Here is a 139606-nt window from a genome sequence, read left to right as displayed (position 1 = left end):
TATTCAAGTTAAAGTAGATAATACTTCATAAATTAAGTATAAATTTTTATAAAACTTACAAAACTTAGTGCCTAACTTTTCTTAATACCGAATCACTTGGTGAAAAATATTCAAGAGCAAGTGGTATTAGAATTTAATGTAATATATTCTCCAATAACCTGACATCTTTTATCTCTCCAAATCACTCTTTATTTCATATATTCATTTTATATTTTAAAAAATTTATTAAAAAGAAAATTTTATATGATTAGTTACATCTCAAATCTAAAAGAATATAATAATATTATTTGTGAATGTCGATTAATTTTTATTATTATAATATAATTTTATCTTTTGAATTCGAAAAAATATATATATATATATTTGAAAATTACTTGAATTCGCTTGAAATTCAACATCAACTTTCAATGGCAAGTTTGTGCTAAGGAATTGACTTCAGGTAACATCAATCTTTAAAGTTTATAACATCAAATCTTAAATATATGACCCATCCATACCAAAAGTACAATGATTTGATATAGAGAGGCCCTAAGATTACCATTGACATCCTTCTATATGGTGCACATCTCTTTCTTTCTCTTCCTTCAAATATTGTGTGAAAGTGGTAAGTCATGTCCTCTATTCCCTATAAATAATTTTCTCAGTGCAATTAATAACGGTGCAGAATATTTTTTCCCCCATCATTTTGATTATTGAAAATTATTTAAATATGTACAGGATAAATGAAAAAAAACACTGGTAGTCATACAATCTATCAATAGAATATTGACTTCTTAATAATTGATCATGTTTAATTACAGACAACCTCAATTATTAAAAAAAACCCCCCCAAAAAATTACATTTGAAAACATGGATGGTTCACAACACTAGGCGGGAAAACAGTGGAATTGTTGGAGAAACATGGTTATCAGTAATCCATTTTTCCTGTATTGATCTTATCTAACGGGTACAACCCACAATATACCAGCGATAGTCACTATTCATTTCTCCCTTTGGCAAAGCTTTGTTTGAGTTTGACCACCTTACAATAATCATAAACTTCTCTATTGGTTTTGTAGGTAGGTTCAATTTCATTTTTCTTATAATCCCAAGTTGCCTGCTTATGTCCTCTGGTAGGAATCAAGTTAAGTTGATGTCCTGCAAGAATATTTGGAAGTAGGGCAAGTTTACAAGAGTCTATATCTTTTTAGAGGAGTAAAGAATGTAACAGTGGGGAACATTTGGGTGGTCTGCAACTAGGTATACATATAAAAACACACAGCTGATAATGGTTCTCAATTTAATTCTATTATGAAACGTTGTCTTCTCTGATTTACCTCACTAAGATCAACATCATTGCCTGTAATTGACAATAACAGTTTAGCTATCAGACCCCTCCCTTTAATTAATCACCGCCTTTAGTGCAAACATTGAAAAGAAAGTGATTCATGGACAGAATTTATTCACTGTTCATATAGTATAATACTATAAATTATATAGATGATATTGTAAGCGTTCAAGAGCTTAATCGATCTGGACAGTCCACCCTTTTTTATCCTCAATGCGACCAGTTTGCAGTCCCACAAGTGTTGAGTACAGTTCTTGGCAGACCAAGCTACCCTCTGATTTGAATTCAATTCTGCAAATATGCGTAAATTTCATGGGTTAATGTAGGGTCAACTAGACATTAACAGTGATTTTCAGTTTTCTTTAGGGTAATAAGCTTCCTCTCCATCCTTTTTTAACGGCAAAATTTGTTCAATTCTATCAGTTGTTACCTTCTGTTCTGATGTGTAATGCTACCGACTGGAGCAACTCCAACAGCTGTTCCCGTGCAAAAAACTTCATCAGCATCAACCAAGTCATCGACAGAAATTACCCGTTCCTCAACCTAATAGTACATTAGTCTTGTATTAAAAATCCCTCTGTGTCTTATTGCAACATTTGAACATTGGAGATTAGAAATAACAGAGATTCACCTGGTAACTATGATCCCTAGCTATCTCAAGTATACTTTTTCGAGTTACCCCTTCTAGAACCGTTCCATTTATAGCAGGAGTTGAAATAAGATTTCCCTGTAAAAGGTTCAAAAAAGTGATTTTTGAAGAGGGCCAAGCCCATGAATTGGGATGTTATGATGGAATTTCGTATACCAGTTGACAATACCTTCACAACGAAAACATTACAAGATGAGACCTCCTCCAGATATTTCCTATTCATGGCATCAAGGTACAGGACATCAGAAAATCCTCTGTTTTTGGCTCTGACTATTGCCTTCAGAACCTGTTAACAAAGGCATAAATGCTTAATAAATTTACAATAGTATATAGCAGCCGTCATTTCATAGAACTCAAAATTAATGAGAAAATAAGCTCTACAAATAAAACATTCAATATTGGCATTGAAATGTTACTCACTGGAGCGTAGTTTGTGATTGTCTTCACGCCTCCTGCTCCTCCAGGAGAAGCCCGAACAAATTCCTCATCAATAAACAAGTTCAAAGGTGCAGTACCATCCTGAATCCAGGATGATCAGAATATATGTAAGCCGTTTACGGGAAACCAAATTTCGAAACAAAAATCATAGAATCGTAAAAGAAGTCCACCTTGAAATAGTTGCAAACAGGGGAAGCATAAATAAGAAATGTATACTCCGGGGCTGGTGCCAAACCTAATATAGGACCAGTTCCCAAAAGCAGAGGCCTAACATACAATGACCCTTTTCCCGGAGGAGGAATCTGCAAGTAATCTTGGAATCAAGTTTTAAGAAGAAATTGAAGGCTAACTTTTCAGGAGACTAGAAAGATAGAAGCACAGTTTTGTCAATTACGGAATTACCCAACGTTTATTAGCGAGTACAGTTTCCTTCACTGCATCAACAAATTGTTCAATGGAAGGAGATGGCATGCACATTCTTTCAGCCCCATGCCTCATCCGAGCTGCATTTTGCTCTGGACGGAATAGAAGAATGCGCCCATCTTCTGTCCTGTTAGCTTTCGTGCCTTCCAGTATGCCCTGGATAGAGATTTTAGCTGAATTAGATTAATTCTAAAACTAATAAGGCGGCAAAAGTTGGTCAATGGCTTTGTGACCTTTTTTGATCCTCTTCATCTGGACTCTTAGTCAAAGTTTAGATTAGGTTTGTCTTGCTGTGTGTTAAATATGTAACAAAGGTCCAAAAAGAAAAAATTAGTGCGTGTTTAACGAAATCTTTAACTCATAATTGCTTGAAAAAGTCAACTGCACCACTAGTCTCCAACTCAACAACAGTCAAAAAATATTTCACATGTTTCTTCATTTTAATTGTCTGACTCCACGTTTTTTACTTGCTAATAAAGTTGGGAAATGTGAATCTGATTTCATAATCTCTTCATTTAAACAAAAAAGAATTAGTAATCGTTTCACTGGGCATCATTAATTCTTTTTTAGGTGAAAAAGGAAAACGGAGGTACAGCTTGCCTGTCCGTAATTCAAGACTCCTGCGGAAGGACTTAATTCAATATTGCCATAGCGACTGAGCCGTCCTTCTCTAAAATTTTCGGCCTTAGAACATCTCATAACGTACATGTAATCAACTGGCTTAAAACCAAATCCAAGTTTATCCCAATCCACGTCAACGTACTCCTCGTCACTGAAGCCAACACTTCCACTATAATAAAAAAAGCATAGGAAAATTAAAATAAAATATTCACCTTGTTCAACATTAGTTTAATCACCTTATTCTTGAATAATTGGATTGAATAAATTTTCACTCAAAACAACCTAGTACTAATATATTAATCACTTTCGAAAAAGACAACAAGACGTAGATTCCGCTTCTTCTTCTTTTTTTATTATGTAAATAAAACTATTATTGTCGAAAACTTGACGTCGTGATCTTAACAACACCAATCTTCAGCCCATCACTTTCACATGGCGAGCCCCATTGAATTCCAGCAAAGGATGAGAAACTAATAATAAAACTTGTCAGGCTTAGCAACCGTGTTTTAGCACAATTTTATAGAAGTGGCAGATCCTGTGTTTCATGTAATTACCTATAAGCAGATGGTTGAGTCGCTACTCCCAGAGAAGAAGCAGCCTGAGACGTGTTACCAAGATAATCTGCAAGCTGCAGACATGTATAAAAAACATATTAGTTGTACTTTCTCAGCCGAACATCCTCGAATTTTTTATTTACCTCAGTTATGTCTTGGAGATGTTACATGTCAGAAAGACATATTCTAACATTATCTGTACCAATAATGAGTGAGACCAAGTGGCTTTAAGAAATAAAACTTTTAGGTATACTTCATTGTCTTTAAAGATATACATGAAATTGAAAAGGGGCTACTTTACCTTTGATGGAAAAGAAGCAGCCCGTAAGGATTGAACCAGATTGCGTATGCAAGAGCTCCTTTGAACCATGGTTTCTTTTGCTTCTACAATTGTCTTTCAACAAAGAACAAAGAAAACCCAATTGAGATCTTTAAGAAAAAATTCAGAGTAGAACAGCTTGACAGATAAAAATTTGAAAGAGATTGCTCAGGAATGAAAAGAAATAAGCTGGAAACTAAGAAAGGAAAAATAATTGTAGAATCGTTAAAGTAAGCCGACAGAGACGTTTTTGGACGAGAAATGGTACAAGAAAAGAAAAGAAAGCACCAAATATAAATAGAGTTAGCTCAACACGGAATTATCCACCTTATTCTCTATTATTGATCACAATATGTCAGGTGAAGGTCGGTTTTTGTCCATATCGATTTTGACTATTAAAAAACTTTTTTTATACTCAATTGTACTCACATATGTATAAAATTATATCGATTTCAACTTAAAATTTATTTAATAATTAATTTAAAATAATATTTATAAAATATTTTTTAATATAAAATATTTTTAATTATACATAAATATAATTTTTATTAAATTAATATCTTAAATTAAAATATTAAATAATAATTTTATTAATACAATACATGTGTATATATATATATATATATAAAAGTAAACAAATAATAAAATATATTTTTTATACATATTAAGTCGGATCAAGACAAGATAAGTTCATCTAAAATCTGATTTTGGCTCAATCATTATTTTTTAAATAAAATTAAATCAATCTTATTTGAAACTCAATTTTTTTAAAAAAAAATTAACCTTATAAAATTACATTGAATTAAAAGCTAGCGAATTTGAGTATATTTTAGCTATGGACGAAACCATGAATATCCCACTGACACATATTATAGCATTAAAATATATGCTCTTTCTATAAAAAAATTGAATTTATTACATTAAAATATTAAATAATGATTTTATTTATATAATTCATACATAAATATAAATATAAAATGAAATAAAATAATAAAAATAAAGTTATAGGAAGGATTTTTAAAAACTAAAAAAAAAAATAAAAATCAAATCCCGATGTGATAATAAGTTTCTGTAATATCATTTTTACAAATTATCAAATAAATATTTAATGCATATATTAAATCAATATATTAAAAGACATATATATCCTAATTAGTTCGAGTTTAAGTTTATTGAACCTGGTCTAACAGGGTGTGAACCTAAGTCTAAATTAATTAAGCCTATCTCAATAGGGCCATATTATTTGGCCTAATTGGCCATTCATTTTTCTTTTTTTTCATTTTTTATATTTATATTTTTTTGTTTTATTTTCGAATTGATTATTTATTTGTTCTTACTTTCAATTTTTTTATTATTATTTTATTATTTTATTTTTGGACTTATCATTAGTTTTTTTAGGAGATAACATATTGAATTTGGTGCAAAACTAAAAAAAAGAATAAAAATCAAATACGATGTGATAATAAATTTCTGTAATATCATTTTTACAAATTATCAAATAAATATATAATGTATATATTAAATCAATATATTAAAAGGTGTATATACCTTAATTAGTTCCAGTTTAAGTTTATTGGACCTAGTCCAACAGGGTCTGAACCTAAGTCTAAATCAATTAAGCCTAACTCAATAGGGCCCATATTATTTGGTCTAATTGGCCATTCATTTTTCTTTTTGTTCCATTTTTTATATTTATATTTATATTTTTTTGTTTTATTTTCGAATTGATTATTTATTTTTTCTTACCTTTAATTTTTTTTTATTATTTATCTATTTTTTTATTTTATTTTTGAACTTATCATTAGTTTTTTTAGGAGATAACATTTTGAATTTGGTGCAAATTTTACTATGAATAGCATTGATAGAGTTTTAGTTAGTTCAATTTCTAAAAGGATAAATGTTAACAAAGGAATCGAAATTAATCAAAAAAATTTTTATTGTTCCTATAAATTCAACCTTGAATCAAGTTGAAAGGGGGGGAGAAACACAAAGAGGGAAAATCAGAAACAGAAACCAATCACATGAAACACAAAAAGAACACAGAGAGCAAAGAAAAGTAAAAAAAGGCGTTTAGAATGTTCAAAAGTGATCTTAAGATTTTTTAAGATTTTTTTTGATGATTTTTTTTGGGAAATTTCTGGAAATTCCATATTTCGATTGAATTTTTTGGTGAAATTTAAATTTTTTGATGACTTTTTCGACGTTGGATGAATTTTTTGGCCAGTTACTCAGTTTCTGGCACAAACATTTCCAGAAAACAATGAACTTTTCAATGAACTTTCAACGAACAACCTAGATTTCGGCAAGAATTTCCAAAATCCGGTTAAATTTCAACCGATTTCTTGAGAGGATAGAGAGAGAAAAAAGGGGAAGGAGAAGTCTGAGGAAAAAAATCAAAAATCAACCTTATATACCCTCCCCAAAACAACGTCGTTTTTGTGTTTAAAAAGTCTCATGATTCGCGTGTTTTTTATTCGGGTGACCCGACCGAAGCGTTAACTCGCGTTTCAACTAGCTCTCCAAAAACTATTTCTGAGCTAAACCGAGCCAAGCGACGTCCTCTGAGCCGTGCCTCCCAGCCATTTTTCTTCCTCAAGCCGAGCCAAATCCCAGCTGCTGAGTAGAGCTGTGTTAAGGTTTTTTTTTCATTTATTTATTATTTTTTTTGCTTATTTATTTATTGATTAAATTGGAATTATTTGGTATTTCTTTTTTTATTTTATTTTATTTTTTTCAATGATTTTTCTAAAATAAAATTTTCAAAAAATATTTTTGAGAAAAAGTTGACAGTATCAATTTTTCTTAAAAATAAAATTTTTAAAAAATATTTTTGAGGAAAAAGTTGAAAGTATCAATTTTTCCTTGAAAATAAAATTGTTAAAAAAAATTTTTGAGGAAAAGTTGAAAGTATCAATTTTTCTTAAAAATAAAATTTCTAAAATAAAAATTTTCAAAAGGTATTTTGAGAAAAAATTGAAAGTATTAATTTTCTTTGAAATTAAAATTTTAAAAATATATATTTTGAAGAAAAGTTAGAAGTACCAATTTTCCTTAAAAATAAAAATATTTAAAGAAAAAGTTGAAAGTATTAATTTTTCTTAAAATAAAAAACTTTCAAATGCTTTAAGGAAAAGTTGAAAGTATCGATTTTTCTTGTATAAAAGCAATGGGTTTTTTTAAATGAAAAGAAATAGATTTATAACAAAAGTTGAATCATTATTCCCTTTTATTTTTTTTTTCTTTTTTTCTTTTCTTTTCTTGAAAAATTTTTAATATTAAATAATTTGACGATGAAGTCTCTGCAAGTGAAACAATAGTTTTCTTGTATACTCTTGAGGTGAAAAAATTTTTCTTAATTTTTTGCCAAAAGTATTCGAGTTAATTAAGAATAATTTTCAATAATTAATTACTTGATAAAATTTTTAAGGCTTATTGGATAACACAAAATTAAGCTGCTATCATCTTTCGATGGGCGTTGTGAGGGTGCCATAACCTTTCTCACTCGTAACTAAACTCTCAAACCCTGTTCTGGTTAATAGACCCGAATCTATTTTTTTAGAGACCCTTAGTCAAGCTTAGGTGTTCATTGAAAGCATAGATTTCTTAGGTGGCCAATCGCACCTAAACAAAAAAGATTTGTGACGACTCTCTAAGTCAATGTCTAGCGATAGATCCCTAGATCTAGATGTTATGATAGTTTGATGACTCCACTGGAGACAGCCAAGAGTCAGGCGAGCAAATAAATTCGTGTTATCCAAAAAGCCTAATAAAATTAAATTCTTTATAAGGATTTTTTTTCTTCTTTCTTTTCTATTCATTTTATTTATTTATGTTGTAAACAATGTCATTCATAGGCATATGCATAACATGAGCTCTATACCTGAGTTTCATCCCTCTAGAAGGGAGTAAAGTACCTATGCTTTCGAAAGGTTCTAATGCCTTCACAATGGCTAGCAAAATACTCTCACTCAAATTGAATTCTTTTCGTTGGTAACCTGTGATGGGTGAGATTTGGATTGTCTTACTAGTATGTGATGGACGATGATGTAAGGAATAATTTAAGAACCTTTAGTGGTCAAAGTTGTCTAACCCAACATATAGTGTACACTTAAGAGACCAACCCTAAGATAGAGCCCTTCCTACCCAATGATAGATATACCCTGAAACTAGGACACAAAAAAGGTGTTTATCTAATCATTTTGATTGTCTGACTTTGTGCATCATTTTCATTATCGTATGTAATATTATGCATCTACATCACTTTCATTTCATCTGTAAAACTAACCATGTTGTTTGTTTAATTTTGTGCATCTGCATTATTTCATTCTATGCATCATTTTCATGATTATGTTTTAACATTATCATTTGCATCATTCTTATTTCATCCATGAAGATTCACATTCCATTCATGCATCAGCATATCATACAGCATAGCATAGCATTTCTAATCATAATTGTAATGCTAAAAGTTCAAGGATAGCTCCACCAAGCAACCTCACTCACTAATACAGTATAAGGGCTCAAGCCAAACAGATGAAACAAAAAAAATTCTAATCGTCTTGAGAGGATAGAGAAAGCCTAAAAGAAGCTAGAAAGAGAGTTGAATAAGATTTTGAAAGCTTTGAACAAATTAAACAATAGGAAAGGTATAAAAAAAAGCACTAGTCAACAAGACCATCCATTACAAGAGGTGGATGACCCACTATACCCTCTCGATTTTGGGCCACATCAAGCCCAATCCGCATAAGATCCATCACCCCAGCAATTCACATATCTTATAAGGTATGCATCCCCTGAAATGCCATCAGTTTTAAATCCACCATTGTACCAAAACTACATAAATCTTGTTTTTATTGAAAAGGTAATATGACCAATACTAGTCTCTAATTTGGATGATTTAGAGGATAAAAAAAAATTGAGGCCTAAGGAAAATGAGACTTTAGAAGCTTCAAAAGCTAAACAGAAAATGAACCTATTAGAGGAAAGGCTTCGAGTAGTGGAAAGAGTTAGTTTTTATGGTTCAGTGGATGCAACTGGACTCTATTTAATCTCAAATGTTGTTATTCCTTCAAAGTTTAATGTGTCAGAGTTTGAGAAATATGATGATACAAAATATCCAAAGACTCACATTATCATGTATTGTCAAAAAATGACTGCCCATGCTAATAATGAGAAGCTATTAATGTGTATGTTTCAAGACAGCCTTATGGGTTCTGTTGCTAGGTGGTATATCCAATTAGATAAAACTCGTATTCGTTCTTAGAGTGATATGGCACATGCCTTCATTAATTAGTATCGACATATTATAGACTTGGACTCTAATCATCTTTTTTTACAAAATATAAAGAAAAAAGTAACTGAATCATTCAAAGAATATGCCTAAAGATGGAGGGACATAACCTCTCAAGTGCAACTTACATTAACTGAAAAAAAGATCATGTATTATTCGTCAGCACTTTGGAATCTTTATATTATGAAAAGATGATAAGGAATGCCATGAAAAATTTTATCGACATGATAATCTCAGACGAAATCATTGAGAATGCCATTAAAAATGGCAAGTTAAAAGGAGGAGAAATCAAAAAGCTGCCAGAAAAGAAAGAGACTAAAGCTTAAGCTGCAAGCCTTAATAGAGAGTTCAAGGGATATCAACCTTATCCATAAGGTTACGCCCCATACTATCCTGTTATGAATAATATCTCACCTTACCCTTACCAATCATATCCACAACTAGCTTACTTACCAACTTACCAATAAGCCTTTTAAGTACCTGCATATGATTTGTCATATCATTACATCAGTTTCAAAACCTAACAACCAAGTGAGTGATTCAAAGAGATCTCGAAATAACCAAAAAAGGGCACATATTGATCCTATCCTCATGACTTATACTAAGTTATTCCTAAAACTGATCAAGAATAACTTGGTATCTTCAGTTATGCTAGAACCATTGAAGCTACCATATTCAAATTGATACGATGCTAATGTAACGTGCGATTATCATAATGGGAATGTGGGTCATTCTATTGAAACTTGCCATGCTTTCAAACATAAAGTGTAAAGTTTGATCCAAAAAGGCTTAGTGAGTTTCGATGAATTAAAGGGGCAAGATGTTAATAAAAATTTTTTACCTGATTACACAGGAATATGATTGTAGAAAAAGATGTTAAGGTTGGTTGAAAGCTACTTGTTATCCTAGATTTCTTTCATAGTAATGTTAGTATTTTTTTTTATGTAATAGGATTTGATTTGTTATCATTTTAATAAAAGACAAGTCGATGCATTTCATTACATTTTTTTTTCATTCAACCATTGTTCTGTGCTTTATCACATTTCATAACTTTTCATTTCCATTCTTATTCTCAATGATGAATGTTTAGACAATGATGCTAATAATAATTCTGAGATTTAATTTTGAGAACTCATTCACCTTAATCTGAAGAGATTATTTTAGCAAAAAAAGCTAGCTACTAGCAGATGTGGAATAGATATGTCTTAGAAATGTACAAAAATTTACAAGCTTAGTTTTGTTCAATAGATGAAATTCAAGGAAAGTATTCACATTTGAGATGAAAAATGACCATATTTCTTTTACCATTCGAAAAACTATTCATTGTTATCTCTTTAAGCCTATTATGATTTTTTTTTCTAAATAACCCTGACCAAGGATCACCTTCTACACTTGGGGGCATTTAAAAAAAAAAGAGCAAAAAAAATTGTAAAAGGTCTCAAAGATAGAAAGAAAAGCAAAACAAAAAAAAAAGAAAACAAAGTGAATGCCACACATGATTTAGCGTAAAATAAGGGAAATCTTTTTGTGAAGAATGAGATCGATGAAAAAGGAAAAAATAGTCAAATAATATGAAATGGGATAAAATACCAAGTTGTATCAAATAATAAATGATTATTTGGTTCTGAAACTTTTAACACATATTTTGAGCTTATTTTATCTATTTTTTATGACCCCTCACCATGGCTTACATTACAACCTTAAAAAATCTATTTGGATCAAGTGTATATGCTCAAAGTGAATGATCATATGATAGACAAAGGCATTGTCATGATGGAATAATGAAATCATACTATATTACTCTAGAGATTAATATGTGAGAGATATTAATAGTGGATGAAAGATGGGAAAAAAAAAAGATAATGAAAAAAGATGAAAAAACAAAGAAAAATGGATGGAAAAAAAAAGAGAAAAATTAAAAATTAAAAAAAATAAAAAAGAAAAAAAAGAAGACTCAAATTGAAAATCCAAAAGGGCAATTTGTATAAACAAATTTTTGAATTGAAAGTTGGATGAACAGTTCAAATATATAGAAGATCAAGGCATTTAAAGATCCTTCAAAGCTGAGGCAAAGTTTGATGAGCTCAAAATGATTTTGACAGTCAATGGAATGAGTTTTCGAAAAAGAATCTTGGATTGATGTTCAAAATTGTCTGAGCATTCATTTGTCCTAATGACATACATCCAACTTGTTTTTTTTCTTTATTTTTGTACCAAGACTCACTATTTATTACTTTTCTTTCAGTGCACCTTGTGCTCTTTTATTCTCATATCCCTAAAATAAATCGAGAAAATATATGATTGTATTGTGTTTATCAATAATTGAAATGATAATGAATGAATGAATATGTGCTTAAAAGGTTTTTGCATTCCTTTGAAAAGAAATCCATGATGATTAAAGGCAAAAATGATGAGAAGATGGCAGAAACTTGAAAAAAGACACATGGGATGGCCAAATGATGATGAATAGAGGGTAAAAATATAAAATGATGAGTGATTGAGAGATGAATATACAAATAGATTGGTTGACATGACCTGTGTATTATGATCAAATGATAAGGATCATGGACGAAATTCATTCTGAAATGGCTAGTGTGAAAAAGCCTGTGAATGATAATCAAGTGATAAAAATAGTGTAGATCAATGGATAAAATTTGTTCTGAAACAGTTTCTGCTGAAAAGCTTATGAATAGTGATCAAGTGATGAAAATAATGAAGATCAGTTGATGAAACTTGTGAAATAAGAAATGGTGGAGTCTTGAGAGCCATATTACCACAATTGATTAAAATTTCATGACATGGACATCCGTATTACATGCATTACATTTGTATTGCTGTTTGGAGAATATTCGAAACTTTGATTTGGCTATGCATTTGCATTATGTAATAAATATTTGAATCATGATTGAAAATATGGCATTGTGAGAATCTAGATTGTTGCATTTGCATCTGCATCATGAATCATGTCATTCAGTACATACAAAATTTTAACTTTGGTAAAACTTTGAAACCCATTTGCAAAAGAAATTTTTAGTTTTTAAATAAGAAATCCTCAAATGAGAATATTTGAGTTTTAAATAAGAAATGTTCAAATGAGAATCATTGAGTTTTAAATGAGAATCTTTAAGATGTTTTCAAATAAAAACCTTTGAATTTTAAATGAAAATCTTTGATATGTGAAACCCTAAAGTTTGTTGGGTGCGAATCTTCGAACTAATAAAAAGTTTTGAACTTTTAGATGTGAATCTCCAAAATTCAAACGAAAAGCTTTGAGCTTAACTTTTGGATACGAATCTTTAAATTTTTTAGTAAGAACCTTTAAACTTAGATGTGAAACTCTAAAATTTCTTGAATGTGAACCTTTGAACTCGAACGAAAAACTTTGAACTTTTGGATGAGAATTCCCAAAATTCGAATGAGAATCTTTAAATGCTGGATGCGAGTCTTGCAAATGCGAATCTTAAAATCTTACAAAATTAAATTCTTGCATATTTGAAATTTTGAGAAACAAATTTCAGTGAATTCTTGTAAAGTTGAAAGGTTTTTACGAATTTGGACCTTTGATTTTCAAACTCAAATTATGAATCTTTGAGTTTTCATTACAAATTTCATCAGATTTGATCTACGTTTTGTCTAGACATCCTTATAGAGGAGCTGTATTTATTTTCTCAAAGTCGTGAGCCTCTGTTTAGAAGAGCTCTGTTTACCTTAAAAAAAAAGATGAATGTGTTGGGATGATCATATACAGGGTGTCTATGTCTTTGCACAATTCATGTCGTCTTTGCATAATTCATGTTGCACAGGAAATGTACAAAGAGAGACAGGCAGACAGCTGTAGACACCCTAATTAGTTTGGGCTCAAGCCCATTGGGCCTAATCCAATAGAGTCTGGACTAAGCCCAAATTAATTGAGCCTAGCTCAATAGGGCCCAGATTATCTGGCTAATTGGCCATTTATTTTTCTTTTTGTTTAATTTTTATATTTATATTTTTTGGTTTTATTTTTGGGCTGATTATTTATTTGTTCTTACCTTCGATTTTTTTTATTATTTATCTATTATTTATTTTATTTTTAGACTTATCATTAGTTTTTTTAAGAGATAACAGATTGAATTTGGTGCAATTTTTATTGTGAATTGCATTGGCAGAGTTTTAATTGGGTTCAATGTCTAAAAGGATAAATGTCAATAAGGAATCGAAATTAATCAAATTTTTTTTTTATTGTTCCTATAAATTCAACCTTGAATCAAGTTGAAAGGGGGGAAGAAACACAGAGAGGGAAAATCAAAAATAGAAGCCAATCACATGAAACACAGAAAGAACACAGAGAGTAAAAAAAAGCAAAAAAAGGCGTTTAGAAGGTTCAAAACTGATCTTAAGGTTTTTTAAGATTTTTTTTGTGATTTGTTTTTTGAAATTTTTTTGAAAATTCCAGATTTTGATTGAATATTTTTTATGAGATTTAAATTTTTCGACGACTTTTCTAGACCTGGTTGAATTTTTCAATCAGTTACTCAGTTTTCGACACAACATTTCCAAAAATCGATGAACTTTTCGATGAACTTCCGATGAATAACCCAAATTTTGATAAAAATTTTTAGAATTTGGTTAAATTTCAATCAGTGTTCTTGAGGAGATAGAGAGAGAGAGAAAATGGGAAGAAGAGAGAGAAAAGAAAGGAAAAGTCTGAGGAAAAAGTCAAAAATCGACTTTATATACTCTCCCAAAACAACATCTTTTTTGTGTTTAAAAAGATCCAGGATTCGCGTGTTTTTCATTTAAGTGACCCGACCTAAGTGCTGACCTGCGTTTCAACTTGCTCTCCAATAACTATTTCTGAGCCGACCCGAGCCGAGTCACGTCCCTTGAGCCGCGCCTCCCAACCGTTTTTCTTTCTGAAGCCGAACCGAATCCCAGCCGTTGAACCGAGCCGCGTTAAGGTTTTTTTTTTCATTTATTTATTTGTTTATTATTATTATTATTATTTTCCTTATTTATTTATTGATTAAATTGAAATTATTTAGTATTTCTTAATTTTTTATTTTTATGTTATTTATTTATTTTTTTCAATGATTTTCCTAAAATAAAATTTCAAAAAAATATTTTTGAGAAAAAAGTTGAAAGTATCAATTTTTCCTTAAAAATAAAATTGTTAAAAAAATTTTATGAGAAAAAGTTGAAAGTATCAATTTTTTTTGCAAATAAAATTTCTAAAATAAAAATTTTCAAAAAGTATTTTGAGAAAAAGTTGAAAATATCAATTTTTCTTAAAATTAAAATTTCAGAAAGAAAAAATATTTTGAGAAAAAGTTGGAAGTACCAATTTTCCTTAAAAATAAAAATATTTTAAGAAAAAGTTGAAAGTATCAATTTTTCTTATATAAAAGCAATGAATTTTTTTAAATGAAAGGAAATAGATTTATATCAAAAGTTGAATCATTATTCCTTTATTTTATTTTATTTTATTTCTTTTCTTTTCTTTTCTTGAAAAATTTTTAATGTTAAATAATCTGACGATAAAGCCTTTGCAAATGAAATAGTAGTTTTCTTGCATAATCTTGAGGTGAGAGAATTTTTTTAATTTTCTGTCAAAAGTATTGGAGTTAATTAAGAATAATTTTCAATAATTAATTACTTGATAAAATTTTTAAGGCTTATTGGATAACACGAAATTAAGCTAGTACCATCTTTCGATGGGTGTTATGAGGGTGTTATAACCTTCCTCACTAGTAACTGAACTTCCGAACCATATTCTGGTTAATAGACCCAAACTTATTCTTTTAAGAATCTTTAGTCAAGTTTAGGTGTTCTTTGAAAGGATAGATTCTTTAGGTGGTCAATTGCACCTAAACAAAAAAGATTTGTAACGGCTCCCTAAGTCAATGTCTAATAATAGATCCTCAGATTTAAACATTATGACAAATGGATCTTTTTTTTTAGAAAATTTAAAATATTTAAAAATTTTTATTAAATATTAAAAAACTAAAAAATAAAAAAAAACAAATATTAGATTTGTGATATGCTCTTAGCATCAATGGGATCACAGAAAAATTTGAATTAATAAAAATATTTATGAAATATAAAAATAAAAAATAATACATAAGAGAAAAAAAAAAAAGCAAATGGCATACACTTGGTATCAAGTGAGTGACAAAACAAAAAAATAAATAAATCTAAAAATAGAACAAAAAAATAAATCCAGATATAACATCAACGTATTTGTCAATTTTTTTTCCAAAAAAAAATAAAAAACAAAAAAAATATTTTTTAATAATAATATAAAAATGAGTCTTAAATTTATTAAAAAATATTTTACTTTTTTTATTAAATAAATAATGAAAAAAAGCAAATAGAAAAAAATAAAAGCTAAAAAAAAAACCAAATAACTTTGGTATATGACATATCCTTGAAATCAAGTTAGTCATAAAAAAATTATTCTAAAAATTTGTTTATTAAATATATTAAAAATATTAAAAAGATTAAAAAGCTAATCGAGAACAAATTATTGAACCTTCTAAAAAAAAAGAATAAAATTTGATATAAAATTGGTTCCCAAAAAATAAAAGATATTTATGAAACATTTAAAAAATAAAAAAATTACATGTGATAGCAAAGGAAAAAACTAAAAAGAATAATTTCAATGAAAAATTTTGAAAAAAGTGGATTGCATTGAAAATTGAATTATGATAAAATACATAAAAACAAAAAAGCATCAAAGTGGGTCCGACAAAAAATGCGAGCCCTATATTTAAAAATAAAAAATTGAGCCCCTCATAAAAAAAAAATTGAAGGTAAGTCACACCTTTTCAAAAATATTTATTTTTAAAATTAAATAAATTACACGTGTCAATTTATTAAATAATGTAAATGACAAATAATTTGTTTATAAGATGATTGCACGCACCGATGAATTAAATCATAAGTATGTGTAAATATAATCTCTGTATTAAATAAAAAAAAAGAATGTGATTTCCACAATTAAAAAGGTTAAAAGAAATTAATTGAGAAAATATAAACTAAGGTATAGATCCCACACGCAAAAAACTAAACCAAAATAATAATAATAATAAACCCGACATCCTAAAAAATTTTTTTTTAAAAAATTACAAATAGGCCCATGAATCTAAAAAAAATTTTAAACCAAAAAAAAAATTTTAAAACTCGGATAAAAATGTTGGGATTTGCCTTGAATCTCAGAATCCCATATCGAAAGTTAAATGAGTTTGAGTTTGTCTTGTATCCCACATCGGGAGTTTAGTAAAAGTATAAAGGATTTCACCCTTATAAATAAGATGTTTTGATTTTAGTTTAGTAACCCCAGAGAGTTAGACACCAAGAGAAAGGCTATTAAAGGATGTAATTGGGTTTGGGGGTTATGTTTTGAGTAAGGAGTTTTAGGAGACTTTTCTCATTCTAAAAGTCTCACAATTGTAAAGATTTATTTGTTAGTGGATTGTGTTTGGAGTAGGCTATTTTGAGTTGGGCCAAACCAAATATATTTGTGTGTTCTTATTCTTGATTTGAGCTTGCTATTTTGTGTGTGGTTGCTGCGCGTGGGTATTGTGGTTTTTTCCAACAAAAAAATAACCAAGGTGTAATTTTAAAAAAAAATAAAAATAGTGGATCTCACGAATAAAAAGCCAAAAACAAAATAAAACTAAGCAAAGGTATCGATCCCACATAAGGTGAGCAACCCAATCCACATCCGACGGGTTTCGACTCAATTCAATTTTATAGGGTCGATTTAAAAAAAAAAAATCAAATTTTAAGTTGAGTCGGATTCAAATTTTAGATAAATTCGATATGATTTGATCAGATATTATATAAAAATAATTTTTAAAAATAATTTTTTATTTATATATATTTATATAATTATATTTAAATATTTATATTTTAAAAAATAATATTTTTATATTTAAAAAATAATATTTTATATTTAAAAAATAATATTTTATTAATTTAAAATTAAATTAAATCGAATATAATTTATACACGATCAAATCGAATCAAAATTGAACTTAACGAATATAAAATTAGATCAAATTTAGACCAAACAAAAACTCATTTCGACCTATTACCAACCCTTATCCCACACTCAAAATAATTCAACAAAAAAGATGAGTGGTATAAGTTTAAAACATTAAAAAAATAGGTGAGTCCCACCAAAAAAAAAAATGAAAGGACTGTCACGTGATAGACCAGATGGCCAACAGAGAAAAAAAGGGGGAAAAAAAAAACTACATAGCATATTTTTTATATAAAAAAAATGTATAAAAATTTATTGAATGTTCTTGAAAAAAAAAAATGATATCAAGTTGGTTCTTTCAAAAAAAATATTTATGAAATATTTTTAAAAAATAAAAAAAAATTGCACGTGATATCAAAGAAAAACCCTAAAAAAAAAAAGCTTTGAAAGAAAAAAAATTTTAAAAATGGGTCACATTGAAAAATAATTTTGATAAAATTCATAAAAAATTAAATTAAAAAAAATTTTCAGAAAAAAAGTCAAAGTGAATCACAAAAAAAAAATATGGGTCCCATATTAAATAACAAAAAAGTGACCACAAAAAAAAATTTTAAGGTCAGTCAGCTTCATTATCGCATTAAAACTGACAAAACTAAAAGCTCTTTTAACTATGACACTAGAGTACTAGATTACTATTCTAGTATTCTTTATTCTTCACTGCAAAAAGTAGCACTATCTTAAAAGTGCAGTCAGCTTGGGGCCGGAAAGCTTACATCGAGGGATTCCTTGAATACTTTATTCCCAAGTATTCACTAATCAAGTTGTTTTTTGAATTGAGTTGTTCACACACAAACATGGTAGTGGTGGTGTTGGTGTGCAATTCCACTTCACTGGTTGTTTTCATTTTAACTCTTAAAGTTACAGTTTTTTCTAATTCACAGGAATTCTGAAAATTCATATCCAGATATATGAGAAAGGAAATACTTTGCAAAACATGCTTTCAGCCAATACTGAAAAAATGGGTTTTCTACCCATTAGTTGAGAATGTAAATCTTGCTTTCAATGTAATTATTAAAGAAAGACCAGTAGTTCACATGCTAAACTCTTGATCAAATTGAATAGAGCCAAGTGTCAACCTAGATATTACATAAGCAGAAACAAAATCAATTACTCTCTCAAAATGGCCGAAGCACTTGTTTCTTTCATCGTGGAGCTTTGTGATTCTTTCCTCCTTAAATTAATATCTAAAACTTCTACTTTTTTGTAGAGAATACTTTTTTTTTGTTGAATCAAGGAGTAAATGAGAGTTAATTTTATGTTGATAGATGTATGATATTATTAGTAGATTTTTAAAAATTATGATGACATTTTTAATGGATGCCTAAAAAATACGTTTTAAAATCATCTCAATATGATTTAAATTTATAACATTAATCAGGTTTACACCAAAAATGTATATTTAAATATGAAAAAAAAAATAAAGTTGAGATTAAATACTGAAAATAATATATTAAAATAGTATATGTTATTTGGCATTCAATTATAGAAGAAAAAAAAAAGAAAGAATTTGCAATGAACTGTCAAATGAAAAAAAAAATTTGTCAATAATAAATAGATTCCATATATTTTTATAAAGAAGAATTATCCTTTATTTATACCATTCAAATCTTTTTTTTTTTTCTTTTTCGTTTATGTAGGCAGGATTGAGTTTAAAATACTTTGATAATTTTGACCTTATATCACCAAAGCCCATAGCTATCAATTTTTGTATGATAACTTGCTACAAGAAGTTGCCGGTGATATTTTCAATCCGTGAGATAACGTGGCTTTCTGAGGGAGTGGAGGTAAAATAAAGGTCACTGTCTGTCACCAGGCATTCCTCGTTACAACCTTCCTTGTCCCTTCCCTTCTTAATTTACTTTCTCGTGAGTCTTGTCTTTCCAATTTTCAATTAATGTCAGGAGCTCTTTTTACAATGACATGTCACGACTTGCCCTTCTTCAGTCTTCAAATATCAATGGGTGAAAGTCGACAAATGACTGAGAAAGATAATTTCTTTCAAAAAGCAATGGCATGGACCCACTTTTGTCTCCGATTATAACTTCTGTTTGGTGCCGACGCTTCTCTCTTTTTCCTTATAGATTCAATCACTTTTCAATCGTATTTTTTTATAAAAAATTTTTAAGAATAGATAAATTATTTAATTTTTAATCAAAATAAAATATATTATATTAAATAATTTAAATAAAAATTTTTATAAATTATGCACTTAAAATAATTCAAATAAAAAATTATCACTAAATTCGAATTAAAAGACATTTATACAGAAGAGATTCTAACATTCAATATTCAAATTTCAATGGGTGAAAGTCGAAAAGGGATTGAGAAAGATTGTTTCCTCCAAAAAATTAATGGCATGGACCCGCTTTTGTCTTCCAGTATAATCTCTGTTACGTGCCAACGGTTCTTCCTTTGTCTTTATAGATTCAATCACTTTTCAGTCATACCCTCATAGCCCCATTTTTTTTTATATCCTTTAATGTGTCAAATTTTTTACAGTTCACCTCCTCTTTAATTTCCTTCTTGTTTCAGGTATAGCTAGATTCAAACAGGCTGACATAATCAATTCAAAGGAGACCCTGAAGCCTGAATACAACTTATAAAAGTCACTGGATCTCAATTGTATATATTTTATCAATGGCTGCTGTGCTTCCTGGCGTTGAATGTGCTGGAAGAAGACGGTTCCATCAAAGCGGAGGGTCATCTGACTCTCTACGAAAATTGAAAGTTTTAGATATTGATTTAACGATGAAAGACGATAGACATATAATCACGTAAACTCCATATAATTTTTTTTTAAATTATATAATCTCATCAATTTTTTTCACTAATCAATCAATTATTTTGGAAGGCTTGCTTCCGGAGAAAAAAAATTAGGAATAAGTGGCAAAATATATTGAATAGTGAGATGTGGAGATTAAAATGTTTTAAAAGAAAACATTTTCCCACCTTTGTTCTTAAGTTATTATGATTTGCCCTCACAATAAGACCATACTTTATTACATTGTACAATCTTTTTCAAAGAATTTGATGTCCTACGAATTGAGGTAATTAAACATTGAATGGCACATAATTATCTAAACTTTAACATAAATTTAAAGATGAAAGAAGAAAAAGGTGAAAAATGCTTTAACCACTTAGCTTCCAACTTTTTTTTCTTTTTCAATATTTTGATAAAAATATATTCAATATTTTTTAAAAATGGTTCAAAAAAGTGATTAATTCAAAACATTAAAAAAATAGGTGAGTCCCTAAAAACAAAAACAAATTCAAAGGACTGTCACGTGATAGACCACATGGCCAACAAAGATAAAAAGAGAAAAAAATTAAAAAAGAAAAAAACTATGTAGCATATTTTTTATATCAAAAATAAAAAATGTATAAAAATTTATTGAATGTTCTTGAAAAAAAAAAATTTGATACCAAGTTGGTTCTTTCAAAAAAAAATTATTTATGAAATATTTTTAAAAAATAAAAAAAATATATTACACGATATCAAAGGAAAAAACCTAAAAAAAAAAAAAGATTTGAAAGAAAAAAATTTTAAAAAATGGTTCACATTGAAAAAACAATTTTGATAAAACTCATAAAAAAATTAAATTAAAAAAAATGAAAAAAAAAAAGCCAAAGTGGATAAAAAAAAAATGTGGGTCTTATATTAAAAAACAAAAAAGTGAGCCCAAAAAAAAAAAATTTTAAGGTGAGTCAACTTCATTATCGCATTAAACTGACAAAACTAAAAGCTTTTTTGACTATGACACTAGAGTACTAGATTACTATTCTAGTATTCTTTATACTGCAATGCCAAAAGTAGCATTATCTTAAAAGTTCAATCCAACTTGGGGCCGGAAAGCTTACATCGAGGGATTCCTCGAATGCTTTATTCCCAAGTATTCACTAATCAAGTTGTTTTTTGAATGAGTTGTTCACACACAAACACGGTAGTGGTGGTGTTGGTGTGCAATTCCACTTCACTGGTTGTTTTCATTTTAACTCTTAAAGTTACAATTTTTTCTAATTCACAAGAATTCTGAAAATTCATATCCAGATATATGAGAAAGGAAATACTTTGCAAAACACGCTTTCAGCCAATACTGGAAAAATGGGTTGTCTACCCATTAGTTGAGAATCTAAATCTTGCTTTCAATGTAATTATTAAAGAAAGACCAGTAGTTCACATGCTAAACTCTTGATCAAACTGAATAGAGCCAAGTGTCAACCTAGATATTACATAAGCAGAAACAAAATAAATTAAAAAGGGTAAATGATAAAGAAAAAAGATATAAAAGCAATTTCCAAAATACGTGATACCGATCAAACGAAGATATTACCAATCTTAAATAGTTTCATTGCTAATAAGTGATAACAACTACTTTGAATTGTTACGTCCATTTATTTGATCACATTTTGGTTAATGTGATCAATTTTTTAAATCATTTAGATAATATATATTCAAGTTGTCATGTCATTTTTACTCAAAAAAATAATTTATCTTTTGTTAAAGAATGACTTTTTTCATATCTTCTCTAAGGTTCTATCAATACATTGTATTAGAACTAAATATTTGACTTTCAAATTATCTTGAATTATTAAATATATCATGCATTTACTTAAAATTATTAAATGTAATTCATAATCACTTAATAAATTTTTTTCGAATTGTACGTATATTTTTCAAATTTTCGTCTCTTATTTCATATATAAAATAAAGAGAAGTCTCGTATATGCAAGAGAATCACCATACTTACATATCTAAATTATCTTTTCCTCCATTGAAGCTTTCCATACACGCCTCAACTTCTTTTTTTCCTTAGCTCTCATATTTTACTGACTTAAGCATTGGAGTGCGTCCAGGAAAAGTAACTCCAATGCCACATGACTGTGTTTTCTGACGGCAAATTCAAACCACTTTATCCTCAATCTCTACTCATCTTATTCTAGCTAAGACACCTAAAAATACCATCCACAAAATATTAAAAAAAAAGTTAAACAAATAATATATACACAAATGCACCAAAGAAGCAAGAAAACCATTTAGCTGAGGTAAATTCTTGGGCCGACCATTACACAATCCGATCACTGGCCCTTACAATCTTCTTTATACAAGTGTTAACAAAGTCATAAAATGAATGAAAGTGTTTTTTTACGAGCCCTCTTATCTAAAATTCCACATAAAAGAATCATAATAATGTTAAATAATTTAACTAATGTTTAAAATACCACAAACTTTTCGATAAAATCAATCAATCAATCTCCATACCTTCAATAATCAAGAATAAGGCGGAACTTATCAAGAAAACAAGGAGCATCTCTGTTTGTCGTTTGTCTTTTTCTTCTTCTTCTTTTTTTTTTTTTTTTTTTAAGGTTTCCTTGGGCGGATTCCTGGATTTTCAAGCTTTGATCGTCCGATAATTCAGTGTGAGATGTGAGGTGTCCAATGCCTACGTTATTCGCCAGAAAGATTCTCCCTCCACTTGGGACATTTCAGACTTGACACCATCAACAAAGTTTTCATATGTGTAATTTCTTTTTTCTTTCTCTAAAGGTTCCATATATAGAAGAAATTAAAAGAATAAAAGGAAAGAAAAATATCATACTGTTTGGCTTCTATCTGTCTTTTTCTTACAATTTTAGTGGCATAATGCAAAACTTTAGCATCCAGTTCGCCGTTGTGCAGCCCCTTCCTGGCAAAAGTAGGAAGAATCAACTCTTTCTTATTCACAAATATCTTCATTTGTTATTTCAATTCTTCATTTTCTTTTTTTAAGTGCGATAGATTGGGCTTAATTAGTAATAATCATAGATACCGGGTGATATCTTGTGCACTCCATGGATCAAGCAGCAATCCTCATCATTTCTTATTCAGAAATGGGTTTCTTTTTTCTTGCCAGAATTTGTTAATAAATTCAGATGATCAACTGTGGTTAAACCAGATTTAGTTGAACTAAAAGTTTATTCTTAATAATAAGTTTATTTCTTGTCATAATGATTTCCAGAAACCCCCCCGAGAAACAATTATAAGAAAAGGTCGGGAACAATTATAACACCGATCTGATAGCAGCAATCATAATAGAAGCAATTCGAAGCAGTAAATACTAAATCAGAACTGGAGGACTTGCATAGGAAAACAAAAAGGAGTTATTACAAAATAGCACAAGAACTCGAAGGTTGAGGATTTTCGGCAGAAGAGTTGACCCCAGGCCAGTCTCGGCATTGGCAGCGCTGGGCTTCAGGCACGCGCTTATAGACAGATGGAACATGTCTTCCGCAGCCTCCCCATGTTGTTTTCCCGCATGTTGAGCACTTCACTTCGTAACACATCTTTCTTTGTTCCTCCTCCCTGTCCTTTCCTCCACCGGCTTAATTGTTTCTAGCTTGATTCTTTTCCCTTGGCCTGCTTTAAAAGGCATTGAGTCGAACAAAAACCGCCCACTTTTTTTTTTCCTTTTCTATAAAGTATCCGCGTGTCATGAATATCGAAAACCAGAGGTCCACGGCTGGGTTGAGATGATCGTTTCGTTTCTGTGTGCGGTCAAATATGGCAGTGGACCCCAGAGACGCCTTTACCTAGCCAATCAACAATTAGACCCATGTCAAGCCTGTGGTAAACTTGGGCTTAGTCCTTTTTTAACATGGATTTAATGAGCTTAGCTTTCGGGCCTTCAATATTTGATTTAAGGTGAAACTCATTGAACAAGTTGAACTATAGTCTTATTCCCTTGGGCTTGCCTCTTGCAACACATATGAATTGAATATATATATTTTGAGGGGAAGAAAAGAAAGCTTGTCACTTTGTGAGTGCCGAATGATGGGCCAAATGCCATCCCATTGGACCTCAATTTTGGAGTAGCCATAGCCCATAAGTATAAAGCTTGTCAGTGTCGGCCATTACATTGAACTTCAATTTTAGAGTAGATATAGCCCATAAGTGCAAAGCCTGTCGGTGTCGAGTGTCGACATCCTAATGTGCCAGTGCGAGAGAGGCCGGAGCTTCAGACAACCCATATGCAGAAGAACGTTATTTCTCCGATGTACTCGGGCCACCTTCCAATAACTTTATTTCCTTAAATCTAGTTGCTGCAATTTTTTTTTTCTTACAGTTTCTTTGAACATAGATGACAATAAAAGAAAACATCTCGGTTTAGAAAGCATTTTATTTATAATTATAATTTTAAGTTATGTAAAATCTATCAAAATTTTATATAAAATTTATATTTATAAATAATAAATTTTTACTATAATTAAATAATTATAAATGAAATATTGTCACCAGCTTAAATTTGAATCCTCCTCTTAAAGATTGTTCATAGTTCAAATATAGCTCTAACAAGTACCCAAAAGACAAAGTTCTCATTTTCTTTTATAAAAATCACCGGAAACAATAAAAATGGAGAGGTTGGTAAAGTGGGATCCTCTGGACTCTTAAGTTTTGAAAACTAACTCCACGAGAAAGAGATATTTGAAGGGCCACGCAAGCATGATATGGTTGTAATTGAAAGTCGAGTCCCAGAAAAATAGCAAGGGAAAAGAGAAAAGATCGGGACAAGCTAAGTGGGGTAGGCCGACAATTGCCTTGGGAAAGTCGGTACATTGATCATCATGCTCTCCTCTAATGGAAGTCCATAAGGATTATACTTGTGTTGCCCTGACTATAGCTAGGCTTCTTTTGTCCCATTACCAACTTGTTCCATAAATACCTGTCATCAAACTCCTATAAATAATACACAAAGTATTAGTCCAATTTACAAAGAGAAGAATCCATATTTTCTTATCAACCTTGGTTCGATAATTATGGGAACATTTTCGAAAATAAAATTTTTAATGCGAGGAAGTGTATATTGTCAGAAGAGAAAATTAGTTCAAAATAAAACAAGAAACACTTTTATAAATAACATCCAATGTCACGTTACCCATAAAACAAAAATGTACTAACATTTTAAATTTCTTATTTAATTATCCTTAACACCAAAAACTCAATTAACATTTAATATATAAACTCTTCAATTATATTAAGTTTCTTTGTAATGGTGTTGACACTATTATCATGTCACTACTTAATTGGTAGGCAAGATGATTAATTCAAATAATAAATTAATACTAATGATTAATCTTTTTATACATGAATGCAAATATAAAAATGTGAGTTTTCTAGAATTTTAATCTTTTAATATTATCATTTTTTTAAGATACAATAATCCTTTGTGCTAATGCTTTTTAATTTAGAGTAGCAACTGTTAAATATTTAATTTTAAAATCAATTCACTGTAAATAAAAAGATTTAATTTAAATATAAAATTTTAAAAATTATATATTTATTAAATATAAAATAATATTATTTTAATAGATTCTCATCACGTATAAGAAGATATTGAAAAAAACTTATCATGTAACAAATTTAGAAAGCCTATCATGAACATTAAAAAGAGCTGTTTTCATGTGTATGTCATGCATCAATGATCAATCTTGATCTCTTAATTTAAATATAAGTGAAAAAGTTTAGATGTCAATAATAATGCTTAAGTGATAACGTAGATTACAATCAATAAAACAAGTTGCAGTAGAAATGCAGACAAAAGTGATGGCTTCTTTGAAATGGACAGTTGGTATGGGGAAGAAAAGCCAAACAAAGAGCACAATTCTTCACTACCACTGGTCGGCTAAGCCTTAAAGGCCGGAACGCATCTGAAACCTTATCTCTAACACCACCCGCACCCGCACCCCAACTTTCTCGATCCTCCTTCCCTTCTATCATTGCTTAACTACTTCTTTTTGCTCCCACAATCATCATATCCTTTTAGAATCGAATGCTCCATCTTGCCAAATCATTTGCGGGGTACAACTTGTCTATCTGTTACTGCCAATCCTACGTGTCGTTCCTCTCCTCCTGACACGTTGATTCCCCCAAGGAAAAAATGAATAAAATAGAAAGAATCTGCCCTATTTGTGCTCTCGTGTCATGTGTGAACGAAACACAAAAGTAGTGCTACATATACTAAGCATCCTTTGTTTTTAAGCTATCCTTTTTTCTCCTTTCCTTTGACGTTTTGGTTAAATGTTTGCTTAAAAAGTATTATTTTATTATGAACAAAAAAGTATTAGTTAATTATTCCGAATTAATATTCCGCCATTGTTTCAAAGTCATGATGTCTCTCTATCCGGCACTAACTAGGACAAAAACTTGGTTATGAAGGCTTGGATAATTCTATATCTTAACGCATGCTAAAATACCTTTTCATGTCCTAAAGATCAGAATATATATATATATATATATATATATATTTATATATATACTTTTGACGTCCATGCTCTACATTCACTATTAAAAAAGCTCTCCTGCATATTCACTTTATAATATATTCGACGATTAGATGTTTCATCAATGAAAAAATTTCTCCTAATGACCCACAAATGGATGCGATGAACTTATAGATTCGTCGGTGGATTAACCCTACCATATAGATCGCTATATCCTTTCATCATCACCTATATATTACTCTCTGTTCATTGCAAGAAAAAAGATGCTATCGAAATTTTATGAGTTTATATATTCTTCTATGTGTGAATATAGATAACTTTTTAATTCAAAAAAAGGTGTTCCTTTGTAAAAAAAACTTACTACACTTTAGATAAGATCACATGATATATAGTTGTATCTCCCAAATTCCATTAATTATAAGTTTTATTCAATAGATTTCTATGACAATTCTAAAACTCCTAATATATATGGGAGAAACAAATCCAACACGTTATTAATTTGCGAGATTAACATCATTTAATCAATTTTTCCTTTTTTTAACTTGCGCAAAATTCATATATTAATGGGGTTGGGGAAAAACCTACATAGTTTAGTGCCTAACCTTTTTTTAATACCTAACCACTTGGTGATAAGATTAAAGAGAAAATGGTATCAGAATTTGATGTAATATATTCCCTATAATCCTTGCATCCTCTATCTCTCCAAATCGCTCATTATTTCATATATTCATTTCATATATGAAAAAGCTTATTAAAAAGAAATTTTCACATCATTAATTACATCTTGAATATGAAAGAATATGGTACTATTATTTGTGAACCGTGATTAATTTTATCACTATAATATAATATTATATTTTGAGTTTGAGAATATATATATATATATATATATATATATATATATATGAAAATTACATGGATTACTTCGGGACTCAACATCAACTTTTAATAGCAAGTTTGTGCTAAGGAATTATATTCGGGTATATTATATCATCTTTGAAATTTATGACCCTTCCATACCAAATGTACAATGATTTGATGTAGAGAGGCCCCAAGATTACCATTGACATCCTTATATACGGTGCACATCTCTTTCTTTCTCTTCCTTCAAATATTGTGTGAAAGTGGTAGGTCATGTCCTCTATTCTCTACAAATAATTTTCTCAATGCAACTAATAATGGTGCAAAATATTTTCCCCCCATCATATTGATTATTGAAAATTATTTAAACATGTGTGGGATATAAAGAAAAAAAGCTACTGATAATCATACGACGTGTTGATAGAATATTAAACTCTTAATAAGTGATTTGATTTAATTGTAAACAACCTTAATTATTAAAAAAAACCCAAAAAAGTTACATATAATAAAATGGAGAGTTCACAGCACTAGGAGGGAAAACAGTGGAATTGTTGAAGAAACATGGTTATCAGTAATCCATTTTTTCCTGTATTGATTTTATCTAATGAGTACAACCCACAATATACCAGCGATAATCACTATTCATTTCTGGCAAAGCTTTGTTTGAGTTTGACCACTTTGCAATAATCATAAACTTCTCTATTGGTTTTATAGGTAGGTTCAATTTCATTTTTCTTATAATCCCAAGTTGCCTGCTTATGTCCTCTGGTTTGAATCAAATTAAGGTGATATGCTGCAAGAATATTTAGAATTTGGTCAAGTTTACGAGAGTCTATATCGTGTTAGAGAAGTAAGGCAAGGCATGTAATAGTGGGGGACACTTTGGTGGTGTGCAACTAGGTATACATATAAAAACACAGAGCTAATGATGAGTCTCTATTTAATTCTATTATGAAATGTTGTCTCCTCTATTTACCTCACTAAAATCAACATCATTGCCTGTAATTGACAATAACTGTTTAGCTATCTGACCCCTCCCATTAATTAATCACCACCCTTTGGTGTTAACATTGAAAAGAAAGTGATTTATAGACAGAATTCTTGCTATAATTTTGATTTATACCCAAAGTTGTAATTGTGGATACTCGATCACTCAGAGTTTTAAAACAAGTTTACTTTATAATCAAAGGGTCAAAAGGTGTGGATTTAAAGTGGAAAATCAAAAGAAAAGTCCAAAAAAAAAAGTAAAAAGATCGAATTATTCTCTTTTATGTGCTCTTGTGTACATCTCTACTTTCCATGTGGTTCCACGTATGTAATCCATTCTATGAACTTTATACACTGTATTCTTGGCTCTTGGAGGGACAAAGTGAGAGAAATTAGGGAGTTTTGCTCTGAATGGTCAACCTATGAGGACAAAGAGAGATGGGAATTTTCATCATTCACAACCGGATTCGTTAGTCTACTCATTTCCTTTAGATTAATAATTCGTTCCATGTCCCCGCTTCCCTCCATAAGTCCCCTCATAACACCTCTCCACCTCCTCCATTTCTCTCTAAGAACACCCTTTTTTTGCCTCCTTAGCATCAAGATTCTGTGCTAGTTCAGCAGCTTTGAGAAACATTTAGTTTTAACCACAATGGGATTTGATGATATTTGTAACACTGGCCTTGGTCTTGGTCTAGGCTGCCTCATTAAGCAAGAAAACTTTTCGCAGTCCGATCATCAACAAAAGCAGAAGAAATTGTTCCTGAAACACGACCACTTTTTCCCATTTCTTACGTTAGGTCCATCAGATGAAATATATCAATCTGCTACTAAGATTGGTGCTAGTAAAGTACACGGCGAGTCGATTGATTTGCACCAACAAGCCTCTTCTCTTAGTGCAGTATCTTCATTTTCTAACTCTAGCGTCAAGAGGGAGAGAGATTTTGGTGGCGAAGAGGTAGAATTGGAGAGAGTCTCTTCAAGGGTCAGTGATGAAGATGATGAAGGCAGCCCCAGAAAGAAACTTAGGCTTAGCAAAGAACAATCTGCAATTTTAGAAGACAGCTTCAAAGAACACAGCACTCTCAATCCTGTACACCATCTTTCTTTTTCTTTATTCTATTCAATGTTTATGCACTTATAACTGCATATAACCTTAAAAGATTTATATGAATTCTATTCTCTTATTTGGTTTTACTTCTTTCTTGGGTTAACAGAAACAGAAGCAAGCTTTAGCACAGCAGCTGAATCTAAGGCCACGGCAAGTGGAAGTATGGTTCCAAAATAGGAGAGCCAGGTTTACATCGGGTATTTAGTTTTTGTTCTTTTTCATGAATGAATTTTTTTTCCCTTATTTTTTGTTCTCTTTTTGTACAGGACAAAGCTGAAACAGACTGAAGTAGATTGTGAGTTACTGAAGAAATGTTGTGAAACACTAACAGAAGAGAACAAGAGGCTGCAGAAGGAACTACAAGAGCTTAAATCATTGAAACTAACATCATCCTATTATATGAAGCTGCCTGCAGCAACCCTCACTATGTGCCCTTCCTGTGAAAGGGTTGCCAATGGGGGTGAAGGCCCTTCAACATCAATCCCTTTTACAATTGGTCAGAAATCTCACTTCTTCAATCCCTTCTCTCACCCATCTGCAGCCTGCTAGGCAACTTGTTGACGCCATAGAACAGTGCTAGTTTTGTTCTAGGCTTATGTGTCAAATATTTATCTGTATGGAGTAATTAAATCTTACTAGACTTATATCTATATCTATATTTGTGTATAAATTAAATATTTGTACATACTTAGAAAAGGCTAGCTGAGAAGGTCTTGATCTTCTCATTATCTGCGTGAAAAATTAATTAGTTACTACCCTTACTGATTTTGATTCATTTAGTGAAGTTAGGCCATATTGTAAGAAGCATAGAGAAATGGAGAAATATTATTTCCTTTTCAACAGATTATATGGGGCTGTAATTTATATCATAATTGCACTAGTTAAATTTATTGGCTGGTATTTTCTTTAATTGTTATATATTCTGTGTCATTTTTTTCTATTCTTTTTTCTTCTTGATTGTTTTGCCTTACATATTATCTGTTGAATTCTGCCATTGATATCCAGCATATAATTCCAGACTTGGCACAGGCAATATCATGTCTTATTTCAGGTCTTCCCTCCCCCAATTGGATAAAGTTTATCTTTACTATAGGTAACCTTTGGTCTGGAAGAAATTCATGTTTTGGTTTGGTCGAAAGGCAACTCAATAGAAATTGCCTTAAGTTGCTTAATGACCAAGAAAGGGAAACATAGAAGACTGCAAGGACGTCCACTTTTGCTCAAAAAAGTAAACCTTTTTATTGTGGTTTAGATTAAGAGAAAGATAAGTTGGATTTGAAATCTTTGTTTTTTAATTAATGTGATTACCATTGGATTTCCACGTTCACATGATTAGGTTAATCCTTCTTTTCAAAGTCTAAATTTCCAGTCCAATACAGTTCTTGAGTCCTGTCAGCTCACTGGCAGGACGGCAACGCTTGAAAATGACTTTCACGTTTCAAATCTTGTAAGCTAATTATAAGCCATTGTCTTTACTCTATTTTTATCTCATTCTTAAATTTATTAAAATTAAAATTTTTTAGTTTTACTTTAGTATAAGTTAATCTCTTCTCATATATATGTAGCAAGGGATCAAATTATATCAATGTAAAACTTTAACTAAAAAGTTTTATAACTTTTTTAATTATTAATTTTAATAAATTTAATGAATGAGAGAATCAGAAGAAAAAAATAGATTAATCATATCATTTTGATTTATTAAAATCAATGATTAAAAAAATATAATTTTTTTTATATAAATTGATCTATCTCTCTCTCTATCTATATATATATATATATATATATATATATCAAAATAGAGAGGTCCCGAGTTTAATTATTCAAATGCCCCTTTATTTTATTTTCAACTTTTTGGTTTAATAATTAAAGTCTTAGGATCATATGTAAGATTTGAGTTCAAACCCCTATCATTCCCATCTCTATCTCCCATCTCTATCCCCTATTCAATAATAGAGGATCATAACATTAACTCTTTAAATTTTTAAATAAGAAAAGCACCCAACACTGATTAAATTAAGGATAAATTATATCATTAATCACTTAATTATGATTATATTTTTAAAATAGTCACTAAATTATTAAAAAATTTAATTTAATCACTAAATTTTGAGTAAATTTTTTCATCATTTAACTATTAGTTTCTAATGACGTGTTGATATTATGATGACATATTAGCTATTAAGTTTCATGTGATAATATCACATTAGCAAAATTTATTTTTTTCTAAAATTTATAATATCATGTTAACAATATCACATAAAATATCAAATGATATAATAATGTCACGTAATATATAACAATTGACGCGGCATTATCATTTTAGTATATAGTTAAAAATTAAAGATTGGATGATAAAAAATACTTATTCAAATTTTAGTGGTAAATAACCATTTTAAAAATAAAACCATAATCAAATGATTAATTCTGTATTTTGCTCTTTAAGTTAAATATACTTTTGGATCATATATAAAGGGTGCCATGAAAATAGAAGATAAATATATAATTTTTATAAAAAAAAATCAAGATAAATGACATAATATCAATGCGATATTAGAATTATTCATTAATCATTAATTTCATGACTAAGCGGTGATGCAGGCTGACAAACATACATTTTATATGATAAAGAAAATCAGAAAGAAATGTTAGAGATTAGAAGATAAGATAATGTTTATAAAAAAGTTCTAAAATTAAATGATGTGCGAATAAGAGAAAGAGAGAGATGGAAAGCAACATCTAAACTAAAATAATTAAGATATAAGGAAGACGATTAGATCGATAATCATGTGCTTGATAATTTGCTATTTTATATTAATGTTTTAATATTTTAAAATTAAATTTAATAAAATATGTTTATTAAATTAAATAATGTTCAGATATCACGGGCCAAGTATAGGTCTATCGATGGGCGTCCATCCAATTTTTGCGGTCGATAGGCATCTAAAAGTCTAAAGCCATTTGAAATTCGTTAAATAATGTGATTTATTTTAAAGATATATGGAATTAATGGAATGTTTTCACACTTTTTGGATTTAAAATTGTGAAAGACATAAAGGCCATGACGCAATTCAGTAAATGAATAAAATAAATCAACATGGAATCGAATTTGAGAATATAAAAATGCTTCTTGCGACTTATTGCCATGCCAAAACTTTTTGCATTATCTTTACTTCTTTGGTTGACATGACAATTCAGATTTATTTATTTATTTTGACGGAATCAATTCATAGTGCATAAATTAAATTTTAAATATTAAAATTTTAATTTTAATTTTTTACCAATAGACTTATTCACGAATTGAACGATCCGTCCAAATCTTAAAATTCATCCGAAATTTTAAAAGATTTAAATATGAATATTAAATCCATTAATAAAGTTTGGATAAATAAATAAAATTTAACCAAAAACTAAAACTGAGCTTGAGTTTTGCTGTATAAGACTCAAGCTCGACCGACTGAGCTAAAAAATTAAAAAATATATTTTTATTATAATAAAATAAAATTTATTTATTTTATTACTTACAATAAGATAAAGCTCAAAATTTTTGTGTACAAAACATTAAAATAATTATTCAATTTTAAATTACATTTAACAAAATTAAATTGAATCTAAGTTAAAATAACTCATAAATTTAATTAAAATTTATTAAATTAATAATTTATAAAAAACTTATTTTTTTTAAATTTTAAATACTAATACCTTGGATAAATTTAAACTTTATTATTACCTGTAAAAATAAACTTAGACGAAAAATAAAGTCCAAAAAATTAAATCAAACTTAAACTTACATGCTAAAATATCATATTAAATCCCACCCTCACCCAACCCACTCTACTTACCAACAACACATTCAACATTTCAAAGAAAACAACAATTGAATACTTTAAATAAATCCCTAATTGAAAAAACAAAAAAAAAAAAGGTGACAACGACATTTAGTATAGCTCAAAGTGGGCTAGCTTGGTTGAGAAATGAAGCCGAACCTAGTTTTCAAGGGCCTTTATATTTGGCCCAGGATCTTCGTATATTCAAGACGTTTTACTTTCTCACGTTCTCTGAAAACCTCTTCGAAAGAAGAACCAGGGTGCAGAAAAGATTCATTACGGTTACTTAGAAATATGTTTTAATGGAACCCAAGTTGATGCTTTATCTCCGTTAGTCTAGTTGTTTATGTTCATCCTTTCTTTTTTGTTCTTTCTTACTCTATCTACGTAAACAAAAAAGGAAGAATAAATTAGATGCTGTTGGTTAAGGACATAAAAAAAGAGTGAAATCATCATGGGCTGTACTGCCAGCATATCAATCACTTCATATCCTTCAAATAATCAATGATCACCATATGCTTAAACAATTCCAGAGAGACGCATGTCAAACTGCCATTATCACTCTCAAATCATATCCTTAATTACAAACAAACAACGACCAATGACATTGAGTACCAAAGGACAAAGATTAAGCTCCTATATATACTTGCATTCGCTGCCGATTAATATAACCATCCATCAAGATATGAATATGAGAGATAAAAAGAGGAAGCTAACATTTGGATTATACATGATGGCCAGGCTACATGAGTTGAATATTCAGGAGAGAAGATCTCTAAGTATTGCAACTATTCATTAACTGATCCGTACTTACTTTCTTGCTATATACACTTAAACAAGTAGTAGAGCTTTAGATTACACGATTACATCTCTCTTGCGGCACTAGCTCCTTAAATACCCTTCACTTTCAGACAGCAATAAAGTTACAAAGCGCAACAGCATACATATACCTTCTAACATAGGAAACAATGTCAAACATCCTGAATCCGTGCTAGTGGTACAATGAAAACAATTAAAATCCCCATCCTCAATGATCATCACAATGAGCAGGCATGCACAAAACTATAAGGATGTTTGTTATTCAGAGATACTAGATTTTGTTGTAGGGAATTGCTGATTTCTATCAAAAGAAAAAAGAACATGCGAATACTAATAGTTCTCATATACTATGGCTCCAATGTAACTAATTAAAACACTCACATATATATATTCCTGCAGAGGCAGGTAATCTCTAATGCTATATTGCGCATTATCACGGCCCCAACCGGTAAGGACCATCACCCATGTAGTGACCATCCATATATAGTGCTGCATTCTGTGGATGCAGACCATCCATCACCATGAATTGCATGTCTTCCGAAGGTTTCCAGTGACGCTTCCTTTGATTTATGAACCAATTATTGATTTGTTTCTGGTCCAAACCTGTCGATTCAGCCAATGCCACCTTCTCTGTCTCCTGAGGGATTAGCACTGGGAATTTTAGCATGCCAAGAAAAGACTAATAATCAAGTGGAAATTCCCATAGCATACCAATTTATAGCAGGTAGTAGAACGACAATAATTTAACTCAAAAGAGAATATACAGACACATACCGAAGGGTATGGCCATTTGTAGTGTAACTCCCACCAACTAAGCAATTTCTGTCTAGCTTCTTTGGGTAGTTTCCCTTTCTTCTTTTTCTTGGAGAGTTCTTGCTTGAGACTACTTAAGTAACCACTATATTTCCTCAATAGGTGGTTCTTCAGTTCTCGATCTTCAGCACGTGGATCAATTTCAGGTAGTTCGGTTTCTCCACCACTATTGTCTTGATCCTCCTCAGATGAACCAACACCTTCACACTTCTCATCTGTTCAATTTTTAATACGAGTACATCGACTTAAAAATAAACACTTGACTAGATAACCAAATAGACAGTGCAGGGAATTTTCACAGCAGCAATATTCTCTGTCAGATTACAACTATCTTCACAAACTTCATCATCGAATTCAAAGAATCAGTGCAATATATACTTGATATAGAGTATTTTACAAAAGTGAGTGAGAATTCAAATCTAAAGGACACTTAACATGTCTTAAACAAGAATAGGTAATATCAACTTATATCAACTAGCCTCCATCCTTTTGAATTAGGGTAAAGAAGTCTAAAAGCTATTTCTCAGAAATAAATTCCATCAGTTAAAATTCATCGCCTCTTTTACTTCATTTTCCTAGATCTTCGGATAAGGATAGTGATCAATTCAAACAAAAGTCCAAGCAAAGATAGCAGCTAGAGAGATGGCACATGCAAATCAACAGTAAATCAATTTGCACAAAGGTCAGGATCCATAAATAGATATGTCAGACAGACCTTAGGATAGCGGAAAGATGGTAAAGGAGAATGAATGCATTTCCTATTCAAGTAAGTGAATGTTGACCAATTAAGATTATAGCTCACCAAACTTATAGTGAAGTGAAACTGTCCAAGTAGCTACAACAGTAAACTTAATAAAGAACCCATCTGACATTTCCAGGGAGAAGAAAGTGAGGAAGGTTTATGAGTGGTGTTAGTGAAAGAGCTAGATAATATCTTAATTAACCAACCCACAACTTTCGTCCAAGGCCACCCTATTCTTTAGATGACGACGTACTCTCACCATTCTAAGCATGTATAATTGCTCCCATTAGCGCAAGGAAAGTAAGCCAACAGTTATCTCATAAATTTAGCCCTTAGTAGCGAATGGCTTAAGCCAGAACTTGGGCATTCATATCCAGGTCAAGAGGCATCAATAGTCAAGGAACCGCTCAACCATTAATCCTTCCACCTTCACTGCCTTATGGTTAGAATAACATCCGGTTCTAATTGCGTTCATTGGAATGGGCAACCATCATTTCCCATTTTATCATACATACAAGTGGAAACTTATGACTGACTTAATAAGAATGCAAGAAAAGAGTCCAATATAAAAAAGCCGAATTTACCAAAAATGACAAAAAAAATATGATTAAGATAGCAATATTCTACTTACTAAATACTCATTTTCATCCATGTAGACACATAAAGTTCAGAATTCACATCAAATTTCTAATCACTTCATATGTAAATTGTTCAAAATCATATCAGCTTTAACACCACTGACAGCATCCAAACTCAAATTCCAATAGTCAAGGGTGTGAAAGGATCAAAGATATCATGCAAATATATAGAAATGTTAGTAGTACTTTCCCATCCATGTCGCATTTCAGGTTTCCCAAGTTGGGCCAACAAAGAGTCTGAAAGCATTTACCAAACAAAATCTGGCACTAACAAACATAATCTCAAAACATCAGTTTGACAACTAATATGCCAAAAGATTTGCAAATTGTCATAATAAAGATTAACCAAGAAAATATGCATCTGGAGTGTAAGACAGAAAAATGTTTAAAGACCATATATATACTAAAACTAAAAATTCAGAGAAAAAACAAGACTACCCATCTAAAATCAGCACACATTCATACCTGTCTTCAACGATCAACAATTAAAAAACAATTATTAGGCAATTAACAATGCTCATATAGACTATAATCTTAATTCATTAACAAAAGTGGACACCAATTTTACCATAAATGGAGATCTCTTGTGCGCCATTCTGAGTGAGATTCTCTCACCAAAATCAATTGCTTTGTATCATAGTAATCTGATTGAGATTGAAATCAGAATCCTCCCTCCCTTCCCCCAAAGACAAACAAAAGCCAAAAAGAAAGTTCTACCCAAGTTTCACACTAGTAATGAAGCCGATTTAATTTAATCAGCAGTGAGTGACAAAAGAAAAGGCCTCAACTGTGAGTGACAAAACCCAACAGAAATAAAGACTACCAATAAAAATATAATTTTTCTGCCAAAGCCGTACAGGTTACATAAGCTAGCACTGATTTGAACAGCATCCTATGTTCTCCAATTTTCTTAGCCTTTATAAATTTTTTTCTGGGAAAAAGTAAAAACTATTGTTTTAAACGAAGAATAACTCGGGAAAAGACGACAATAATGATAACATCCATCTCTCGAGTTATATTATTTATGTACAAAAACCCATAATCAGATTTAGCACAACTAAATAGAATACACTATCCAGATTTTGGGAAAGAAAAACAAACAAACTCTAAAATAAGGAATGGCTTTGTCAGATCGATTAGAATATAAAAGAAAAGGCAACCCCATTAGAGAAAAGCCAAGTTCTGATTTTTTTTTATCATTATTGTTGTCTATTGCCAACGATAGCATAAAACCGAGCATGTTTTGTCTTTGTTCTTTTCAAAAATAGATAGATTTGTTTAAGTTAAGCCATTGCAATCAAATTTACCATAGACTCGTGATTAGCTAGGGTTTTTCCCAATTAAATAAATAAATACATAGTGTAGCTGTTTTTCTTCAAAGTTGGGGTGTCTTGGGTTTTCTTCTCCGTTTTTATGGATCTATTTTTTGTGGGTTTTTTTTCTTCTTTATTATTGGAAGGCGTGATTTGGGTCAAAGTTATATTTATTTTCCTTCACTGGGATAGAGGGAGAAGCAATGGTAAATGAATGAATGAGAGAAATATAGACTCAGGTCTACAATTTCCAAAGGAAGCCTAGCAAATGTCGTGACAGTACAAAAATGGCATAGTTAATCCCATTTCCGCAAACGTCGATATAATTTTTGTTCCATTCTCCTGTTTCTTTTCCAGGCTAGACATTAGGCAAAGGTAAGCAAAGGGCCAAATAATCATCTTCATGAAGTGAGTGAATAGATACTAAAGCATGCGGGAAATTGAAAGAAAAAAGAAAGGTACCAGAATTAAAGATCCGCACGGGACCATTGCTGAGCATGTTAAGTTGAGCTTCGATCCTCCGCATGAAATCCAATGCTTCTTGTATAGGCCTCGATAGTTCCGCTCGATATTTCACCAACATGTCATAGTAAGCTTCCTGGGTTTGTGGATCCACAATTTTGTGAGTCAGAAAAAAAGTACTGAACCGAACAAGGAGTTGTCTTTAAACCCCCAAAAGTGATCAGAAGCCAAAGAGAAGAAGGTTCTTGACAAACAAAGGAACGAGATTTTCAGTAGGGTAAAGAGAAAGAAAATCACCATAAACTGATCGAGTTCCGGATCTTTTGAGTAGTCTCTCGATGTCACTGAAGATCGCTGCCTTGCCTCAAACTCTTGTCGAGCCGCTACTAGCCGGGCTACTACTTCAGGCGGAGCTCCTACCTATATGACAATATAGTTAAATGAGTTAATCGAATTCTCTTGAGCTAGAAGCAAGTTTTCTCTTCATCGAATATATACTTCTTTTGTGGTTAACCTACCTTTTGGCAATCCATGTAAGCTTCCAAGAGGTTAGAGTACTGAGGATGTGCAATGATCTTGGCTTTGATAGCTTCAACTTCACTGGTGCTTTCGTTCCCTTCTTGTTGCTGATGAATTGCTTGATGCCCTCTCAAAAAAGGGTAGTGAAATTTTTGGCCATGTTGTGAGGTGCTAGCTTCAGTTTTCACAATTGGGTGTGTCTCGGATTGATAGCACTCGCTCGATTGAAGGTGAAAGGAGGTTAAAGGCATCTGGTTCTGCCGATTACTCACATTAGAACCGCTACTTGCCCTCCCATATGGAGAAGAATTTGGTGCAAGAACCGGGGATGCGTATAAGAAATTTCCCCTTGGTGTACTATTCTCGTTTAGCTGATTATATTCTTCCATTATCTTTTTTTTTCCTTTTTTTCAACAAACCCAAACCAAAAATTCTCTTGCTAGAAAGCAAAGACACACAAAACGTAAAAACCCTAAAGAAAGTAGTCTAAAGGAATAGAAACCCTAAAGAATATAGCTATACACCTACTTATCATTTACTGCAACAAGTTTTCGTTTTCATATCAAATCGAGTAGTCTTGAACTTTGGATTAATGGGAAAATATTGAAATTCTTTGCAGTTTTTATGTAAAGGAGGCCTTGAAGTGAAATTGCACCAAGACTTGCACATGTTAAGAGAAGAACAAAAAAGGGAAACCCAAAAAAATAAATTCGAAAAAAAAAAGAGACACACTAAGAATTTTGAGGTGATCTGACAAAGGCTGAGCTAGTAAGGACAGGAAAGAAAGGGTGAGCTGAGGCCGGAACCGGGAAGCGACTGCGTGGCGTTGGGTGGTTGACAAGACGCTCTTTGTTGAAAATAAAAAAGAAATATTTGGAAATTAATAAAGGCAAAGAGACAAGGCCATCGGATTAGTAGATTTTTCTTCCGTTTCCTTTCCTTTTTTTTTTCTTTTCTTTCTCTCCTTTTTCTCTCTCCTTTAAAGTATTTATTATTGCACTTCCTTCTCACGGACGTACCAATTTTTTCACTCAAATATTATAGTTGCTTTTTGGTTTTTTTTTTTTTCCTTTCATCGTTTTGACAATCCTTCCCTCTCGTTGCTTGTTTTTATACTGAAAGGATCGAGGGGAAAACTGTTCACTCAATTAAGAATTCATCAATGTCTGTAAAGTTGTATCTAGTAGTGATTCTTTTACTTAAAGGAAACATATCACATCAATCAGGTTAAAGGGTTATTTTATAGTTAAAGTTTTATATTTTTAATCCAAGCTGTAACAATGTTTTTTTGGATGTGATCATGTTGTAGATCGAATTTTTGGAAGGGAGTTGGTCGAAACGAGTCTAAATGTAGGCTTACATGTATTATTATCATTATTATTATTATTATTATTATATCTAAGAATTTCTAAAAGCTGCTATGAGAGATTTCAAATTTTGTCATATATAGTAATAATAAAAAAAATACTTACATAAAATATAATTCGAAGATTGAGGGAATGCTATGCTATTCTTTTTACTGACGCTTAATGGTAACAAAACTGAATCCGTGACACCATCTATCGCTCACAACACAGCAAATAGAGACCACACCGTACCTTTTCACCCGTGTCAAATATTTTAAAAAATTAATAAGGTTGATGATTTTAAATTACAGTAAAATATTTAGTATTATATTTAAATTTAAAATTTTTTTAATTTGATATTTAAATTATAAATTTATTAATTAATATAATAAATATTTTTAAAATAATTAATTTTAAATTATAATATATGATGAATTTAAAATTTTTATATATCATATTTATTAATAAATTTATAATTTAAAAAAGATTTTTAAAATTTAGATGGTAAGTTGAATATTTTATATAGTTTAAAAATCATTTGTAACATTAATATTTTTAAGATTTTTTTCTAATTTTAAATTATTGTCAACCATTAAAAAAAATAGGTAGGTTCTTTCGAAGACAATGTTGATGAAGTTTATCAACATTTGTCGCTTAAACTTTAATCATTTCGGCATGGAATTATTCTTTTGTCAGCAAGTCTTTTTTTAGGTGACGACAAGTTGGGAAGAGCATGAAACTGTAGAACCTCTTGCTCTAAGTGTTAAGTTCAAGTTAGTTGAATTGTTGATTAAAATATATGTTAAAACTATTTTATTGTAATTATAAAATTTTTCAACGCTAAAAAATTTATCTTATTTCAAAATTAAGTTATATTGTAAATTTACATTAAATTTATGAATTATCTATTAAAAAAATTACTGACAATAAAAATCTAATTTAAAATTTACAAGCAAAATCTTCAATCATGCAATTCCATCCATCTATTTTGTTATAATTACAGCTACAACAAGATTGGTTCAAAACCAAGCTATTTTTTTAATGCAAAAGTTATTAGGGCAACCAAAAAAATCTTTTTATTGTTGTATTCAGTACCTTTTACAGGTATTTATTTTGGAAGGGGATTTATATACATAGAGTAACCCGAAAAGGATGTATTAGCACTAGCTATCAACTATATTAAGCCACAGTGCCTGCAGGAAACCCCAAGTGAAGGCATTTTCAATTGTAATTTGTCTTTAATTAATTTTAAGCTGTTTTTAGAGAGGGATACGTAACCTTTTGAATGGACGTACACAAAATACAACAAATTAAAGATGGTACAATGAGTCAAGATCATTCTAACAACCTAAAACTTGCTTTCAATGGAATTTTTGTTTTCATTTTTTTTTCCATATCTACAAAATGAAGAAATAGAAGAAGAAAAGGTCAAGATCATATTGTTTTTCTTGGCTTTTTTTTTCCCCTAATGCTGTCTTTTGGAGAGCACAAAGCAACAACTGATGAAGAAAATTTTCTTCAAATATTTTTCTTATTATTTTATATATTCATATGCTAGCAAATCTATCATGCTTTTATGTCTACTAAATGTGGAACAATGCAATGTCATTTTGTTTTTGCTATCTATTTTAATATTCCATAAGTGGGTTAGGCCATAGAACAATTAATTTGCATTCAAATCTCAACTGCCCAAATTTGAATTTAATTCAAATGGTTCATTTAACTTCTTTAGGAGATGGTTTCTTGCAAAGTTGATATTTAATTCCCAACACTTGCAAATTCTCCATATCTAATTTATTTTAAGTTTTGATTTAGGGTGTACCAAATCAACCACTCAATCACAATTGAAACATACCAAAAATAATAGTATATGTATATATATATTTATTGCTTCTCTTTCCAATAATTCATCAAATTTAATTTTTTAATAAAAATATTATATACAGTTATCTAATGCACTTATTTTTTATACTCACATAATGTATAAGTTTTTAAAATTTTATAATAATCTATAAAAATTTTAATATGTTTCAGTTATGTTCCTAAATTAAGAAATGAGTATGTGAATGAGATGAATGCATTTTACATTACATTTTTTAATCATAGCAACTGCATCATGCATCCACCTCCAAAACTTTTTCCCAACCACCAAAGTGTATATTGAGAATAAAAATTTCATGAAAAATAAAATGTTTGGGTTTTGTTCTAATAATGTGATTTAATAGTTTAGTTATGGGAGCAGAAAGGGGAACGTGGTACCTTAGGAATTGAAGAAGAAGATTAGATTCAGAAGGGGATCGAAGATACCCGTATATTTGTTTGTTAATGGTACGAAATAATATTTTCAACGGTAAACAGTGAAAAGGGCCACCCTGCATTGCAGCAGCCCGCCCTGGCTTCAATCTGACGAAGATTATGCTGTTTTTTATGACCATTTTGGAAGCAAAGCACGTGTGATTTGAGTTATGTAACATAAAACCAGAGAGCAAAAATGAATAAAAAAAGATAAAGGCCGTTCAACAACTGAAATAGCTTTGTTTAAGTGGCATGGCCTGGCCTCCTTTGGCTCTCTGCCACGAGGTAATAGCTGGCGGCGACGACCACCAATCCCCCTTCCCATCATCTATCTTGCAGTTTTCACCAAAAATTATATACACATGATAGTACAAAATTAAGCATTGAATGTCTAACCAAAAACCATGAGAAATTATACAGATATATGCATAGTCTACAAGATTACAAATACTTTAAAAGAGTTAGAGAGACAAAGAGAGACCCATATCCCATAACTCAGCCTCCTCCCCCCCGAGAGTCGCGCGCTATAAAAAAAGGGTGGGGGCCAAAATGAAGAGAGCTGTCCATTTGGTTTTGGTTGCTTGCTTTGCTTGCCCTTTCTTTTTGGTTCTTCTTTTTCCTTTTTTTTGGGTTTTTTTTTTTCAATATTGCAAAACTTTCTGAAGAGGATTGGACATGTCTAAACTCGAACAGAAACCTTGCAGGGGAAAGGCCGGTAATACTAGTGAAGGTAGTTAGGTACCCTATATTAATTTGTCATTCACTGAATTCAGTCACAGTGCTGTTCGTCGCCTCTTCCCTATGCACTATTCTCAATAGTATTTGCACTCACTTGGTTGCCAATGCCCACCAACAATGCTACTCCTACTAGTATCAATTAACTTTCATTGATTAATATTTGTAAGTTAATCACCATGAAACTTGAGTACTTGACTTCATTTTTCTCAAATGAATAGCAAAATTTTAAGTAGGAGTGGGGTTTGTCATGGATTACTTTGTCTAATCAGTTTTCATGGCAATTTTATCATATTATGCAAGTTTCTTTCATTTTGATGGGCTATATGCTGGAGGATGACTTTGATCTGTTATCATCATTTTGATATATTATTGATTACTTCAAACACACAAGGTGGAGGGTTTTGAGTTTTGAGTTGATCATCTACAATTCAGTTGTCTATTATTGGTGGCTGGCCTTTTGCCAGTCAAATCATGATCTTCAATCATCATTGAATGAGCTGTTCCTGTCATGTCACCCAGAAGCAAAGTTAGTGCAAGGTGAACAAAAACAGTACATTTAAAAAACTAAAACCATTTAAAATTGTTAAATGTTTGATCTTTGCATAACATTTTGTTAAGCAGGAAAGCTAAAATATGCTTTAATGAAATAATTAGTCAAAAAGATTGTTCATTTTGCGTTATTTATTTTGATTGAAAAGTGAAGTGACACATCAACCTCCAAAATTTCTGAGAGTTATCATTGCAAGAAACATTAGTTTTGGCCTATGAATTAATGTACTAACATTCCTTTGTTCGCATTGCCTCCGGAAATCAAGCAAAAAAGGCAGCGTTCATTGACAATCTTGTTGCCATAGCAATGTTGAAAAAAGAAAGAGGCCCAGTTTCAGGTGTTGCAAAAAGAAATTTAATATTTTTTATAAATAAAGAGGTTGGTGAAAGGCCAAAACCACGAAGACAGCTGCTCAAGTAAAAGCAGTAATAATTATATGTCATATCATAAAACGCAGATTTTGATATGATAGGAAGATTCCTTCAAGCATCCAAATCAATTTTATCTTCAAGTTGAGAATTTCTCACAAAAATTAATGCCATTAATTTTATTTCCTTACATTGCAAAATAAGCAAGAAAAAAGTGTTTAATTTTTCTTAAATACTGGTGGTTAGCAGTTTAATTTTCAATTAGTGTCATTCATGATATCTTAAATTCAGTTCTAAATTCATTTTCATAGGAGCATCTAAGATTAACATCTTTCAACTGCATAAAATTCCATCTCATAACTTATTTTTAAAAAAATAAGAAAAAAAATGGTGGCCAGTAGTAGAATAGATAGTTTCGACACAAATAATAATAATAATAATAATAATAATAATAATAATAATAATAATAATGGTGAAGCATTAATTAATATAAGTTGAGAAATATATGGATTTATTTCTTTGCAAACTCGCTGGAGAAATTGGAGAAGATAGAGTTAAAATCTATTGATGGATTGAAAAATTATGCTTACAATTTATATAACACCAAAACCCAAAAGGAAGTCAGGCATCGTTTGCCTAACCTTTTTACATTATTTTAATCAAAATTTTAATTAGTCTTTAAGCACTCACGTTTCTGTGAAAAATCATAATCCCTTTTAGATCAGATATAAATTTGTTATTCTATTTTATATGAATAGATCAAATTTATCTTTGATTTTTTAAATTATAAAATTTTATCATTATATTTTTTATTTAATAGCAACCTAAAGGACTTTCAGTTTTGGAATAAATTGGGTCAACATGTAATAGTTAGGTAATATTTTGTTATAAATTGTTTTATAATTAAAATATTATAAAGTTCTAATAAGTAATAATGAAATTCCTAACAATTTTGAACTAATAATTTTTTTAGACTTGTATATCAAATCATAAAAATAATCATTAAATTTAAGATAAATGAAGAAGTGGTTAATAATCTTGGAAACGACTGCGAATTGATTGAAATACATAATTAAGAAATAATTATAGTAAGGATTATAATTTAACACTTCCCTTAAGCAACCAATCAAAACTTAATGACAAGAATCCAAGGTGACAACATTTGCCAAATTGGATTTCTTGATTATGTGATTCTTAATCATCAAGTCCACATTGTCTAACGTGGAATTATATGGAACACATATACTTAGATTGATAGGTATCTCTGATCCTCCATCCAGCTGCTTAGCATTTAATTTAATATTGACAACAAAGCTAAGTAAAAACAACTGTTATTTTTGCTTTATTAGGTCAAATTCAACCTTTTATGTCTATATGTTAATGAAGCCAATTAGGATTCCTTCTCAAGAAAAAACAGGATTAGGGTTGTAAATCAACTTTTGATAATAAAAGGTTCTTTTTTTTATGAAAAGGGAAGGTTCTTGACACTAATTATTCTAAGCTAGAAATAAAGTTAAGATATTATAAAAGCATGAAGGAATTCATTCTTCATGCATATGTGTAAAGAAGCGTACGAGTAATTGAAAAATCTAATAATCCAAATCCAAAATAAATTTTAAATTTTTTTAACTCTACATAGTAACCCATTAAAAATTGTAACCTATCAAAAAGCATTGCCTGTATTTGCATTTTGATTAGGGAGATGTCTCTTTTAAAAAATAAAATGAAATAATTGAAACAAATAAAAAGCTTTTAAAATTTCTATTTCAAATTACATGTAATCGATGACAGTCTCATAGTCAAAAGCATTCTTGTGAAGTACGTGGGTATTCTAATTAATGATTTTCAAGTATTAAATTTGCATGTGCCTTAAAATTTTTTTTTTTAATAGCTAGGCTCTCATATGCATAAAAGATTAATTACTACTTTAAGAAAAGATTAACAAAAAAAAAAGAGGTGGGAGGGGGAATCTTCTTCCTTTTTTAATTGCACTTTGAAGTTTGAAAAATTTTGAATGTACATCGTCATCATACTATAAAACAATTAATTTGTGATGTCAATAGCCATTAGTCACAACAAATTTACACATATGCATAGCTACTTTTTGTCTATAAAAATATAATTATATATATTCTTCATTTTTTTTTTCTCTAATCCCTTTGAAATATCATTTGCCTTTGGTGGCAAATGGCAATGCTAATAATGGGGGATAAGTATTGAACATATGGCTTATCCCGAATGTTCATCCACCTTCTTTAGGAGGTGTTTCCCGATTAGACTTGGATTCGATATCTAGTAATTGCAAATTTATTTTTTTCCAAACTTTCTGAGGTCTTTACCTTCTTATGTACTAAAAAAATAATGGAGATAAGTATTTGTTAAAATGATTAATTTTTAAAATATAATATTATTTTTGTATATAAAACGATTTTTTTGGGGGGTTATAAAAGAGATAGATTATTTGAAATTAGGACTAAAAATCCACCTTGCATTATCTCCTCCACCTATAGTTTTTCTTTTTCTTTTTGGAGGACGGAAAGGGAGACCAGCTAATTAAATTAGCATTCAAAATTTTGCAAAAAGCTTTGTTAAGATGAAAGAAAGCCTAATTATTTAATTGGATTTTGATTGAACTATAGTATTGTAATTATGTAACGTGGGAATGCTAAGATATTTATGATTGAATAAAAATATAAATATGTATAAAAAATATATAGGGATCAACTTATGTAGTGTAAATTATTTTAAAATTTACACATATTTTTAACCATTGATTTCAAAAGATCTAATAGATGAGATTAAACAATTTTTTTTATTTTTATTTGTCTTTCTCATCGTTTTAATCTATTAAAATTAAGAGTTAGAAAAATATGTAAAATTTAAAAAGTTTTACGCTGTATAAATTAATATATCCTAAAAATATATATAAACAAGTATGCATATTTAAACATATCTAATATAATAGTAAAAGTTGTGTGGAAGACTTTGGTTAGAGATTTTAAATTAAAATAAAGTAATTTAAACACTTTTAAAATTTCAAATTTTAATTTAATTAATTATACAATCATTTTTTTAAAATGACATCTAACAGATTTACGATTTAAATATTAACATTTACAATCTATTTTTTATATGTGATTTTCTTTGAAAAATTAGTATAATTAATTAAGTCCGAATAACGTAAAAATGTATCAAACTTTTCACTTTATAACTTTTTATTACTCCTATTTTGTTAATGTTGGATTGTGGGTTAAATATAATTTAAAAAATTTCATCAAAACATAACTCATTAGCTATCCTCTTACTCTAGTAAACTTTTTTTTTTTATACATAAATAAAAAAATATTATAAGTATCGAGATTTAAATTTTAAATTTATTAAATATTATTTTTTTTAATAATAATAATATTAATTAATTAAATTAAACTTTCAATTTTAAATAAACATTTCTTTAACTCTATTAAAGTAGTTTGCACTGGAGACAGCAAAATTAATAAAAGTTTTGTATACTGTAGTATGTTGAAAACCTGTGCATCATATTTGTATTGTTTTTATTATTCTATGGGACTAAGGTATAGCTGGGACTATAGGAGCTTTTCTGATTTGTAGATTTAACTAATTTTGTCCCATTTGGGATTATCATTAAAACCACAATTGGGAAACAAGATAATAATCATCAATCCTAATCAATGCCAAATTCAGTTCAAGTTGGATTTTTATTTTTGAAACAAAGGAAACAATTTACAGCTCATTTTGCTTTGATTATAAAAAAAAGAGAGAAGCAATTTCTAATATCTATATCAAGATCTTGTTTTTGTTCTTAATTTGTTTTTTTAAGAATGCTAAGAAATTAAAGATGCATTCCCAATAATATTCATTTTTTCTTGAAATTATTATGAATTGAATTTTAATTATTAAAATTTAAAAAATCTTCAATTATTTTGTTATTAATCAAAGTAGGAAGCACATATTATAAAAGAAAATTTCTTCGTTCAAAGTTAGGCAATCGATGACAAAAACACAAGCAGGCTGGGGGACCCCAAATAACAAAGACAAGACATAGAGGCAAGACAGAAATACTACACCTGAAACCCCCCCCCCCCCAAAAAAAACCTGAAAGTTACCATGCCAAAACAACAGTGCTCAGTCTTCACTGCTTCACTGACTGATTGACTGACTCAGGTTTCAATGTGACACTCTTAACCCACACTCCCAGTTACTGCAGTTGTTTATTAGAGATCAAGACTCGTAGATCACTCCCATTCCTTCTGCTGCTAACCGTATGGCTCAGTCTCAGACCCAGAAAAAAACACAAGCACTTGGCTCACCCTGTTTCTTGGGTCCCATTTCCGGGGTGTCGTTTCAGTGAGAGGCGCGCGAAAACAGCGCGGGAGCTGTTTCCCGATGCACTAGACATCATAACTCCCTGCCTTGGCAGTCCCCACTCCTCTTTCTCTCCCCCATTGCAACATATTTTTTCCTTTTAATTTCTTTTTTTATATACTTTATGGGGTCTGTTGCCAATCACATCAAATGTTAACTCCGTTTTTATCATTTGACAGGCACCCATTCCCCATCTCTATTCTCTCCTTTGAAGGTGGAAGGAGAAAGAAGGGAGGGGCTTAGGCTAACATGCACTTGGGGGAGGGAGCCTCAGCCAGCAGCCTACACTATACACCCATGTGGGAAATGGGGTCCATTGGAGCCAAGTATTTCAGACAGGGATGAGACTGTTTTTGGATCCAATCAAAACACACACCAAACTTATCATGAAGCTCTCACAACTCACAATCCAACCCCAACAATTGCTACTTCCAATCACTCACCAATCTTGTATATTCTTTCCCTCTCACGTGTTTGGTTTAGAAAATTTTATATTCTTCTATCTTACTGTGTACTAAGCATGTGTTTGAATTTAATTAGATTAGTTAAAAAAATTTTCATAGAATATAGGCAATTGTATATTGAAAATTTTTTATATATTTAAATTTATCAAAAATATATTTACATATTCTAATGATTTTTTTTAATTTTTTCATTTGCATAATGTAAATTGGAATTGCCCTCGTTATTTTATTTCGTTTTGATAATTTTCAAAATTATTGATTTGAATTTATTGATTGTGAAAAAAGATTTATATAGAAGAGACTTTTCATCTAAATCGATGGTGTCTAATCATGTTTTTATAAGAACGAAAATGTCACAGCAACAATCAATTACGACAATCACGTACACTACAAAATTACTAAAACCCACTTCTTGAATAGAGAAAAAAAAAATGAAACAAAGTGTTGTACAATAACACCAATTAGTGGTAGTCTAGTAGGAGTAGATAATTGATGTGAAGCATAATGTGGGGGCATCAAATTGCAGCTGGAGGTAATTACATTTCAATTGTTTGATTAAGACAGTAATATGCTGCTTCCTATTCCCAAAACTTCTATCATTTTACATTGTAGTTGTCTAGTGTTGATAAATACAATTATTTATAAAACTGACATTGATTCTTACACATTCTGGAGGGGATATTTTGTAATAAAGTGAACAGAAGATGGCATTATTATGTACAGGTTTAAAACTGTGTTTTGATTCGAAGGAGAAGAGAGTTTTTGGGTATTTTCACATCAGATTTGAAAGAGATGGCCAATGGATTTTAACTGAAATGATGGTAGAATCCTATAAAAAATCAACGATGGCCCCATTTAGGCCAAGAACTTCCATATCTCCCACCTAGTTGTTTTTTTTTTCTCTCAAGTTCAACCTAATTGGAGAGCCTGTCTAATCCATTCTTGCTCCTTTGCACTTTAATTACTTCTCGGCTGCTAGCCAACTCACATGATTTTTCCTTTTTTTTTATTATATTATGATTTTCTATCAAGTCATTTTCTTCTGTCTTTTTTTTTTTCTTTTTTTTCAGTAAAACCTAGTATTTTGTTTTTGCCTGGACCTTTGGGCCTTCTCTAAATTATGCAGATTACAGCCTGAAATTCTTCCTGGGTGCGACTCTTTTACAGTGAGAGGATTGGGCTAGGTCTTTATTATTTCACCCAACAAGCCTGCCTAACTGGCTGCTGACTATGGAGACAAGAGGTGGTAAGCAAAGAATACTTTGATTTTATAGACTGACAGTGAAACTTTATTGAGGTTACAAAGTTTGAATATATATAATCAGCAGACTGGGAATGGGGGACAAATCATCAAGGTTTGATTCTTTTGTAAGGACCGAAGCAATCTGTTTCGTTGTTACATAATGAAGCTTTTCTGGGATTTTCATGATTCAGCCCAAACTACTAAAAAAATGGGTAAGCTTGGAGCATTTTTGGGCGAAGCGCAGAGGTATTCTGAAATTAATATTCAAGGCTTCATTGAAGAAGTTACTGCTCAATGTAGATCGTGCCTGATTTTCACATGAAATATGTATAAACCTGTTTTTACATAGTACTTTTATTTCATTACCTGTATGATACAAAGGAAACAACTCAAATTTTCTTTTGCAAACAACCCATGTAATTGATAATCACAAGCTTTTGTATGAAGTATATTTGTGGTTTTACAGATATAATGGAGGAACCATGAAGAGAGATGTTACCTCCTTTATTAGGTTTGTAGCAGCCATAGGGAATTTACAAATCTATGGACACGACCAGTGGGGAGTCACCCTTCTCAACAACAAAAGTTTTTGAAACCTTCTTGGAAGCAGTAACGACCTCCACAACATATGTCCCATGAAAACCTCTAAATTCAAATTGTCCTTGTCCATCTATTTGTCCGCGAGCATGAGACAACCACTCATGTTTAAGAGCAAGAAATCTCTTACCAGTTTCATTGATGTCACCCTCTGCATTGACCAAATGTGCATTGTCCCGGCTCATGAACAATTCCCAAAATCCCCACAACATTACACCCTCCACAGCAGGATGGGCAAAAGCTTCTCTAAGCATAACTTCCAAATCCTCCCCTCTAACGTGTTCATTGACAGAAGACACATCAAGCTCTGTAAACCAGATTGGAAGACCAAGAATGCCTAATTTATCCAGAGCAGAACAAACAACTGGTCCCACTGGATTATCGATATGTCCTTGAATTCCTATTCCTCCAACAGGTGCACCTTGCTCCTGTAAATCAAGAATGTGTTCAATATACTTTTCGGGACATGATCTAGTGTCACATCCATCTTCAACATGATAATCATTCACAAATAAGGTGGCAGATGGATCTAGCTGATTTGCAGTCTTAAACATGGTTGCTCGGATATCTTTGCCCAATCGGTCTTGATAAAATGATCCATGCAACATCTCATTGTTCACATCATAATGTATGAACTTACCCTTATAACGGGTGAGAAGGCCTGTTAGATGATTTTGAACAGCCATCATTAAGTCATTTTTGTTCAATGCTTGAATCCACTGCTGGACCGTGTCCTGTACTTCCCAGAAAATACAATGACCTCGGGTTTCAATTTTGTGGTTTTGACACAAAGCCAACATAGCATCAGCATCTTTGTAGTTGAAATTTCCTTGTTGTGGTTCTGTCCAATACCACTTCAATTCATTTCCAAACACTGCCCAGTTGAAATTTTTCACAAAGAAATCAACAAAATCTTCATTGTCGATATTTGTTCTGTTAATGCAAGACCCTATAGGGAAACTATTTTGTGTTTGTACAACTTTCACAGAGGTGCCCAGCAAACTGCTTGAACTGGCTCCTGAGAATTTGAGGATGACATCACGCTTTCGGATCTGTATTTGAACCAAATAAAAATCATTACAAGTTAGAGTGAGCTAGAACTAGGAATACTCCAAACTTAAAAGGACCCCAATATTTGAAGGGAAACATCCCATCCAATTAACCGAAGAGAGAAACCAACCAAATTATTTTTTCCTCTGTTTTATCAGTACTAAATAATTCAAAATGCACACACTGATAAGGGCCCTATTGTCCTAATTATATCAAGCTAGACAAGTTTGTTGATGCTTATAATAATGTTAAGAAACTGAGGAAAAGAAAAAAAAAAAAGAATTTCAGTAAATCAAATTCCAGAGAAATCGGTGAAATAGAGAATTTATAACCGGAAATTTCTAATGGTCCAAAGAAAAGCAGGAAAAAAGAAACTTGTGTCCACATTTTATTCTAGGGCTAAATGTAGCCTATGCTGTTGGAGGGAAAATATTTGCCGTTTCCATCTGTAATTTTCTTACCTTTCCATGATAAAAGGCAACAAATTCCCTACTTATATAGGGTTACAAAATTTTCAATTTCCATTTTTTTGGTTTAAAGTTATCGATTATAATGTCTGCATAGTTTTGATAAAGCAAATATTACACAAATCAAAACTAGATATTACCTTATCAGTTTGCATCCTCAATTGTTTAAACCTAGCCTTCCGATCAACAGGAAAAATCTGAAGTCCAGCAACCATTAAATCAACACCTGCAGCTGGACCCTGGATATAAACCATAACCTTGGATGGTTGCTTCTCAATTCTAAAGGAACCTCCAATTTCATGCCATCTATCGTCATTAATCTCAACTTGTCCACCATTGACCCACTGGCTGTCCACACCAAGTGCAACATTCACATTTTGAGGACCACTTGCTCCAGAACCAATTCGAACCCAAGCAGATACTTGGTATGTCAAGGAAAGTTTCAACTTATCAGTGATCATCTGAGCTGGGCCCATCCAAGTTTGTGTGCGATTTTTCACAAGGATATAGCGGCCACTTAAAGGTTCACGGACACCAAGGGAAGCCCTTGCCATTGGAGGGAGTATATGAGGTGAGCCTGATCCAACACTGAAATTGCAGTTTCCAAGAGGAAACCATCCATTGGTGCCATCATTTAGTTGGCTGTTTGTAATTATATTAACTCCAAAATCAGGATTCTAGAAAAAGTAAAAACACATTAGGAAACCATCCCTTAGTTGGTTATTTGTAACTAAATTGACTCTAAAATGTGCAAGTATGTATCAATTAAGGTTTAACTGTAGGAAACCATGCAGCAAATCCAAGCATCCAATATCTTCTCTAAAGCAAATGAAAACAATACCAAATTCCAAATTGAAATTATGCAACTCACCTCAATAACTGGCGGAGGTGAAGGAGGGATTTTCTCAGCATGCTTTACAACTATTACATTGACAAGAATGTCAGTGCCTGGAGGTGGACCTTCTAAATAGATGACTACTTTTGATGGCGAACCATTTAGAAGGAACTTTCCTTGCAATTGCACCCAATCTTTGTCGGTTGCCTGCACACTTTTAGATGAAAAAAAAAAAGAACCCCAACACCACAGGTAAATATTAACTCTCCATAAGCCCAACAAAGCCAGGGAAAACCAATGTGTAAAGGTTCAGAGATTCCACAAGAAAAAACACTAGTTCTAAGGACAGTTAAAGAAATAAAGAACTTACTTGGCAATTCCAACGTACTGTTCACGGCTATCTGGTGTTTGGACCCATAATGTGGCTTGTACAGTAGCAGTTGTGACATTATTACCAAATATCCGTACAACAGCTGCTACATTATAAGCAAGCTTTCGCTGCACTCTTCCAGTGATCTCCTGCTGGATTCCATTCCAGCTCTGTGTGCGCTCTGTCGCAGATGCAAAAACTTTGCCAGATTGTGGAACTATCTTCCCATCTGCCATAGAATCATGTAAAACAACCTTGCAGCCTCTTCCAGACCAGTTATTGAGGCCATCTTCAAATTGAGGGTTTATGACGATGTTCTCATCTCCAGCAATGTTGCATCCTATGCTTGTACTCTTCCAAAATAAAGAGGATGCCAAAATATCAAAATAACCAGTGTAAGACTACAGAAAAAGTGCCCTCTTTCTTTCTTTTTGTTTTTCCCCTTGGCAGGAAGAGGATGAAGTCAAAACGATATATTAAACAAATCTCTTTGACATGCTGAAAAGGAACATAGTATAATATTTAGTTAGGGAATGGATATGGTGCTGCAAATGCAATTTACCTCAGACTTGCTTAAACTGGAGCAGCTAATAACCACTGAATCTATAAGCAGCTCAATACCAGGAGAAGGCCCTTCTAAATAAAATACAAGCCGTTCAGGCATGGTTGATAATGAGAATGTACCTTCCACAATTTCCCATTTCTCCTTTGACACAGAGGTTCTGCAGTGACAAATGTCATTTAACAAAAACTTCCTCATTAAGTCTTATATACAATGTAATGCAATGAAAACAAGACCATTACTTTCCAATGAACAGATAGCTAGTCGCTGAGCCATGGTTTTCTAGCTTCAAAGTTGCCAGGACATCTGTAGACCCTGAAAGAGGCCCAGATACTCCAACACAAGCAGAAACTGAGTATGTAGAACCTGGTGAAACCCTTCCTGTGATATCGTGCTCCAGACCGTGCCAGCATTCCTTGCGATTTGTAACAACCGCATAATTACCACCTGAATTTGCTGGCATTCCACCTGGGTTACCAGACCCAGCAGATACTACAAAGCCATTGCAGCAATTGGGATGCCAAGAATGTAGTCCATTGGAAAAGTCATGATTTACTATGATATTAGCAGCTGGATTGCCACTTGAACTGATGATCTTTTGGTTCAAGTTCTGCCAGGAAAAGAAGCAGACATAGAAGTTATATTGGTTAAGCCTAAAACAGTAATTATCAAGAAAGGGAAAATGATCTTTTGGTTCAAGTTCATCCAGGAAAAGAAGCAGACATAGAAGTTATATTGGTTAAGCCTAAAGCAGTAATTATCAAGAAAGGGAAATTGATAAAATTATTCACTAAAAGAATATAACACAACTATATAAGCTGAACTTAGAAGTTAGAAGATGAAAGTACCTCAAGCACAAAATCAACCACCTAACACTCATTTTCTTTTTCACCATTTAATAATTAATTGTTCATCACTGTTAGACACACAGATTTTATATGACCTTAAACAGTTCATAACACAAAACGACCTCCAACTCCAATTAAACAAAAGGAATGTACATCCCAAAACATGTAATACTATCTTATATTAACAATAAAATTTAAAGTTGTTGATATTAAACTATAAAACAAGTAGAAGGAAGAATCATCCCAAAAAAAAAGAAGAGGAGGAAGGTTAGAGGAAGGGTTAAAGAGAAACAACCAAAATTAAGGGGAATAATGCGAAAATAGATACTCATTAGCCAAAAACAAAGGAACAAAAGACACCCTATGCGGTGGGAAATATAATTAAATATTCTAAAAGGTGAAACGCTCAAACCTCAGGGTTGCCATTGTCAGATTTCATCTGTGGGTTCTCCATAGTTTCTTCAGATCTCTAACAACAACACCAAAAAAGAAAAGAGAAAACAATCAACAGAAAAAACAGAGAACAAAAAGAAAACGAAACGGCAATCAAATAAAACATTGTAAATTTCTCACGTTTTCGTGAGGAAATAAAGCAGAAGGTTAACAAGAAAACCTGAGGATGATGCTTATGCTGTCGAGTTGTGCAGCAGCAAAGAGAGAGCCTCCTCATTTATAAGGTGCAGGTGAACCCTTTGTCGGGAGAGCTTCGAAAGTGGAGTGTAAGAAAAGCGCGGGACCTAACAGTCTAAAAGAGCCCGATAATAGTCCGACCCACTTCGGTTTTGTCGGGGTTTAATCCAAACAGTACGATCTCTTACCTTCTAATTCTCAATAAACCCCTTTTTTTGTCCTGTTTCTTGGTTTTTTTTTTTTGCTCATTTTCTATGAGAAAAATTGGTTTTCTAATAGGGATTTTATTTGCCATTGCTTTGTCTTGGAGACTGGTTTAACCTCACAATTTGCATTTGTATGCTTGAATTGGAATAGAAGGTTTAAGTGGTGGGAAATGCTCTGTTCTGTTCACTGATTTAATGTGCATTCTTAGAGCTTGTTTTGTGAGTCTTTGATTACAAGGCAGACAGGTTTTTTTTTTTTTTTTTTCATACTTGCAAAATTAGGTGGGGATAGGCTTTCACTGACTTTACAGCTTTAATAATTTTAAATATTCTCCAGTAATTTCATTTCAAACCATTTACTATTCCATTCTGTATTTTAAAAAAAAATGCAACATGAATTAGTATTTTAAAATATAAAAAAAATAAAAATATTAAATATTAAAAAAATAACACATAATTTTAAGATATTAAAAAAATTTTTGAGGCAAAGAGAGTACATCCTTAAAGTTGCTTTAAAGGAAAAAATTCAAACAAAATTCGAGAACACACCTAACCGATGCAATCATAGTTCATAGGATTTAGGAATGAGTAGATAATGAACTTTGAGGATTGCGTGTTCCCTGGAACAAAGAACCATCTTATGATGGCCTCCTTGACCTTTAATGCCTTTTTAACCAAGTTAGGATAATCACTGAAAACGTATTTGCCTTCCTAAATGACGGCAGCCTCCTAGAATAACTTTGAGGTTTCAAACCACAGATGTTCGAGAATCAATATTCCTATGTCAAGATGTCAATACGAAGATTCTTCTCTCTGCAGATTAATATATCTTTATTTAGTAAACAGGGGATGAAGGTAGCTAGGATTATGAGCCTTGAGACTAGTCCAAGAAACTATTGGTCAATGTAAATGGCCAAAGTTAACTCTCCCTTCTCAACAACAAATGTCCTGTTAATTTTCCTGGTAGAGGAATTTATTTCTATGTTGTTTGTTCCATAGAAGCCTCGGAATCTAATTTCACCTCGCACATCAATATAACCACGAGCATGAAACAACCATTCTTTCTTAAGAGCAAGATACTCTTACCAGCAGCATTGATCTTACCTTCTGCATTTTCCAGGGACATGTTCACATAGCATTACTTTCAAATCATTAGCTCTAACGCATTCATTGATGGAAGACACATCAAGTTCCGTAAACCAGATTGGAAACCAAGAGTACCCAATTTATCCAGGGTAGAACTAACCTTAAACCCAATATCCAGAGATAGTTATTAAAGAATGTTGAAACTGAGTCAGGAGAAGAGCAGAGAGTTATGGAATATAGGATTAAAATCTTGGTGAAGTTTTAATCAAATAATTTCTGCTTTTCCGTTTAACAACTTCTCTGTTTCCATTGTTAGAGAATAGAGAGCACAGCCCGTGGTGACCGGCAAGTGACATTACTTTGTAGGCTTACAGCACTTGGTGGGCTTTCCCAGTTCTCGTCTTGGCACTGGGAACATCTTCTGAGCCAGATGGGCTGGGGAAATTTAAGTATTGCTTTTTCTTTTTTTTTTTTTTTATAATTAATGGAGTTTACGGAGATTAAGAAATGCTAAAGTGTTCAAACAAAATTTTAAAATTAATTGATAATAGATAAAATAGTTTTTTGCATATTCAAAATATCCAACAAACCTACAGCATAATGTATGAATTATAGGAATAATAATGTCGAACAAGGACATGTCTTTGATATTATATTAAAATTTATGATGAACATTTTATCTAAAATTAATTTATAGTTAGTAAAAATAGAATGATCGTTGTATTTCAATTTAATTTTATCATTTTTTAATATAAAATTCAATTACTAAAAAATATCATGAAAGTATTATTTAGTTTCTTGTCATACATTTAATCTTTGACAATAACATTGCCCTTTTGATGGAATATAATAGAATAAACTTATGGAAAGAGGAAAAGATTAGAGAGAAACCTCCTCATCTATGTTGATCATTTTTGAAGAGTCTTGCTCCTACCATTGACCAAAACAAAGAAAAAACTTTTAGAGTATTTTCTAGATATCTTGAATTAGGAAGCATAGACTTGGACCATATAAATGTCACATGTTATCTAGAACATTAATCTATGTTTTTTTTTTTCTTAATATTATTATTTCTTAGCCTTTTGTATGTATATATTAAATATTTATTTTTTTCAATCGGTACAACTTAAGTTCTAGAAAAAAGTATTATAAAGTCCTATGAACAAAACAAAGAATCACTCAAACCACCCAATACCAAACTTACCACGTATTAAATTAGTTACTATCATCTAAAAATCTATAATGATAATGTTATATGTACATTTTTTTTTAATTTCTTTTGCCTTCTAAATACATATTTTTAAACTCATTTCTTTAAATAAGAATATATAACCTATGATTTATCATTGAAACAAATACTCAAATCATATCTCAATAATTAATGAAAGATTGGAAGTCAACCTACCAGTTCTAGTTATAACATCTTAAGAGTGCTAGTGGTAAGAATTTATAACATGAAGAACATGACAATTAAATTAAGGAAAGGTTAAGTAATGCCTATTAGCACTTATTAGGGTGACATTTTAAAAAATGTGCAATTAGTATTTAAAAATGATTTTTTAATTTAATAAAAATAGTAATTTAGATGCAAAAATTTTATTAAAATATTAATTAAATAAATTTTAACCAATGCTTACAATAAAAATGGCAAAAATAGATAAACGGTCCATGGTATAACATGACCCTTATCATAATATTGAGCTGGACTAAGATTTTTACCCATGAATTGGCGCAATACAATCATGATGAGCCACAACCTAGGATGTGGCAATGGCCTAACAAGATACAATTTATATTTTCATTTGATTTTCTCCAATTATAACTTTAACTTTTTTTAAAAAAATTGACTCATGAATAATAATTAATAAGTAATAAATTTATTTTTTTAATATAATATTATCATTTAGTATTGGATTTGCTTATTCAAATCGTTAGCAGCAGCCGAAAAAAAAAATTGCGTTACCCCAATGCCCCATCATAAAAAATATTATTTACAAATATAGTAATAATACTATAAAATTTAAAATAGATGTCATAATTTTTATATAATTTTGAAAAGCGCGGTTCAGTATACAATTAAATAATCACCCAACCATCCTTTTGGAAAATAGATAAGCCGCCTTAGAAGAAACAGCTTGAAAATTGAAACACAAACCCGAGGAATTAACGTGTTAATTTCTGTATCTTTCTGGAACCATGACGCACAGAATTATTTACTAGTAACTTTAAATCCCAGTTTTACACTCGGTCAACCACCCAAACGAATCTAATCATCCCGTAATTAAACACAAAAATCTAGGGTTTATTAAAAACAAGGGTGGGGACCCGCGGCCCCGTTTAGCCAACAAACCCGTAGCTATTAATACCGCTCTCACCTACGCCTTGCCCGTTGTCCCCTTCAAAACCCTCGCAGAGAATTTTGACTTCCTGCTTTTTTTCTCATCAACGAAATCTGCATTAACGACGAAAATCTCGGTGAAGAAAATACTTAGATTTTTTATTTTGTTTTTCTCTGTTAGTCTGTTTTTAGCTTTAATGGAGGAGATGGAGGGAGAAAGAGTGCGAGAGAAGGACGTTGACAATGCAGAAGAGATCAAGGATGAAAATAATAATAATACTAACAAGATAATGAAGCTGAAGAAGACGAAGAAGCAGCAGAAGAAGAAGAATAAGAGAAAAGCATCGAGTTTGGCGAGATTTGGATGCTTGAGAATGGAATCTGATGAGAATGGTGGTGTCGATATGGAAGTCGAGTTTCCGGGAGAGCGTAACCAACCTACTCATCTTGTTGTACTGGTTAATGGCATCATTGGCAGGTTAATCTCGGTAAATTTTTTTAATTATTTATTTTGCGGTTGAAATTCCTTGATTTATTTTTGAATTGATATTTTTGCAGTGCTCAGAATTGGAGATTTACAGCAAAGCAGTTTTTGAAGAAGTATCCGGAAGATGTTATTGCTCATTGTGAGTTCTCCAATACTCTGCTTTCTTTCTTTCTTTGTTTCTTTTTTTTTTTTAATTTGATTTTAATCTGTAATTAGGCTAAATACTGATCAATTTGAACTTAATTATTTTGATTATCTCACTTTTATTCTTTTAAAAAAATTATTTTTCTGGTATGTTTCATGATTCTTCTTCTTCTTCTTCTTCAATGCAAAGTAATTTAGAGTCTCAGACTAACTAGCAGCTGGAGGTAAATTTGAATTAATTTAACCAAGGGTTTACTGTTTACACTTTAGATCTATCAGAAGTTTTTATAGATCAGTCTCACTAATCCAGAAGACTCAAATTCTGTAAATTTTGTTGGTTCATTAAACTGTGTCATTTCCATGTTTAAAATTTTGATGGGTGATAGCCGTCCTAATTAGATGAATACTTGTGATAATTGATATTGTTGATTCATGATGAAATGATTACTGAATGGTTAATGACTTAATGTGCAATGCAGGCAGTGAGCGCAATTCTTCAATGTCGACATTTGATGGTGTCGATGTAATGGGCGACAGATTAGCAGAGGAGGTATATGCTATGATTTTTTTATGTTCAAAAATATCGTCTATACTCCTTTATTATTATTATTAATTCAGATTTGAGGATGCGATGCCAATAGGAGAATGTTGTTGTGTCTTTCAGGTTAAATATGTCATAAGCCGTCACCCAAGTGTTCAGAAGATTTCTTTTGTTGGTCATTCATTAGGTGGCCTTGTAGCAAGGTACGCCATTGCACGGCTTTATGAACAAGATCTCACTCGAGAAAATTCTCAAACAAATGGAGATTGTGGAACTGATCATTTGGGAGATTCGTGCCCCGAAGGGAAATTCAAAGGCAAAATTGCCGGATTAGAACCCATGAATTTCATAACTTTTGCAAGTCCACACCTTGGTTCTCGGTGGCATAAACAGGTAGTTCATTCACCAGCTTCTTTACATATGATGAGTGATGCTTTGAAAATCTTATATAGTTTTCCTTTGCATCCTATTTGATGATTAAATGCTTTTTTTTTTTTTAAGTTAAAACTTAAAAAGCCTTCTTCAAATATGTCTGATGTAAGAGACTGCTAATTCATCATAGGTGATATTGAAACTGAGTAATAAATAGGGATGTCAATCTTGTCTAATAAGGTGGAGAATTTAATTTTTTATTTTAATGAAAATGGAATGAATATTAAATTTTGGGATAAGACAAAAAAATGTATGATTTTAAATTTTTTATCAAATATAAATACGGAAATGGGTAATGTAGCACCCACTTTGTATTCATATCTTATCTGTATTTATATATATTTAATAAATTAATTTTTTATTTAATAATATAAAATTTATTTTAAATTAATTATAACTAATATATTTGTATAAAAATATATATTTATAAAAATTAATACATGTGCAAGATAAAAATAAAAAAAATAAAGCAAATAAATTTTATTTTTAATTTTTTTAAAAGCTACTGGTACCAAAATTACTTATACTAATTAAAAACTCAAAAGAATAAAAATGAAAATGAATTTAAAATATTTATTGAATATGAATACAAAGATTAATATAATACAAAAAATAAAAAATTGAGATAAAAAATGTTTTAACCACCTCATACATTATCCGTTTACGTTCACAGTGATAAAACGTTGAAGAAAACATACATGTTTGCACATTAGAGGTTGGTAATATTTTCCTTTTGGTGATTGTGCATTATTCAGGTTCCATTGTTCCGAGGCTCCCGTGCACTGGAAAAAGTTGCCGCTCGCACATCATGGCTTCTTGGTAGAACTGGAAAACATCTGTTTTTGACTGATGGAAAGAATGGAAAACCTCCTCTTCTTTTCCGTATGGTCAGTGATTGTGAAGATCTTAAATTTATGTGAGTTTTCATGAGCTTTCCAGAATTAGTTTAAACCGTGTGAGAGCATATGGTCAATTACAGACTTATAGATGTATCTTTGCTTCAAAATGCAGGTCTGCTCTGCAGTCCTTCAGGCGTCGTGTTCTGTATGCAAATGCTAGTTTCGACCGTATCCTTTATTATATCAGTTGATTTTGTAGTTATGCTTTATCCATGGATACTAATTCTTCAAGGAAGATTTAGTCGTGGATCTAACTGTTTTAGGCACAAGGACAAGACTTATTCCACATTCAAATTGTTCTGACTGTTTCAGACCTTGACACCTTTCTTAGATATTGTTGGGTGGAGTACTTCTTCCTTACGGCGTCGAAATGAGCTTCCAAAGGTAACGATGAATCATTTTTTTAGGTTAATTAAATTACAAGCTAAAGCTAACGTCAATGTGAATTTCTCCCCCAATCAGATTAAACAGCTTCCCAGAGGTGACAAATACCCACACGTCATAAATATGGAGACAGCAAAAACTGCTACTCTTGATGAAGTCCTTTCTGAGGCCACAATCAATGGAGATGAGAAGATAAACGTGGAAGGTTTGCTTCTTAATTTTATCTTTTAAAATTAGTTATAAAATCACTTTCTACCAAAATCTTTTGAAGATCTTCTTAAACTTCATGTCCTTTGTTATTTGGGTTGTTGGCATCATTTTACTTCACTGGAATTGGTTTGTAATATTGTCATAATAATTATGTAGAGCTCTATTAGATGTAAAAAGAGATTAAACAACAGCATAAAGAGCAACGCGCCTTTTCCCAATTTCACTCGGTAATGTATATGGAATAGAAAAGCAATGAGGTAGGATGGCATTAACTTTAAGTCAATAAACAATTGGATTCGAATAACTTTTATCTTGTATTAGTAAATGTTTTCCTTGAATCTATAAGGCTGTTTATTCATTTTGAATTTGGATTAGAATACTTAATTATGATTTGATATCGTCAAAAAATTTATAATAGCTTATAATCTCAGTTAAAAACAGGCTGAAAGGCATGATATGTTTTAGTTATGGCCTTATGTTTCAGGAAGTTCTACAAATGTAAAATCCAAAGTTGTCTAGAGTAGTTGAAGATGATTAAATGGTGAAAGTGATTTTTTTGAGGGTCATTGACAATGATACTATTTAGCATTTACTTTCCTCCTCGGTAATGGATAACCTATAATTTCTAAATTGTCAAACATATGAATCTGTGTTTTCTTATAAGCTAATTGAAAAGCCAAGCTGGAAGAAGGAGAAGAAGAAGAAGAAGTATTTCTTTTTCCTTGATTTGGTTGTTTGTTAATCATTGGGCATAGAAACATTGTGTAAATGAAGAGGGGATGAAATTGTCAAAGCATTTCTGATCTACCTTTAGTTACTTCTAATTTTCTCAACTTGGCATTTTTTGTTGGAAGCTACAAAATCACTAATCCATTACATATTTAAAGCTACAAGTTGAGGATAGTAGTTGAATAACTAGTTTTTGTCAATTGGAGTCAAATTTAACTCTATTTTTTTATCACTATTGCAGAGGAAATGATCAAGGGTTTAACAAAACTGAGCTGGGAAAGGGTTGATGTTTACTTCAAAGGAAGCAGACAAAGAATTCTCGCACATAGTACCATTCAGGCAAGTTTACTCATTGGTTTGGATGTAGAATAAGATGAGCTTAATGCTTTCCAAACCTCTTCACTCTTTCTTTCTACCATGCAAATATTCTGCATTCAAGGGTTAGTTATCTCTCTGACAGATGTTGCGTAACTAAGTGGAACTATTTTATCACCATATCCTTTCAGGTGAAAAACTACTGGGTTAATTCTGATGGTGCTGATGTAGTCCAACACATGATTGACAATTTTCTATTATAAGAGGTGCCGCTTTGTTGTTTATTACTATATTTAAATTGCCAATTGGCTTTTTGGTCCAATGGCATTGAAGAGGGTTTAAAAGGGGTGGTTGCCGTTAATGCAGAAGGTGGAGTCTTATATGTCGTTATCAAAAGCGTGAAGAGATTAGTCCCTCTGTAAAGGAAGGTATTAGAACATTTTCATGTAAATTTATATTGTATATTTAATAATCGTAGGTGACCTAAATGTGTGCCAAATGCTGGATTACTTGCTATTAATGTGCGCCCTTCAGCGTTTCAACCTGCTTTATTTTCAGTCCAGAAGTAAAATGGCAGCATCGTTCCAAAGATTGTAACAGCTTACAGCTTGGCAGCAAGCAACTCCACGTAAGTGGACGTTGGATTGCAGTTGGTGATCTAGATTTAGTAGAATTTAGATTATCTGTGGCGTCTTGTCGGTCCCAGCCCTGCTCTCTCTCTTTCTCTCTGTTCCTTTGTGTTGGCCACTATGTTGCAGCTGGACTTTGGCCCATTCTACTGCTGCTGTAATGCTCGTAAATAGTAATGCTGCTGTAACTATAATCAATAATGGAGAAGGTATCAGCATCAGAATTCAGAAGTAAAATAAGTAATGAAATTTAAAAGCGATTAGAAAATTTCTAGTTTCTCGTGCAATTCCGCAGAATTTTAGTTTTTTTGGAGTAATAATCTTACGGAGTTTGGTCCATTTTGAAAATTTACGAATGATCAATAGATGCTTAATTGATGTTCTTTTTATATCATAAACGTGGATTTCTGAAAAAACCTATGATTTCTGGATACTGAGCTGAATTTCTTTTGGACAACATTGAAATCACTAAATGTAAAGGGTAATTTATAGTATTATTATATCTTAAAAATTCGCAGTTAGCAGGATTGCAGAATATATACAGGGTTCTCTGTTAAGGATAAGACTCTCATTCCCAAAAGCGCGTAAGCTTGCAGGTGAAATGTTTAACTCCCCAACAACCAAGAAAATTGCTGTTTGTTCCTATAAAAGAGTATATGATGAAGCAAACGCCATAGTCTATTGTCTTACATACCATCTCGAAAATAGTATCTTCCTTGGGAAATAGTAATACAAATACTATTCCCAAGTGATAGTGAAAGGAGGGATTTGGCGTGTTGGAGTGAAAGTGGTCAAGACTCACGCACGAGTCACCGACTGTGTCCACGAGCCAAAACCCGAAACCGAGCCCCTCCCTCAAAAGGAACGTAAACGTTGGGGGGGGGGGGGGGGGGGGCAAATTGAGAGGAGAAAATGAGGAAGGAAAAGGAAATCCCAGAGAAACTCGTCCAACCTGTGACATTACATAAACCCCTTTTGTAGAAAACTCTCTATCATTTGTTATTTGTGTGATCTTTTTTGTTACTGCTTTTTGTTTTCATTCTTATTCTTTTCCTTTGGCTGGCTGTGCAGCTGTCCACCCTTTTTGCTTTTCTACCTCCTCTCTGCTACCACAGTTGTTTTCATTTCTATTTTCCTCTTTTTCTTATGGTAAAGTGCCTTGGTTTTTTGGTGGCTCATGAAACGAGGCTGAGGTCCTTCCCTTTTCGGTTGAGGTCCTCCCCATTTGCTTTTAGCCTCGTTGCAGTGCTCTTTCTGCCTTCCACGTTCGATCGTTGATTCAGATTTTCAGAGATATTACAATGTAAAAAACAGACTCATCTTTTTTTTGCATTATGGAAGTGGCATTCAAGTAGTGGAAAACTCTCCTTGGTCTACACTACCAACCACATTTAATTTCCCTGCTTGGTCCTATTAATTTACTTCTCCGATATCCCATCTTGTATCTCACCTCTTTTTTAAGGTTTTGAACTCCCACCCCTTCTCTCTTTGAGAAAAATGAGCATCTCTCCAAATTGTGTTTGCTGCCACAGAAATAGACACCTTCTAGTTTCGTTGCTGTTTCTTCTGGTTTCAAGCTTGACTCAAGTTAGATTCATGGCTGCAGAAGGTAAGTTTCTTTTCTTGTCTAAATTTCAAAAAGAATATCTCCAAATTGAAAATTGAAAGCCTAATCATTGACTTAATATTCACCCTCTTTCGTGTATTCCAGCAAGGTCCTTTTCCAGGTTACTCAAGGTTGATCAGGTATCAGGATCATAGTTCCATTTCAAGTATAATCTTGCTTCTTTCTTTACATCCAAACAGCAGTGACAGATTTGAATAATGTTGTTTGAACAGAAAGGAATTGAAGAGGAGAAGAAGACAATGGTAATGACAAGTCTGATAGGGTCAAGACCACCAAGGTGTGAGAGAAGGTGCGGTTCCTGCCCACACTGTGAGGCAATTCAAGTTCCTATCACAACACAATCCCATAACCGCAGAACCCGCCAATTCTCAGCTGCAATATTCACAATTCCTTACTCTAAAGGTGATGACATCTCCAACTACAAGCCCATTAGCTGGAAGTGCAAGTGTGGAAACCTGATTTTCAATCCTTGATTGAAAGTAAAAATAAAACATGTTGTGTGTAAAAACACCCTCCTTTTCAACTGTGGATAAAATGACTTCAATTCTATACCTTTTGTCGTTTCCACTCTCCTCTCTTGCAAGGTATAGATATGGCTTTGTCCACAATTTGTTTTCTTGAGTTACACTTAAGCAGCAACAGATTCTGAGATACCTTAACTCGAAATTCTTCAATTAGTATTTTGTTTTTAATATTTTTTCGGGGGGTGAGGTGAGATTTGCTAATTCTGATGGCAAGTGACGACATGGGTAATTTAAAAGAGATAAAGATGGGTGCGTATCAAGTCTGTCAGACAGTTCTGCTTTCGTGTCTTGCAATATTTGTGCACTACACTCCAGACTCCAGAGAGAAAGCTAAGACCCTGTTCTGTTGCATTTTAGACAGCCTACCTCGAAGGGATCAATGCTGTTAGGCACAAAAGCCTCCAACTAAATATTCGTATAGTAAAATCAAATATTTAATTAATTATGCAACAAATCATTTTTTTAATGTAATTTGATTTAATTTATTTATATTTATGAATGAAAAAAAAAAATTAGTTATAAATAATTATAAATATACAATCAAATTAATTATTTATAATTAATATTCATAAATTTTTTTAATCTCTTTTAATTTTATTAAATGTTTTCAATCCAAATAAATATATATCTATATATATTCATATATCATATTTATATGAATTTTTTTAGTCTTTTTGTAGTTCATTCAATCTTAATCTTCTTTAATTAACTCACACATATTTAAATATGTACACTTATAATATGTAAATTTTTAATAATTTTGTAAGGTATTTATATTATAAAACTCTATAATTTTTAAAAATTTTTTTATATATAATTTATAGAGATTTTACTTATTTATAAGTATATAAACTTACTTATTAAAAAAAATTTTCTTAAAATTTTTTTTTTATAAATTTTTTTATTCATCAAATAATATCTAATTAATATCAAATAAATTTTTTATAAGATTTGAATTACTATTCATGTCAAATATCTCACCATGAAAAATATCAGTTTAACCGTGATGCTAACAATAAATGAACGAGAGAATCTGCCTGTAATTCTTTCCAAAACCGGAAAATTGTATTTTTGTGAAAAAAAATTTAAATTTAAATTTAAATGCATCAATTTAACGGAAAAAAAAAAAGTAATATGAATGATGTGACAAGTCTTAATGCTTGTTCATATATTTGGAATATAACAATGGATTTTGCTAACAAGACCACTAAGCATCCACGTTTAGATTGTGTGATCCAATCCGAAAATCGACGGCTTAAGCAAATTATGTAATTCTTATTGATCCTAGGTCAAAAAAAGATAATTAACAGCTAATTGTTTAGTGATAAAGAGATTTTTTATTATTATTTGTATTCAAATTTACTAAGAAATATAGAAAGGTAATTTTTTTTAAGAATTTATTAGATTTGATATAAATAAATATTCTTTTTTTTTAAATAATTGTTTTTTATTGACTTTTTTTGTCAAAATAATTTTATTTTGACTTTATTTTTTGAAATATAATATTAAATTAAAATTTTAAAAAGAATATGTTTTAAAACTCAAAATTTACAAATTTTATTTTTAAAAATTATTTTTATTTTATTATTTTATTATAAATAATGGTTAAAATTGAGTTATTCAACAAAAAAATCAAAAAGAAATAATAATTCTGGAACAAAGAAAATAATATTTTATAAATTTATTAAACTCTACGTAAATAAATTTATTTGAATAAGTATGAAAACTTGAAAAAGAATATAGTGAGTACGGCTTAAAAACTCTTCGCTCTTAATAAAAAAAAAAAAAAGAAATTAATGTTGAAATTGAAGCTAAAAGTGGATGAAAATAATCTTCACGTGCTGTTAAAGTTGATGAAAAAGGTATTGTCAGATATACGAAGAATAAAAAATATCTTTTGCAAAGATGCAGTTAAGTAAAAAGCAGTGGTCAATCTCCTTAAATCTTTATCTTAACCCCATGAGGCTCTAATTTGCTGATGAAAATTTGCCTGCAATATCAAAAATAAAGAGTTTCATTCCAATGTATGGACCATGCTTTTCTCTGAAGCTGATCTCACCTAAATAATTGAACTGGCACTGTTATATCTTATTGTAGAAATAACAATTTTAAAAAAAATGTATAAAAAAGTGTGAGAGCTGGTGGATTGTCTGTTTCCTTCCTCGTCAAAGAGGATCGAAAAACATTAAATAAAGCATTGAATATGGGCCTGAAAAAGATTGCAGAAGAGATTAGTGATGGAAGTGAAGGACTCATCATCATCTTCATTCATTAGGTCTTGCAGAGCTGCAACTGCCGACCCTTTCAACCCTTCTTTTGCAAATCAAAACCACGGATGGGATGTGATTTTTTTTTTTTTATTTTGGTTTGTGGGGTTGACTCCTTTTTCTTTTTCACTCTTTGCCTTCTCTTTCTGCTTTAACATTTGCTTATTAGAGGTGACTGGTGACAATACCTAAGCTGAGGCTTGATGTTGTGATTAGAAAATTTTATCAAAAATTATAAAATAAATAAATAAACCCACATGTTTAATATGTGAGTTGATAGCTGACGCCACCAATCAAGCAGTAATAAATTTCCCATCAAAAATTATATCCACAGACTCATGATTTATTTGTAATTCAATTAATCTTCAAACAATATGCGAACAGTTTAAAATGCTGTGATTTACCCTGGTTTGAAAAGAAGGGAAACAGCTCGTTTGCTAAAAAGAGAAGGAATTCAATAGATGGATTGAATTGGGTCAAATGTTATGCTTGGCAAAACCTTGGGAGGTAAAGTTCATACTTTGTTAAAAGTTTTCGCTGTTTCTACTTTTCTGATTCTGGTGGGTGTGGTACGTGGAAGTAGCCACCAGTGATTAGCAAAGGAGATTTCAGGGTTTCAGTTTGAAAAGGGCACCACTTTGCGTTGCATGTCCTTTCCCTGGAAGCGTGAGCTCTAATATCATTCGTCAATGGAAATATCAGAAAGGCCAGCAATGCAAAGAAAATTTTTACTATGATAAGAGTGAGATCCACCTTTTCTTTCTGTACATTTGATAAATTTGGTTAGGGTCATGGACAACAAGAAATCGATGTCTCAGCTCTTTGAGAAAGCTGCAACCTGCAAATACAATAATGAATTTTGAGGAACATGTAATGTTGTGTGCATGTGGATCCTGTTCCTCCATTTTCTTTTACTAAGTTTTAACATCATGTTTCTTTTAGAGATAACGATTTTCAGTCATGTTTTTCATTTACTTGTTCAAAGAATTGAAAGCTGGAGATGCTAAGAACAAAACAACTTGAACAGTCAGATTGATAGATTCATAATATTTTCACCCATGGAAGTAAAAAATAGAGCTGCTGAAAGGGATATCCCAAAGAGAGAACAATGCCAACTATCACATGGTAATAAATGACTGGGAATATTGTATTCTTCAAGAATGTTTGTTATGGAGAACATGCCCTGGATAGGAATTTGGAATGTGACACCAAGAAAACAACATCCACAATTTGGAGCATTCATGGCAGATAATTCTTAAACGAAGTCGTTTAAAAACCGTGGTTATTAATGATATACAAAAACTTGTCATGAACCCCGCACTTGAAGCCAATGAATCAAACAATTGCCATCAAGTTGTAGCCCAGTGTATTGTACGCTGACAATTCACTGTTTTAGTGCTTTTCTCGCATTCATTTCTTAGCTCTCTATCTCGATATCCCGTTCTTCAAAGATAAACCCACAAGTTGTTTTGTTTTGATTTCATTTCATCTTTTTATGTCTATTCCATTGTGTCCACTACACCCTTCTTATCCTACCATTTCTTGGAGAAAGATTTGCTTCAGAAATATTAATTGCTGCTGTTTCTGCTGCTGCTAGTGAAAGTACAAACTTTCTTGGATATACGTGAATCCAAGATTCCAGATTATAAAAAGGGGTACTGTTTTTCTTGCTCAAGTTTCCATTTTTTATTACGGATCTGCCTTTTCAAGAGGGTATCTTTTCGTCTTCCTACCTTTTTCTCAGACCTGCATTATGGCTTATGAGTTTCTGTCAGGATTTTTGTTTTATCAATGTCTTTTTGTTTCCTATGTTGTTGTTCTTTGTTAATTTCTTGAGCAAATTCTTAAATTCGAATGGATTTGTCTGGTTTTTAAGTTTAAAAAGATAAATGTTGGTGCAAAGTTAAATATCTATAGAGGACTTGTCAGAGATAAAAGGGTTAACCATGGTTTTTTTGTTACTGTTGTTTTCACTGTGGCCCATAGAGAAAAAGAAACGGAAAAAAGCACAAATTGCAACTGAAAAATTACTCTTTCAAAGCTGGTTTTTACTTCTTAGTTCAAAGCTGTCGTTCCTCTTTCCCATGTCTTTCATTCTAGCTGCAGCTCAATCTAGTCCATTGATGAACTGGCTGCTGTTATCAGTCTTCTGTGAAAGTATATTTCTGCAGGACTTTATCACATTGCAAGTGAACGTTTGACCTTTTCAAAGGATGGGATTCGAACCCATGCTATCAATTTATCAGCGATAATCAAATCCTAGCCTTAGACAATGACAAAAGACTATTTGCTGCGGCAAGAGGAAAAGGGTAAAAAAAAATCCACTTTCTGTTTTGCAAACCCTGTCATTGTTCCCCGCTTGGTCTCCGGTTTCTGCAAGTTTGGAAACAAGCGAACAGATGCTTTAAATGTAGGGCATGAAAACTTTAACATTAATTTCCTCCACAAAAATATGGTAGGCTTACAATAGCATTGTAGTTCGCAAATGCCAATTTTTAGCTACAATTAATGTGGTGGAGAAAGGCCTCATTAATGTAAGGAGGAGATCTTTTTCTAGAGTGAGGCAACAATCTATACTTCGAGAGTGATCTTTTGTCAAACTAGCACATCCCCCTATCATATTTGTTAAACCCTATGGAAAAGAACCCGCATTTTGTCTATTAAAAAGATGCAAAGTTTATGTTTCTGCATATCACATTTTATAGATAATTAAGTAGTATTTTCATCTGATTCTTGATCCTGCTATTTGGACAGATTGAGCTTGGCTCTTGCTTCAGATAACTGAAGGAAATACATTCAAGTCACCATGCCAAAGCAATCAGCCAGTAGAAACCAGAGGTACAAAGGCTTCAAGGTAAAACATGTTCTTCAGATATGTGCTTTGCTTGCCCTTTGCATCTGGCTGCTGAACCAAGTTAGGAACACTTACGATAAGAAGGGCACTGGAATTTTCCCAAAGGTAACAAGTGAGCATGGAGACATAAAACTTGGGAGGAAGGACCTTGATCCTCAAGTACAAGGGTCATCCACGGAGAAAAACCAAAGTGGAGAAGTTGAAGGAGAAGAAGAAGAGGTGGACGAGAGTAAACCTGAGGAAAGTGAAGATGATGGAAGAGGGGGTGGAGATGATGAGATAGATGGACGTGATCCAGGGAAAGTGGAAGGGGGGGAAGAAAGTGAGGAAGTTGAGGATCTCATTGATGAAGAAAATAGAGAAAACAAGGAAAACCAAATTGTGGATTTAAGTCTACTAGAAGAGCAATCCATGAATGAAGGTGACGAAAATTTTCAGGATCCAAGAGAGGAGCAGTACAAGAGTGATGATGAATCAAGTGCCATTGTCCAAAACAACTTTGATACTGGAATTGCTGCTCAAATTCGATTTTTGAGAAGTGCGGAGAAAATGGTAAAAAATGATGAACAAAGAGTTAAGGACATATCAGGTGTCAATTCTATAGACTTAAAAAGTAGCAAAGAGATTTGGTGACATGCCAGAGTATACAATGGAAACCTTAGCATCATTACCAAGTTAGAAAGGTGTTCCTGAGAATTGAGTCGTTTGGGTCTTTGCATGCTTCATTTCACTAAGAAAATTTGATAGGATCGATGGATCTCTTTTGGACACTTTGGTACAGGAGGAAATTGATACAGTGAAGTTGCAGCAGAATAAGTTAAACAGTTCCTGATCGACTATTTTAGCATTTGCCCACTGTTGTAGAAGAAAATTTTCAAAATTGCCAATAAATAGGAAGAACTATAACCACTTTGATATTGTATCAATAAGCGTGTAACTTGTAAAGTGTTAGTTCAATTCTTCAGTGTATGCTTCCTTTGAGACTTGTAGTTTCAACTAGTCAATTATCGTTAAATGCCATGCTTCCTCATCTTGTCATCCAGAATAACTTCCATTATTCTTTTGAGTAATAATAAACCACAAGGATTCAGATAATTTAATAAAGAAACCACTATTCTATATCGTCATGAATTATGCAAACTGCTAGGCCAACCTGAATAACACGATGAAGGGGGTGAGAAGAACTTCCAGGGAAAGACGATGGATGCTACTTTTGAGGCTTTTTTTTTTTGTGTTTTGTTTTGGCCTTTAGGTCGTCATCAGTCGAGCAATACACTCAGACATATGATCCAATTATCATTGGGGGCAAATGTTCAGCCCTTAAGCAGTTAAGCCCACCCCGTTTTGCAAAGTCTCAGGCCCTGGATCACTGGCTTCAGTACACGGTAACATCTGATGCCAGGTTAAAGAACTGGACTATACATCAGCTACTACGATATGTAACTTAGTCCCATTATCATAGGTTCCAAGAAATCCAATGACCACAATACCATTAATTTAAGAAAGGTATGGAAGTTTACAGTCATATCTCTATTATTGGTTTAATCTTATAATCAGAGTACTCAAACAGAATCACACATCACGATGTTCAGAATTCTTTCACTCTATTGGACAGAAACTCCACGATCTAATTGTAAACAGCCGTTATCAATTAGTACTGATTGAGAACACAAAATCAATACCGAGAAATTCCAACGTCTCAGCATTAAAGATTAAAGCAACTGCAAGACTTCAAAACAAAAGCATATGAAAGTGAATGAGTTTATTTTCAGGAATGCTTCACATTTCTTTGTTGATGTGCATTCCACTGTAACAGCATCCATATAATCGATGTCCCTGATTTTGGGAAGAAAAAAAAAAAACATAGTTAGTTATAGGCAAAAATGGCAACTTTCACATAGTTGCATGGTAATCAAATTCCCGTGGAAAATTATAAGCCAAAACGTTTTAACCATACCATGAAAATTATCTTAGAGCAAGTTGCGGTTTCAGTTAAAAATGCTGATGTCATGATTTGTTACAGATCAGGGCATACTAAAGAAAGACCAAGAAAGATGCACATGAGATCTCAGACTTTGGCAAGCAGAGTTTTTGATTTTTGCAGTCCTAAGCCTTGATTCAATGTAGTTCTATGCAGGTTGCAAATGCAACGATAAAAGCTACAAACCCAGCAAACACGGAGAATATTTATAAACATTTATCAAATATTAAACTGATTATAATTCTTGGTCAGTTATACAATCCACAATTTTGATGTAATAAAAACAGTAAAAAGTTAAGGAAAATATTTCAGCAAATTCAATGACTTCATGCAATAGCAATGTCTTGTTTCCTAATGAAGACCGTACCTGCAAATATGCCTACGGTTGTCAGATTTGAAAGGGCCATTGTGTGGTAGAAGAGGTATTCAGTCAAAAAGTGACCAAAGGCATAGATGAATGACAAAAATGTCACCAAATATAGTGGCTTATTTTCCAAGTTGAATGCACATACAAAGCAGAGAGTACAAGTCAAAAGTGTCCAAACTCCGAATGTCCTCCCATGAACTTCGGTCACTGCATATCATTAGAAACAAATGGGAGAGATTAATTATTAAGACCTGGAATGACATATCATCAGAATTATACTGATATCAGAGTCTTCTTCCATTTTCTAATATTTATCACCAAAAACTGGTCTTTTGGCCCAAAAAAAAAAAAGCCTAGAACTTCTTTTAACTTGTACATAGGGGTAAAGAAGGAAATCTCAACTGCAAGGCAATAAAGTTTCCATCTAACATAGAGATAAAATGGAGCATTATCAAATTCATTAACCGGAACAAGATGGAAAAAAAAATCCATGCCATAACTGACGAATATTGATATCTTAAGGTCAGATTATCATATGTTTTGTTCTCTCCACTGCCAGGTATAAGGTTGCAATAGTTCAAAAGAATTTAGAGCATTTTAATAGCAAACAAGCAACCTATTTAGAGGAATTCAATTCCAATCTCCTTTATCTTGTTTGAAACAGATACTTGAAATCATAAAAAAGAATTAACTTCAATAAGGCAAAACATAAAATCAAGGAATAGAAAACATAGCTTTAATTTTCATCATGAAACACCTTCAAGATCCCTCAAAGAAAAAGTAAGGCATGCTTTTTTGCTCAAAAATAGTATCTCCACTGGATTACATGCACAAAATATCATGCCCAAGCCATATCTGACGTGTATGCATTGTATTTACTTAAATTTTAGGTAACCCTTCCTCTTGTTCCCTTTAGCTAGAACAAACTCATACAGTTCAAAGATCAAACGGACCAGGGATATTTTCTTTTTTTTTTTTTTTTCACACTGTACTATGTCAAAATCCAAATTGTATCTTTCTTGAGCTCTGGACTCAAATTTTATCACCCTTCTAAGCCAAATTCATTCCCTTAAAAAATCCATGATTTAATAGTTTCTTCCTAGTGTTCCAACTGGAGTCAAAATCCATGTGTCCTCATTATTAAATTTTCATGTGGAAAACCACCAATGACACCTTTGCTGCCAACAGTCTTTCACGTCAAATAAGCAATGGTTTATACCTGCACTTAAAGAACTATACTTGAAGCTGCAATTAACACAACTAAAATTTCAGATGTACCAAATCTGTTTTGTGTTTGTTTACTCCAATTCAGACATCCTATATCTTTCATGAACAATGGACCCAAAATCAACTGTCTGCCTAACAAACTCTTCCCTCTCATTATTATTCTACGTTTGTCTACTTTTTGACTGTACTATTACATCTGAAATCGACCAGTTTGTTTCTTTCTTGGTTTTGCGACTGACTTTAGGTAGAGATGTGAATCTTGCAATCTCCTCAACCCTCATCCCTTCTCATCAACCAAGACAAAATAAAAAATGGCACCAGAACAAAATCTAACTTCAAGTAAGATGCATCATCAGCATTGGACTATTAAGCAAGAACCTGAATTTCGGTGCAAAGAACAAAATGGGCAATTGGACCGAAACCAACAAGTCTGATACACATCTATCCTTGTGTATTTCTTGCAGACAAGTTTGTTGAAGCATTTCAAAGAGAACTAATAAATGTTAGTTATTAGATCCAGAAAAGCAAATATATTTTATTAATTCAAGCTAACTAGCATGCCAGTTAGAAGTAAAGTTTAGACAAAATAAGACTAATTGAATGTTAGAAACATAAATCTCTCCATGTGGAGAAAATGCTCCACCACTCAATGCATCAACTAATTAACTCAATTCAAAGTACTTGTTGTTTTCTTTAGAAAATAAAACAAAATAATTCATTGCAACTAGCTTTCCAAAATCATTGCTCCGAAAGCAATAAAGCGAACATTTTTTCCTATGAGAATCTTCAAAATCTCTAACCTTTGGGATCCCAAATTAAACTTTTTCCCTATTTTTTAATCTGGGTATCGAAACTTCGATCTCTAGCTTAAAGAGACATAAACCCAACACTTGGCACACACACAAAAGCAGCACCTTGTCTCCATGACCGAGAAAAATAAACTAACTTCATTTGTTACAAATTACTACTACAAATTTGATCTTGTAAGAGTGAGTGATTTTTCAAAAATCGTGCCTTCTAATTCACAGAAAACCAAACATCGAAAGCAATTAAAAATAATAAACAGAGAATTAAGCAACGAAATAACAAGTTTCAGAGAAAAAAAAATCTTACTGGTGGTGTTGGAGAAAACGGCGAGACGAAGAGCCCAAACATCAAAAAAGCCGAACCAAACGGAGGATAATCGAAGTGAACCCACCAGCATTAACCACCATCCCAACGCCTTCATCTTCTTCACTGTTTGTATCTGCTACTACCTCGCTGAGTTCCTGCCTTCAACGAGTTCCTGCCTTCAACTAGAAGCAGCAGATTCGGCTCAAACTGCACCGTTTTGACTGCTTAATACTTCAGTTTGACACTTTCGACTTCGTGTTCCCACTTTTACCCTCAACAAAACAATTGTATAAATACAATAAATAAAGAATAAATATATAGAAAGTAGACAAAAGTCAAATCTACCTTTAAACGCGTGAAAACCAAAGAAAAAAAAAAAACATTAAGAAGCAAGATTGTTGTACACAGGTGTACTTTTAACCTTCATAAAAATTTAACGTCACTCAATTTGTATTTAATGAATTACTATTGATAAATAAAAAAATTAGTGAAACAATTAGAATCACAAATTTACTTGAAAAAGATTTACAAATATAAATATAGATATTAGTTAATAAATTATTTAAACATATATAATTGATCAATTTTTTAAAAGTTTAATCTAAATTATCAAGTTTTGGAGACTTGAAATTTAAAATAAAATATATTAAAATTTTAAAATATTAAAATATTAAAATTTTAAAATTTAATTTAATTTAATTTAAAAATATTTTATTAATAATTTAATATCTTGAACCTGATTACTAGTTGAAAATTGAATTATATCGATATTTAAATTAAATAATCTAATTAGTCAATAAGTGTACCTGTGATCGAGAGAAATGTCTTATTTTTGGCTTTATTTCCATTTCCGGCTGTATAATTGCTACTATATATGAAATTGATGACACCCTCTCTCTTAACTTGCTTTCTCCTAATAATCGCCTCGATATTTTTATTTTTTTGTTCTTTTCAACTTGCTGTGGCAAATTTGCATCAGCTAATCAACATCAAGGTGCTGTTTCTCAAGTCTATATCATCTTCGTCGTATTGTTTCACATCCTTTTTTTTTTTTTTCCAACATTTCGTTTATCTAACTTTAAACAAACCCATCACAATTAAATCCTTTTTGAACAAACAATGCTTATTTTTTTAATTTTATTTTCATTAATTTATGGATAAAAAGTAATAAAATTTAAAATATTAATTTGGTCACTTTGGCGAGTAATCCTTATTCTTGATTTTTTTTAAAAGTAAATAGTACGGCAGTAGTTTCTACAAAAAGCAATGGGCTTGAAAATAAAAAAACCAGGATACCATGACCCAAAAAGATTATGATTAAGATTTTTCACCATATTGAACGAGACATGTAAAAAAAATGTTGGAGGTTTTTTTTTTTTTTTTTTTATTTTGTTGATGTGGACTTATCCAGAAGGTTCTTGAAAAAGATCGTACTGCTGTCTGGTGGCGCCTAATCTCCAATACGAAAAATAAAGCAATTTTGTTGAATAGAAATTCAATGCTCAATGGCACTAATTTTGTTGATAGAGCCATTGATGTTACTTTAAGAAAGCTGATTGGATTTCGCTTTCACCCGTGTAAATAGAATAAAATAGGGAAATTATTTCAATATCTTAGTTTACCATAGTAATTTTAATGTATGTCAGAGAAACACGATAAATAATATTTATTTCAAATTTGCTCTAATTTTTTTTCTGAAATAAAATTATTCCAATTTATTTTTTTATTATTTAATATATAAAATTATCAATTTATAATTGAATTAGATATTCGAATATGTTCTTAATTAGTAAAAAGTTACCACCAAAGAGTTGATGGGAAATATGAAAAATATTAACAAATAAATTTCATACTTGAAAATCATTAAAAAAAATTAGCTAATAATAATAATAATAATAATAATAATTTTTTGAACACAAAGGGAAATAGTGGTAATAGTATTTGGGATTTTGCAAGGGTTTAAAAGGGTTATGGTGTGGAATATTGAAGCACCGATGAATTCCAACGATGCTTGCATGCTCCGTTTCATTACAATGGTGAAGTGATGATTGCTACTTGAAAATAATTGACGATGTCATTAGTAGACGTAAATCAAAACCACACTTCCAGCATCATCCATACCCAAAAAAGCCAAATAAATCCAGACCCCCAAATCCCAATCCTGTCTAGTTCCCCACTAGCCTAGTTAAAACGTTAAAAACACTACAAAAAGATTCCCTCCAAAGTCATGGCCAAGTGAAAGTCATGCAAATAATTTCTCGTGAATCAGTACTTTTTTATGTTCACCTAAGTGGGTAAATTAAAGGAAACTTTTTTCCCGTAAAATTTACTAATTTGGGTTGAAACTTGGAGCATAAACCATTTGTGGATGAGTGAGGACGCATTTGGCACGATCCCCAACTCCTCTCCGCGAAAACAATGGTTGTGGAGTGGACTGTGGGCGCTGCGGTGGTCCCCAATCTCATATTGTACCGCACCTATTAGCAAGTCATGTGATAGTGATGTAATTTCTGAGGCAAAACCCCCCACAACGTTTTTCCTCCCCGATCCCCACCACGGTTAAGCACCCTTCACTTTCCAATATGACAGATTGACAGTTTTGTTTATGTGTAGAGATGGCAGAGAAAACCCCCTCCCCACACTAAAAAACACACACTCAAGCAAAGAGGTGAACGTGATTCCTAATTCTCAAAGTCTCGATTCCCGACGAAGCAAACAAAAACTTCCAATCCAATATAAAGCCACTCTGGCTTGCCAGAGCCACGTCTATTTTATTTAAAGCTTTTGGTCCTTTATTCTACAACTGTTTTCAACTGTAAAAATGCAGCCATATTATGTGTGCAGAGAGTCCTGCGAGTGGTAGCACCAGCAGAGAAAAGCACCACATGCTTGTCTGACTCCTTTTACGTCCCTCCCCTCCCTTCAAAAACCAAATTGGCTACAACAGGAATTCAAAAGTACCCAATCTATAAGCAGACGGACCACCAAATCCATGTCCTACCACTTTCCCTTTACCGCACTTTCTTTCAAAATAAACTACCGACCCATTGCTGCATACAAATTCATTGGAATCCTTTGTTAGCTAAAAACTTTTGGAAGTCGGCTAATTATCTTCTTTTGAATAATTAATGGCACTAATAGACGAATTAAGTCATAACAAAACATAATTAATGGCACTAAAAAACGAATTAAGTCGTACAAAAACTATGATCCTTTGCAAAGTATGCTGTCTCTCTCTCTCTGCCTACTAATGAAAGCAGATTACAGCTATCATGCATCCATAAAACAATTCTTCAAATAAATATATCTCCAGTACGCAGCAGTAACGTACACGCACATCCGTTGCCCATTCCCCAACGTCCCTCCACTTGTTCGTCCTTGACACGATATCCAAAAACAAATAAACATCCTTTGATCTTACTTATTTAAGTACCTGGAGCAAAGATAATCAGAAATGTGCCTACTATAAACAGACAAACCATGGCATTACAACAGCTCATCAATCCTTACAATCTAATTCAAATAGAAAATAGTAAGTAATAATTATAATTACTATATATTAAAAATAAGTCAGCTTGACTACAATATATCAAAAAAAAAAAAAAGAAAAACCCTTTTCTCTACCCATAAAAGAAGAAAAAGAAAAACAACACAAGCCACACGGGTAAGAACAAAGCGTGCGTGTCTAATATGAAAATCTCACCATTCCTTCCATTCCCTTCATTCTCTACTGTACAAAGTTTTTAGATTGTTTGTCAGTGGTAAAAAAGTAAATCAAAGAAACTCTCGCTCTCCACGATGGAACCTAAAACCCATCCACTCAGGAAAATTTAAAAAAAGCAAAAAAAAAAGCTGGGAAAATCCGAATCAGCCAAGTAAATCCTGGTCGTTACAGAGCTCTTTTCTTAACCGTTGAGAGAAAAGCCTGCAAGCATCCATACTCAAATCCACAGCAGCGGCTAAAGCCACGAAAGCAGCTGCATCCTCCGTACAGTTCACATGTTGCACGCTCACCTCCACACAAGGCTTGCTACACTTGCCTTCCCCTTCCACGCGAGCCGACATTACAAACCCTCTGTACACGCAAAACGGCCATAATCCGTACCCGAAATCCCCACTACTCCTCGGACTACACGCCGGCGACGTCGCGCTCCCCGGCGTTGCCCGTCCGTTGGAACATCCGCCGCTGCTTCCGCACCCTAGGTCAATAACGAACTTCCCTCCCTTACCCGAGTTCAGTGTTGACTCGGCTAGAACAATAGCCGCCGAGCTCATATCAGGAATGAGTTCAAAACGGTAACCAAGTCCATCAGAGGAGCCACGTTCGCGCCAAGCCTCGAGACGGCCCCAGGGTTTCCAGGTGCCATCTCCTGGACGGAGAATAAGCCATGATCCAGGATTAGAACGACTTACTCGGTCCGAACCTGGTGAAGCCACGAAAGGAGTAACCATTGAAGCGGCAGCTACAGGTGAGCCGGATAAGTCGTGGACCGTTATTGACCATCCTTTTCGTTCCTTTCCTGGCCTTTCCCTTTCGCTTCCAAACGAGCTTAACCAACTACGAGAGCTACTAGCCTCCGACTGTAACGACCTGTCCAATTTTAACTAAAAATTTTAGTCCACACGCAAAGAACAAACATACCAAACTAACTAAACAGTAAAAAGTAAAAGAAAAAAAAACTTTTCCTTACAAATTTAGTAACTTTACAAAAGCCTGGAAAATAAATAATTAAAAAGGGTAAAAACCAACCTGGATCTCTGATTCCGATCACCGGTATTTCTAAAACTGAATTTGCAAGTGAAAACAGGTTGCCGGATATTTCCTCGGATCAGAAACACTTGAGGACTACATTCGGGTTCGCCATCAAACTGGAAAACGAATCTCGGGTCGGGTTCCGCTTTAACATTCAAGTGAAACTGTGCAGAGGAACCTTTATTAGCTTCTTTCCCAACCGAAATCCAGCCATTGTGGAACACGCAAGCCCTAGATTCAGTTCCAGCCAGATCCAACGCCACCGACACGTTCCCTAGCAGACGGCCCGAGTTAACCCCGCAAGTAGTGCCTCTCCGGCCTGTATAGATAGCTATCTTGAGACAAAGCTTGGCAGAAAAGATCGATTTCGCTGCGAGTTTGTTGATATCGTCTTTGCTGAGGTGGAAAGTAGCGGCTAGGGTTTGGAGCTGGTTGTCAGGGAACTGATTCTCCGGCGGAATGTAGGGAACAACGGCGGTTTGTAAAGGAAAATTCTTAAGCTTAATCTTACAAAAACACGGCGACGAAGAAGGGTGAACAACGGACCGAGCCGGTTTAGACGCAACCGGAATTTTTAACGCAAGATTGCCTACGGTAAGTCGTACGAAAGGGCAAGGGTCCATTTTCTTTTGCACTCGCCCTTCCTCTTCAAAAACCCACAGTTTTGAATATATAGAGATGTAAGAAGAGGTTACATGGAAAAACGTGAAGGGAAAGCGGCTTGGAAAAGTGTAAATGGCAATATGCTGAACACTGTCTTCGTGTTGCTTTTCTCATGTCTCTGAATTTTATAGAAAAACACAATTTATGTGTACATGAATAGGGTTTGGGTTTGGGAAGAGATTAATGACATAAATGTTTAAGTTTGGTTGCGAAAACAGGGGTGGATGACAGCTAAGTACAGGCTGGCGTTAATTGCCAGAGGGGAGGGAAGCTGACGGAATCTGAGGTGAGGTGTAGGCTCCACATTTCATTTTTGGTTTATGATATGACGAAAATACTCTTCTCTGCCCTTTGCAATTCTGGCGTGTTTGATTTGTGTACTAAAATAAGCATTCTATGAAAATAGAATAGTGAAGGAATATAATAGAAAATATTTGATTTATTGAAATGAAATATAAGAGAAATTAGTATTAATATATTTGATTTATTTTTAAAAAAATAGTTGGATTAAGTTTAAATTATTATTTTATTTTTATTAAATTAATTATTAATTTATTATAAAATATTATTAATCACAATTAATTAATAAATGATAATTAATTATATTTTATTATTTATATTTTATTAAAAATATTAAAAACTATTTCACAAAAATAGTTATAGAAAATTAAATATATGTTATTATTCCATTTTTGAATTATTTTTCTCCTTCTCTTTTATTTTTCTTCATTCTCCTTCATTTTTTACCCCTCTACTTCCCGCCATCCACCACCCTTAGCAATGATCGGAGAACAAATTTCTGAAGATGAAACGTCACTCAATCGTCTAAAATCGCCGTAGAATCATCGATTTGACTTTACCAGTGACTAGATCGCACCGCCCATGAACGTATTCGACCCTTTTCAGCCAACTGGATACCTGCAATTACTCTATCTCTTCACCGACCCATGGATCTCATGATCTCCTCACAGTTTTTAGTGACTCAAAAACACTAGATCTAAGCGTCAGTGAGCCTTTTTGAGACTATCAATGACTATATCTTAACACCGGAGATTTGGTCCGATTAGATTAATAAACGACCATTGTCGTTGGCGACTTTGATGTAATCGGAAATGATATGGTAGACCTTTTTGATAAACACTCTCTCCCCCACATCTAAACTATAATATAATTTCAATAAACATAAAACGGTATAATGATAAAAAAAGAAAAAGGTTGAACCTCTATTCCACGAAGCTCAAAAGAGCTATTCTTCCATGAGAGCTCGAAATTATTATTATGAGACTTGAAGGAATGGCTATTCCTAAGCAAGAAGGATTTCATGAACCAAACTAGTAAAAGTAATTGATTATTCAAACACAGAATATTGGGGGAATGGAAATTCCATTCCCCCAATCAATCGTGCTGTCGTGGAATCTTACTTCTCCTATGCTAAAAATGAAAGAAAAATCGTTGCGTTAAAATTGTTAGTTATATAACTAAATAATTAATTAATATTATTTTATTTGTGTGTACTTTTTTATTATTATTAAACACTGAACTTTGGTACCGCAAGTGGGTTGCGCCATTAAGAGTTCTTTTTTCGTTTCTCAAATTTTTTTTTGGTGGGTCAGAGTTTTTGATAGAGTGATTTGGGGCCGTCCGATCTGGAATATGATGGGAAGCAGGAAGTGGGGTTTCATTTCATCCAGTGGTTAGGTTCAGGATCTGATGGCTGAATTTACAGAGAGGGTTTGCATGGTGTAGTGTGTAGACGCGTGGTCATTGTGCTGAATTCCAAATGAAAACTCGTAAAACAAACTTGCTGTCTGCTAGTTTGATGCATTTACTGGCTGAATCATAAATGTGGAACTAAAATGTACTGCCATAAATAATATTTTTCACCACACTTCTTTAATGGACATCAAGTTATAATTTATCATCCAACAAAACCCAAACCTTGTTCTTTTTTTTTTATTAATGTAATGAATGATTCATATATTATAATAAAATATTTAATATAATATATAAATTTAAATTTTTTTAATATAATATTTAAATTATGAATATTTTTAATCAATATGATATATATTTTTAATGTAATTAACTTAAAATGATAATATATAATAAATAAATAATTCATCGAGTATAATATTAATTAATGAATTTATAATTTAAGTATTATATTTAAAAAAAATTAAATTAAATTATTATATTAAATATTTTATTATAATTTAAAATTTATTTATGATTTGTATATTTTAATAGTTCAAAGTATATATATATATATTTAATTTCCAAATTGCTACATTCTTTGTATAAAAAACAAATTATTCTTCATTAATGTGAAGTGACTCATCAAGTTTGTACTATGTTATCCCTTTTAATATAACCATGGACTATGGTTGATGCAAAAATAGAAATAACTCCTTGGTTTGGATGAAAAGAAATATAATTAATTTGGTTTATGCTGGGTATCAATAGGGTTGGGATGCCAACCCATAATGTTGAACTAATCATATAATAATCTCAAATGAAGACAGTGGATCCATCAAATTCATCATCGAAACTAGCACTTTAGCTATGTGGGTTATTTGACATTAAAAAGAATTATTGCTTCAAAATAGAGTTATAGAGAAGCCGCGTTGTCTCATTTCATAAATTTCACTCTTCAAATTCGTTATTAAAATTTACCTTTAAACAAAATATTAATAAATGAGTTTTTATATTTGAAAACGGTATGTATCATTTTTTCAATTTTATGTTATTGACAATAAATAAGATATTTTTTTTCAATTTAGCACTTACTTGTCACAAAAATGGAGGAGACAAATAGTTAATTGGTTTGACCCAAAGGCCTAATCTCCAAAAATAAAAATCTAATATAGTTGTTGGTGTGATAAAAAAATTTTTTAATCAAAATATTTATTAAAGTTTTATTTATATTTAGGTACACTAAAAATTATACATTATATGAGTGACAATTTAAGATAAATATTAAGAAAGTATATCATCAATAATTGTTGTAATGTAATGGAATTAATTATAATTTAATATTGTGTAGGATTCATAAAAATTATATAAAATTCACACATTTAAATCATAAAATTTTACATAAATTTTTTTATGATTAATTAATTATAAAATTATAGTAAAAAAATAGACGACATATTTCCCATAAATATTATAAGTAACGACAATGTAATATATATATATATATATATATATAAACACTTAAAAAGAAAGGAATTGGTGTGACCCAAAAAGAATTATGAAGGCCACCATTGTTTGAGGCCCAAAGTAATTGAAATTTACTGGTGTGAGTCATTATGGTACAAAGGATAACGCACGTAATCCAAAAGTAAGGTGCGGAGACACCCAATGTCACTCTCCTCTCTCGCAATCTTTTATGCAACCTAAAGGCCGAAAGGACCAACCAAAGAGAAAGTGGGAAGCAATCCAAGGCAGAGAAAACCATGCTTATAGTTTCCGTAGCTTCAGCTCCCAAAATCACCCTTCTTCCCAATTCCATATCTTCTGTACCTTCATTTAATACACGTAGTCTTCCATCTGCAACGATTTCCAATGGTGGGTTAGTGATAGAATGTTCATCGAGGCCACGGAAGAAGGCAACGAAGCATCACATGAAGACAAGGCCACGCAAGACTCAGCCATGGGACATAAAGAGGAAGCCCGCCGTTTACGCTCCTTTGCCTCCACTCCCTCCTGATTGGACCCTGGTTTCCAGCGGTGCTGCCGATGATGTTGTTGCTGAGGATGGTCTCGCTGGAGCTGCTCTACCGGCACCTGTTTCAAGCGGGTAGCTTTTCTTGTTTCTCATTTGTCGATTGTGTCGTATTTGTTTGAGGGTTTTGCTTTGTTATCTGGGTTTGGGTTATTGTGGTTAGTTTTGGGCTTCATGGCTAAATGATTGAATGAAATTGAAAGTGAAACTGAAATGTACACTGATGAATATCTTTTTAATCTGTCTTAAATTTCGAGGTAGATTTGCCCATCAGCTCATGTTTATATTAGTTTCAGTTTTTGTAAGAAATTACATCTGTTTTCATTTTTCTCTTTTTTGTAAAATTAGGAACATGGAACTCTGCTAACAGACTTTGCCAAAAAGCATAGCTTTTTCTTCGTAACAATCAAGCCGTTTCACTTTAAGTTGTTCTGAATTTTGATTCATTAAACTTTGGGCAATCAGCTTAAGGAGTTAAAAAAGAAGTATTGAATCATCCTAGAAACATATATACCAGGAATAAAGACGGGTAATTTTCAAAGCATCCATACCCGTCTAACAGCCATGATGTTTTGAGGTTTGGGCTTCAGCAATTAAGTTCTCAAGATCCTTTTATAATCAACGACTCTACCTGAATACAAAGACAATGACTGAAACTGCATGGAACAGAACAATGTCTATCAAGAAACATCAGATGTGATTGTACCAAGTGCTCTCCTATCACCATGTTACATGTACCAGCGAAAGGGTAATTACAAAGTAGAACAAAAAAATTGAGCACACGTGAATTCGCAGAGAGCCGTTTACATTATAAGCTACTTAGTAGGGACAATCCTACTAAGCCCGATGTAATTACAGAATTTGGAGGTTGGGATCTTTCGCACTTTGAAATGCACCCTCTTCCAGCTGCTAGCAGGATTTACACGATGCCATACAAGGTAACGAAACAAGCACGAGACCTCGTGTTGCATATGATTATTGAGACAATCTGATGCTTTGGAGAGTGGAGTAGCATGCCGTCTTTTTACATCCTGATTCCTTAAGGTTTTCAGAAAGTTACTAGCATGATCTTTTCTTGTATCGACTCTGCACCAGGCTCAAGAGAAAGTCTGTAAATATATGTTCATACCCAGGCATTTTCCCATACCCTGCAATATTTTCACAAACAATTGCAGAGTAAGTCAGTATGTCTGTAAGGTGCTTTGAGAAAAGAACAAAATGGGTTTTAAACCAGGTCTACAACTGACACCATGATGCTTATGGAATAGAAGTTTCACTTGCCAGGAAAGTAGTTGATGTCAATGACATAGAAATGATCCCTGGTTCCATGCTCCCGGATGATATCTAAGTTAAAAAGCCGAAGACCCTACATATAACAAAAAATTGTAAAGAAATATACCAGAAATTATCCACCCATTGGTATATGTGCAGATCAGAAAACTAAAAGGCAAATTTTAAAACTACCAGTCTTCGACGAAGTTCTTTGGCTAGTCTTTCAAGTAAAGGGCGAGGAGGAAGCTCTGCATAGCAAGGAAAAACATATGTTAGGGGGCTTACAAAGATACCAACGACATGGCTTAAGACAGCGTTTCATACTTCAACACAGTTCAAAGCAGCCCCCTTTTTTATATTAACCCACAAGTTGAATGAAATTAACTGGAAATTAACTGAAAAGCTGCGATCAAATAATGTTCAACCTTTCTGACTCAACCATGAAAATGTCTTCAAACAAACTCCAAATTCAATCACATGATCAAACATTCATGTCATAATGTCCAACTAGCAGAACCGAAACAGTAGCAAAGAAGAAAAGGTACTCGGTCAGGACAACTTACCAGCCACACTAGGGTCCAAATCTGCATCATCTGCAGAAGCTGCAGCACAGGAAACACGTGGAAACCGGAAAACACCGGCATTTTTTGAGAGCTCTCTTTTAGTTACATCAGGTAAAGAGAAACGCCTGACTACTTTTATGGCTTCTCCAACAATATATACCTTGAAGAGAACACCTCCTACAGCCATTAAATGAAAAAAAAAAGCAGTACAGCAGTTAGGCTTTGGAAAAGCTATGGTTATTAAGTCTCTACAAAAACTACAGTTCCATACCATGGTTAACAAACTCCTGAAGAACAAGTGGAGGTTCAAGTATCCGGAGAGAGTATTGATCATAAGCAAGTGATAATTCGTGAGACTTTGCACTTCCATCAGCAACCAATGGTTTTGCAACTAAATTGATGAGAATATGCAAGTTTGCTTAGAAAGAATTGCCATGAAAATAGGAGCAGATTAAGGGAAAAAATAAATCACATGATTTGGGAAAATGATCCAGGCAAAGTATCTCTATAATTGTTATGATTCAAGTCCAGTGACAGGTGCCATGCAGACCTCACAGGTAACATATGGAACATGTGAAACAGATTATTAAACCTACTGCACAATATACCAAAGACAAAGTATAACTTAAATAGACCCTACAGAATGGTAGGTTATATTAGAACAACACATGACAACATCAGCGTACCAAGTGGCAGTGTCAATCCAGCTTTGGCTACAGCATCAGGAATGCATGATGCGTCTCTTTTAATGACCAATTGCCTGGGAACGCCAACATTTCCTGCATGGTAAAAAAATAACATCCATTTTGATCAGCATGGGAGTTCATTTATAAACCTTTCATTGAAAACCAAAAAGTTCTGATGAGAATCAGTACAAAATTACCATAGGAGTCAGATAAATTCATATCTGCAACACATTGTAGCATTGATTGGCGATTGTGTAAATGTTGTATAGCATCAGGAGGATCAAGAACTGTGACTTCTGGATGTGTTCGTCTATATTCCTGCAATTATAGGTTAAAGACGTTAAGATGGATTGGTCTCAACACAAATGTGTAATTAGCAAACAAATAGCCCTTGAAATGGCAACTTTTCTAAAAATAACTGTTAATATACCTACAGCCTATTATTGTCCAAAACCAACACTTTAGAATCCTTTGGCCATAAATAAACAAAAACCTTTAAAATCCTCATTTTTTGACTTTTGCACTTACAATTTCCTTCACAGCAACTTATTACATTCTTCCCGGAATAAAAACTTTTAAAATAGACACCTAAGAAACTTATAATTCCTGGCTCGTGTATATTATCCAGTAAGAAATTCATACAAACTCACAAGGCAGATCCCAAATTTTTTTGATTGAGCACTGTGATTAACAAACCACCCTCTGGTTGCAACATATGAATGCCATCCACCTAAATTCATGCCAACACTGAACTATTGAAAGTTGAAAACAGCTCATACAGGCTACAAGATACTTAATAAAGCACCATCACAAAATTGAGAAACTCTCTTGAGATTTAAGTGACATAAAACTGATAAAGAACATATTTAACATGAATGGGTTAGTCAAGTGCTAGAATTAGTACCTACAGTTATATCCTAAAGAACTGACTCAAAATAGAATTAGAAAAGAAAATTTGGACCGCGTTACAAACTGAACTCATATACTAGCACTAGATTCCAAAGAAAATAGGAGTGCAATTTAAGCAGCTGATACCTCTGTAAATCTATAATTATAAACTAAGATAAGCTACAGAAATTTCAGATTTGTTCTCCGGAAACATATAAATTTTAACTTAAAAAATACAATAAAAACAGCAATATTCCAACTTCCAAAGCACAACTGATTTAAATTCTCATGTAAGAACTTAATCTAGATAAGGTCAGAATTTAACTTCAAAAATACAATAAAAACATCAATATTCCAACTTGCAAAGCACAACTGATCATAAATTCTTACATAAGAACTTAATCTAGCTGAGATCAGAAGGTTTGTCACTGTAATACTAGAACACATACTGGACATTTGCAAATGAGAAAAGTGAATCCTTTTACTAGTCACATCCTCAAGCAGCCAAAGTGAGACTTAACGAGGGAGGCACTTACAAAATCTAGTCCTTAAGCATGATATAGCAAATACTAGAAGTACAACAGATCCTACACTTTCTAGGATTGAGTCGGGACAGAAAGGGGTAATAATGTACCCAGGACACATGAAGCCATTCAAAACAATGAAAAGATTTTTTGCAGGTAATACTAAGGAAAACCTGAAAAATCAGCTAGATGGCCATGGAAGAAGAAACACCCTCACTTGCTGGAAGCTTAAGGCCTCGACCTCAATTATCAAGTCAGGATTCATGAGGAAGGAAAGAGCAAGCAGTCTGCAAATTATGTCAGTCACTCATGAGATTTAAACACAAAACAATTGTCTGCCACCAGTCATTGGGTTATTTGGTTCCTCACATGTAAAAACACATCAAAAGGACGAGGAAAATATGTCCAACTTAGGTGGCTTCATACACGATCATTCCAAGACATCCATCGTTCTCAAAAGAAAACAGAAAGTATAGGATCTAGAATTTGGACCAACCTCAAGAATCTGGCGCCATTCTTTTCCTGTCAACTGCATCAAAAATAAAAATGGGTCATGTTAAGTGATTGTTTGCACCCTTTCAATATGTAAAGAAATATCTACTAACCTTGTGCAATACAATATCAAAAGGACCTTGATCCGAGAGAGGTATGTTTTGATCAATTGCAACAAACAATATCCCTTTATTCCTGCACCACTTCCAACATTTTACACAGTTACAAACACAAAAGAAAGAAACAACACATCAACAGCAACAGAGGCATGATGATAACTGCACAATTCAAGCCTTTTCTCCTATCAAGGTAAAAACGATCACACTCCTTAATTAAAAAACACAACAGAAAAGGACCCATAATTTAATATTAGCAGAGGATCATGTTGCAGGCACTGAATCAAAAAGAAAAGAACAAAAAAAAAAAAAAAAAACCTTAGCGTAGAGCCATGGAGGTCGTTTAAGATTCAGCTTAAAGAATTTAGACTTAAGTAATAGTAGTAGCTGATGTTTGCTTCATGAAATAATATAAATATGTAAATATCTTCATGCATTAATTCCAAATAAATACTGCAAATGACATATTATAAACGAGAGTCATAAAATAAAAATCTTCTGAAATATTGGAGTTAAAGTGTTTGGTGTAATATCATTCACATAAATTACTTCATTTTCAACACAACCAAAACGGCAAAGACATCAAATGGCAGCATATTCTCAATCTTGGAATCCACACAATAGATTCCAAAACGATGAAGCAGAAAAATCAAATAAACGTACCCAAAAACTTAAAAAAAAAAAAAAAAAAACTCCGGTTAAGTCTTTAAAAATAGGAAAAAAACCCAAGATTCACCTGGCTAAACCTTCCAGTTTTGGTTGTAAAAAGCTCTTAACTTTCTTAGAAGTGAGGGCGTAACCGACAACAACAAGGTTTTTCTGATGTTGTTGTTGTAAAGCTCCGATGGAACACTGCGACATCGTTTCGGGTTCCTCTTCGTCGTCGTCGTTATGAGAAAACTCTTCCTTCAGCCTCATATGTGAGTGAAATCAGGGTATAATAAAGAGAAATGCGAGTGAAAATGAAGATCCGCGAGATTTCTGAGAGTCGGTTGAACAAAAGACAGGAAGAAGAAGAAGAAGAAAAAAGGAAAAATATGAGACCGAAAAAAAAGAAGGGAGCATTTGAAGGGTTTGGTGACGGAAAACGCGTGAATAAATAGGCGTTTTGGTTAGTGGGAGAGGCTTTTTGCCTTATGTATTGGACGCGTTTGATTTTGAAAATCAAGCTGTGACTGAAGCGTGATGCCAATGCGTCCGATCCATTTCCACATGTGGGAATGGGTGGCTTATGACGTGGCGGATTGTTGGAGACACCTGGGATTTTTTTTTTTTTGGATAATTCAATTTTACTATTTCTACTATTTCTGACCTTTTTTTTTTCTTATGAAAAATTTTGGACCGATTTTCACAAGGAATGTCATTACTTAAAAATACGTAAAAACAATAATTTTGGTTAAGATAACGAGTAAGATTATTATGGTTAATAAATTTTTTATATTCATGTTTGGCTCATAATCAACCTCGTGTATAAATACCATTTTTTTTATAAAATAAGATGTACATGAAAATAATAAAATATGTGTACAAATAATTTTCTTTTAAAATTTATTTAAAATATTTTCTTTCATTTTTATCTCTCGGAGTAAAAGCATGTCACAATATGATTCAAACCCAACTCATTAGTTGAATGAATGCCATTTGACCACCAAACAGTATTACACCTTTTTTTTTTGTTGTAGCTTTGTATTTTTATTTAGTAGACTGATTTTTTTTTAATTTTAAATAAAATTTTCATCCTATACATTAATTTTGGTCATTTCGATTGAGGATATGACCATCCACGACTAAGCTCCCATTTTTTTTTAATTTTAATATTCTTTTATTTTTTTCTTTACATAGTTAACAAATTATTTTATTTAAAATAAATGATGTGGGTCTCATTTGTTATTAGTAATTAAAAAAATACTTTTTTTTCTTTTTTTAATTTTATAATTTTATAAAATAATGATATTGATATCGATGTAACATCTGTATTTTTTTTATTTTTTATAAATTTATACATTAAATTTTTTAAAAAAATAAGGTAAATTAATGAAATTGTTCATGTGATATCTCATTTGATTTTTTTTTATTTTTTTTTTATTAGATAAATTTTATAAAAAAATAGTTAATAGAGGTAAGAATAATAAAATAATTCATTTTTTGACTGGTTTTGATGTGCTTTAATTCAATATGGGTTTTTTTTTTTTTTTAAATCAAGATTTGATCGAGGGCATTGAGATTTTTCTTTCTGAAAATCCTAATCCGGTCGAAGATGTATTTAGAATGATTAATCTTGAATATATATTTATTTATTTATTTATTCATATATATATTTATTATATTAATAAATTTATTTATCCATTCATACTATTAAATTTGCTAGACTTTTGGTTGATTACCATTTAAGATGTCGGTGTACCATCTTATATATATATATATATATATATATATTTACTCTATATATTTTTAAATTTTTTAATTAGATAAATTTTTGTAAAAAGTAAAACCAATGTAAGTGTGCATGCAACATCCAAATTTGATTTTTTCGTTTACATTTATATTTTTTAATTCAATAAATTTTATAACAAAATAAGTTATTGAAAAAGATTAATAAAATAATTTGTATTCAATAAATTTCTATAAATGAATATATTAATAATTATACATTTTATTATTAATTTAAATTTACATATATATTATATTAATAAAAATTAATTTAAAAAATTAATATTTTAAAATCAATTGAAGTGTGCACGTTCTACTTTCAATGAGCTTTTTTTATTTTTTTATTTTTTCTTCACTTTTTCACTTTTTTTTTATTTTTTTATTAGATAACTTTTATGAAAAATAAAATGAATGGAGGTGTTCACATATCACTCTCATTTTTTTTAATTAAATTAATTTTACAATAAAAACTGATTAACAGAGATGTTAAAACAAAAATTTTGACTAGTGGACATTTATCTAGCTTATAAAAAAAGTAATCTTTTTTTTTTTTGAAGATTTGGAAGAAGATAAATATTATACATATCATATATATATTTATATATATCCAATTGGATAAGCATCGGATATTGAACCCCTTTTTATAAATTACTATATACTTATCATATACTTTATTTATTAACAAAGGTGGACTCTATCATATACTTTTATTTATTAACAAAGGTGGAGTTAGTTAGTGGATTGTCTGATTCATAGAGTATGATGTGGATTGCTATATTTTTATTTTACCAATCTTTAATCTGTTAGGTCCAAATGGGGGCCAGATGCCTTCTCCACTTTCAAATTTCAAAGATTTATCTTTGTATTTTTTGTTGTTAAATTTGCCTACAAATCTATCATTTATTTGCAATATATATATATATATATATATTTTAAGTAATGGAAGGATTACTTCTTTATAATGTAATACATTCTCTCTCCTTAATTAGTTATTATTGGTTAGTTTAAAAAACATTTTTTTTATTTAAAGTTGTTAGATATCTAACTTTAATTATTGAAATTAATAATTTATCATGTTGATTATATTAACTATTAATCTAATTACGTACTAAAAGTTTGTTCTAGCGAATAATCACATTTTTTTCGCACTAAACTCCAATAAGAACTAAGGTTGGCATCGGATCAGATTCGAGACGAATTTTATTTGATCGAATCTGATCCGATTTTATGTGTTATTATTAAACTTTAATTCGATCCTGTTACGATACTATATAAACTGTATCCGATCCGAACCGAAATTAATAAAATATTATTTTAAAATATAAAATATTATTTTTTAAATATAAATATTTAAAATATATATAAAAAATTAAATAATTAATTAAAAAATAATTTTAATATAATATCAGATCGAATTTACCTAAAATCTGAACCTGACTCGAAATTCAAATTAAAAAAAATAATCGATCTCATTGGATCATATCAAATCAAAACTCGTCGGAAATAGGTTGAATTGCCATTCCTAGGAGGAACTTAAACGATATTAACATTACCAAACGGACCCTAAGAGAATTTTTTTTATTCACTGATACTTTTTTAATATTATTTTATTAATAAAATTTTGTTTTTCCGCTAGTTATAAAATAGAAAGAGTTGAATTGTCGTAGTAAAAACCTTTGGCAACTTGAATATCATCAGGTGACAGACACAAAAAAAACACCACCTAAAAGAGTAAATATAGTACCGATTCATTGATTCAATTCATTCTAATGGAAAAAAGAAGGCAAAACCTTGAAAATTGATGGATGCTTCTAGAAGCTGAATACGACTGAAATTACATCATTAAAAAAAGCCAAAGCGAAGGACCACTTAAACGTCTTATTCACCATGGTGGAAAATATGATTCTAAGTAGCTAGCCTCGATTTACTATAATCTTTTTGCTTATATTTTATATTTCTATCATTGATCAGTCTTATTTCAGAGGAGTAATATATATTACCAATATTTATTAATTTGGGTGATAAATAATTTGATTTTTTATAAATAAAATTTTAATTTAATAAGATTTCATAAATAAATAATTTGATTTAACAAATCAGGTTGAGCATGCATTTTTAACATAACAACTCTTGTATTTGTATATGAATTAAAAAAGTTGGCTACTTAAAACCTTGACATTGATATTGAGATGAAATTTCCTGCCCAAATTTTGTTGGATATTCATGACTGGAAGATATCGCTGAAAAGGTGTGGTATGACAAAGCTGCCAATCAACCATTATCATTTTCCACTTTCCAACATATTTTGCCTTCGTTAGCAAGTTTTTATTTTTTGGGTAATAAAATAATATTTTGTCTTCTTTACCAATTTTGACTTTCTCTAAAACTTTCTTGCCGTACATATGAAGAGGTTTAATAAATTGAATCATTCGTATATTTATATTATATTTTATATAAAAATTATATTATAATTTATATTGATATAAAAATATAAAAAATATATTTTTTAATTTTATTAAATATATATATAATTATTACTATAATTTTAAATTATATTATTTTATATTATAATTATTTCATGTTACGATATTATATTTTATATTGTGAGATTTACTTGCGAGTGCCATTGCTCAAGATTCATTGGCAGCAAAGATGAACTGTTTCGAAAGGGGGGAAATGAGAGCAAGGACTACCCCTTTTTTTGAGGCAATATTTGGTTGGTTGATTTTTAGTGATGAGTATTGCTTTGCCAGTAATTCTCAACACCTATAAGCTATAGTTGGGCTATTGGACACATCTCCAACTTTCGAGGGGTGAATAAAATCATAATGCAAGCAGGCCATCATCTCCATCGGGTCCATGATTTGATCTTAGTGCACTTCACTGCATGCTTTTAGGTCCTAAGCTTCGTTTGTCCAAACCAAACATTCTTCAACATTATATTTATATTTGTCATTTTCTGTTTAAAATTGAATGCTTAAGAGTTCCGCTTAGAATTTTATAATTAAACTGTATGACCGTAATTCTTTCTATGTCATCAAAGTGAAAATAAAAAGTTACATCGATTAAATTGATAAGAATCAAATATTTTGTTTGTAAAACTTAAATATGGTTTTTGTTATTAAATTTCTTTAATGATTAATTTATAAAATTTCTTTTAATGAATAATTTATAAATTTAATATAAATTTGATAATTTTTATTTTTTTATTATTTTTGACACGTATAATGATATGAATTATAAAATATATTTAAATCTTAAATACAAATATAATTCGTTTATTATATGTTTTACATGTTACATGATATGATTAATACATTCACAATTAATTTATTTAAACATGAAACGAATAAATATTATTAACATAAATATATATAAATAAACATGATTGATATGAATATATATAAAAACATTACTAAAATAATATAACTAATATGAATATATACAAAAATATTATTAAAATAATAAATAATTATAAACTATCCATAATTTTACAGTTTAATAAACTTAAAATATTAATAATATAAAAAAATATTACAATTTAACAAACTTAAAATATTAATAATATAAAAAAATACTTGCATATTAAAAAAAAAAAAACCTGTTTAATATATATTTAATATACATTTAAATTTTAATATATATTACATAACTATATTAATTTTTAAAATCAAATTCAAAATAATGAGTTATTACAGATTAAAATATAAAATAATTATGCATCAAACTAGTATGAATATTTATATTATATTTATATTATTAACATAAAAAAGTTTTATAACAATTATTAATTAAATATCATAATTAAATATTTGAAATAATATTTAAATGATATTAAATAACTAATTAAGTATCATAATTAAAAATTAAAAATTAAAAGATTAAATATTTATATTAAATTAAAATAAATATAAAAAATATATTAAATATATTAAACATGTACTAATATAACAAAATTAAATTAATATATATTTCATATTGTTCACATATTAAACGTTATTCATGTGTCGATTTAAATATATTTTTCATTTATTACACGTTCAAACATATTATCACGTATAACACATAAATTATTTTATGTTATATATAACTATAAATAAACATAAAATATATATACGATTATTTTATTTTATTTTCGTATGTATCATCGTATATATAAAATTAGCAGATTTAATCTTCTATAACGTACGATCTACTGTGATCTTCGATTAAAAAACGTCCCCATCAACCTAAACTTTTATGAAAAAAAAAATTACTTCGAAACAAATTTCAACCAATTTCTGGGTTAATCGCTTGTTGAGAGAAACAAGTAAAACGTGCCTGAGGAAGAAGACAAAACAAAAAAGACAAACAAAGATTATTACTTAAATCACAAGTAAACTGAGGGACGACCATTTGTTTTTTACTTAATTGTTCTTTTTTTGTGCTTTTCCAAGCAATCAAGGCATGGATTTGGCTTTAAATCAGTGGGTTGCACCGTCGGTATTCCACTTCATTTGATACAAATTAAAATACCCTTAATGTCCTTTAACAGGTGTCACGCATGCAAGATCCTGCCAACAAAAAAATATATGTGAGATGTAAGATGGGTTAAGGGTCGAGGGAAGGAAGTATCAAGAGACAGGAGATTTGCAAAATTTAGTACACTCGGTTGCTCTAGTTTTCATTCAAATTACATGTGTGTAAATATGATAAGAAAAGCCAACAAAACCCAGTTTAATCGAAGGCCATTACTCATTAACAAGCTTTGCATATAAGAAAAAAGAAAAAAAAAATCCAAGACGCTCTTTAGATCGTAATGATGAAATAAATCCCTTCTAACTTGTGTATGATAAAACAAAAGCCAAAAAATGCAACTTGATAAAACCACATCATATGATACTCTGAACAGAAACAAAGATATAATGAAAACCACACCAATGTTTTAACTATTCAGAAGTCAAAACCAATGAATTGTTTCTAACAATTGTGCTTTAGATGAAGCCTCATGTGCTGCCAAAAGAGTGCCATCCATTGAGGTATGTGAAACTAGCTAATAGAAACATTAAGTCATTTTGCAGCTTTAGATCATAAACTAATCATTTTAGATTATAAGCTTGTCAACAATATGAATTTATCCAGAGTGTAGAATCTTTATATATGATGTGGATGCACCTGAATAAGACTAAGAACTTCAATGCTCATTTCGTCTCCACTTTGCAACCTTTAGAAGGTTATAAATTCCACAATAAAATCTACGCTTCCAAATCTCAAAAAGAATTAATTTCGTAAATAATAGTTCTCATAAACTCATCATTCTCCAACAACTCATGTAAGCATCCCAGCCCAACTCACCGGTCTATAGTTAACAATTAAAAAAAATAAAAATATGTTCATAGTTTAAATTGACTTCCACTATTAGCGAGAAGCAACATCTTCGTTCAATAGACCTGCAACTTTCTTACCTTCAATTTACAGTGTAAAGTAATAAATTCCCTTACTTGGGCGAAGAGTGCTGAAAGTCTTTGAAAGCAATCTGGAATGGGAAAAGTTGCCACTAGATAATAGCTTAGGCTCACTAACAAGAAAGCGACCAAAAAATATGAAAGAAAAAAAAGGATACCAAGGAGAGCAAAGAAGTTTAAATTGCATGTTACCAGATGATCTGAAACTCCCCACACACTCGGGTAGAATATGCCTGCTCACAGTAGTCAACCATACCACATACCACTTTGGGTTCTTAGGATCATCAGCAGTGTAAAATCCACACTAGATGGGCGATACTATTGAGATCCTGCTTCCACTTTTTCAACATTTCCTAATTTAACCCGGCACAGTATAAGATGTTTTACGCCATTATCATCAGCATCTGATAGCTTTGTGCTGCAACAATTAATCAAAGATCTTGGCAAATCAAGAACTAGAATGAATAATAAACCCAAAAACCACAGTGGTAGGCTAATAAAAAATAATAACTCAAGAGCAAAGCCTACAAATGTCAAACAGAAATCAAGCATAGCATGCCATATTTATAAAACCTTGTTTATCCGTTTGCCAAAACCCCCTGTCATTTTGCATGCCTTGGGCAGCTTCCACAATCTTGTTGTGGCTACAAAAAACACCTCCCCAATGAGCTCTTTAAAAATGACGGAAAATCATAAAAAAAATTTTAAAAAATAAAGATGGATGGCAGCCAATCGACACCTGAATAACCTCCTTAACAAAACAAGCACAGTGCTCACTTAAAATGGCTTAGTTTCTCACTCAAGTGGGTCTCCCTCATTAAATAGGTCTGATTCTGTTACATGAGGGTAAATATGATAAGAAAAGACAACAAAACCCAGTTTAATATCTCCGATTCTGCTGCTTCAAACTGCAGAAAAGATACAACAATTTACTAGATAAACCAAATGGACAAAAATACAACAAAAACCACGTCTTAAAGTATGACCAAAGACATAAACAAACATGGAGTGCAATCATAGTTTCACCTTTCAAATTTCTAGTTCTTCATAAAAAAATAAACCCCTTTGAACTACAATATCAAAAGGCAAAAGTACAATTTCATAAAACCATAGTAGTCTGATATCCATAATCATCTGGTTCTTTGAACGGAAGCAAAAGACAAATGTAAAAAGTCAACTTTTAGATAATCAAAGGCCATTACTTATTAACAAGCTTTAGATAAAGCCTAAAGGAAAAAGATGGGGAAAATGAGTCAACAACACACCCTAGATCATAATGCAGGTTCAAATAAATCCCTTAAAAACTATATACTGCCAAAAAATACAACTTGATAAACCCACATCATATGCTATTCTAAAACAGAAACAATGATACAATGAAAACCATCAAAATGTAAAACACTCAAAACCAATGGATTGTTAAGTATGTAAAAATTGTAAAGCCTCAAGAGCAAAAAATTAAAAAAAAAAAACCAATATATATAATGTTGAAAAGTAAAGAGAAACATTAATTGATTTTACAGCTTAGAAGATAAACTAGTTTATTTCAGATTATAAGCTCGTCAATATATTAACATATCCAGAGGGTACCATCGACACATAAAATGCGGATGCAGCCTGAATAAACTATCCAAGAGCTTCAATGATCATTTCTTCTCCACTTTGCAATCTTTAGAAGGTCTGACAGAATAAAATCTATAATAAAAAAGGAAAAAACAAATACAGAAACTGAAACTGTAAACTTTTTCATGTCTTGAATCATGATTGCTACATTTACTGTGGGTTAAAACAAATAGGACAAAGACCCAACCCCACCCCCTCAAAAAAATAAAAAAAAACCTAAGAATGATTTTTGTTGTTTCTGTGGTCTAAGCATTTCCTTTTATATCACAGTTGTGAGGTAACAATTACATTTGGTTTTTCTTTTTTCTAATAGAATAGGCAAATGAAATCAGTAACACAAACAATTCCAACACTTTGAAATCATCCAGAAGCATTAATTTCCAAAATAGCAGATCTTAGAACCTCATCCCCAGCAACCAGTCGTAATTGACTTATAAAGGCATCCTTGGCGAGCGTTCCAGCCTGTGGTAAACAATTGAAAAAATAAAAAATTTGTATATAGTTGAAAGGCAACTTCCATTACAATAAACAAGAAATATCTTCATCTAATAGACAAACAGCCTACTTGCCTTATATGAGGTGTATGAAATCCATATTTCCTGGACTTTGGCAGGAGGAAGAGAGCTCTTAATCTTCGAAAACAATTTTTCAAGGGAATACTTAACACCCGGTAGCGGCCTCGGTTGACCTACAAGAAAACATCCGAAATATTAACTTCATATATGTAAATAAATAAATAAATAAATATTTATTTATATAAAGGATACCAAGGCAAGTAGAAAAGTTACCTTGCATGTTACTAGAAGGTCTAAAGCTCACAACACTCTCAGGAAGAATATGCATGTTTGCATTAGTTGACCATACCACATACCACTCTGGGTTCTTAGGATCATCAGAAGCAGTGTCAAAATCCAAACTAGATGGGTGATACTGTTGAGATCCAGCTTCCACTTTTTCAACATTTCCCAATATAACCCGGCACAGAATAAGATGTTTTATACCATCATTATCAGCATTTGCCAGCTTTGCACTGCAAAAATTAATCCAACTTAAAAAACATAGATCCAAATAAAAGTATAAAAGTTAAAATTACCAATTAAGAAAAAAGTACGTGTTAAAGAGTAATTAAACCTATCAAGGTGAACTGATCAGGCCTAGGCTGTTTTTATTCATACTATAGCTCGATTGGTGTAAATATGGCATCAATATATGATAAAAATTACTAATCGATTGAGATTGTAAATTGCACAAGCCAACAATTAGCATTGCACGAACTTGACTTGGATTACTACTGAAGCTAACTTGATTTCAATCTTGAACTCAATGGTAATCGAAAACAGGGGGACCATAACAACCTTGGACAGTGAGGGAAAGCTAAGTAGGTAACTGGACAATAAACAAAACACTAATCCATTACCTCAAGTGTGGGAACCCTACAGGAGACAAATAAACGCCAATCCCGTAAACAGTCGTGGGAACCTTACTGGGCATCCCAAACCCATGAGCCAAAATACTCTCCACAACCTTGGCGGAGGCCCCATACCATGCATACACCAAATTTGAAGTGCCCCTTGCAGCCTTAGTAATTTCAATCTGCTTCTGAAAAACCTCAAGACGAGCCTTATTCAAATGCCCTTCGTGCATACACTGATGAATTGAAGTAATTGTAACCCCAGCATCAACTTTCCTTATTCCGTTCAAGATATGATCCTTAACGAGCACATATGCTCTCTCTGTTTCTCTCAACAGCTTCGTATTCGGCCATGTAGCAGCTCCTCCTTCCTTCAAACGCTGATGTTTAATCACATCTACTGCTCCCACGGCTTTGCAAGAGGAACTCACTTCAGGCTCCTCCTCTCGCTTTCTCTTTAATGAAGCTCTATCAGTCTTAACTTCAATCTCAATCTTAGGATTGCAATTACTATTCTTATTTTTGTAATTGTAATTAATAATATGATCTTTTTCGTTTCCATATGCGGATTCCATAACTTCTTCTTCGCTGAAAAAATCATTAGGGAAAAAACACTTACCATTTTCATCGATCCAAGAGATTGACCGGCAGTTTCCTGTCAGGTAATCGATCTGCAGCATCCTCTTCAAATCAAATATATACTTCGCGCCGTCGATCCACGCTTCGACAATCGGTCTCCGCTCCAAAAAACCGGTTCGCAGCGTTTCAACAACATCAGCAGAGAAATTCACCCAAATACTATTGCGATAATACATGAACCGCGACGGAACGGCGCTTCGTTCGAAATTCCCGTTATTCTGAGAGAAAAACCGTTTCGAGCAACGAGATTGAAGGCCGCAGCAGACGCCGCCGCCGATGCGTCTTCCTGGACTTTTCGATGAAGAGAATGATGGCGGTGGAGGAGGAGGAGCCCTAACCATAACAGATTCCACCACATTCTTCGTCGTCATCGTCGCTGTTGCTGCTCCTCTTTCAGCCATTTGAATATCTTGTAACTATAAATAAAAAAAAAAATTGCTCAAAAAATTCACAACTGCTGGAATCGACAATGAAATAATCAGAACACGCGTTATATAAACGCGTCGAAAGCCCGAAATCCGTATGTAAGTAGGACTGGGGAAACTTTTTTGAAATTACAAATAAGTCTTCGTTTCCAGAGACGTTAAGTTGGAGTGAAGGTACACGAATAAGGGTATTTTAGGTGATTTGTAATTTTTTGGGTCAAATTGAGGCGGTTGCGATTTCTGAGGCCCCAGAAAACATTCGAGAGCGAAGAATGGGTAAAGAGCAAACTTGCTGCCTAAGTAGCTTTCGCATCGTTTACTTATTACACGCCACGTCGATTGTGCTTATTCGCCAATCTTTCTTCCTTCGGCCCAAAGAAATTTGAAATTTATTAGAAGAAAAAGAAAAGAGAAGAAGAATTTATGCGCCTGAAAAAAAAAATCCTGGCTTTTGACTCTCTGTTTTCCTTCAATATTTAATAAAGTTGACTATCAGAATATTAGTCTTAATATTCTTTTTTGATGTCTTTGATTTTCGTTAATTAAATTATGGAGCTTTTATTTTTCTTATAAATGATTTGAAAACTGATTGATGATAATTTAATTAATGTTTTATAAAACATTTTCATATTAAATATATTATTTTTTTATCAAATTGGAGAAAAATCAATACATTAATTGTAATTGTCTTGTCTTAAATATTATTTTAACCAACCTCACAAGGTATCGATCTTTATATTTGACATCCACTAATGATTTTTTATTATAAAATATCATTCGAATCAGCACCATTAAGCATCCATTAACATTTTCCACTTATAAAACATCAATTTATTCAATGACACTCTATAAAATAATTTACCGATAAGTGTTTTAACGGCACTCTTTAAAATAGTTAGCATATTATTTATAGTAATATTTTTTTAGAATCCAAGTATTTATGAGTAAGGTTGTAATCGAATCGAGTCGATACAATAAAAAGTTTGAGTTAGAACTCGACTCACAACTCATGATTTAATATTTTATTCGAACTCGATCGAATTTTATTTTTCAAGTTCGAACTCAATTCGTCATCGAATTTGAGCTACTCAAACTCGCTCGATTAATATATAAAAATAAGTTCGATTCGTAACTTAACAAGAATTTGATTATTTATGTTCGAGTTCGAACTCGAATTCGAAATATTTTATTAATAAAAATAATAAAAATATATTTAAATATAAAAGCTCGATTAGGCTCACAAGCTACTCGAACCGGATATAAGAATACTCAAATTCGATTCGATCGATAAGTTAAGCTACTCGACCTCGACTCGATAATAATCGAACCAAATTCGAGTTTTCTTCGAATTGAACCTGAGTAGCTTACAAGTACTAATGTATCATTTACACCTTATTTATGAGTAACGATTAAGAATGGTTAAATTATTATTTTATAAAAATATTTTCTATCAAACAAAAAATTTTGATCAATAGCTAGGCCGAGACAATATTTAATTAATAAAATTTATTTTTATTTAGTTTTAAAATATAGTTAAAATAATTAAAATAATATTTTAATTTATTTTTTAAAATATTTGAACTTAGACCTATTTAAGAACAGAATTATTTGTCTAAGTTTAAAAAATAAATAAATAAAAAATTAAAATTTATTAAACATAATTTTTAAATTCATTTAAATTTTGATTAAGATATTGAATAAAATATTTAAAGCTTAAGCCTGTTTAAATTAATTCATTTATATATAAAAAATAAAAATTATAATTATAATTTTTATATATATGTGAATTAAATATAATTTTATTACATATAATTTTATCATATTTTTTTAATTTTTATTATAAAAATTAAATTTAATGATTGAATTTAAAATTTATTTTTTAATTTAAACTGAACTTAAAAAATATTGAAACCCAAAAATTCAGATTAAATCTGAATAAATATATAAATTAATAATATCAAATATAAACTTTATTTCACTCATGAATATCCCTACACAATCCGACCCAAGTCTATTTCGTAAGAAATTACTATGCGTTGACATGGGAAGGGCTAAAAAAGCCCATTGCATCCTGTTGAAAAAGTCCATAATCCAAGCCCGAATAATCCACCAGAACCCGGTCCATCACACAACAGTACTATAGAAACTTAGTCCTAATAATCCAAGAGACTCTTCTCTGAAAAAAAGACCTCAATCTCTGTTATTATTTTCAATCCTCATTGTCCCTGAAGTTGTTAGTAAATTAATTTTCTTTTTGGGTTTTGCTTCTTTGAATCCTTGAATAAATGGTGAATTCTTTTCCTGCTTAATTGCTTAATACTCTTGTTTATTATTATTAGTATGAACTAATTGTTAGAGTTCGTTTCTTTATTCTATAGTTTTGAATGAGAGCTACATGAATTTTAAGTTTTAAATGGAAGTGTTAAGGGGTCCTAAAAGGTTGAATTCCCAGTTATTTTAAGGCTTCAACTTTATCTGGAGTAGACTATCTAGTCCCAGAAAATAAAACTTAAAGAATTGTGAGAATAGGATTAATCCATGGATTTTTTGTCTACCATTGATGTAGTATGTTCCGGATTCATTCCGATATATGCGGTATAAGTTTCAAGATAATGGGTTATTATAGGGGTCAGAATGGAAGTGGTGCTAGTTCTCAAAACTTGAGTCTTCCAGCTCATGCTTGTCTGATTAAAACTTTTGCCGTTGTACCAAACAATGTCCACTAAGTTGGTCCTTAGTATTTAAAAAAAAAAAAATTCAGTGTTGAAGAAAGATAGTAGGTCTATGCGAGGAAGCATAATATAGAACATGATATGTTGCGTTCTCAAATTAGAAGTGACAATTGTGTTTACATCTTGGTCTTTAGCTACATTATGGGCAACTAATTTAGAAGTTTTAATTCTTTTTTTGTACCTTAAAGTTGGGCATATAAGAGTAGAAATGTCTGATTGCATTTCTTTACGTGGAAAAGGTTGGAGATTGCTGGTGACTATAAATTGACGTTTTCATTTTTTAAGCGTTTAAGGGAAGCCAATATGCAAGACATTTCAAGGGGTCAAATTTTGGAATTAGGTGATGTTATTACCATTTAGTTAAGTAATGGGAAAAAGAAACAGACTTGTGGCTTTTTTTTTTGTCATTTTCTTTTTCCCCTTTTTCCTTCTGTCAAATGCCCTTGTGGATCTAAATTGAAAAATTGATGAATTTGAGATATTCAAGAATTGAATGATTTGTATCGTTGGTCATGTTTCCTTTGTATGTTCCAATTCTGTTTTATGGTATTGTTATTTGCATTTGAATGAAACAGGTATTTTTTTATACTTCTCAACCATGTCTACTTCATTGACACCTTCTAAGAGACCACTTGATAGGAACCCTTCATCAGAGTCAATTGGGAAAAGAAAGTTGCAAAAGTCGGGCCAATAAAAAATTTTGCCCGGTGATATTGTTTTCTGTGTACTATTGTCCTGCATCTAAAACTGGTAGTGTCATTGGCAAAGGTGGCACCATAATATCACAAATTCTTGTGCAAAGGTCAAAGTTGAGGAAGCAGTCTCTGATTGTGATGAGAGAGTAGTTGTCATCATGGGTTCTGAATCTTCCGGTAAAGAGACTGAAGTGGTACCAAGCAGGGGAGGGAGGATTGTCAGGAAGAGGCTAATGCAGCCAATCAGAGTGATGAAGAGAAGGAAAATGGTGAAAAAAAATGATGATAAGATTTCTGATCCTGTGAAAGATTTAAAATCTGTAAAGGAAACTTCATATGTGCAGAAGGCATTGTTACTTGTTTCTGAAAGAATAGTTGAAGCAGAGTCAGATTCAGATGGAGTTGATGAGGACACTGTTAAGTCTTTCACAATGGTTTTAAGGTTACCTGTTCTTTCTAGTCAAGTTGGCTGCCTTTTTGAAAAAGGTGGCAGTGTAATTAGGCAAATGTCTGCTGAGAGTTGGGCATAGATTTGAATTCTTACCAGAGACAAACTTCCTCTCTGTGCTTCAGCTTCTGATGAACTAGTTCAGGAACTGTAGTTTCTATTCCGATATTACCCTTATTAGTATCAAATGTGTCACATAGTTTGATGAATGTAAGTTGAAGTGAATGTTAGGTTTGTTAATCATGTCTTTTGTTTTGTGAAAAATTTTTTTAGACTTGAACTTTATTATGGTGCTGTTGCTAGTTTTAAACTTTTTATCATATGATTCCATGTGTGAATTAGGTGTCATTTATAACTTGTTATGGACTTTTATTTGGACTTATTACGTGGTTATGCTGTAGATTACGGGGGAGGTTGATGCAGTTAGAAAAGCTCTCCAATCTATTTCTCAACATCTTATGGAAAATCCACCTCAGGATCATGACTCTTTCTCTCTCAATGCAGCAGGACAGTCATCCCATTCATTTGGTCCTAGGCTTGAAGTCCACCCACCACCAACCCATTCTTTTAGTTCTCAAGGAGCAACCTTTGCTACAGGACTTCGAGACCTCGGGATGTTGATAGTCATTCATCTCTTTCTCCTCTTATCCCTGGTAGAATGATGCCTTCTTTGGAAATGCTAACATTCTGGTTATCATGTCATGATGAAAGAGTAGGTGGTGTTATTGGAAAAGGAGGAGCAATAATTAAGACTCTTCAGCAAGGTATAGGTTGTGAGATTAGAGTAGTGGAAGCTATTTCTGATTTGGAGGACCGCTTTATTGTCATATCTGGTTCAGCAGTATGATTTTCTCTGGATTCGTGTAAATGTGAATAGATTTTGAAAATTTGATCTTGGGTTCATGTTATGAATGGCCTCTGAATTATAATGAAATGTTTAATGTGGTATCAAAACTTTAAAAGTATAATGTAATACTTAAACTATGAATTTGTTAATTAATGTGGTACTCACCCTAATGTAGCTAACTCCAAATGATGACACATGGTGCACAAACAATCCTCCAAGTGCCACATTAGTTAACAAATTAATAGTTTAGTTACTATATTAAATATTTCATTATAGTTCAAGGACCATTCGTAACATTATCCTTTTGATCTTCTATTCCTTTATTGTTTAAGTTGTTAGTATTACAATGGGACTGATGATAAATTAATAAATTCAGCACCCAGATGATAGGATATCGGCTGCACAAGATGCACTTCTCCAAGTGCTTAGCAGGACAAATAGCATACCTGATAGCAAGGACAAGACTATGATGGCAGGATTCTTGCATCATCTAATGAAATTGTTTGTCTCCTTGGCAAAGGTGGTGGCATCATAGCTGAAATAAGGAAGTTGTCTGGGGCTCATATTCGTATATTGGAAAAGGATCAGGTCCCAAAGTGTGCTTCAGAAGGTGAAGAAGTTGTTCAGGTTCGCTTATGTGTTTCTTTTAAGATGTATAACTTTGGAAATTTTGGTTTTATTATCATTGTTATTTTTCAAAGTTGATAACAATATCTTTGTGTTGGTTCTAAAGAAGTATTTGTGTATATTACCTACTCATATTGACAATTTCTTTGCTTGCTTTCTGATCCAGTATATTTTAGTTTTAGATTCAGGTTGTCTTTACTCTCTTTGATTCTTTCTTTTGTTATGGCAGATTAATGGAGAACCTGAAACTGTTCAAGATGCTCTTTTGCAAATAACAACTAGGCTGTTGCATCATTTGTTTCATGATGCATTTCCTTCTATTAACCATTCTTCAAATCCTGCCTTCTTGGATCAAGTACCTCCATTCACTTCATCTATGGGAAGGAGGGAATTTTCAACACCAGGATTAGGTCCATTTTACTATTTTGATGCTTTTGGTGGTCCACCTCCACATGGTGGTTTTCATCCCCATGATGACCCTCTTTTTATGTGCAATATGCACCGAGCAGGAATGCCTCCTCATATATCTGAAAGAAAACCATGGGCCCTCATGTATTGGTGTGATATTATTGACTTGCGAAGCAAAAATTTTCTTTACTTATATAGTTAAGCAGCATGAGCCTCTGTTGAGTTTTTTCCAGTTGTCATGACATTTTGCAACATTTACTGGTGGTTTACTTTTTATCTGGCTATGTATGACTAAATGTTGGTGACTGCTCTAAAATTTGAAATGAGAGAAACAAATTGTAAAACAGGAGACTGATCGACAAAAATAAATTCTGTGACAATTTTATTTTGGATGTGAATTTATTTTGTGTTTCCTGTATTTTTTTGTAGGGATTTATAGGAATGCCAGATTTTGCTGGACCTCCCCACTGAAAAATTTTTGGTTTTGGAGGGTAAATTAATTGAAATTTGGCTGTTAGAAATTGTATTAGTTTACAAGTTATCCTCTGATGGCAATATCTCAGTTGTTTTGTTGTTTTCTTTAATCTATGGATACGTAGAGGAAGCCAACCAGCTATTGTTACAAGGACAACGGTTGAAGTTGTTCCTCATTCACTTGTTTCTATAATTTACGGAGAAGATGGTGCATGTTTAAAACAGATACGTCAGGTATGTTAATGAATCTGGTACTTCATTTTTAATTAGCGTTCTTTCCTTCTTTTATGCGGTAAAGGAGGCTTATTTAGACTCACTACCTTAAATTAAAAGGATAGAAACTCAGTTAATACAAGTAGGGGCACACTCATAACCATAATTGTGTTAATTTACACTTGTAAACATAAAGAAATTGAGGAGGGAGGGGAGTCTAGGTCTATTTACATTGGATGTTATACTTGAACGTTTTTACCTTTTTAAGGCCATTGGTCTTCTGGTCATTTAAGAGTATGTCAATGAGTGTGTATATATATATATATATCCCTACAATTAGGGATGGCATCGGGTCGGGTTCGGGGCGGGTTTTGCTCGCCCCGAACCCGATCCGAAATTAATAAAATATTATTTGTTTAAATATAAAATATTATTTTTTAAATATAAATATTTAAAAATATCATTATATAAAAAAATATATAAATAATTAATTAATGAATTAATTAAAAAATAATTTTTTAATAATGTCGGGTCGAGTTTTAGGCATACCCGAACCCGACCGACCCCGATTGTTACCTAATTTTACCCGATCCAAAACCCGAAATTCAAAAAAAAAAAAAAAACCCGACCCTATAAGATCGGGTCGGGCCGAAACCCGTCGGGGACGGGCTTGATTGCCGTCCCTACCTACAATCCTCTCAGCTGTTTCTTCACTTATATTTACAGGATAACTTCGTTATGATAATAATAATTTTTATGCATTACTCCTAATGATAATTATATTAAACATTAGTTTATTAATTTTGGAAAAAAATCACTTGCAGATTTCTGATGCAAAAATTACAATTACAGAACCCAAGCTGGCAGCAACTGAAACTGCAATTATAATATCTAGAACACCAGAACAAACACGTGCTTGAACAGTCTCTAATTCATGCATTTGTGATGATTGAGACAGAAACTGCTTGAACATGGTAATAATCTGTGTAACTTCATTTAGTTAGCCATTGAAACTGGGAATGTTTGACGCTTGGTACAATTCTGCTTGATATATTTATTACAAGTTGTTTTATTACTGATGTTTCTAATTATTAATTCACGCTTTTGAAGGAACTGATTTGATGTATGACCCTTGTTCCACGGCTAAAACTCATCATGTGATCTGGAGATCATGCTCGTTGTACATTTCCAGGATTCTGATTTTACAGTTTTGTAAGTATGCTGAAACTTATTTGAAATTGGCTAGGGAATGACATCATACTTCGCAGATTAATTAGTCCCTTATGTAGACCATTCCTCTTCAATCTCTTGTGAGGAATTATACTAGTGAACAATTTGTACTTTGGTTTTTAACAGTTGAGAAGAAAGGAAATTAGTTTTGATTTTACATAAACATTTGGATTTGATGAGGTTTCATTTATAGTAACATTCTTAAACATCATCAAGCATTGTCGCATGTTTTGTTGCTTTTGGTGTCACATAATTGAGGTTATTGTTAGCTATATATACGATAGAGATTAGAGAACAGTTGGCATTTTGATTTTGTCTTGATAAATGCTTATAATTATACAATTTCAGATGGTGCTGTTTGCCAATAATACTGCTGTAACAAACACATCGCTAATGCATCTGTATCGATAAGAGGTTGATTCCACGTTGACATGGTACAATCAGTTTTCCCTTGATCATCTGTAGTTGAGTATGAATTCTTTGCTGGATACAACTGTTTGTCCTGTAGAATAGTAAAAGTAATTATCTATGAACTAAAAATTTTGGTTATTTTAATCCTTGTATTCTCAAACTTCCTTTCAATTAAGGACAAACTTAATCGCTCTTATGTGTTGATGACAAGGTGATGATGTGGGCAACTCGTTGCTATATCTGTCACCCATTTTGGATGGTGCTTTAAAGCTGCTTTTTCTATGAAGAATACGGTAGCAACCCATAGTAGAAATTTTTGTCTTAACATTCTCTTTCAGAAGGTAAACACCCTACAAGCAGATTTGCATCCGGAATACAGAAGAAAAAGAGAACAAATTACAGTTTCCACAAATTCTTTCTTATTGAACTATGATACATATTTCATAGAATTAAGCTGTAGGCAAGGATCATTACTGAGTCTGAAAGGGCTTGTATGTCTTGAGGCTTTGAATCAGTCCTTGAACAGATCCAGCAGCAGCAATGAGTGATACCACCAAGCAAATCCAGCTAAGTATTTTTAGCCATATCCACCTGAAGGAGTACTTGGGCATTTTCGTTTGTGCAATGTGCATCTCTATTGGAAAGTAGACTGTTAATGGCCAAAACGATCCTGCTCCGATAAGACCCAAGAAATCGTTGAAGAAAGGAAATATCATGGCTATCACGGCTGTCACAATAACGTATGCTGTCCTCCATACCAACCTGAAGAAGTTGATATAGTAAACACCGTAGAATGGAACATCAACAGCATGTTCACGTGTGATGAACTTGCTGTCAGGCCAGTGTCTGGAGCACTTGCCCTCGACGAACCCGAATAACGGTTGTGCAAAAACCTGGATATATGTCAATCATGTTAGACAAAGTTCGTCAATGGAATTGAACTTGTTTCAGGCTATATATATTTTTATTTTCTCAGGGATTTGAGATTTTACCTGGTATGCACCAATAAGATGGATGGCAATGCAGATGTTGGCAAAGTCAATCATCCAAAAGGGGTCATAGAAACCAAACCCTGTAAGGAAATTTCCCGGGGCATCGTTTCCGAATGCTGCATATCCAACAAGGCCACACAGTACATAGAATAAAGTGGTTGTTGAGACACCAATGCTAGTTGCTCTCTTCATAGATTTGTTCTCTGGTGGGCTCGATTTGATCGTGTCCTGAAATCATAAATTTCCATTAAAAAAATAAGCATGACTTTGAAAATGCACCTTATTGTCCTTTTTCAGCATTTAGATCAGCATGTATCAGTCATGTACTATTTTTTAAAATAGTTCCTATCAATTTGCGACGAATCGTGAGGCTTAACATTGAAAAGCGATTTTTCTTTTTTTTTTAGATGGGACAAATAGAAATTCAATTAGATTTAGGTTAGTCGAATCGAAATAAGTTTTTGATCGTTTCGAATTCAATTTAATTTTATAATAAAAAAATTTAAAATTGATCAGATATAATTATTTTAAATATTTTTTATATTCGAATTCGATCTGATATCATATAAATTATACGATCTAAAATTAATAAAATATTATTTTTTAAATATAAATATATAAAATTATATATAAATAAAAATTAAAAAATAATTTTTAATATAATATCAATCTAATTAGATTTATCTAAAATCTGAATCTAATTTTTTTTAATAACACTTTATTGAAATCTAAATTTTTTTTTTAAAAGAAATTAGCCTAACCGAAATTTATCAAGTTCGAATTGGGCTGTTACCCCTAACTAAATTGGACGTCACACAATCCGTCGCTAATAGGTTCATCGTAATGGTTGATAGCACATAAAAAAAAAAGAAGGATGGTCGACAAAGAAAGAGCGAATTGGAAACGGTACAAAATGAGCTTTCACTTCCTTTTTCTTTTTTTGGTTTTTTGAGAAAAGCCAATAGAATTAATGGCCCAAATTCTGAACCATTATGGTCCACCAGATTTATGGTCCACAGGAATCTTTATAAGTCGTCTTCCCACAGGCTACAATAACCAAAAAACAAACACAACAAAATGTCTTCCTCTTTGTCAAATCCTCTTTGATCTTTTTATTAACTAATATAAAATAATAAAAATATATCCCCAGCCCTCCATCTCTGAAAATTCAAGCTGAAAAATGCAAATCGCCTTCTCCTAATTCCTACTCCCACTGGCCCCCACATCTTAGGACCGCCACCGAAAGGCCGTTTCAATGTTTTTCTGTTTTCTTTTTATAGTCATTGCCCTTTCTTTGTTATTTCTTTTTAAGATTCTTGCAAGTATAATTTCACATGATACGTTCTTAGATAGACATAAACGTATAAATCTCCATCACATTACCTAACAAGCAATGATTTTTAAAGGGTTTTCTTTATGTGTAAGAATGAAGAAAATGAAAGACAACCAGACAAGAATTATTTTCGAACTACCTCTATTTCGTGCCGACATTTAATTTAGGCACACATTTCAACTTCCATGCATTCAGCGCATCATCTTGTTCCATTTTTTTAAGTATATATAATAAACAACAACATGCTCCATATGCTACCTCCATGCCAGCACAATTAATGCATATATTTACTTACAATTATACATGCAAAAATACTTATAACGTATGTATATTATACGTATATACACATATAAATACATGTACGTAGTTATTTGGATTTAGATGCAGTAATAAATTAATGGGATGGTGAAAGTATACTTGCCTGAATCTCAATAAGGACGGTGGAGTAAGCGTAGGCAAAGGCAATGTCCCCGATAGCTTGGAATGTCCTCCAGACCTTTTCAGATCCTGACACGTCCACCCCTACTGTCACTCCAGTTAAGGTTGTCCTTGCGTGTTCCCCACCTTGATGTTATAATTCACGGAACAATTAGATTTTGGATGAAATTCAAGCCATTCAAATCGAATAAATAAAACAGAAATGCATTATTGTTTGTTGTTTTATGTGGATATGGGGGCTTTTCTGTCTTTCTTATCAACTGTTTGTTATTACCTGCAACTTTGGCTATGGAGAGTCCAAGGCCAATGGAAGAATAAGCGAAAGACATGATGGCTGCAAGAATTGAGAGCCATGAAAGCTTGTGGAAGTTTGGGATTTGGCTCAGAACGATCTGGATGCAAGCAAAGATGACCATGAAAGGGTAGTTTGATGTTTGGCATTTCACATGATGGCCATGCTTGTGGAAGCAATTTGACCTTCTGACGGCCCTGATTTCAAGCGAGAAAAATTAATATCAGACAACAAAACAACAATTAATAAAATCATTGTCATAAATTCTCAATGCTTTAGTCAAAAAGGGTAGTTTAACAAGTAAGAGAATTTCAGACTTCAAAATTTCAAAATCCGTTCTTTTGACTATAGACTTACACCATACTAATTGATGCTGTGATAGTGTAACCAACGGTTACTCCAATAAGATTTCCATACTGAGCCAATCCACAGAGCTGGACTTTTCTTCCTCCTGGGAAAAGAAAAAAAAAAGCATCGAATTTGATGTTTCATTAATCATCCTGACAACAGCCCAGTTGGATTTTGGGATTGAATTGAAATATTTACATGAGGAAGTAATTTCTCTTTAAAATATATTTTCTTGGAACCGTAAACAGGTTACTATGTACATATATAGTAAACTATTAATATGACAATTAAGTGCTGATATTATTGCCTTAAGCATTAATATGAAAATTAAGTGCTGATATTATTACCTAAGTAAGCTCTAACAACATCCATGTAGGTGTAGTTTCTCTTTCCATGGACAGGATCAGGAGCCCTGTAGCAATCAACAAGAAGTGTGGAGGTGAAGTAGGTGATGAAGGAGAAAGCCATGAGAACAGCTGGTCCAGCCACCCAACCCAACTGGGCAATAGCCCATGCAAGAGATAGCACTCCAGAGCCAATCACAGCAGTGATAATATGAGCACTTGCAGTAAGCCAAGTCCCTTCAAATCAAAATCCAAAGCCACATCAAAACAAATTCACATAACATAAAACATGCAAAGAAGGATAATAAGCATTTCAGGGGGAAAAAATTAATAAATAATTACCGGTTCTTTTTTCACGACCATCATCATCCAAGTTCTTTTGGATATCACCATTCTCATAATCTACAGGGTTATGCTGAATGAACATGCTAGTCTTCTGCATCTCCCTGGCCATCTCTGCCTCTCTTTTCTCCAGCTTACTGAGCTGTTCAAGCTAAAATGATTAATGAAGAGAACAAGAGAAGACTATATATGGGAAAAGTGAGCAAGAGGAGGAAGTGGGGCAGTAATGAAGAAAGTAGGATGTTGAGGAAATGGTCAAACAAGGGGGTTGGTTTGTGCCATGTCACCAAGCAGGATAGGCAAGGAAATAAATGATACGCTAAGGATAGAATCTAGGACAGGAAACGAAAGAAAATTAAAAGCGGGTTTAAGCCTCTATAAGAAATGATAAGGAGTTCAAATAGAAAGCAAGCATATATAGGCTTGGTTGGAACATGGGGAATGGAATTATTGACAGGGCTTTGGAGCACAATCGATGGTCGTCGTTTGTGTTTTTGGGTCTTCTCATACGGGCGGTCCCCACACTTTGGTTTTGGGAAATATGTATTACATGGTAACCATCCATTGTGATATTGCAAAGCTAACAAATCTGGTTTTGACTATGCCACTTTCTTCACTTATAAGTCGGTTCCCTGATTTTGGCTTTCGGGTAATAGCAACTTGTAATCCCCAAGACACTGCGGAACACACGTAATTAGAAATTGACCGTACCCTCCATATGCGATGGTGATGAGTATCAGATGCAGGCAAAGATCATTTTTTAAGCCTAAAGTGCTCAAAGTAATGGTCCTAATGGATTCTTTGATGAGGTATTAGGCGAATCAGGCCACACCCTTGACTTCCAAGTGATCTAATAATGATAATTATAGCAATTTCTATACAATTAATTTTTTAACCGACTAAACATTCCACGACTACTAAGTTTTTGAATTGAATCCATGTGTTTCTGAAAGATTACAAGAACAATAAAGCTAATCCCAACGAGTAAAGCAAATGATTCTTGGCGCATCCATGATCACTATTATTGTTGTACAAGAGTCGGCCCCTATGTTGGAGGGAGTAAACGATATTGTTTTCTTTTCATATATCTTGGATCCAATAGAATTTCTTGCTTTATTTTATTTCAAATCTCTTCTCCGATTGTGCTATACTCTATATAATTAGTTGCCCAAGCATTTACTAACATCAGCCACGGTCCATGGAATTTGGCAACCTTGTAGCACAACCGTGAACCGTGCTTATAATGGGGGCTCGATATAATTATATATTCCATGACTTTGTTCCTTGATAATGGCCAGTTTTTACATTTCATAGGTGACAATACATTATAGATCAATGTGGCCTGGTATTACATCCCCTACAGTTATATCCTGACTTTCTTATAGGCAACGTTAGGCTTACAAAATCATGGTCCCTTTTCTGATATATCTTGGTACAATAATCCCTAGCAGACTAAATTCCCCTATACCTAATTTTAGATATTTTTTCTATTCATTGATGTAATAGGAAGTATCTTTGGATTTTATTTTTTCTTCACCTAATTTCATATATATATTTTTTTGTATAAAATAAGTCCAGGTCTAAAAGAAATTGAAAAAAAAAATTTCAAGAGTTGGGATTGAATTTCACATTTTAAGAGAGATGGATGAATTATTTAGATTAAACCCTAAATTCATAATGCTGGAAAGTTTGACTATGAAAAAAGAGCAAGGCAATTTTGTTTGTTTGAGAACTCGAGAAAAGATGTAGCGAATGAAAAATCAATCCTGTCATAAGGCAATAACCATCAAAAAGATTTTCACTATCTGATGACTTGGTTGGCAATTTCAACATTCTTTTAAAGCGTATGGTTGTTCCAGTTAATCAAAGCTGATCAATTAAACAAATGATACCAGAGAAGAGACATCCCCATCAAATTATAACGAAGGCAAAAAACATAAACGCTAGAATTGTAAGTGAGATGTCATAATATTATTGTCTTAATTCTCAACGCAACAAATATTCTACAAAGAGACAATGTTTTGAAACCAAAGCATTAAAGATATGATGCGAAATTAAATCAGAAAATGACAGGCTGTTATTATTGACTCAACCCTAACCAGCAGTGCTTATTTGAAGTTGAGAGGACAGTGGAAATTTTGTACTATTGCTAGGAATATATTACGTGTCACTAGTTGCCGCGTCTGGCTAGTTGCTAACCATTTTCATTTTTTCATCAGAGACATCGGACTGGGACAAGATCGCTGAAGCAGAGATAGTCCTTTGTTTTCATTCCATTCTTTTCCATTTCTTCTTCGTGTTCACACAAGTGAGCAATGGATTTGAATTATTGATAGCAGAACAGTGTTTCGAATGACTTGAAATGGTTGTTAATATAAGTGGAATTTGGATTCACGAGGCTGAAGTGGGTTGACTTCATTGATCTTGAATTGACTAGTAACAAACGTGAAGCACTTTCACTTGAAGTCATGAGAAGTTGGACTTTAACTAAAACTTGCTTGGTGCATGAACAACACGAAGTAAATACAAGAACTCATAGTTTAGTCAGTTGATTTATTTAGCATTTTTAAAAAGACTTTCTTTTTTACCAAAAGAATTATGAGAATCAAGAAGTAGAAGTAGCTTAGTTCACTGATTCCGATCGTAGGTAAGATTTTCAATTATAAGATATTTTTGCTTTGTATCAGGTTGAACTGTCGTTCACTGTGACCATCACCACCACCACTTATATTGTAATAATTGTCATGTTTACAACTCCCATTCGTTCATCTTAATTTGTACTTTTCGCACATATGGTGTGGGTGCCCGGCAACACAAAGTTGGTTCAATTGAACAATTATGGCAAGACGCCTCAATAACATGATATCCTCAAAATTTCAGTATTGACAGCTCTCCAAATTGCAAGGATAGGACAAATTTTGAGGTCTCAACAAAAGGGTAGGAGACATCAATAACAATAAAACCTGATAAAGAAAATAACAAGGAATCCTGAAAAAAAATGAAGAGAATATTTAGATGTGGGGGTTACAAAAGATTAGATGACAAAGAACAATACATGAGCTCAAAAGGATGCCATATATATGACTTTTTGGCCGAAGCAGCCCACGAGTAACGCTTGAGTGTATCTTATCACCAGCAGCTTATTGCTTTTGCATAAAAGTATGGCACCAAAAGAAAAAAAAAGGGTCCCCTTAACTGAGGCGTGCCATTCTTGGATTGGGACGGCAACATTTTGTGCTCACAAGCTTGCTTCTAACCCAAAGTTCTCCCCCCCCCCCCCCACTTCGGACAACAGTGCTGCTAAACCGCAAGAAATCTGTTCATGTACGAACAAAAGAGGAAACTGAATTTTCCATGGATTAATGCTACTTAGAACATTAACTTTTGATTTTGGTCAATAATATTAGCGAGGGACCATGTTTGCAATGACATGTCTCAATTCTGTTGTCAATTTTTTCTTTTCTTTTAGTTCGCATCTTCTTTATGTCAATCCAAATACCAATCTAATCCACTCAAGTCTAAGTCAACAAGGTTTTTCCTGGATACGCACAGGAACATTCCCAGCTTGCGTGGTTTATCAAAGCTTTGCTTTAGATGGATGATTATGAATTATGAGGAAGATAAAAAATGCCAAAAGCCTTTTATTCTTTTGTATATGTTCCCTCACATCAAAATTATAACCCCCCAAAAAATATTGAAGATCGATGAATTGTCCATGGAAAGGAGTGTGCAGAAGAACAAATTCTCATGTCAGGATCCTTAGACTGAAGCACTAGCGATTAAGAAGAATCTTTTGCTCATAATCATTCACTTGAATAGTTGGAGATGATATCGCTCTAAAAAATTTGATTAATGTGAGAATAAAATGAAACCCAATTCTTCATCTGCTTTTTTTTTTTTGCTTTGTTTTCTTTATTCAGTACGGATTCTGCCTAAATTCTTTATTACAGCTCCTTAACTTTGGTGCTTCTGCTTCTTGACGTGACCCTGGAATTAGTGCCAATCAGCTGGAGACCTTTTGGATCAATTTGAGAAACTGCTTTTCATTTTTTTTTTTTGCACATGTTAGTATTTCATTCGTTGACCATAAAAGAAAAGGAAAAAAAGAGACCTAAGTATTTTTGTAGTGCAAACTTACCGGAACGAGGCCCATGACATGTACAAAAAAGGTCCAATCATGGAGACAAAAAGAGAATGGCCTCCATTATCAGAGCTGTAAAGCCTTCGAACTCACCATTATTTCAAACTGAACCTCAGCCCTCAATTGAATATTTGAAAGTTCTAAGTCAGAGCTGTAACCCAATTGCCCACTTTTTGGATAGACTTTCCTAGTAGCAGATTCTAGAGTTTGTATTAAATCCCATAACGTGCTGCCATGCTCATGACCATCCAAAGAAATAATAACTGCCAATTATTTTTCTTTCAATTAACAAAGTTTGAGTTTGGGCCCACCCTAGAGCCTTAGCCAGTATTGGTCCAAAATTGGCAGTGAAACTTTTTGACAAATACCTTTGAAATGTCCCCCTAGGTTTGTTGCATAAATACTTGTTACTCTAATCTGTCTTCTTCAATTTGGCTCCTCATTATTTCCTTGGAACAGCTCTGCTTTTTTGGCCTTTCCTTCAATCATCACCTAATTTAATGCCTTAATTTCCTCCCTTGCGGACGCAATGAATGACTAAAATCAGCTTTAATTCATTTAAATTACATTTATTATAAACTATTTTGAAAAATTATATTAACTTTTAATATTTTAAAAATAAAAATAAAAATATGTTAATATAATATTATTTTAAGTTCAAATATAACGATTTAATAGACCACTCAATCCATAAACAAGTAGTCATAAATAACTGTTTTAAAAACAAAATATAAAAAATCCTAAATACTACTTTACATTTATTTATCTTTACTTGTACGATAAATACATCAAGTTTAATTGAAAACTACTAAATGTTGAGATTTTTCAAATATTAATTTTTTATAAAAAAATTCTAATTTAAAATAAAAATATGAAAAGAAAAAATAAATCCCAAGTCATAAATAAGTAATTAATTAACACATGGCCTAAGCCTTAATTAACTCTTAAGTTTAGAATGGGCGGGTACATAGAGGAAGGGAAGACCCGAACCAAGACCCAGGTTAGATGCGAGAAGGGGCCGTTGCTGTTATTTTTACCATCGTTGTCCGGTCTGGTTCGACAGAGTTGGGCGCGAAAACAAGACAGGCTCGTGTGTTTTGCGTGCTTCAACTGCAGAACACCACGTTAAAAGAGGACATCATCGTAAAATTCACTACCAACATAAATAAAAAATTAAAAATAGTAACTTAGAAAAAAAAAAAAGATCACCGTTTTCCACGAGAATACGAGATCTCTGTTTTTCATTTCCATCTCGTTTTATATTTTCTTTCCTTTCTTAATAATCTCTTTTTTTTTTTTCTTCATCTGTAGCTATAACGCCAAAAAATCTGTAAACCCTAGCCTTGGTGTTTTGTTGCACAAAAGAAGTTGCAGATCTGAGCCCAGGTTTGTCCTTTTGTTTCTTTCTCGTACTTATCATTGGCTTTTCCATTATTCGCGTTTATTTTAATTCAATCATCAATTCCATGTCCTTTTTTGATTTATTTTGTTTTATTTTTTGAGGTTGTAAATTAACTTCATAATTTGCTTCTGAACAAAGCTAGTTCCATTCTGTTAATAATCTCAAAGTGTCTTTTTTTTTTTGTTAAAGAAAATAATTACCTAGGTTTAAACAGCAATGTTGTTATAAAATAGGGGCCTTGGATTCAAAATAATTAAGTGTTTTATTAGCACGATCATTTTTAAATTCTACTTTGAAGTTCTGGAAAAACTACGCTGTTAGTAATTTTGGAATGATTAGTTATTTTTTAAAATTTTGTTTGTTTGTTTGCTAAAATTCCTTCTTTACAGCTGCGAAAGACAGTGGATCATATAGGGAGTTATTAAAGTCTACTTTTTAATGCGTGGTTCTTTGTTCTTTGATGATTCTATGAGAGTCAAATGAATGTGGTTCTGCGAAGGTCGCTGGATAGTGTTACTTCGGAGTGAAAAATAAAGAGGGATGCAAGATTTGTGGATACTTGATTTTGATTACATATGTTACGACGTCTTGGGTGGTTAATTGGTTTCAATAATAGAGTTGGACAAGCGAAGAAGTTACCAGATGCAAAGCCAGACCCGGCTAAAGTACAGCCGGTGGTCATGTTGGACACTGTCCAGGAGATTGCTATTTACATCCATAGGTTTCATAACCTTGATCTTTTCCAGCAAGGGTATGGGCCTTTTTTTTTTTCATTTCTGTTTATTTTGAATGGTGCATATCATCCTTCTTATGTTTCTTGTTTGTTTAGATGGTATCAACTTAAGATTTCTATGAGATGGGACAATGATGAGCATGCTTCTGTAGGAACGCCTTCAAGAGTCATGCAATATGAAGGTAATTTGTTGAATTATGGTGGCTTTTTCTTCTAATGCTGATTATCCATTTGCCTCCATTCCTTTATAGAAAAATATAACAATCGTCTTAAGGTAAGAAATTTGCTATTTGTTATTCTAGTCTAGAACATTATATTATTAACTTATAAAACATTCGAAATGTAGCTTCATTCAGGCCTTTTTTATCTAAACTGGTCCCTCTTGAGTCCTAAACAGGAACCTTGCAGTTTTTGAAAATTGGGAATTGTCACTGCTCTAGAAGAATATGCTATGTTAGAAGATTGATTGATCAAAATATATTGATGCAGTTGAAGCAAACAAATTTAATATCCTCTATATACTTAATTAAAACTTGACGATTGGTTTTCGTCTTGTTCAATGGTTAATATATTTGGAATATTTATTGTTTTCTCCTAGTTATTTATAAGTTTGTATGCTACACTCTCAAAGCTTAATGTAATAGTCTAGCATTTTTCTTAACAAGACTAGAAAAATGTTGCAGCTCCAAATCTTGGTTCTGATGATGGATATGGAGTATGGAGGATTGATGATACAGACAACAGTTTTGCAACACAGCCTTTTCGAATCAAATATGCAAGACAGGATATTGTTTTATCTATCATGGTTGCATTTGATCTACCTCTTACTGAAAATGAGGTAAGGAATCTCTTTTTTGGCTCTTTGCATGAACCCACATTCGCAATCAAAACACCCTTTTAGCAATGGAGTGAACCACATACATCACCAGAACTTACACAGCTCTAGCCTGCCTGTACCACTGATTCACATATCATCATTAGTAAATATATCACTAAATGTTAGTCTATGAGAGGTTAGATGCTTTGCTCTTTTAATGCTAATAGATGCTAAAATCTCCACTCAAACCATCTGGAAAATAGAAATGACATTGGATTTTCCTGAAAGTTATGACTTTCACTGGTATTTCTCTTCATTTGATTTTGGTATTTATAAAGGACATGCATAGAATCTTTCCTACCTTGATTGGTTTGGCTATTGTCGAGCCATTAAAGGTCAATATTTTTTTTTATCCTATTATGGTGCTGATGTAGCAATATCTGACAGGGTCCTTTCTCATCAGCTGTCATTTTGAAGTTTGAGCTTCTATATGCTCATGTATTGGAGAATAGGTAAGATGAGAAGTCCTGTTTTCATATGACTGCGTGATTAAAATTTAAAGTTGTTCTTGTTTTCCTTATGTGTGTGGATATGTGCACGTGTGCATGTGTTTCATTTCTCTCATTATTTTCTGATTCAAGTTGAAAGAGCCAGTAATAGATTGTAATGCACTGTATTCAGTTCTGAGTTTCAGGCTTCTCCAGATGGTTGCCCTGCTGCTGTCCATGAATTCCGGATCCCTCCTAAAGCTCTTTTAGGACTGCATTCCTATTGCCCTGTTTATTTTGATGCATTTCATGCTGTTCTCGTGGATGTAAGTGTTCACATCAGTTTCCTAAAAGCTGGTTCTCACAAAGGCCCAATGAAGGTACCCAGGTTTGTTACAGATTCTAGAAACAACGATGGCTAACCTTCACACCAGTCATATTCCTTTCATCACCCCCCGTTTTGAACCTTCTTTTGGGGTGGTTGTGCGGGGAGGTTCTTAATGGAAATGAGAGAAGGGGAGAGGATTGTTTTATTTATAAAGTAAATTTTGTTCTGTTGATATGTTGGAGTAACTTGACCTGTTGAATTATTTCAGCGTTTCTAAAGGTGCCAGTGATGATGTTGCTGGCGAAAGTATTGATGGATCTACTCAGGTTTGTTCTAAACATTGAATATTCATATACAGTAACCCATCCCTAATCACAGCTTGATCTATTTGGCATCTGTTTGATTATGGCTATACATTCAATATATTTTTGGTGGCAATGGTGGAAGAAAAAAGAATGTGGCTTTGGGAATATTGCACATATAAATGTTTTATGGCTGCACTATAATCTAAAAATGTAGCATACTGGGTGTACACATGTGGCCACAATTTAGGACTGCAGTTAAAGTTGATACAATAATAAAAATTAAGTGTTTATTGCGGGGGTTAGTTTATTCATTGGAGTGGTGGAAATTGTGGGTGTAATACAGTGATTGGAATTTATGAATATTACGAGGCTTGATTATTTAAGATAAGAAAGTTTAATATAGCTTTTTTGAGTTTTGATTTTAAGTTTTATGGGTTTGATAAAATTTTTTATTTTGGGGGATAAAATCATTAGAATTTCTTGAGGATTTACTTGAGCAATGGTGGAAATTCATCTTCTTTCTTTAATGTGGCTTCTTGTTATCCTTGATAATCAATATTCTTTGTACTGATAGTTCAATTATGTGATGGACCAGGCACTGGATCAAGCGGCTTCTACTGACCTGAAACAGGTCATGCTTGTTAAGGCATTATTAGATGCTTGTGACACACTGCTCGCAGAGCTACAAAAACTTGGCAATGCTATTAACCAAGCTGTTGATTTGACTGAATTTACATCCAAAATGAACGATATAAAGTTATTTGATTCCTTTCTGCAAGCAAATCAGGTTACTGCTGATGCTGAAGTTTCCGGACAAGGCAAGCTACAAAATGGTCTTGAGGTCCTTGCTTTATTTTATCCAGCAGCATACTCTTATTCCTATTTTTCCTTTTTATGGTTTTATAGTTTTAATTATATATTAAAATTATAATACCTTCCTCTCTTTAACAGAGAGTAAATGGCAGATTAGATTTTCAAAGTGATAGATTGCTCCAGAACTTATCCAAGGATGATGTAATTAAACTGTTTAATCTATCGGGTGAACAAGTGGTGTATTTGTGGAACACTTTTCTGAATTTCCACAGGTTAGCTTATACATTTTTACTTCCAGTTGTTTCTGCTTTTAGTAGAAATTTTCTCCCCAGTATTGTAGGCTTGTTATGCTCAGTATCCCTTTTATTAACACTTAGTCTTTTATATCATCTTAATATATTACTCTTGGCCTCTATGTGTTTTACCTTCCAAGTTATTATCCTTATATGTCTGGAATACTGAGAATTTTAAATTCCATGCAGTAACAGTAGTGGAGCAATTAAAACTTTCCCAATTGGGTTCAGCTCACTTGGTCAGGGTGGGGTGGTGTTTTGGTAGGAAAATCTTAGGTTCAAACTTTAGTGTTTCCCCTTGTACAAAACAAAAAACCATTATACCTATGATAGATGCTTTTTAAAAAGCCTTCAAATTGAAAGAAAGATTTTTCTATATTAATGAATTAAGAGGGTGTCCTTTGAATTGTAATTTGTATCAAAGCTAATTCTTTCTGTGGACATTTGATATTTCTGTTTGACTTGCACATGGCATGCTTGAACTGGTTTTTTGACTGCATATGTTGGTGAAACTTTTGCGGGTGTGGTATGTTTGATGCTGTACCTTGACATATCTCAAGCAATTTGGATAGCATCAAGGCATTTGTTGTGACACTGTTATGCTTTTGGGATTATCAACTTGATAACTAAGGATGCCAGTGTGCTGAGTTGTGGTTAAACTCAAAAGTAATTTTTCTGGATAATCTAATGGAACAATGTCATTCACTTTATTTTCCTTTCAATATTTGTTTGGACCTCCCCTTATTGGGACTTTATTAATTGTTTCATCCCCAACTACTAATTACTAGTCAACAGAAAAGATGAGTTGAGCCCGTTAATATAGCTTTCATAATATCCGTGCTTATTTTAGGTGTTGAAATTGCATTTTGTTCCAGGGATAACAAAACACAGATATTGGAATTCCTTCGTGATGCATGGGCTAAGGATCGAAGAGCTGAGTGGTCAATATGGATGGTTTACTCTAAGGTTGAAATGCCTCATCATTATATAAATGGTGGTTTTGATGAGTCTTCCCATCACATTGTGCATAAGAGGGGTTCAAGTTTGTGGAAGATAACTGATGATGTAAATACTCGTATATGTTTTCATTGTGTAAATATGGTGCTCTTGGCTTACATATTCAGTGATGAGCAACAATAGTTTTTTCACTTGTTAGTTTCTAATTTTGGAAATTTGATATTGTACAATGCAGCCTGCCCAGATGGCAGCTATGCGGGCTGAGCTTCATCGGCGAAGTATTGCACAAATGAGGGTAAGGTCTTGTATTTAATGCTTATTGTCTTTATTGCCATATACCTTAGTTTACCGGCAACAATTGTTTGCACACAGATAAACAATCGATCAATCCAAGACATGCAAATATTTGGAGATCCTTCAGGAATTCCTATTGTAATTATAGAACGTGTAATGAATGCACCTCGTCGGACTTTTAGTGATAACTCATACTTGAGGAATTTGGACATAATGAATTTAGCTACCTCATGCACTGTTCCTGAAGCTGGGAAAAAGATATTAAGTACAATCGCTGAACAAAATGGGCGTGATTTGAAGATTGTTGTCTTTGTGCATGGATTTCAGGCAAGTTTTGCTTACCTATCCTTGTTTCTTTGGCTGTAGTTTTGTTGCCTTAATTTGGCCTAGTCTATTCCCAATGAATCATTTGACTCTAGTATGTTTTAGTAAACTCCTTAAGTAATTTTTATGCACCTTGAAGGGCACGTGCAATTATGACTTCTCAAAATTGAAGATACGAGTGTCTACCAATCAGTTTAGAGTGCCAAGTTTTTTCTTTTTTTTCCTTGTTAGGTTCAGCATTGTTGTATTAAAGACAGATTGGTAAGTGAATTAATGTCTAATCCCAACTTGAATATATAGGGGCATCATCTGGATTTGCGGCTTGTTAGGAACCAATGGCTTTTGATAGATTCCAAGATACAGTTTCTTATGTCAGAGGTAAATGAAGAGAAAACATCTGGAGACTTCAGAGAAATGGGACTTAGGCTGGCTCATGAAGTGATTTCTTTTGTTAAAAAGAAAATGGATAAAGTTTCAAGATCTGGACGCATAAGAGATATCAAACTTAGTTTTGTTGGGCACTCTATTGGAAACATCATAATCAGAACAGCATTAGCAGGTATATGGTATTAGCTAAAGTTATGTTTCCCATTTTTACTATTTTGAAATGTCTTATAGATATGTGCATTTCTTTCTACAGAAAGTGTTATGGAACCTTACCTGAGATTCCTCCATACATATGTATCTCTATCTGGTCCACACTTGGGATATCTGTACAGTTCAAATTCTTTATTCAATTCTGGGCTGTGGCTTTTGAAGAAGTTCAAGGGGACACAATGCATTCATCAGCTAACTTTCACGGATGACCCAGATATCCGTAACACTTTCTTCTACAAACTTTGTAAGGTATTGAGAACAAAGTTGCATTGTGGTTTGAGTTTTTCCATTCTTCCTTTTAATTACCTTCTTTTGTTTTGATTTAGAATTTTGATTATGTAAGAACTATATATATATATATTTTTAAGCTCTGAAGTTCTGAAATGGTTTGTTTCCTTCTTTCAGCAAAAAACTCTGGAAAATTTCAAGAATATAATCCTCCTTTCTTCACCCCAGGTATTCTGTGCCTCTTGCAGATTATTTTTCTTCTTGAACTTGTTACAATCATCGGCTGTTTGTGAGTTTGGCAAAATTTGAACAGTTCAATCTAGGAGTTTTAAGTGATAATACAATAACTGTATAATTTAAAGGTTCATTAGATGTTCTATGTTTTCCCTTCTGTCCATAAGGTCATTGACAGATGACTTGTCTCACAGGATGGTTATGTTCCATATCATTCTGCCCGAATTGAGTCATGCCGGGCAGCATCAATGGACTACTCCAAAAAGGGAAAAGCATTTCTGGAGATGTTGAATGACTGCTTGGACCAGATACGGGCACCTACCTCTGAGCATCGGGTGTTCATCCGTTGTGATGTCAACTTCGACACATCCTCTTATGGGAAGAACCTCAACACGTTCATTGGACGAGCTGCTCATATTGAGTTTTTGGAGTCAGACATTTTTGCTCGGTTCATAATGTGGTCATTTCCAGAACTATTTCAATAATTATTGCTGGGGTCTGTGGTTTCTGTCGCCCCACCTTCTCAAGCCTGGTATCCAGATTAATTACCAATTTCAGAGCCTGTGATCTCTGTTTCCACTTTTCAAGCATCACATAACAACATTCGCCACGTTTTTTCTTCCAGGGTGGATAGATGCATTGAGATGGTGGCCGCTGTAAACTATTGGATTCAAGATGCTTCTGTCGAAAGGTTGTATGTATCTTGATCTAGCTGGACTTTTTCCTCTACCCATAGTGTTGTTGGCTCAGCATATTTTACATTAAAATTGAAGTTAGATATCGTCTAGAAAACTAGCTAATGTAAATCCAGTAGGTTAGATTCTTGTTTTCAGTTTTACTCAATGAGTCGGTTCCTTCGTATCACAGAGATGATCATGCATGTAAACAGGCCGAATCTTGGGAATGGATTCAGCAGACAAATAGTGCAGACACAGCTAAAATTCTAGTTGGACATCATCATCTTCTACTTGTGTGAATATTAATTATGCTGACTTTTCTCACCTTTGCCGCTGCTGCTAAATGCCATCTCATTTGTACAATTTTAGTTTTTTCTAAACAAAAATCCTAGCAATTATATTTCATTGCACTAAAACTCTTAAGACAAAACCCAAATAATCTCATAAAGTAAGTGTTTAAAGCTGACTATGACTTCGGTGATTTAAAATTCTGTTTCCAAATTCCAGTTTATGAGATTTCAATTTTTAAGTTTTTCAAATATTATTTTACGATGAATGAGTACTGGAGTTGATTTGAATCGCAGTCCAAAAAGAATAAAAAAGTTATGTTTATTGGAATGGATATGCTGACGTGGCATAACATTTTCGGCGAACTGACATAAATTCCCTGACCGAACGGAATTTAACGTCAACTTGTAGAGTCCGGAAGTTTAATGTCACTAGGTTTCTGTTTGGAGGAAGGTGGACCAAATTTCAACAGGAAAAAAATTAATCCCTTATTTGGATAATGATGATTGGATAAACATTAGAAAAAAAAAAAGGAAAACTATTTAGAGATCTTTTATCCAAGCAAAAATCTCTCATATGCATATCTACTGTTTCCATCTCATACAAACTCTGGTTTATACTTGGTAACTGTTTTTAATTACCTTTGCCTATTTAACCAAAATACCAGAGTCAAGCTTGCATTGCCGCTTCCTCTTGATTTCGGTTGACCACAAGAAAGCTTTTGAGGCCTTGGGGTAGCTTTTTGTTTTCAACAATGGCGGATTTATCTCTTCCTCATGACGCCCTGTTCCTTGGATTTGACAGCTCTACTCAGTAACTCTCTCTTATATCTCTGTTTAGTTTCACGATCCAATATCATTTAAGCAAAAATTGAAAGTACCCATTTGGCCAAGTTGTGTTTTTTATTCTTCTAATGTTCAAAAAATTGATTTTTTTAAATTAAAAGGTCGAAAATTTGAGGCCGTTATAATTAGGGTTCAAATTCTTAGCGAAGAACTAAAAGCAGCCAAATTGTGTATTTGTTCTTATGCTGTAAAGAAGTTTGAATTTTTGAAGCTGTAATGATCATGGTTTAATGCTTATCCAATTGGATTTGGTTGATGTTTTGTTGTTCTTGAGAATTCTGATATTTAAAAAATTAAAATCTATCTACGCTGCATTGACAATTTGAGATCACTTTTGATCTTTTCTTTTCGCCCCTTTTGTAAAGGTCGTTGAAGGCAACTGTTTTGGACTCCAATCTCGTTATTGTTGCTTCGGAGCTAGTTCACTTTGACTCTGATTTGCCTCATTACAAGACCAAGGATGGAGTTTACAGAGACCCTTCTGTTAATGGCAGAATTGTTTCACCTACCGTAATGTGGGTGGACGCTTTGGATCTCATTCTTCAAAGACTATCTAAATCTAATTTGGATTTTGGGAAAATTGCTGCCGTTTCTGGTAGTGGACAGCAACATGGCAGTGTTTATTGGAAGAATGGCAGTTCTTCGTTATTATCATCATTGGACCCCAAGAAGCCATTAGCTGATCAGCTTGGCAATGCTTTTTCTATTAATGAGTCACCCATATGGATGGACTGCAGCACCACAGCTCAGTGTAGAGAAATAGAGAAAGCTGTTGGAGGTGCATTGGAGTTGTCCAGAATTACAGGTTCTCGTGCTTATGAGAGATTTACAGGACCACAAATTCGGAAGATATTTGAGACACAGCCAGAACTTTATAAGAATACTGAGAGGATCTCTCTTGTTAGCTCTTTCATGGCATGTCTACTTATAGGGGCTTATGCTTGCATTGATGAAACTGATGGTGCAGGGATGAATTTGATGGATATAAAGCAAAGGGCTTGGTCTAAAGTTGCATTAGAGGTTTGTTTCGCTGCTTTTTTTTGGTGGTTTCTTTTATCAATCCCTGACTCTTGTTGATTGATTTTTCTTAACGATGTTATTTTCAATTTTAAGCCTTCTTCAAATTACTGATATTGTGAACTTCAATTTTTGTTACAGGCTACAGCTCCAGGTTTGGAGGAAAAGCTTGGAAAGCTAGCTCCTGCACATGCTATTGCAGGTTCTATAGCTTCCTATTTTGTGGAGAGGTTAGTAGCATATTGCTCCCTAAAATTTCACATTTGATGAGCTGTTGCTAACATTTCAGTATTATGCTGGGTTGTGAATTTGGCATTAAACTCATACCATTTGCATTGTCAGTGATAGTAATCAAAATACTTTTTTTCTTTAGTGTTTTGTGTGTGTAGTTATATTGACGCCTTTGCATGTCTTAGGTATATGTTGTTACATCTCTCTAACAACAGTATAGAAACAGATTGAAACTCATGAATGTCTTTTCAGGTTTAACTTCAATAAGAATTGTCTGGTGGTTCAGTGGTCTGGAGACAATCCTAACAGTTTAGCAGGTCCATGATTCTCTTGATCTATTATAAATTGAATTCTTTATAAAATATCTGTGCTACTCAATTATGCTGGTTTGCTAATCAATCCCTAATGTTGTAGTTGGTAGCAGTAGTCTCTTTTCAGCATGCACTTTGTATTTTTAATTTAAGAAATATTATTTTGTCCGTCAAATTTTAATCTATTACATAGAGGCGAAGACAGTGTAAATGTATACTAAAACCTACCCCATCTTGATCTTTTCTTCAGTTTACAAACTCTCCAAAGTGTTTGACTGTCTTTGGAGTGAAGACAGCCAGACAAATTTATGCACCTGTACCCAGCATCCATATCTGACTCAATGCAACATGGCTCAAAACTTTGAAAGATTCATCAGGGTATGATGTGGGAAGACAATATGATTAATTAAGAACTCAGTTAATGTTGGGAGAAAACTAACAATAGACATAAAAATTAAATAAAGAACTGTAACAGTTTAAATTATCTTGTACTGCTTATTTTGTAGAGAAATCACTCTAATGCTTGCTTTCCTTAAATGAGCTAGCTTATTCATGCCATACTTATGAACTTCAGCTGCATTTTTAGCATAAAATCAATATTTTCTGAAAGTAGTCCCCTTGTCCTCGTTGCTAGACTTTTGTTTTCGATTTATGCTAGTTCCTTGGGGTTGGAAATATTTGCAAAATAGAAATCTTTCTTGCTTCTATTGTATGTCAAAATTAAGCATTTTCCTTTTCATTTCAATTCCTTGAGAGCTCTATGTTAATTTTGTTGCTAATACATTGATTGCCTCATCTCCCTGGCCAACAGAAAATGAAAGGAATTAGCATTTATTGCCTAACTTTTTGCAGAACCAATATGATGAAAATACACAATAGTAGTTCTTTTAGTCTTAAGGTTTTGAAAATAAACAATAGGTGTTCTTTCAATCTTAAGGTTTTCATCATTAAAAAGTTTTGGGCTTGCAGGTTTAACCCTAAACACACCTGGGGATCTGGCAATCAGTTTGGGCACCAGTGACACTGTAAGTGCTATTTATGCCTCTTTATTTGATCAATAACATTCTCCATGCTTGCTCTCATTCTTGGAAACATCATATGCATCATCAGTGAACCTTTAAGTGCGTTTGAAGTCCCATGTCTTGAAATAGAAATTCCTATGTGAATCTTTAAGTGGTAGGTCCTACTTCAAATTCAAAGCGTGTATCCTAGACTTCCTTGAAGCTTTTGGTTGCTTTGTCTATGACAATACAACTTAACCAGAGTGTTCTCTTGTTGGAAGAGTTTCTTTTCAGGGTTCTGATTACATGTAGTACTGGTAATAATACTTTGCTACGTGTTCTTGTGCTTCTATGTTTTCTGGAATCTTCTGAAACTTTTCTATAATGTTTTTCATGAGATAAATTCTTCCTTGAAACTTGTCAAATGCTTCTGCACCTTTTTCCATTTTTCTTTGAACAAATTGAACTTAAAGTACTACAAGCTCTTTCATTTATCACCAAGAACATATTCAGGAACCATCTGACCAATCTATCAAATAAAATTTAGCAGTGCAACTGGTTTTTTGTTTGAGAAATTGGATTTCATTTTTTGGAATATTTTTCAGCTTTGCTCATTAGGTGCATTTTGCAAGGCTTGCAAGTCCTCAATGTTTAGTCTACTATGCAAAAGAATTCAGATGTTAGTTATAAGCTGCGCCCTCAAAGATGTATTCTAACTTTATCCTGCCCATATTTGTTGCAGGTCTTTGGGATCACTAAGGATCCGCAGCCTAGTTTAGAAGGGCATGTTTTCCCAAATCCTGTTGATACAGAAGGCTACATGGTAATGTTGGTCTACAAAAATGGGTCTCTGACGCGTGAAGGTAGCAGAAATTCCTTCCTATTTGTTTGGCATATAAGGTGGTTGTCTATTTATCTAACATGGCCTCCATCCATGTTAATTTAGATGTACGAAATCGCTATGCTGAGAAATCTTGGGATGTATTTAACAAATTTCTGGAGCAAACTCCTCCACTAAATGGTCAGTAAATATGTTCTTCTACTAACATTTCCTCTATACAAAAGTTATTTGTTCTTTATTTCTCATTCTAGTTCCTGCAACAGGTGGGAAGATAGGTTTCTATTACAAGGAGCATGAGATTCTTCCTCCTCTGCCAGGTGGGTTTCTTTTTTTTTTTTTTTCTTGCATATCAGTGAGATCACCTGTTGAATGGGCTGTTTATTTTCATAGTTCTTTTTTTCTACTAAAACATGAATATCATTAATTGGCCTGCAGTCCAATCAGTTGAGCATCACTAATGTAATTCATATGAACATGATAGGATTTATTTTTATGGGATAATTTGATATAGTGATATTTCAATACACATACAAACTTGAAAGAAGCATATTTATGTTATAATATAATATTTCTGAACAATGTTCAACCTGCTAAAGTTTGCTCATTTCCCAAGCCTTGAATAATAATCTAAAAGCTTCTTTGCATATTCAGTTGGCTTCCATCACTACCTTCTTGAAAATTTCACTGGAGAAACTCTGGATGGCTTGAATGAGCAAGAAGTGCTAGAATTTGATCCTCCTTCTGAGGTAACTACTCATGAAAGAATTTGGTGTTATACACTGATGAGTTTCTACTTCTCTTTCTTGAAAAGCAATGGATTTATTTGCAGGTCCGTGCCTTGATTGAGGGCCAGTTTCTCTCAATGCGTGCTCATGCAGAAAGATTTGGAATGCCTTCTCCTCCAAAGCGATTCATCGCTACTGGTGGAGCATCGGCAAATCAAGGCATTCTCAGCTCAATTGCATCCATTTTTGGCTGTGATATTTATACGGTCCAAAGACCCGGTATGTTGTTGCTATATGTTATCTGCACTAATTTACAAAAATTTTTATCCAGTTTGAACCTTCTTAAGTCAATGAACTCATCCTTTCTCAGATTTTGTTATGTTATGGTTTAGAGCTTAGAGGTATACCTGGTCCCGAAATATATAGCGCATGAGTCTGAAGCCTGAATTACCTGATTACCTTGTACTTTCTTACGTCTACAGATTCGGCTTCTCTAGGAGCTGCATTAAGGGCTGCTCATGGTTGGCTGTGCAGCAAAAAAGGCAGTTTTGTGCCAATCTCATCTATGTACAAGGACATGGACAAGACATCCCTGCGCTGCAAGCTCTCAATGGCTGCTGGAGACCAGAATCTGGTTTCCAAGTATGCATTATTGATGAAGAAGAGAATTGAACTAGAGAACCACCTTGTCCAAAAGTTGGGCCGTTGCTAGAAGTTAAAATTAGTTTAATGAGGTGTGAAAAGGGATAATGCCCAGTGACAGCTCTTTGATAAATGTCTACAAACAATAATAGTATTGTTACATTTCGTGATTAATAAAAGGTATTATCATCTTCTCGGTTTAACATGGTTGTACTTTGTTTTTCGATCTGTTTCATTCGTTGTTGGTATTAATTTATACAAAGGGGACAGTGTATAAAATGGGTTGGGAAAGCTATCAAATGTACTTTACTGTTGTTATTATAAAAGCTAAGTTCTCCAGTTAGCTGCTTGCAAACCTGATAAATTTGATAATTCGTATCATATTTATTTTATCTCAAATATATATAAAATATAAAATTTATTATATTTTTATATTAAAACAGGAAATTTGAATAATTTGATATTTGTATCGTATTTATTTATTGTTAAATAGGATTAAAAATATGAAATTTCACAATTTGTATCACATCAAATACATATTTTTTTAATTTCTGTCAAGGCAGGTGCTAGTGTCACGGATCTAAGGGGGAGTCTTGAATCCCACATCGAATATAATAGGAAGGTCACTGGGGTATGAAAAGGTTCACACCATCTTCGCCTTGTGAGGCGCTTTTTGTAGGACAAAACTGTGAGGTCAGGCGGTCAGGCTGATCCGAGACACCGAAAGGGTGAATGCCCGAGTCCCGAAGTCGCACGGGTTCGAAGCTTAAATCTCGACCCGTAACATTAGAGCCGAAGTTGGGGCCAGCTAGGCAACAGCCATTCACTTAAAGATTCTAGAATCAGCATTCTTTTTTTCGAATTGTTACGGTGCATGTTTAACCAAAACTAAGCTTTCGTGTTACTGTGTCTGTTTTAATTAGATGTTTCGTGCTCGTTATCTTGGATCCGGTTAACATATGCGTGAAGCCATGGGGCATGGTTTTCAATCCTTATTCAAAGAAAAAAAAATTCAAGAAATCTAAATTTTAACGGGGGAATTTCTCATATATCAAAGCTCCTTTTAATTTTTATTCATAGAAATACCAAAATCATTCAAAAACATCTTTCAACCACCAAAGCAACATGCATCCAAAGCAACAAGAAAAAACATCACAGTGGAAGGCCTATAAAAGTAATCTCTGCCCTCAGTAGTCATCAGGCTCTTCCCCTTCATCTCCTGCACCAGACTCCGCACCAACTTCCTCATAATCTTTTTCCAATGCGGCAAGATCCTCACGAGCCTCTGAGAACTCTCCTTCCTCCATGCCCTCACCAACATACCAGTGCACAAAAGCACGCTTGGCATACATGAGATCAAATTTGTAGTCAATGCGGGAAAACACTTCTGCAACACTGGTTGAGTTGGAGATCATGCAGACCGCCCTCTGCACCTTGGCAAGGTCTCCTCCTGGAACAACTGTAGGTGGCTGGTAGTTGATACCACACTTAAATCCAGTAGGGCACCAATCAACAAACTGGATTGTGCGCTTGGTCTTGATGGTGGCCACAGCTGCATTCACATCTTTGGGCACAACATCACCTCGGTACATGAGGCAGCAAGCCATGTACTTTCCATGGCGTGGGTCACATTTGGCCATCATGGAAGAGGGTTCAAAAGCACTGTTGGTGATCTCAGCCACTGATAGTTGCTCATGGTAAGCCTTCTCAGCTGAAATAACAGGTGCATAGGAGGAAAGCATAAAATGAATCCTGGGATAGGGAACCAGGTTAGTCTGGAACTCGGTCACATCCACATTCAGAGCTCCATCAAACCTCAAAGAGGCAGTAAGAGATGAGATAACCTGAAACATACGTGACAAAACACCACAGTTACGAACAATGATCATTACATTCTGTAACTTAAAAGACTAATTTTTTTAAGAATTCTTATCATTACCTGAGAGACAAGGCGGTTAAGATTGGTATAAGTGGGTCGTTCAATGTCCAAAGAACGCCTGCAGATGTCATATATGGCTTCATTATCGAGAAGCACAGCAACATCAGTGTGCTCAAGGAGCGAATGAGTGGACAGCACACTGTTGTAAGGCTCTACAACAGATGTAGAAACCTGAGGTGAAGGATACACAGTGAAACCAAGCTTTGACTTCTTTCCATAGTCAACAGAGAGACGCTCCAAGAGAAGAGATCCAAGGCCAGAACCAGTACCACCACCAACAGCATTGAAAACCAAGAACCCTTGGAGTCCGGTACAGTTATCAGCGAGCTTTCGGATACGATCCAAGCAGAGATCAACAATCTCTTTTCCAATCGTATAATGGCCACGGGCGAAATTGTTGGCAGCATCTTCTTTCCCACTGATGAGTTGCTCAGGGTGGAACAGCTGACGATACGTTCCAGTCCTAACTTCATCGATAACAGTAGGCTCCAGATCAACAAATATAGCGCGAGGAACGTGCTTTCCGGCACCAGTTTCGCTGAAAAAGGTGTTGAAAGCATCGTCTCCTCCACCAACAGTCTTATCACTTGGCATTTGGCCATCAGGCTGAAAAGACAAATTTCAAAAAAAAAGTTACCACAATAATCCACATTCTAAAACCTAGATCTCGCCTAAATTCTCTAACACAAGGCAAATCATTCAGCTAAAATTTCAATTGATCCAGATCTATCGATTTGATAAGTTATATTACAAACTATTTATGCAACAAATTCAAATATAATCGAAAAAATTCACAATAAAATGAGTAAAACAAATCTAACAGCAGAAAAATGAAATAAATGATTAGAAGAAAATGAAAAATTACCTGAATGCCATGCTCGAGACAATAAAGCTCCCAGCAAGCATTGCCGACCTGAATACCGGCCTGACCGATATGAATCGAAATACACTCTCTCATTTTCTTTTTTTTTTTAGATTCAAGAAAACCAAAGAAAATCCTAAGAAAATGAAACGAAAATTTTTGTTTGGAAAAAAAGATTGTGGCGTGTATCAAGACGCCTGCCTTCTCCAATATGAGATTTGGAGTTCCTTGGTGGGGATTATATAGGGAGGGAGATGGGATGGGAAGAAGGAAAAAATTTTGCAAAAAAAGAAAAAAATTGTGGTTGGAGAAACTAGGGTCAGTTAACCGTGGTTAATGATGCCAGAGAGGAGCGGGTTGTCGTTATTGTAAACGGCCTAAAGCCAGCCTGGCTTTCTCTAACCACCTATTGAATTTTTTATTTTTGAATTTGGATTATGGAAAAAGGGCTGGGGATTTTTTGAAATGGCAGAAGGAATGGAGATCGTGATATCGTTTAGGGAAGGGTTGTTTTGTCATTTTGATATGGCTTGGTGGGGGGGGGGGGGGGGGGGACACGAGGATGCTGGTGAGTCGATCTTACGTTTCTATCGGTGGGCCCATTGTGGCCCAATCCGATGGAATTGGCTCAATGGCTTTGACCCCATTGCTCCCAGCATTCTTGTCCTCTCTTTGCTACATTTTCATGTTCCAGATTAGATGTTTGAACAGAAATGATAATTGCACGGACGATTTAGTTTGAATTTGAATCATTTAAATTTGATGTCTAGATTATTTAAGTTCGAGTCATCATAATATTGAAAAATTATTTTTTATTTTATTAATTAAAAAATATAATTCATTGCGATTCATATGATTTTGGTTTTCACTATAAACAGTAAACAGAACAGCATGATCCGAATCTAAACCGAACACTAGTTCAGGCCTCCTCTAGCTCCCCACCCACTTGAAAATTTTGACTTTCATAAATGTCACTAATAGTTTTTCTGACAATATCTGTTTGGTCCTTATGCAAAACGCAGGTCGAGGTCACTCCATAAACAAACGACATTTCTTCAAAGTTTGGCCGCCTTCTCTAAAGGGCATGCATGTCCTACATATAAAAACGTTATCCAACTGGCCAAACGCTAAGCATCTAATCCAGCAATCACACTCTACATCTAAATCTATGCATTGAAACTGCATTATCATCGATGGATGAAATCTATGCATTTGAATAATAAGCAACAAAACTTAGCTTCAAGACCGATAGGTTCGGCATCAAAAAGATTCTAAACATGTCAAGACTGAATTGATGTATGATTGAAAATGATAACAGTCACTAGCAAAGTACATAGCAATCCATGAACAAGTTGCAGAATGAGAATCCCATGTTGTTAACTGTAATCAAAGAATAGGAAACAAACTTAAACAATATGAACTTCCCCAGAGAAATAATTGAAGGATAAAACTAAACATCATTAGATGCTATAGCTGTAACTAAACTTGGCAAAAATGATAAATGGATGGGAAAAGAAGTTTTGACAAAGCCCCCAGGGTGGGGATCTACAGACTACAGTTAGAATTGGCTTCTAACTCTAGTAGTCACCAGTAATTGCATCAGAAGAGTATACAGTAGCATCAAATTGTGAACATATATGATCGGTAGAAAGATACTTATGCGTAATACTCCATAACTTCCAACTTCATCCAGTTTAAATCTAATTGCCTATCAAATTGCATACCCCTAATTTGCAACAAAAATGAAAATCTTAGGGGCTAGACTAAGGTCATGCAACTGAAAGATGCAAAGAAACCAATAAATTTTTTGTATAAGTAAGGGTATAAACAAGCTATTAAGTAAAATAGTGCGATGTTGGAGCAAATGGCTTTTGAAGGTGAAAGAATTACAAGTTTGGATGCCACCTTGTTTGGCAGACAGATTAACTCACAGATGGTTACATGCATTAAATAACATTCAGCAATATGTCTAATCTCAACAAAACTCAAGGAACTATCAAGTCATGAGCAAATAGAAGATATTCATGACAGAAAGGATGAAGGCAAACATATATTGAGTTGATAATTACATTGGAAAGGGGCACTTTTCATGGGAACTACTGTGGTTTTACTTTGATTAGTTAGACAGGAATAAATTACACAAACATCTTTTTATTAATAAGAAACAATTGCAATCATGATTTAACATAAAGTAGCATGGGGACACAAAAAGAATATCACATGACCAAATCCATGACTTAATTAAAGAACTGTCCTCAATCAACAGACATGGTTCTCCAAGCCTTTTCTCATTAGATCTTCATATAAAGCCAGCAAGAAAAAATGTCCTAAGGAAGCATTGTTGCACATGGCTTGTACAAGAACAAAAGAGATTAGAAAGAGTTATAACCCATTCAAATAAGAATGAGGAAAACATTCAGTTATTATAGTGGACTTGTTCAGAGGATTTTCTGGAAACCTAGCTAATTTGGTTTCATATGCAAATGCCAAAAGTCCATGAGCGTGTAAAGAACATTGTTGCACAGTTCAAAGTAAAAGACGGTATTCACACCAATGACGTACAGAATACTGAGCAGAATATGCTGTGTTTGATACAATGTAACAAGGATAGCGAAATCTGAAAGCATACATAACTTGAGAATATTGATCAAATTCACTCATGTCATTTGCAGAAATCAAACAATTCATACCTTATCTCAGCATTATTTGATGAAGATGCTAACATGCACTTGGGAGGAAGTTTTCCTAACACATCTCTTCATCTTTTCTTGACACAAAACCTTGTGAAAACCATCATATCCAGCATTGCTATAGTTATCACTCCCCAGATCATTGTTGGTAAGTAAAACCACAAGGTACTCAAATTTCAAATCCCAATAATGCATCAATATAAACTAATTGCTCCCCTTTTTCGCTAATAAAGAATTCAACATGAAGACATACCAAATCAAAGACTAAAAGAAATGGTTAATAATCCAGGATTATTACATGCATGGACCACTTACAAATGAAATGATTCTTTTCCAGTTTCCCATCCACTCTTCTGCAATAGATTTTTCATGGACCAATCAAATACTGATATAATGAAGTGAAATGCAACAATGAAACTAAAGATACATACAAATTTCTAAATGCCATTAAAAGCAAAATGGATCATTACATCCTGGCTTCAGCATTTCAAAGATCCTAACCCTTTTTCTTCACTGAATTTTCACAAAAGTGCATTAGAATTAGCTACATGTCCCATATATTTCATCTAGCAAGACGCAAGTAAACACTGAAAAATAAAGTATAAAATGCATGAAAAAAAATGTGGGCAAAATCATAAACAGAGCAACTATATCTCCATATTTATAGAAGCAAAGTCAATCTATGGAAAATTGGGAAAAACATTCATCATCACCATCATGGCCATTAAATACATTAAAACAAAGTATATAACATTTGACATAAATGTGAAAAAACAATAATAATAATAATAACAATATCACGAAAAATGGTTCTCAATCCCACCGTCTTCTTCCTCTGCATTTCAATGTATGATTATGAATCCCATGATTGATGATGAATCGTAGCTCCTCCTCCACCTTTAAAATTCCATCAGAAAAGAACCCAAAAAATAAACTTAAAAAAAAGGGTGGTAGAATTTTTTTTTATTTGAGCAAGAAAGAAACTCTATATAAAAATATTTATATTTGCCTGGCTCCATCCTGTCTGCCTTTTTGCAATAAGGGAAAGGAGTGGTTTTACACAGGGAGAAACAGAGCTACATTGTACCCTCTCTCATCTGTGAATGCACCTTAATGACCTTCGATTTACAAAGGTGTGGAGAGAAGGTACCTCCTGAAGACCAAGGGTAACTTGGTCATTGAAGCTCTCAACAGCCATTACAGTAACAGGTTTTAAGGTTCTACAGCTGGATCTAAGTCAAGCCTCTGAGGACAAAAAAAAAAAAAAAACAGCTCTTTGCTCTCCTTGAGATTGTCTGCTTTTTTTGGTTTTTCAGAGAGAGAAACGTGGAAGGAGGAGGAAGTTAATAGGAAGGAAAAGAAAATGGCGTACATGTCTAAAATGGGAATTTCGACGGAATTAAAACAAAAGGACAAGAGAGGTTTTTTTTTTTTTCACGCAGGCATTTCGCTGCGTTTAGAAAAGGCCGGTGAAAAGGCAATTTCAACTTTATCCTTGTTCCTCTTCGGGTAAAACTCACCGTTTTTCTTTCCTCTCTTTCTTATGTAATATATTCACTTTTTTTCTTTTTTATAAAATTTAAAAATTAAAACCCATTTTTTTTAAATTCATGAAAAAAAATGAAAAATGAAAAGAAATGCGAAGGCTAAAACTACAG

The 139606-nt window shown here is 32.6% G+C and overlaps 15 protein-coding genes, 1 long non-coding RNA gene and 2 pseudogenes across 38 annotated transcripts; 8 read left to right on the top strand and 10 right to left on the bottom strand.

Moving 5' to 3' along the window:
- Positions 1 to 1266: 1266 nt before the first annotated feature.
- LOC111312518 (branched-chain-amino-acid aminotransferase 2, chloroplastic-like) lies at positions 1267 to 4600 on the bottom strand. 2 transcript variants are annotated; one of them, XM_089766664.1, is made up of 11 exons: positions 4315 to 4598; positions 4157 to 4209; positions 4014 to 4087; positions 3439 to 3628; positions 2818 to 2994; positions 2586 to 2717; positions 2398 to 2496; positions 2147 to 2263; positions 1960 to 2055; positions 1759 to 1871; positions 1267 to 1619 (listed from the first exon to the last, which is right to left on the bottom strand). In XM_089766664.1, exons 4-11 carry the CDS (start codon positions 3544 to 3546, stop codon positions 1505 to 1507), a joined length of 957 nt encoding a protein of 318 aa, XP_089622790.1. In that variant the 5' UTR covers positions 3547 to 3628; positions 4014 to 4087; positions 4157 to 4209; positions 4315 to 4598; the 3' UTR covers positions 1267 to 1504. The 2 variants fall into 2 exon arrangements, with proteins under 2 accessions (XP_089622790.1, XP_022768586.2); XM_022912851.2 differs by lacking the exon at positions 4157 to 4209 and having other exon boundaries at positions 4315 to 4600.
- Positions 4601 to 22321: 17721 nt separating this feature from the next.
- Positions 22322 to 24691, bottom strand: LOC111312520 (uncharacterized). The gene is made up of 2 exons (XR_016345706.1): positions 22909 to 24691; positions 22322 to 22598 (listed from the first exon to the last, which is right to left on the bottom strand). It is a non-coding gene; the product is annotated as an uncharacterized LOC111312520 (long non-coding RNA).
- A 4444-nt stretch (positions 24692 to 29135) lies between these two features.
- On the top strand, positions 29136 to 30771 carry LOC111311325 (homeobox-leucine zipper protein HAT22-like). Its single transcript, XM_022910698.2, has 3 exons — positions 29136 to 29844; positions 29969 to 30048; positions 30129 to 30771. The coding sequence occupies exons 1-3, from the start codon at positions 29404 to 29406 to the stop codon at positions 30409 to 30411; spliced, it is 804 nt and encodes a 267-aa protein (XP_022766433.1). The 5' UTR covers positions 29136 to 29403; the 3' UTR covers positions 30412 to 30771.
- Positions 30772 to 34458: 3687 nt separating this feature from the next.
- Positions 34459 to 40077, bottom strand: LOC111312517 (homeobox protein knotted-1-like 2). Of its 2 annotated transcripts, none has more exons than XM_022912849.2 (5): positions 38992 to 40077; positions 38771 to 38893; positions 38474 to 38609; positions 35280 to 35533; positions 34459 to 35142 (listed from the first exon to the last, which is right to left on the bottom strand). In XM_022912849.2, exons 1-5 carry the CDS (start codon positions 39379 to 39381, stop codon positions 34939 to 34941), a joined length of 1107 nt encoding a protein of 368 aa, XP_022768584.2. In that variant the 5' UTR covers positions 39382 to 40077; the 3' UTR covers positions 34459 to 34938. The 2 variants fall into 2 exon arrangements, with proteins under 2 accessions (XP_022768584.2, XP_022768585.2); XM_022912850.2 differs by having other exon boundaries at positions 34740 to 35156.
- A 10628-nt stretch (positions 40078 to 50705) lies between these two features.
- On the bottom strand, positions 50706 to 56151 carry LOC111312516 (endo-1,4-beta-xylanase 1-like). The gene is made up of 8 exons (XM_022912847.2): positions 55722 to 56151; positions 55521 to 55577; positions 54503 to 54870; positions 54261 to 54420; positions 53699 to 54051; positions 53365 to 53542; positions 52634 to 53170; positions 50706 to 52028 (listed from the first exon to the last, which is right to left on the bottom strand). The coding sequence occupies exons 1-8, from the start codon at positions 55776 to 55778 to the stop codon at positions 50913 to 50915; spliced, it is 2826 nt and encodes a 941-aa protein (XP_022768582.2). The 5' UTR covers positions 55779 to 56151; the 3' UTR covers positions 50706 to 50912.
- A 3253-nt stretch (positions 56152 to 59404) lies between these two features.
- Positions 59405 to 64387, top strand: LOC111312515 (putative lipase ROG1). Of its 3 annotated transcripts, XR_002692903.2 has the most exons (12): positions 59426 to 59846; positions 59927 to 59994; positions 60479 to 60549; positions 60664 to 60933; positions 61728 to 61888; positions 61984 to 62039; positions 62203 to 62255; positions 62334 to 62460; positions 63436 to 63533; positions 63701 to 63775; positions 63876 to 63937; positions 64068 to 64387. XR_002692903.2 is itself a non-coding variant. In XM_022912846.2 (11 exons), exons 1-10 carry the CDS (start codon positions 59566 to 59568, stop codon positions 63770 to 63772), a joined length of 1257 nt encoding a protein of 418 aa, XP_022768581.2. In that variant the 5' UTR covers positions 59426 to 59565; the 3' UTR covers positions 63773 to 63775; positions 63876 to 64058. The 3 variants fall into 3 exon arrangements, 2 of the variants coding, with proteins under 2 accessions (XP_089622759.1, XP_022768581.2); XM_022912846.2 differs by lacking the exon at positions 64068 to 64387 and having other exon boundaries at positions 63876 to 64058; XM_089766633.1 differs by lacking the exon at positions 64068 to 64387 and having other exon boundaries at positions 59405 to 59846; positions 63701 to 64058.
- LOC111310817 (EPIDERMAL PATTERNING FACTOR-like protein 2) lies at positions 63703 to 66424 on the top strand. Of its 2 annotated transcripts, XM_089766639.1 has the most exons (5): positions 63703 to 63775; positions 63876 to 63937; positions 65601 to 65747; positions 65850 to 65884; positions 65978 to 66424. In XM_089766639.1, the coding sequence occupies exons 3-5, from the start codon at positions 65636 to 65638 to the stop codon at positions 66236 to 66238; spliced, it is 408 nt and encodes a 135-aa protein (XP_089622765.1). In that variant the 5' UTR covers positions 63703 to 63775; positions 63876 to 63937; positions 65601 to 65635; the 3' UTR covers positions 66239 to 66424. The 2 variants fall into 2 exon arrangements, with proteins under 2 accessions (XP_089622765.1, XP_022765946.2); XM_022910211.2 differs by lacking the exon at positions 63703 to 63775 and having other exon boundaries at positions 63820 to 63937; positions 65671 to 65747.
- Positions 66425 to 69590: 3166 nt separating this feature from the next.
- Positions 69591 to 72754, top strand: LOC149520568 (uncharacterized). Its single transcript, XM_089766622.1, has 2 exons — positions 69591 to 70211; positions 71311 to 72754. The coding sequence occupies exon 2, from the start codon at positions 71363 to 71365 to the stop codon at positions 72041 to 72043; it is 681 nt and encodes a 226-aa protein (XP_089622748.1). The 5' UTR covers positions 69591 to 70211; positions 71311 to 71362; the 3' UTR covers positions 72044 to 72754.
- A 165-nt stretch (positions 72755 to 72919) lies between these two features.
- On the bottom strand, positions 72920 to 76379 carry LOC111312514 (ergosterol biosynthetic protein 28-like). The gene is made up of 3 exons (XM_022912844.2): positions 76099 to 76379; positions 73759 to 73965; positions 72920 to 73246 (listed from the first exon to the last, which is right to left on the bottom strand). Exons 1-3 carry the CDS (start codon positions 76211 to 76213, stop codon positions 73179 to 73181), a joined length of 390 nt encoding a protein of 129 aa, XP_022768579.1. The 5' UTR covers positions 76214 to 76379; the 3' UTR covers positions 72920 to 73178.
- Positions 76380 to 79615: 3236 nt separating this feature from the next.
- LOC111311324 (uncharacterized) lies at positions 79616 to 81673 on the bottom strand. Its single transcript, XM_022910697.2, has 2 exons — positions 80849 to 81673; positions 79616 to 80689 (listed from the first exon to the last, which is right to left on the bottom strand). Exons 1-2 carry the CDS (start codon positions 81472 to 81474, stop codon positions 79966 to 79968), a joined length of 1350 nt encoding a protein of 449 aa, XP_022766432.2. The 5' UTR covers positions 81475 to 81673; the 3' UTR covers positions 79616 to 79965.
- Positions 81674 to 84848: 3175 nt separating this feature from the next.
- Positions 84849 to 85511, top strand: LOC111310816 (large ribosomal subunit protein cL38 pseudogene; annotated as a pseudogene). Its single transcript, XR_016345686.1, has one exon. The product of XR_016345686.1 is annotated as a large ribosomal subunit protein cL38 pseudogene (transcript).
- Positions 85512 to 85823: 312 nt separating this feature from the next.
- LOC111312513 (inositol-tetrakisphosphate 1-kinase 3-like) lies at positions 85824 to 90818 on the bottom strand. Of its 2 annotated transcripts, XM_022912841.2 has the most exons (10): positions 90516 to 90818; positions 89777 to 89858; positions 89668 to 89700; positions 87957 to 88077; positions 87760 to 87852; positions 87345 to 87464; positions 87074 to 87250; positions 86703 to 86758; positions 86520 to 86604; positions 85824 to 86386 (listed from the first exon to the last, which is right to left on the bottom strand). In XM_022912841.2, exons 1-10 carry the CDS (start codon positions 90695 to 90697, stop codon positions 86298 to 86300), a joined length of 1038 nt encoding a protein of 345 aa, XP_022768576.1. In that variant the 5' UTR covers positions 90698 to 90818; the 3' UTR covers positions 85824 to 86297. The 2 variants fall into 2 exon arrangements, with proteins under 2 accessions (XP_022768576.1, XP_089622732.1); XM_089766606.1 differs by lacking the exon at positions 87345 to 87464.
- Positions 90819 to 96461: 5643 nt separating this feature from the next.
- LOC111312511 (putative inactive poly [ADP-ribose] polymerase SRO3) lies at positions 96462 to 101794 on the bottom strand. 9 transcript variants are annotated; one of them, XR_016345673.1, is made up of 9 exons: positions 100694 to 101794; positions 100065 to 100306; positions 99846 to 99964; positions 99679 to 99738; positions 98393 to 98561; positions 98227 to 98297; positions 97846 to 98071; positions 97654 to 97724; positions 96462 to 96762 (listed from the first exon to the last, which is right to left on the bottom strand). XR_016345673.1 is itself a non-coding variant. In XM_022912840.2 (5 exons), exons 1-5 carry the CDS (start codon positions 101725 to 101727, stop codon positions 98051 to 98053), a joined length of 1476 nt encoding a protein of 491 aa, XP_022768575.2. In that variant the 5' UTR covers positions 101728 to 101794; the 3' UTR covers positions 96462 to 98050. The 9 variants fall into 9 exon arrangements, 2 of the variants coding, with proteins under 2 accessions (XP_022768575.2, XP_022768572.2); XR_016345670.1 differs by having other exon boundaries at positions 97654 to 98071; XR_002692902.2 differs by lacking the exon at positions 97654 to 97724 and having other exon boundaries at positions 98393 to 98486.
- A 1954-nt stretch (positions 101795 to 103748) lies between these two features.
- On the top strand, positions 103749 to 110040 carry LOC111312509 (RNA-binding KH domain-containing protein RCF3-like; annotated as a pseudogene). The gene is made up of 9 exons (XR_016345667.1): positions 103749 to 105769; positions 106026 to 106467; positions 106850 to 107100; positions 107330 to 107644; positions 107938 to 107999; positions 108108 to 108216; positions 109020 to 109169; positions 109306 to 109407; positions 109774 to 110040. The product of XR_016345667.1 is annotated as an RNA-binding KH domain-containing protein RCF3-like (transcript).
- Positions 110041 to 110140: 100 nt separating this feature from the next.
- Positions 110141 to 114313, bottom strand: LOC111312508 (amino acid permease 6-like). Its single transcript, XM_022912835.2, has 7 exons — positions 113926 to 114313; positions 113587 to 113820; positions 113249 to 113342; positions 112874 to 113088; positions 112583 to 112725; positions 110829 to 111056; positions 110141 to 110729 (listed from the first exon to the last, which is right to left on the bottom strand). Exons 1-7 carry the CDS (start codon positions 114035 to 114037, stop codon positions 110307 to 110309), a joined length of 1449 nt encoding a protein of 482 aa, XP_022768570.2. The 5' UTR covers positions 114038 to 114313; the 3' UTR covers positions 110141 to 110306.
- A 4751-nt stretch (positions 114314 to 119064) lies between these two features.
- LOC111312505 (uncharacterized) lies at positions 119065 to 126880 on the top strand. Of its 7 annotated transcripts, none has more exons than XM_089766556.1 (18): positions 119065 to 119209; positions 119378 to 119452; positions 119858 to 120219; positions 120298 to 120383; positions 120885 to 121039; positions 121466 to 121530; positions 121700 to 121894; positions 122103 to 122160; positions 122735 to 122980; positions 123091 to 123224; positions 124121 to 124310; positions 124438 to 124497; positions 124575 to 124823; positions 125121 to 125379; positions 125461 to 125666; positions 125823 to 125873; positions 126074 to 126411; positions 126505 to 126880. In XM_089766556.1, the coding sequence occupies exons 3-17, from the start codon at positions 120044 to 120046 to the stop codon at positions 126362 to 126364; spliced, it is 2421 nt and encodes an 806-aa protein (XP_089622682.1). In that variant the 5' UTR covers positions 119065 to 119209; positions 119378 to 119452; positions 119858 to 120043; the 3' UTR covers positions 126365 to 126411; positions 126505 to 126880. The 7 variants fall into 7 exon arrangements, 6 of the variants coding, with proteins under 6 accessions (XP_089622682.1, XP_022768564.2, XP_089622691.1 ...); XR_016345650.1 differs by lacking the exon at positions 119065 to 119209 and having other exon boundaries at positions 119222 to 119452; positions 126505 to 126570; positions 126747 to 126880; XM_022912829.2 differs by having other exon boundaries at positions 126074 to 126880.
- Positions 126881 to 127511: 631 nt separating this feature from the next.
- Positions 127512 to 132660, top strand: LOC111312507 (xylulose kinase 2-like). Its single transcript, XM_022912833.2, has 11 exons — positions 127512 to 127657; positions 128055 to 128709; positions 128848 to 128936; positions 129190 to 129254; positions 130218 to 130273; positions 130992 to 131112; positions 131196 to 131270; positions 131354 to 131407; positions 131742 to 131836; positions 131920 to 132094; positions 132298 to 132660. The coding sequence occupies exons 1-11, from the start codon at positions 127599 to 127601 to the stop codon at positions 132525 to 132527; spliced, it is 1674 nt and encodes a 557-aa protein (XP_022768568.1). The 5' UTR covers positions 127512 to 127598; the 3' UTR covers positions 132528 to 132660.
- Positions 132661 to 133497: 837 nt separating this feature from the next.
- On the bottom strand, positions 133498 to 135471 carry LOC111312504 (tubulin alpha-4 chain-like). Its single transcript, XM_022912826.2, has 3 exons — positions 135262 to 135471; positions 134397 to 135002; positions 133498 to 134301 (listed from the first exon to the last, which is right to left on the bottom strand). The coding sequence occupies exons 1-3, from the start codon at positions 135352 to 135354 to the stop codon at positions 133645 to 133647; spliced, it is 1356 nt and encodes a 451-aa protein (XP_022768561.1). The 5' UTR covers positions 135355 to 135471; the 3' UTR covers positions 133498 to 133644.
- Positions 135472 to 139606: the final 4135 nt, after the last annotated feature.

This window comes from Durio zibethinus, chromosome 1 (assembly GCF_047325235.1).
Source record: "Durio zibethinus cultivar Kanyao isolate XHJ-2024 chromosome 1, ASM4732523v1, whole genome shotgun sequence".
In the NCBI taxonomy this organism is placed as follows: Eukaryota; Viridiplantae; Streptophyta; class Magnoliopsida; order Malvales; family Malvaceae; genus Durio; species Durio zibethinus.
The sequence above is the reverse complement of the archived record's forward strand: the minus strand, read 5'-3'. Positions and strand labels throughout refer to the sequence as shown.

Bases quoted from the DNA above. Each gene is read 5' to 3' on its own strand.
- LOC111312518 (XM_022912851.2), bottom strand. From the start codon at position 4,383: ATGGTTCAAAGGAGCTCTTGCATACGCAATCTGGTTCAATCCTTACGG. The intron at 2,995-3,438 runs GCAAGCTGTACC...ATCTCTATCCAG, and splicing joins GAGTCTTGAATTACGGACAG to GGCATACTGGAAGGCACGAA. The intron at 2,264-2,397 runs GTGAGTAACATT...CTTTGTTAACAG, and splicing joins CAATCACAAACTACGCTCCA to GTTCTGAAGGCAATAGTCAG.
- LOC111311325 (XM_022910698.2), top strand. From the start codon at position 29,404: ATGGGATTTGATGATATTTGTAACACTGGCCTTGGTCTTGGTCTAGGC. The intron at 29,845-29,968 runs GTACACCATCTT...TTGGGTTAACAG, and splicing joins AACACAGCACTCTCAATCCT to AAACAGAAGCAAGCTTTAGC. The intron at 30,049-30,128 runs GTTTACATCGGG...CTTTTTGTACAG, and splicing joins TTCCAAAATAGGAGAGCCAG to GACAAAGCTGAAACAGACTG.
- LOC111312517 (XM_022912849.2), bottom strand. From the start codon at position 39,381: ATGGAAGAATATAATCAGCTAAACGAGAATAGTACACCAAGGGGAAAT. The intron at 38,894-38,991 runs GTAGGTTAACCA...ATTGTCATATAG, and splicing joins CTTACATGGATTGCCAAAAG to GTAGGAGCTCCGCCTGAAGT. The intron at 35,534-38,473 runs GTACCTTTCTTT...AAAATTGAACAG, and splicing joins CGTGCGGATCTTTAATTCTG to ATGAGAAGTGTGAAGGTGTT.
- LOC111312516 (XM_022912847.2), bottom strand. From the start codon at position 55,778: ATGAGGAGGCTCTCTCTTTGCTGCTGCACAACTCGACAGCATAAGCAT. The intron at 55,578-55,721 runs GTTTTCTTGTTA...TGTTGTTGTTAG, and splicing joins AGCATAAGCATCATCCTCAG to AGATCTGAAGAAACTATGGA. The intron at 54,052-54,260 runs GTAAATTGCATT...TTATTTTGGAAG, and splicing joins CCAGTTTAAGCAAGTCTGAG to AGTACAAGCATAGGATGCAA.
- LOC111312515 (XM_089766633.1), top strand. From the start codon at position 59,566: ATGGAGGAGATGGAGGGAGAAAGAGTGCGAGAGAAGGACGTTGACAAT. The intron at 60,550-60,663 runs GTATATGCTATG...TGTGTCTTTCAG, and splicing joins GCGACAGATTAGCAGAGGAG to GTTAAATATGTCATAAGCCG. The intron at 61,889-61,983 runs GTGAGTTTTCAT...TTCAAAATGCAG, and splicing joins TGTGAAGATCTTAAATTTAT to GTCTGCTCTGCAGTCCTTCA.
- LOC111310817 (XM_089766639.1), top strand. From the start codon at position 65,636: ATGAGCATCTCTCCAAATTGTGTTTGCTGCCACAGAAATAGACACCTT. The intron at 65,748-65,849 runs GTAAGTTTCTTT...CGTGTATTCCAG, and splicing joins TAGATTCATGGCTGCAGAAG to CAAGGTCCTTTTCCAGGTTA. The intron at 65,885-65,977 runs GTATCAGGATCA...TTGTTTGAACAG, and splicing joins GGTTACTCAAGGTTGATCAG to AAAGGAATTGAAGAGGAGAA.
- LOC149520568 (XM_089766622.1), top strand. From the start codon at position 71,363: ATGCCAAAGCAATCAGCCAGTAGAAACCAGAGGTACAAAGGCTTCAAG.
- LOC111312514 (XM_022912844.2), bottom strand. From the start codon at position 76,213: ATGAAGGCGTTGGGATGGTGGTTAATGCTGGTGGGTTCACTTCGATTA. The intron at 73,966-76,098 runs GTAAGATTTTTT...AATGATATGCAG, and splicing joins CGTTTTCTCCAACACCACCA to TGACCGAAGTTCATGGGAGG. The intron at 73,247-73,758 runs GTACGGTCTTCA...TCCCAAAATCAG, and splicing joins AACCGTAGGCATATTTGCAG to GGACATCGATTATATGGATG.
- LOC111311324 (XM_022910697.2), bottom strand. From the start codon at position 81,474: ATGGACCCTTGCCCTTTCGTACGACTTACCGTAGGCAATCTTGCGTTA. The intron at 80,690-80,848 runs GTTGGTTTTTAC...AAAATTGGACAG, and splicing joins GATCGGAATCAGAGATCCAG to GTCGTTACAGTCGGAGGCTA.
- LOC111312513 (XM_022912841.2), bottom strand. From the start codon at position 90,697: ATGAGGCTGAAGGAAGAGTTTTCTCATAACGACGACGACGAAGAGGAA. The intron at 88,078-89,667 runs GTTGGTCCAAAT...CTATAATTGCAG, and splicing joins AATGGCGCCAGATTCTTGAG to GAATATAGACGAACACATCC. The intron at 86,605-86,702 runs GTAGTTTTAAAA...TGTTATATGTAG, and splicing joins AAGAACTTCGTCGAAGACTG to GGTCTTCGGCTTTTTAACTT.
- LOC111312511 (XM_022912837.2), bottom strand. From the start codon at position 101,727: ATGGCTGAAAGAGGAGCAGCAACAGCGACGATGACGACGAAGAATGTG. The intron at 100,307-100,693 runs GTAATGGATTAG...TAATTTTTGCAG, and splicing joins GTAGGGTTCCCACACTTGAG to TGCAAAGCTGGCAAATGCTG. The intron at 99,965-100,064 runs GTAACTTTTCTA...GTTTTCTTGTAG, and splicing joins ACCTTCTAGTAACATGCAAG to GTCAACCGAGGCCGCTACCG.
- LOC111312508 (XM_022912835.2), bottom strand. From the start codon at position 114,037: ATGGCCAGGGAGATGCAGAAGACTAGCATGTTCATTCAGCATAACCCT. The intron at 113,821-113,925 runs GTAATTATTTAT...TTTGATTTGAAG, and splicing joins TGGTCGTGAAAAAAGAACCG to GGACTTGGCTTACTGCAAGT. The intron at 110,730-110,828 runs GTAAAATCTCAA...ACATATATCCAG, and splicing joins ATCTTATTGGTGCATACCAG to GTTTTTGCACAACCGTTATT.
- LOC111312505 (XM_089766556.1), top strand. From the start codon at position 120,044: ATGTTACGACGTCTTGGGTGGTTAATTGGTTTCAATAATAGAGTTGGA. The intron at 123,225-124,120 runs GTTAGCTTATAC...ATTTTGTTCCAG, and splicing joins ACTTTTCTGAATTTCCACAG to GGATAACAAAACACAGATAT. The intron at 124,311-124,437 runs GTAAATACTCGT...TGTACAATGCAG, and splicing joins TGTGGAAGATAACTGATGAT to CCTGCCCAGATGGCAGCTAT.
- LOC111312507 (XM_022912833.2), top strand. From the start codon at position 127,599: ATGGCGGATTTATCTCTTCCTCATGACGCCCTGTTCCTTGGATTTGAC. The intron at 128,937-129,189 runs GTTAGTAGCATA...ATGTCTTTTCAG, and splicing joins GCTTCCTATTTTGTGGAGAG to GTTTAACTTCAATAAGAATT. The intron at 131,837-131,919 runs GTAACTACTCAT...ATTTATTTGCAG, and splicing joins AATTTGATCCTCCTTCTGAG to GTCCGTGCCTTGATTGAGGG.
- LOC111312504 (XM_022912826.2), bottom strand. From the start codon at position 135,354: ATGAGAGAGTGTATTTCGATTCATATCGGTCAGGCCGGTATTCAGGTC. The intron at 135,003-135,261 runs GTAATTTTTCAT...TTGTCTTTTCAG, and splicing joins GTCTCGAGCATGGCATTCAG to CCTGATGGCCAAATGCCAAG. The intron at 134,302-134,396 runs GTAATGATAAGA...CGTATGTTTCAG, and splicing joins TTAACCGCCTTGTCTCTCAG to GTTATCTCATCTCTTACTGC.